At 46.2% G+C, this 130,372-nt stretch overlaps 1 protein-coding gene across 1 annotated transcript; it reads left to right on the top strand.

Annotated features, from left to right (window-relative positions):
• The first annotated feature begins 64,354 nt into the window (after window positions 1-64,354).
• Window positions 64,355-129,791, top strand: LOC149432409 (uncharacterized). Its single transcript, XM_089665232.1, has 8 exons — window positions 64,355-64,674; window positions 74,745-74,795; window positions 79,656-79,808; window positions 88,412-88,650; window positions 101,814-101,936; window positions 106,951-107,128; window positions 113,928-114,065; window positions 128,947-129,791. Exons 1-8 carry the CDS (start codon window positions 64,593-64,595, stop codon window positions 129,747-129,749), a joined length of 1,767 nt encoding a protein of 588 aa, XP_089521358.1. The 5' UTR covers window positions 64,355-64,592; the 3' UTR covers window positions 129,750-129,791.
• The last annotated feature ends 581 nt before the right edge of the window (window positions 129,792-130,372 follow it).

The following is a 130,372-nucleotide window of genomic DNA, read 5'->3' as shown; positions in this document are numbered from 1 at the left end:
GAGAAAGAGGAAGGGGAAGAGAAGAGAGAGGGGGGGAAGAGAAGAGAGAGGGGGGAGAGAATAGAGAGAGGGGGGAAGAGAAGAGGGGGGGGAGAAGAGGGGGGGGGAGAGAAGAGGGGGGGAGAGAAGAGGGGGGGAGAGAAGAGAGAGGGGGGAGATGGGGGAAGGAAAGATAGAGAAGAGAGAGGGAGAGAGAAGAGAGGGAGAGTAGAGAGAGAGGAAGAGAGTGAGAGGGGGAGGGAAGAGAGAGAGGGGGGAAAGAGAGTGGGAGACGGGGGAGGGAGTTGGGGGAAGAGAGAGAGAGGGAAGAGAGAGAGGGGGAAGAGAGAGAGGGGGAAGAGAGAGAGGGGGAAGAGAGAGAGGGGGGAGAGAGGGGGAAGAGAGAGGGGAGAACAGAGAGAGAGGGGAGAACATAGAGGGAGGGGGAAGTAGAGAGAGGGGGGAAGAGAGAGAGGGTGAGAGAGGGGGGAAGAGAGAGAGGGTGAGCGAGGGGGGAAGAGAGAGAAGAGGGAAGAGAGAAGGAAGAGAGAGGCAATAGAGAGGAGGGGAGAAAGCAAGAGTGAGAGAGGGGGGGGAAGAGAGAGAAAGAAAGAAGAGAGCGAGGTGGGGGGGAAGAGAGAGGGAATAGAGAAAGGGAAGAGGGGGGGAGAGAGAAAGGGGGATGGGAAGAGAGAGAGGGAAGAGAGAGAGAAAAGGGGAAGAGAGGGAGGGAAGAAAAAGAGGGGAAGAGAGGGGAGAGGGAGGGAGAGAGAGGTGGAGAGAGGGGGAGAGAGGGGGGAGAGAGAGGGAGGGAGAGAGGGGGAGAGGGAGGGAGGGGGAGAGAGAGGGGGAGAGAGGGGGGGAGAGAGGGGGGAGAGGGAGGGAGGGGGAGAGAGAGGGGGGAGAGAGGGGGGGGAGAGGGAGGGAGGGGGAGAGAGAGGGGGGGAACAGAGAGAGAGGGGGAACAGAGAGAGGGAGAGAGAGAGGAGAAGAGAGAAGGAAGAGAGAGGCAAGAGAGAGGAGGGGAGAAAGCAAGAGTGAGAGAGAGGGGGGAAGAGAGAGAGAAAGAAAGAAGAGAGGGAGGTGGGGAAGAGAGAGAGATGGGGGGAAGAGAGAGAGGGAAGAGAGACAGGGAATAGAGAAAGGGAAGAGAGGGGGGAAGAAAGAGAAAGGGGGGGGGGTGGGAAGAGACAAAATCTAAATACAAATAATAATTTAAATAATTTGATAGCCATTAATTTAAATTCAAAAAAGGATCGCCAGCACCAAACACATACTCAAATAATGTGTATAAGCCATTCAACAGTAAACAAAGTATGTGCCGCGCTCCTAATTAATAGTGATAAAATTGCAACTTATATGCGTGTTTACAAATACATAAAACAAAATTAAATAGATACAAAAATATAACAATTTATAGTGATAATCAAAGTAATAATGTGATAATGTGATAGGGGAGGGTCTATGACGTCACTCGGCACCCGTGGATGGTCAGTACACTCTGAGTGCGGCGCACATGCAGTTGAGTTACTGGATTTTACCCAAATGTTTGTTTTATATAATGCGAGTGCAGCTGGGCACATATTAAAGCTTTTACATTTGTAAAGGATAAGGCACCGTGTCTGTGTTCTTTTCTTGATGAGGAATATCTTGAGGAGGTGTTTGAGCAGCAGAAGGAGTGAAGTGGGGATAGTGGCATGAGAGGAAAGCTGCATTGGAGAAGCAATTGGGAGATACCCACCACTACTGTTATAGTGCAATATACAGTTTAAAAATTCCATTAAGCGAACAAAAGCTGGTTAAGCCTTGAAATAGGCTTAGAAGGAGGTGAGCATATAAGTAAAACTTTATAAGAAATCATCGGGAGTTTCAACTATTCATCTTGGATTTATTTGGGTGTAGTCACTTTCATCACCAGAGACTCATTTATTTAAAAAAAAGTTGGGGGATTCTTGTTTTTGATCACATTATCACTTTGAGTATCACTATAAATTGTTATATTTTTGTATCTATTTAAGTTTGTTTTATCCTTAGATTGTACACCCCTTGAGGGTTAGGGACTGATGTGAATGTACAATATATATGTAAAGTGCTGCGTAAATTGACAGCACTATATAAGTACCTGAAATAAATAATAATAAAATAATGTATTTGTAAACACGCAAATAAGTTGCAATTTTATCATTATTCATTAGGAGCGTGGCACATACTTTGCTTACTACAAAATCTAAATAGACCTTTGGCCAGAACCAGCTCTGGAGGAAATATTTAGGCTGTAGGGCAGCAGGGAACCGGTCAAAGCACATTTTTTGAGTACTAAGGACTAATCCATATATTACCGTGTACACTGAGTAGGGTGACAATTTAATCCTCTCCCATTGTTAGCACATATTTGTCACACCCATATTTGTCACAGCGTGGAAGGTGAGCTGTCTAGATATTGTGCTCCAAATGCCCAAGGCTGAACCCCCCCCCCCCCCCATCCCCTTCCAGGAAGATCAATGATCTACGACCTGCTCCCATCACTACTATAATGACAGGCAGCCCTAAAATAAGGGACATGGTTTCCTTCAAGACTTTGAAAGCTTTCTGTTATTTAGATTGTTGTGTTTGTAGAATGATAGTAAATTCCTTTTGAATCTTTTTTGAATCTTTGATGGTGAAGTAAAAGGGAGCTCACAAACTATGCCAACCAAACTGACATGAGTTTGGCCAATTTTTACCAAGCTGTACCTGCAGACAGATTCCTATGTCTTCCTACGTCTGTTTGACTGCGTCGGACAAACCAGGATTGGTACTACTTGATGAAAAGATGTGCATTGCTGCTAAAATGAGCTAAGAGCCCATGGGGAAGAAAAATATATTCTTCCCAAATACATTGCCATATACAGTTGCAAGAAAAAGTATGTGAACCCCTTGGGATTACGTGGAGTTTTGCATGCATTGGGCATAAAATGTGCTCTGAACGTCATCTAAGTCTCAACAATAGAAGAACACAGTCTGCTGAACATAATACTACACAAACATTAGATGTTGCCATGGTTTAATTGCACATAACATGTAAACATTCACAGTGCAGGGAGGAAAAAGTATGTGAACCTTTGGACTTAATAACTGGTTGACCCTCCTTTGGCAGCAATAACCTCAACCAAACGTTTCCTGTAGTTGCAGATCAGACCTGCACAACGATCTGGAGTAATTTTGGACCACTCCTCTTCACAAAACTGTTTCAGTGTAGCAATATTCTTGGGACGTCTGGTGTGAATCGCTCTCTTAAGGTCATGCCACAGCATTTCAATCGGGTTGAGGTCAGGACTCTGACTGGGCCACTCCTGAAGGTGTATTCTGTGCTGTTGCAGCCATTGTTTTGTTGAATTACTTGTATGCTTTGGGTCAATGTCCTGTTGCATCACCCATCCTCTGTGGAGCTTCAGTTGGCGGACAGATGGTCGTACGTTTTCCTGCAAAATGTCTTGATAAACTCTGGAATTCATTTTCCCATCAATGACAACAATCCGTCCAGGCCCTGAGGCAGCAAAGCAGCCCCAAACCATGATGCTCCCTCCACTATGTTTTACAGTGGGGATGAGGTTTTGATGTTGGTGTGCTGTGCCTTTTTTTCTCCACACATAGTGTTGTGTGTTCTTCCCAAACAACTCAATCTTGGTTTCATCTGTCCACAGTATATTTTGCCAGTAGTGCTGTGGAACATCCAGGTGCTCTTTTGCAAACTTCAAACGTGCTACAATATTCTTTTTGGACAGCAATGGCTTCCTCCGTGGTGTCCTCCCATGTACTCCATTCTTGTTTAATGTTTTCCTTATTGTAGATGTGTCAACAAAAATGTTAGCATGTGCCAGAGATTTCTGTAGGTTTTTAGCTGACACTCTGGGATTCTTCTTTACCTCATGCAGCATTCTGCGCTGTGCTCTTGCAGTCATTTTTACAGGACGACCACGCCTAGGGAGAGTAACAACAGTGCTAAACTTTCTCCATTTGTAGACAGTCTGTCTTACCGTGGACACATGAACATCAAGGCTTTTGGAGATACTTTTGTAACACTTTCCAGCTTCATGCAAGCCAACAATTCTTGATCGTAGGTCTTCTGAGAGCTCTTTTCTGCGAGGCATGGTTCACATCAGACAGTGCTTCTTGAAACCAGTAAACCTAAAACAGGTGTGTGTTTTTTAAGGGCAGGACAGCTGTCAGCAACACATCCAATATTATCACACTGATTGGAGTCAAGGTTGGCTCACTCCTGGCTCCAATTAGCTCTGGGAGAAGTCATTAAGCTAGGGCCTCACATACTTTTTCCTCCCTGCACTGTGAATGTTTACATGTTATGTGCAATTAAACCATGGCAACATCTAATGTTTGTGTAGTATTATGTTCATCAGACTGTGTTCTTCTATTGTTGTGACTTAGATGACGTTCAGAGCACATTTTATGCCCAATTCATGCAAAACTCCACATAATCCCAAGGGGTTCACATACTTTTTCTTGCAACTGTATTTGAAATACTACAATTTTGGCCATATTCAATATTTAAAAAAAAAAAAATAATAATAATATTTTATATATATATATATATCAGTGCGTTTTTATTACGAAATATATGTAAATATTTTTAAAAATACATTTCAAATATACTGTATGTCTTTAAAAATACAAATGTACATTTTTGGAATTCATTTACAATTATATGTAAAAATATATGTTAAAATGACTTTTTTGTATGTTAAAAAAAAAAAAAAACAGGAATATACTTAAAAAAAAAATTAAATATACATTTTTTAAATATATTCTTCAGTATATACAGTGAGGAACAGAAGTATTTGAACACCCTGCGATTTTGCAAGTTCTCCCACTTAGAAATCATGGAGGGGTCTGAAATTTACATTGTAGGTGCATTCCCACTCTGAGAGACAGAATTAAAAATAAAATTCAGGAAATCATATTGTATGATTTTTAAAGAATTTATTTGTCTTGTACTGCTGAACATAAGTATTTGAACACCTAAGAAACCGCAAGAATTCTGGCTCTCAAAGACCTGTTACTGTGACTTTAAAAAGTCCACCTCTACCCCACTCATTAATCTAACTTAGTAGCACCTGTCTGAGCCCTATAAAAGACATCTGTTGTCAGGATTCTAGGTATGACCAGAAATGTGTGGACTGACACAGGGAAGTGCAGGCTTCAGGTATAGTAAACAATATAATTTATTAAGACTACAATACAAAACGCAGTGCAAAACTAAACATAACAAACCTCCCACAGATAACAATACAAAGAGTAGTCAGGCAGGCCGGGTCGGTAGCAAATGGGCAAATGGGGTACCAGGAGCAGGCGGGAGAATGGTCAGGGTCACAAGCTGGGTTCAGAAACTCACAGGCAGCACGGTACAGAGGAGCAGGCAATAGGATGGTCAGGCAAGCCAGGGGTTAACAGGAGACGGTCATCAGAATCAGGAACAATGCAGAGGTCAGCAACAGAAGACACAGGCAGGAGACAGGATACAGGGCACATGGGAAACATACACCAAGGCCCTGATCACAGGCCTGGCCATTCCTTAAATACACCTGTTGTAATCAGCTTCAGGTGATGGCTCATTGCAGGAGTGAGCCTCTGGTTGCTGAGAGCACCCGCTGGCCAGCCCTGGTACTGCAGCCCACAAGGCAGGTGCGTCCTACCACTATTGGTGAGTCCATTCCTGACACCTGTCCACCCCACAGTCAGTCAGATGCCAACTACTACCATGGGCAAGACTAAAGAGCTGTCAAAAGACACCAGAGACAAAATTGTGGTCCTCCACACGGCTGGAAAGTGGTGATCAAATACCACCAAAAGAAAGCTCTATCTGTGTAAAAAAAAAATAGGATAAAATTAGATACATATAGTTTGCATGACCGCACAATTGCAATTTAAAGTAGTGCAGTGCTAAATAGCAAAAATGCCCTGGTCATGAAGGGAGTAAAATCTTCCATTGGTTAAAAAAAATAACAGAGCTTTGTTACACAATGTTCCACCAACCACCAGCACAAGGGGGCAAAGTTCCACTGACCAACAGCACAGAGGGGCAAAGTTCCACTGACCAGCCATGCAAAAGCTCGGACAAGTCGCGGTTATGACATCATTGCCTAACACCGCTACTCCTTTCCGAGCATATGCATGGCCCCTATGTGTGCTGTTATCTGATGCTCAGCTGCTGGGGCGACTTGGGTCGCATGCCAACAGAGAGGGCTCTGCAACCCCACTGCAGCACACATGCCATAGGTTCACCACCACTGCTATATGATAATAATAGTAATAATAATGTTGTGTTCTAATAAGCAGGAGCCATCAATCAATGTGTCAGAAATAGTTTGTTTCCCAAAAAAGAACGTTTTGCATGTTTCACAACTTTTCGAAGTATGTGTGTAAATTCTTTTACCAGCAAAAGCAACAACTCGTGTCATGAATAGTTCCTGAAGGCAGTCATTAAAAAAAAAAATGACCTTCATTGATAAAAGTCAAAATACAATCATGTACATAGCAATCAATAAATGACATATCCTTTCCGGTTCACTTAAAGCTACATACAGTACATCCAAGGAAATCCGTTTGCTTTTCCAAAGAGGAAGAAAAGGGCATCCAAAGTGATGTACATTGCTTGGGTCAAGAAGATGCATCTCAATTGAAAAAAGCTAATACTCAGCTAAATTAACACATTAATGTATTGGGCATGCGAGTATAGAAGAACTTAGAATGTCATTTTTATAATCAGACTTTCCAAACCTTGAGAATGAAAAAACAGAAAAATAGAGAAACTATAACCTCAACAGGGGGATAGGAGAGACACCAAGGGTGATGTGTTGGGATAGACATGAGTCCAGAAAAGCACAGAGAGCCAATTAGAGTGGAAGGGATAAGAAAGAAGAAGAGAAAAGGGAGGTGGTGGTGTTGGAAATGGGGTGAATAGTAAGGATGAAGGAGGAAGGGGAGAGAGAAAAAAAAGGGGGGGGGAGAAAAGTTTAAGTTGCAATGAAGAGTCTCATTCTCAGTGTAAACTGGAAAGGTTCAAATTAAATTGAGAATTCAAAAATGAGTTAAGGCCAGGGGTGGACTGACCATTTGGAAACTCGGGCACTGCCCGAGGGCCCGGGGTCAGTAGGGGGCCCATTGAGATGCCTCTGGTACCTTTTTCATAGGCTTTTTTGAGTTTGGGAAAGGACACAGGGGCCCCATGATCCTGTATTGCCCGGGGGCCCCATGAGTTCTCAGTCTGCCCCTGTTTAAGGCATTATGTTTATGGATTCCAGCACATCCAGGTTTTCAGGTATCTAGCAAGTCTATCCAAAGAGGTAGCTATCAAATCCTCCATCTCCGCAGTGTTATTGAGTCTGGAGAACCAATCTCTTAATCTCTTCAATTTGTTTCCAGAACACTGGAATGCACATCCGCGATGAATTAATCATTTGCATGACTATAGATTTGTGATATGACTGGGTATGGAGTGGGGAATCAATTATTGTAGTGGGGAGAAAGCTATCTGGTGGGAAGACACCTTTATGATGATCTCGTGAACTTGTGACCAAAATGGGCTTATCTTGGGGCAGTCCCACCAAATGTGGGACATTGTACCTGTCATAGTACCATAGAGCCAGCATGTGTCTGGAACCTGAGGAAAAATGTTAAGAAGGAAGTAAGGTGTTCTGTACCACTGTGTAAGGAATTTGTAATTGTGCTCTTGAATTGATACCTTCAGAGATCCCTTGTGCACATTCAGACAAATATTCTCCCAATGCTCTGCAGAAAGATTATGTGAGTGTTCAGGGCCCCATGCATTAATGATAAGCCTGAGGTGTTGTGATTCTGGGCCGGAAAGTAGGGAGTATATATGAAATGTCGTTGTGGGGCCATAGAGGAACACAGTTTCTCAAAAGGCGTCAAGGGGCGACTAAATTCCGCTTTTAGCGTGAAGTTAGTCAGAAAGTGACTAAATTGCAAGTACGACCACCAAGGCACATGTAAGTTGGGAACAGTGAAGGAAATATCAGCATGGGAATGAAACCGACCTCTTTTGAAAAATTGATGAGCTCTGATGCCTGGACTTGATATGTGTGGCCTCAAAAAGTTGGCCTCCAGACCTGGGGAAAAGTAAGGATTATTGTATATTGGAGTCATTGGTCCAGGTATCTTGGTCAGGGAATTGTTTCTACATGTTCCCCACAGATAACGCAATGTGGGATTGGTAAGCGGATGAGATTTACAAAATCGAGATCTTTTGCTTGACGCGAGCCATGGGATATCAGTTAGAATATTATTAACCCAGTGTTGTTCTAGGGAAATCAAGTTCTTAACCATTTCAATGCCGGGCAATTTTACACCTTCCTGCCCAGGCCAGTTTTCACGTTTCAGCGCTCTCACACTTTGAATGACAATTGCGCGGTCATACAACATTGTACCCAAACTAAAATTTTATCATTTTCTTCACACAACTAGAGCTTTCTTTTGGTGGTATTTAATCACCGCTGGGGTTTTTATTTTTTGCTAAATTAACAAAAAAAGACCAAAAATTTTGAAAAAAAACCACATTTTTCTTTGTTTCTGTTATAAAAGTTTACAAATAAATAATTGTTCTTCATAAATTTAGGCCGAGATGTATTCTGCTACATGTCTTTGGTGAAAATAACCCAAATTAGGATGTATTATTTAGTTTGTAGGAAAGTTATAGAGTTCACAAACTATGGCATAGATCTGAATATTGATCAATCCTGAAGTACTGACGGCCAATCTAATTTCTTGAGGTCCAAGAAAGTCAGAACAGTACAGATATCCCCCAAATGTCAGAACAGTACAGATATCCCAAAAATGACCCCTTTTTGCAGAGTAGACAGTCCGACGTACTTCATAAGAGGCATGTCGAGTTTTTTGTCATAATGTTTTGGAAAATTAAAAAATAAAAAAAATTATTTTCACTATTTTTTTTTACATACTGTCACCAGTGCAGTACAGCATCATCATATAACTGGCATAGCGGTGAACAGGGACACTGACTTGTGACAGTATGAAAAAAAAAAAAAATATATATATATATATATATATTTTTTTAAGATTTTTTTTTCATATTTTACTATGACCAAAGTAGTACAATGTTACCATAGTAACATTGTACTACTTTGGGGCAGTGATCAGTATTTTTTTTTTTACACAATTTGCTTATAGCAAAGAATTACTTTGCTATAAGCAAGCATTTACCTGAATGACATCGATTCATTCAGGTTTTTTTTTTTTGTGCTTAGCTGTGATTTGGCCACAGCTAAGCACATGACATGTGCATGTGACCTGCTGTGACCATTCACAGCTAGGCACTAGTATACAATGGATGGCATGAATGAAGCCATCCATACAACTGTCATGTGACCTGCTGTGATTGGTCACAGCAGGCCACATGGTACCGGCAATGGGGGCCGGTACTCAGATCTGTCATCGGTTGTGTCCGAGGTACACGGCCAGTGACAGATCGCGCCGCTGCACGGCTCTGCAACTGCGCGCACTGCGCATGTGCGGGAGGACGCCAAACGGCGTATACCCCGGAAAGCTACAGCATTTTTGCGGCCGCCAAATAGCTATAGGCCGGGCGGCTAATGGTTAAGATCCCCATGTACATACCAGTCAACCAGTCTGGTCAGGAGGGATGCCCTATGATACATCTTAAAATTCGGTAAGCCAATACCACTGCCGTCTTATAAGATCCGATAATTTTGAGTCGAGCTGTAGGCCCAATTAGTTGATGGACAAAGGGCGCAACGAAAAAGGGAAAGAATCTGGGCATTTGTGCACTAGTAGAGTAGATAAGGAAAATGATTTGGCAAAATTTATTTTGAAATTAGACAGTTCCACAAAATACTGTAGTACTGATATCAGATTGGGAAGTGTAGTTAAAGGCTTAGTCAGGAAAAAAAGTATGTCGTCCACAAACGCCGCAATTTTGTATTACCTATGGCCTATTTGCACCCTTGTTATGTCTGGGTGTGACCTAATACAGCGTAGCAGTGGCTCAATCATTAGGACAAAGATGATCGGGGAAAGAGAACACCCCTGTCTGGTCCCATTCCTAATCGGGAAGGCATCCGACAGATGGCCGTTAACCCTGACTCTGGCCTGGGGACCAGTGTAGAGGCTCATAATCATGGCCAGCATAGAGGGACTCAAGCCAATCAATGTCAAAACTGCCTCCATGAAGTCCCAGGCAATTCTGTTGAATGCCTTTTCCATGTCAGTCGACAAAAAGAATCCCTCCGACCCCGAATTAGACATCCAGTGGTGAATATCAATAGCCTTAAATGGTACTGTTGCGTGCTTCTCGACCTGGTATGAAACCAACTTGATCTGGGGAGATCAAATGAGGAAGGAAAGGAAGTAGTCTATTTTTCAAGATCTTAGCACATTTAGCAATGATATGAGTCTGTAATTCTGGACCTGCGTGCTATCTTTATCTTTCTTATGTAGAACGGTGATATGCACCTCTAGGAGTTGAGGAGTAGGGTGTGCCTGTCGTGGTATGGGCTTAAAAGCCTCTAGGAGGTGTAGTACAAGAATAGACAAAAAAAAAAAAATTGGCAATGGATTGTGCACTTGAGGTGTGAGCAAATTTAGGGGAATTGCATGTGGGTAGATTATATAGTTTAGTGTTGTAATTAGAGATGAGCGAATTATTCAAAAATTCGATTCGACTGATTCGGCGAATTCGTGGAAAAAATTTGATTCGAGTCGAATATATTCGCTGCGAATTTAACTTATAAAAGGGTGTTTCTAGACTTCAGAGAGCCTTTATATTAGTGCAGAACACTGTACCTTTAATTTAAATGCCCTTGGAGTCTGCTGGGGAAGAGAAATAATACTGTCAGTCAGTATGACATGCAGATGAGTGCCGTCGATCTTAGAATCACCGCACACTTCACTCATTTGGGCAGTCACGGGGCCAAAACCAGAGTGTGGAGCCACAGTGAGGCGGTGGAGGCAGCAGCAATGGGAGGCCATACAGCACCCTATGACAAAATGGAACCCACCAGCAGTGTGAGGAGACCTGAAAGTGGCACATGGCAGAGTGTGGCGATGGAGACAGCAGCAATGAGAGGCCGTACAGGGACCCATGACACACTGTGGACCTGGCAGCAGCATGAGGAGGCGGTACAGGGGCCCATGGCAGATTAAAGGCCTGGCAGCAGCAATGGGAGGCCCGTAATCTGCCAGCACCCTATCACAAAATGGAACCCAGCAGCAGTGTGAGGAGACCTGAAAGTGGCACATGGCAGAGTGTGGCGATGGAGACAGCAGCAATGGGAGGCCGTACAGGGACCCATGACACTGTGGACCTGGCAGCAGCATGAGGAGGCGGTACAGGGGCCCATGGCAGATTAAGGGCCTGGCAGCAGCAATGGGAGGCCCGTAATCTGCCAGCACCCTATGACAAAATGGAACCCACCAGCAGTGTGAGGAGACCTGAAAGTGGCACATGGCAGAGTGTGGCGATGGAGACAGCAGCAATGGGAGGCGGTACAGGGACCCATGACACACTGTGGACCTGGCAGCAGCATGAGGAGGCGGTACAGGGGCCCATGGCAGATTAGGGGCCTGGCCGCAGCAATGGGAGGCCCGTAATCTGCCAGCACCCTATGACAAAATGGAACCCAGCAGCAGTGTGAGGAGACCTGAAAGTGGCACATGGCAGAGTGTGGCGATGGAGACAGCAGCAATGGGAGGCCGTACAGGGACCCATGACACACTCTGGACCTGGCAGCAGCGTGAGGAGGCGGTACAGGGGCCCATGGCAGATTAGGGGCCTGGCCGCAGCAATGTGAGGCCCGTAATCTGCCAGCACCCTATCACAAAATGGAACCCAGCAGCAGTGTGAGGAGACCTGAAAGTGGCACATGGCAGAGTGTGGCGATGGAGACAGCAGCAATGGGAGGCCGTACAGGGACCCATGACACACTCTGGACCTGGCAGCAGCATGAGGAGGCGGTACAGGGGCCCATGGCAGATTAGGGGCCTGGCCGCAGCAATGGGAGGCCCGTAATCTGCCAGCACCCTATGACAAAATGGAACCCAGCAGCAGTGTGAGGAGACCTGAAAGTGGCACATGGCAGAGTGTGGCGATGGAGACAGCAGCAATGGGAGGCCGTACAGGGACCCATGAGACACTGTGGACCTGGCAGCAGCGTGAGGAGGCGGTACAGGGGCCCATGGCAGATTAGGGGCCTGGCCGCAGCAATGTGAGGCCCGTAATCTGCCAGCACCCTATCACAAAATGGAACCCAGCAGCAGTGTGAGGAGACCTGAAAGTGGCACATGGCAGAGTGTGGCGATGGAGACAGCAGCAATGGGAGGCCGAACAGGGACCCATGAGACACTGTGGACCTGGCAGCAGCGTGAGGAGGCGGTACAGGGGCCCATGGCAGATTAGGGGCCTGGCCGCAGCAATGGGAGGCCCATAATCTGCCAGCACCCTATGACAAAATGGAACCCAGCAGCAGTGTGAGGAGACCTGAAAGTGGCACATGGCAGAGTGTGGCGATGGAGACAGCAGCAATGGGAGGCGGTACAGGGACCCATGAGACACTGTGGACCTGGCAGGAGCGTGAGGAGGCGCTACGGGGGCCCATGGCAGATTACGCACCTGGCAGCAGCAATGGGAGGCCCGTAATCTGCCAGCACCCTATGACAAAATGGAACCCAGCAGCAGTGTGAGGAGACCTGAAAGTGGCACATGGCAGAGTGTGGCGATGGAGACAGCAGCAATGGGAGGCGGTACAGGGACCCATGACACACTGTGGACCTGGCAGCAGCATGAGGAGGCGGTACAGGGGCCCATGGCAGATTAGGGGCCTGGCCGCAGCAATGGGAGGCCCGTAATCTGCCAGCACCCTATGACAAAATGGAACCCAGCAGCAGTGTGAGGAGACCTGAAAGTGGCACATGGCAGAGTGTGGCGATGGAGACAGCAGCAATGGGAGGCCGTACAGGGACCCATGAGACACTGTGGACCTGGCAGCAGCATGAGGAGGCGGTACAGGGGCCCATGGCAGATTAGGGGTCTGGCCGCAGCAATGGGAGGCCCGTAATCTGCCAGCACCCTATGACAAAATGGAACCCAGCAGCAGTGTGAGGAGACCTGAAAGTGGCACATGGCAGAGTGTGGCGATGGAGACAGCAGCAATGGGAGGCTGTACAGGGACCCATGAGACACTGTGGACCTGGCAGCAGCATGAGGAGGCGGTACAGGGGCCCATGGCAGATTAGGGGCCTGGCCGCAGCAATGGGAGGCCCATAATCTGCTAGCATCCTATGACAAAATGGAACCCAGCAGCAGTGTGAGGAGACCTGAAAGTGGCACATGGCAGAGTGTGGCGATGGAGACAGCAGCAATGGGAGGCCGTACAGGGACCCATGAGACACTGTGGACCTGGCAGCAGCGTGAGGAGGCGGTACAGGGGCCCATGGCAGATTAGGGGCCTGGCCGCAGCAATGTGAGGCCCGTAATCTGCCAGCACCCTATCACAAAATGGAACCCAGCAGCAGTGTGAGGAGACCTGAAAGTGGCACATGGCAGAGTGTGGCGATGGAGACAGCAGCAATGGGAGGCCGTACAGGGACCCATGACACACTCTGGACCTGGCAGCAGCATGAGGAGGCGGTACAGGGGCCCATGGCAGATTAGGGGCCTGGCCGCAGCAATGTGAGGCCCGTAATCTGCCACAACCCTATCACAAAATGGAACCCAGCAGCAGTGTGAGGAGACCTGAAAGTGGCACATGGCAGAGTGTGGCGATGGAGACAGCAGCAATGGGAGGCCGTACAGGGACCCATGAGACACTGTGGACCTGGCAGCAGCATGAGGAGGCGGTACAGGGGCCCATGGCAGATTAGGGGCCTATGGCAGATTAGGGGCCTGGCCGCAGCAATGGGAGGCCCGTAATCTGCCAGCACCCTATGACAAAATGGAACCCAGCAGCAGTGTGAGGAGACCTGAAAGTGGCACATGGCAGAGTGTGGCGATGGAGACAGCAGCAATGGGAGGCGGTACAGGGACCCATGAGACACTGTGGACCTGGCAGCAGCGTGAGGAGGCGGTACGGGGGCCCATGGCAGATTACGGGTCTGGCAGCAGCAATGGGAGGCCCGTAATCTGCCAGCACCCTATGACAAAATGGAACCCAGCAGCAGTGTGAGGAGACCTGAAAGTGGCACATGGCAGAGTGTGGCGATGGAGACAGCAGCAATGGGAGGCCGTACAGGGACCCATGAGACACTGTGGACCTGGCAGCAGCATGAGGAGGCGGTACAGGGGCCCATGGCAGATTAGGGGCCTGGCCGCAGCAATGGGAGGCCCGTAATCTGCCAGCATCCTATGACAAAATGGAACCCAGCAGCAGTGTGAGGAGACCTGAAAGTGGCACATGGCAGAGTGTGGCGATGGAGACAGCAGCAATGGGAGGCCGTACAGGGACCCATGAGACACTGTGGACCTGGCAGCAGCATGAGGAGGTGGCACAGGGGCCCATGGCAGATTAGGGGCCTGGCAGCAGCAATGGGAGGCCCGTAATCTGCCAGCACCCTATGACAAAATGGAACCCACCAGCAGTGTGAGGAGACATGAAAGTGGCACATGGCAGAGTGTGGCGATGGAGACAGCAGCAATGGGAGGCGGTACAGGGACCCATGACACACTGTGGACCTGGCAGCAGCGTGAGGAGGCGGTACAGGGGCCCATGGCAGATTAGGGGCCTGGCCGCAGCAATGTGAGGCCCGTAATCTGCCAGCACCCTATCACAAAATGGAACCCAGCAGCAGTGTGAGGAGACCTGAAAGTGGCACATGGCAGAGTGTGGCGATGGAGACAGCAGCAATGGGAGGCCGTACAGGGACCCATGACACACTCTGGACCTGGCAGCTGCATGAGGAGGCGGTACAGGGGCCCATGGCAGATTAGGGGCCTGGCAGCAGCAATATGAGGCCCGTAATCTGCCAGCACCCTATGACAAAATGGAACCCAGCAGCAGTGTGAGGAGACCTGAAAGTGGCACATGGCAGAGTGTGGCGATGGAGACAGCAGCAATGGGAGGCCGTACAGGGACCCATGAGACACTGTGGACCTGGCAGCAGCATGAGGAGGCGGTACAGGGGCCCATGGCAGATTAGGGGCCTGGCCGCAGCAATGTGAGGCCCGTAATCTGACAGCACCCTATGACAAAATGGAACCCAGCAGCAGTGTGAGGAGACCTGAAAGTGGCACATGGCAGAGTGTGACGATGGAGAAAGCAGCAATGGGAGGCGGTACAGGGACCCATGAGACACTGTGGATCTGGCAGCAGCGTGAGGAGGCGGTACGGGGGCCCATGGCAGATTACGGGCCTGGCAGCATCAATGGGAGGCCCGTAATCTGCCAGCACCCTATGACAAAATGGAACCCAGCAGCAGTGTGAGGAGACCTGAAAGTGGCACATGGCAGAGTGTGGCGATGGAGACAGCAGCAATGGGAGGCCGTACAGGGACCCATGAGACACTGTGGATCTGGCAGCAGCATGAGGAGGCGGTACAGGGGCCCATGGCAGATTAGGGGCCTGGCCGCAGCAATGGGAGGCCCGTAATCTGCCAGCACCCTATGACAAAATGGAACCCAGCAGCAGTGTGAGGAGACCTGAAAGTGGCACATGGCAGAGTATGGCGATGGAGACAGCAGCAATGGAAAGCCGTACAGGGACCCATGAGACACTGTGGACCTGGCAGCAGCATGAGGAGGCGGTACGGGGGCCCATGGCAGATTAGGGGCCTGGCCGCAGCAATGGGAGGCCCGTAATCTGCCAGCACCCTATGACAAAATGGAACCCAGCAGCAGTGTGCGGAGACCTGAAAGTGGCACATGGCAGAGTGTGGCGATGGAGACAGCAGCAATGGGAGGCGGTACAGGGACCCATGACACACTGTGGACCTGGCAGCAGCATGAGGAGGCTTTACAGGGGCCCATGGCAGATTAGGGGCCTGGCCGCAGCAATGGGAGGCCCGTAATCTGCCAGCATCCTATGACAAAATGGAACCCAGCAGCAGTGTGAGGAGACCTGAAAGTGGCACATGGCAGAGTGTGGCGATGGAGACAGCAGCAATGGGAGGCCGTACAGGGACCCATGACACACTCTGGACCTGGCAGCAGCATGAGGAGGCGGTACAGGGGCCCATGGCAGATTAGGGGCCTGGCCGCAGCAATGTGAGGCCCGTAATCTGCCACAACCCTATCACAAAATGGAACCCAGCAGCAGTGTGAGGAGACCTGAAAGTGGCACATGGCAGAGTGTGGCGATGGAGACAGCAGCAATGGGAGGCCGTACAGGGACCCATGACACACTGTGGACCTGGCAGCAGCATGAGGAGGCGGTAAAGGGGCCCATGGCAGATTAGGGGCCTGGCAGCAGCAATGGGAGGCCCGTAATCTACCAGCACCCTATGACAAAATGGAACCCACCAGCAGTGTGAGACCTGAAAGTGGCACATGGCAGAGTGCGGTGATGGAGACAGCAGCAATGGGAGGCGGTACAGGGACCCATGAGACACTGTGGACCTGGCAGCAGCATGAGGAGGCGGTACAGGGGCCCATGGCAGATTAGGGGCCTGGCCGCAGCAATGGGAGGCCCGTAATCTGCCAGCATCCTATGACAAAATGGAACCCAGCAGCAGTGTGAGGAGACCTGAAAGTGGCATATGGCAGAGTGTGGCGATGGAGACAGCAGCAATGGGAGGCCGTACAGGGACCCATGACACACTCTGGACCTGGCAGCAGCATGAGGAGGCGGTACAGGGGCCCATGGCAGATTAGGGGCCTGGCCGCAGCAATGGGAGGCCCGTAATCTACCAGCACCCTATGACAAAATGGAACCCACCAGCAGTGTGAGGAGACCTGAAAGTGGCACATGGCAGAGTGTGGTGATGGAGACAGCAGCAATGGGAGGCGGTACAGGGACCCATGACACACTGTGGACCTGGCAGCAGCATGATGAGGCGGTACAGGGGCCCATGGCAGATTAGGGGCCTGGCCGCAGCAATGGGAGGCCCGTAATCTGCCAGCATCCTATGACAAAATGGAACCCAGCAGCAGTGTGAGGAGACCTGAAAGTGGCACATGGCAGAGTGTGGCGATGGAGACAGCAGCAATGGGAGGCGGTACAGGGACCCATGACACACTGTGGACCTGGCAGCAGCGTGAGGAGGCGGTACAGGGGCCCATGGCAGATTAGGGGCCTGGCCGCAGCAATGTGAGGCCCGTAATCTGCCAGCACCCTATCACAAAATGGAACCCAGCAGCAGTGTGAGGAGACCTGAAAGTGGCACATGGCAGAGTGTGGCGATGGAGACAGCAGCAATGGGAGGCCGTACAGGGACCCATGACACACTCTGGACCTGGCAGCTGCATGAGGAGGCGGTACAGGGGCCCATGGCAGATTAGGGGCCTGGCAGCAGCAATATGAGGCCCGTAATCTGCCAGCACCCTATGACAAAATGGAACCCAGCAGCAGTGTGAGGAGACCTGAAAGTGGCACATGGCAGAGTGTGGCGATGGAGACAGCAGCAATGGGAGGCCGTACAGGGACCCATGAGACACTGTGGACCTGGCAGCAGCATGAGGAGGCGGTACAGGGGCCCATGGCAGATTAGGGGCCTGGCCGCAGCAATGTGAGGCCCGTAATCTGCCAGCACCCTATGACAAAATGGAACCCAGCAGCAGTGTTAGGAGACCTGAAAGTGGCACATGGCAGAGTGTGACGATGGAGAAAGCAGCAATGGGAGGCGGTACAGGGACCCATGAGACACTGTGGATCTGGCAGCAGCGTGAGGAGGCGGTACGGGGGCCCATGGCAGATTACGGGCCTGGCAGCATCAATGGGAGGCCCGTAATCTGCCAGCACCCTATGACAAAATGGAACCCAGCAGCAGTGTGAGGAGACCTGAAAGTGGCACATGGCAGAGTGTGGCGATGGAGACAGCAGCAATGGGAGGCCGTACAGGGACCCATGAGACACTGTGGATCTGGCAGCAGCATGAGGAGGCGGTACAGGGGCCCATGGCAGATTAGGGGCCTGGCTGCAGCAATGGGAGGCCCGTAATCTGCCAGCACCCTATGACAAAATGGAACCCAGCAGCAGTGTGAGGAGACCTGAAAGTGGCACATGGCAGAGTATGGCGATGGAGACAGCAGCAATGGAAAGCCGTACAGGGACCCATGAGACACTGTGGACCTGGCAGCAGCATGAGGAGGCGGTACGGGGGCCCATGGCAGATTAGGGGCCTGGCCGCAGCAATGGGAGGCCCGTAATCTGCCAGCACCCTATGACAAAATGGAACCCAGCAGCAGTGTGCGGAGACCTGAAAGTGGCACATGGCAGAGTGTGGCGATGGAGACAGCAGCAATGGGAGGCGGTACAGGGACCCATGAGACACTGTGGACCTGGCAGCAGCATGAGGAGGCTTTACAGGGGCCCATGGCAGATTAGGGGCCTGGCCGCAGCAATGGGAGGCCCGTAATCTGCCAGCATCCTATGACAAAATGGAACCCAGCAGCAGTGTGAGGAGACCTGAAAGTGGCACATGGCAGAGTGTGGCGATGGAGACAGCAGCAATGGGAGGCCGTACAGGGACCCATGACACACTCTGGACCTGGCAGCAGCATGAGGAGGCGGTACAGGGGCCCATGGCAGATTAGGGGCCTGGCCGCAGCAATGTGAGGCCCGTAATCTGCCACAACCCTATCACAAAATGGAACCCAGCAGCAGTGTGAGGAGACCTGAAAGTGGCACATGGCAGAGTGTGGCGATGGAGACAGCAGCAATGGGAGGCCGTACAGGGACCCATGACACACTGTGGACCTGGCAGCAGCATGAGGAGGCGGTACAGGGGCCCATGGCAGATTAGGGGCCTGGCCGCAGCAATGTGAGGCCCGTAATCTGCCAGCACCCTATGACAAAATGGAACCCAGCAGCAGTGTGAGGAGACCTGAAAGTGGCACATGGCAGAGTGTGGCGATGGAGACAGCAGCAATGGGAGGCGGTACAGGGACCATTGAGACACTGTGGACCTGGCAGCAGCATGAGGAGGCGGTACAGGGGCCCATGGCAGATTAGGGGCCTGGCCGCAGCAATGGGAGGCCCGTAATCTGCCAGCACCCTATGACAAAATGGAACCCAGCAGCAGTGTGAGGAGACCTGAAAGTGGCACATGGCAGAGTGTGGCGATGGAGACAGCAGCAATGGGAGGCCGTACAGGGACCCATGAGACACTGTGGACCTGGCAGCAGCATGAGGAGGCGGTACAGGGGCCCATGGCAGATTAGGGGGCTGGCAGCAGCAATGGGAGGCCCGTAATCTGACAGCACCCTATGACAAAATGGAACCCAGCAGCAGTGTGAGGAGACCTGAAAGTGGCACATGGCAGAGTGTGGCGATGGAGACAGCAGCAATGGGAGGCGGTACAGGGACCCATGAGACACTGTGGACCTGGCAGCAGTGTGAGGAGGCGGTACAGGGGCCCATGGCAGATTAGGGGCCTGGCCGCAGCAATGTGAGGCCCGTAATCTGCCAGCACCCTATGACAAAATGGAACCCAGCAGCAGTGTGAGGAGACCTGAAAGTGGCACATGGCAGAGTCTGGCGATGGAGACAGCAGCAATGGGAGGCCGTACAGGGACCCATGACACACTCTGGACCTGGCAGCAGCATGAGGAGGCGGTACAGGGGCCCATGGCAGATTAGGGGCCTGGCAGCAGCAATGGGAGGCCCGTAATCTGCCAGCACCCTATGACAAAATGGAACCCAGCAGCAGTGTGAGGAGACCTGAAAGTGGCACATGGCAGAGTGTGGCGATGGAGACAGCAGCAATGGGAGGCGGTACAGGGACCCATGACACACTCTGGACCTGGCAGCAGCATGAGGAGGCGGTACGGGGGCCCATGGCAGATTACGGGCCTGGCAGCAGCAATGGGAGGCCCGTAATCTGCCAGCACCCTATGACGAAATGGAACCCAGCAACAGTGTGAGGAGACCTGAAAGTGGCACATGGCAGAGTGTGGCGATGGAGACAGCAGCAATGGGAGGCCGTACAGGGACCCATGACACAGTCTGGACCTGGCAGCAGCATGAGGAGGCGGTACAGGGGCCCATGGCAGATTAGGGGCCAGGCCGCAGCAATGGGAGGCCCGTAATCTGCCAGCACCCTATGACAAAATGGAACCCAGCAGCAGTGTGAGGAGACCTGAAAGTGGCACATGGCAGAGTGTGGCGATGGAGACAGCAGCAATGGGAGGCCGTACAGGGACCCATGAGACACTGTGGACCTGGCAGCAGCATGAGGAGGCGGTACAGGGGCCCATGGCAGATTAGGGGGCTGGCAGCAGCAATGGGAGGCCCGTAATCTGCCAGCACCCTATGACAAAATGGAACCCAGCAGCAGTGTGAGGAGACCTGAAAGTGGCACATGGCAGAGTGTGGCGATGGAGACAGCAGCAATGGGAGGCGGTACAGGGACCCATGAGACACTGTGGACCTGGCAGCAGTGTGAGGAGGCGGTACACGGGCCCATGGCAGATTAGGGGCCTGGCCGCAGCAATGTGAGGCCCGTAATCTGCCAGCACCCTATGACAAAATGGAACCCAGCAGCAGTGTGAGGAGACCTGAAAGTGGCACATGGCAGAGTGTGGCGATGGAGACAGCAGCAATGGGAGGCCGTGCAGGGACCCATAACACACTCTGGACCTGGCAGCAGCATGAGGAGGCGGTACAGGGGCCCATGGCAGATTAGGGGCCTGGCAGCAGCAATGGGAGGCCCGTAATCTGCCAGCACCCTATGACAAAATGGAACCCAGCAGCAGTGTGAGGAGACCTGAAAGTGGCACATGGCAGAGTGTGGCGATGGAGACAGCAGCAATGGGAGGCGGTACAGGGACCCATGAGACACTGTGGACCTGGCAGCAGCATGAGGAGGCGGTACAGGGGCCCATGGCAGATTAGGGGCCTGGCAGCAGCAATGGGAGGCCCGTAATCTGCCAGCACCCTATGACAAAATGGAACCCAGCAGCAGTGTGAGGAGACCTGAAAGTGGCACATGGCAGAGTGTGGCGATGGAGACAGCAGCAATGGGAGGCCGTACAGGGACCCATGAGACACTGTGGACCTGGCAGCAGCATGAGGAGGCGGTACAGGGGCCCATGGCAGATTAGCGGCCTGGCAGCAGCAATGGGAGGCCCGTAATCTGCCAGCACCCTATGACAAAATGGAACCCAGCAGCAGTGTGAGGAGACCTGAAAGTGGCACATGGCAGAGTGTGGCGATGGAGACAGCAGCAATGGGAGGCCGTACAGGGACCCATGAGACACTGTGGACCTGGCAGCAGCGTGAGGAGGCGGTACAGGGGCCCATGGCAGATTAAGGGCCTGGCCGCAGCAATGGGAGGCCCGTAATCTGCCAGCACCCTATCACAAAATGGAACCCAGCAGCAGTGTGAGGAGACCTGAAAGTGGCACATGGCAGAGTGTGGCGATGGAGACAGCAGCAATGGGAGGCCGTACAGGGACCCATGACACACTCTGGACCTGGCAGCAGCATGAGGAGGCGGTACAGGGGCCCATGGCAGATTAGGGGCCTGGCAGCAGCAATGGGAGGCCCGTAATCTGCCAGCACCCTATGACAAAATGGAACCCAGCAACAGTGTGAGGAGCCCTGAAAGTGGCACATGGCAGAGTGTGGCGATGGAGACAGCAGCAATGGGAGGCCGTACAGGGACCCATGACACACTCTGGACCTGGCAGCAGCATGAGGAGGCGGTACAGGGGCCCATGGCAGATTAGGGGCCTGGCCGCAGCAATGTGAGGCCCGTAATCTGCCAGCACCCTATCACAAAATGGAACCCAGCAGCAGTGTGAGGAGACCTGAAAGTGGCACATGGCAGAGTGTGGCGATGGAGACAGCAGCAATGGGAGGCCGTACAGGGACCCATGACACACTCTGGACCTGGCAGCAGCATGAGGAGGCGGTACAGGGGCCCATGGCAGATTAGGGGCCTGGCCGCAGCAATGGGAGGCCCGTAATCTGCCAGCACCCTATGACAAAATGGAACCCAGCAGCAGTGTGAGGAGACCTGAAAGTGGCACATGGCAGAGTGTGGCGATGGAGACAGCAGCAATGGGAGGCCGTACAGGGACCCATGAGACACTGTGGACCTGGCAGCAGCGTGAGGAGGCGGTACAGGGGCCCATGGCAGATTAGGGGCCTGGCCGCAGCAATGTGAGGCCCGTAATCTGCCAGCACCCTATGACAAAATGGAACCCAGCAGCAGTGTGAGGAGACCTGAAAGTGGCACATGTTTGGGGCATGATTTATGGCGGATTTAGTCAGTTGTGTCAGGAACTGGTGGTTTGAAATCCAGACTAATCCACGCCTGATTCATTTTCACAAACGTGAGTCTCTCCACACTTTGGGTGGACAGTCGTGTCCTCCGCGGAGTTACAATACCTCCTGCCGCACTAAACACGCGCTCCGATGCCACGCTACTGGCCGGGCATGACAGCCTTTCAAGGGCAAATTCAGCTAGTTGGGGCCAAAGGTCAAGTTTCGTTGCTCAGTAGTCAAGGGGATCGTCTACCTCGGTTGGCAGGGTGCTGTCCAAGTAGGCCCAAGCCTGTTGTTTGAGTTCCTGCTCCAGTTCCACCTGATGCTGCTGCTGCTGCGGCTGGTTAGTAGTTTCCTCACTGCGCTGGTGAAGAAAGCTACTCATCATCGACTGCAGACTGAGGCAGCCGCTGCTGGTGGAGCTGCCACTGCTCCTACCACCCCACCCCTCCCCTGCTGCCATGGCAGCGGAACGCGAGCGCACAGGGCCCACAGTGTCTGAGGATGGACGTTGGCGCAGAAAGGCAGAGACCAACTGACTACATAGGTGGTTTTTATAGTACGTTATTTTGGCCTCCCTCTCAGCAGGTGTGAAAAAGGCCACCATTTTTGAACGGTAGCGAGGGTCCAACAAGGTGGACAGCCAAAAGTCATCCCTCTGTCTGATGGTTATTATTCGGCTGTCGCTACGCAAGCAACCGAGCATGCTATGGGCCATTTGTGCCAAGGAATGCGAGGGACTCCCTGCCTCCATCTCCACAGCATACTGCCACGGTGCGTCTGGGTCCTCTGTCTCCTCCTCCTCCTCCTCCTCCTCTACCAGATGCTCCTGCTCCTCCACTCCTGTCCGCTGAGTGGAAAAACCACCCATTTCACTCAATAATTCCTGAGCACCAATGTCCTCCTCTACCTCCTCCTCTTCTTCCTGTCCTGCCCCCACAGGGGTCATGTGGCGCCACGTCTACCGCACCCTGACCAGCCATTGTTAACAGCATTTGTTACAGGACGTGCAACAGAGGAATGACGTCGTTCATCCCATAGTCCTGCCGACTCACGAATAGCGTGGCCTCCTCAAAGGGCCTGAGCAAGCGGCAGGTGTCACGCATGATCTGCCAATGGCTGACATCGAAGTTACACAGGCGAGTACCTTTATCCGCTTGTAACATCAGGAAATCGGTGATGGCCTTTCGCTGTTCGTAAAGGCGGTCTAACATGTGTAGGGTTGAATTCCACCTTGTTGCAACGTCGCAGATCAGGCGATGCTGTGGAATTCCGTTCTGCCGCTGCAGCTCAAGGAGGGTGTGCTTTGCGGTGTAGGAATGGCTGAAATGCATGCAAAGTTTACGTGACATTTTAAGGATGTCTTGCAGTGGGATGGTGGATTTTAGGAACCGCTTGACAACCAGATTGAACACGTGAGCCATGCATGGCGCATGGCACAACCTTCCTTGACGCAGAGCAGACACCATGTTCTTTCCGTTGTCGGTCAACATGGTTCCGATTTTCAGTTTGCGCGGAGACAGCCATCTGTCGATTTCTCTGTTCATTACACTCAGAAGTTCCTCCCCTGTATGACTACGTTCGCCAAGGCATACCAGGTGCAGCACAGCGTGACACCGTTGCGCCCTGCACATGTGATATGCCGGTCGGGTAATGGGACTTGGCACGGGGGTGGCAGCTGAGGACACGGCGGAAGAAGAGGTGGTAGAGGCGGACATGTTTGCTGGACCAAGGACGTGCAAACGTGGAGGCAAAAGCGTCGTGACCTGTCCAAGTTGCTGGTGCGGCTGTGCCGGCACCACGTTCACCCAGTGGGCCGTAAATGACATGTACTGTCCCTGACCGTAGTTACAGCTCCACACGTCGGCGCTGCCGTGCACTTTGGCAGAGACCGACATGCTCAAAGACTGGCCCACCATCTCTTCTACATGTGAATGCAGGGCTGGCACTGCCTTTTTGGCGAAGAAATGCCGGCTTGGCACTCTCCACCGCGGCGCGGCACAAGCCATCATTTCTCGGAAAGGTGCTGAGTCCACCACTTGGAAAGGGAGGGACTGCAGCACCAGCAACTTGGACAGGAGGACGTTCAGCTTTTGCACCGTCGGGTGCGTGCTCGCAAACTGTTGTCTCTTGGAAACGGATTCCAAGAAAGACTGCTGACCGAATCCGTGAAGAGGAGTAGCAGGAGAAGGAGCATCTGAACGAGCGGAAGATGCCAACGAGCGACAACTCTCCTCAGCAGAGGTGTTGGAGCCTTGACTGGCTGATAGAGGGCGATTGACGTCGGGTGACGGAGCAAGTAACGGAGCGGGTGATGGAGCGGGGGCTGGGGCAGGCAGAACCGCCGTATCTTTATCATGGTTTTCCCAGGCCACCGAATGGCGACGCTGCATATGCTGACGCAACGCTGTAGTCCCAACATGGGCCCCCTGGCCACGCTTGACTTTCTGGCCACATAGTCGACATACGGCTACGTTTACTTCCTCGGGCGGCTTGACGAAAAATTGCCACACCGCCGAGTAGGAAACTTTGCCCCCGCTACTCCTCACTGGCTGACTACTACTTCCTCCGTGCACACCGGCACCACTACTGGCTGTGGTGGTAGGCTGCAGTGGAGCTGGTGCTCTACTCCGTGGCCGTTTGGCTCCACTGACACTGCTGCGACCCTGCTGCCTCCTGGGCAACCCACCGACTGTTTTGCTCGCTGCCAAGCTGGCACCCTCTTCTCCTGATGATGCGGAAGCAATAGCCTGATGACGACGAGGCTGCCAAGTGCGATCAGCCTCATCATCATCAATTAGGGTCTCCACCTCACTACTAGCCCCCTCGGCTGCGTGTGGGTCAGGAGACAGACCGGTCTCTAGACCGGCTACCGAGCCACTCTCCTCGCCAGTACTTCTTTGCCTGGCTGCTGAAGAGGCAGATGTCTCCCCCCGTTCCTGACCGCCCTCTGTTAGCTCGTCCTCACTGTACAGTGGGGCTGAGCCCACAGCATGCGATACTTCACTTGGTGAGGGAACAGCAAAGGACAGGGGCAGGTAGAGGACACGTGATTTCAGTGGGCTTGCTCCCGGGCCATGCCAACTAACGGTTGTGTCTGATGTACACACCGACCATTGGCTGTAGGTGTCAGAGGTGACCTGGGAAGAGGAAGACGACCGAGCCAACCAATCGATGACGGCAGGGTTGTCGGTGGAGACACGACCGCTGGATGACACCGGGAGCACTGGCCTCTGGCTGCGACTAGTGCTGCCTCGACCCCTTCCTCTGCTGCCACGTCTGCTCGCTCCTAAAACATTGCCTCCTCTGCCACTCCTCTGCGTGTTGTCTGACATACTCTTTAATTCAACGATTCTGTGTCCCTGAGTAACAATTCTGTGTCCCTCAGTAACAATTCTGTGTCTGTCCCTGAGTAACAATTCTGTGTCCCTGAGTAACAATTCTGTGTCCCTGAGTAACAATTCTGTGTCCCTCAGTAACAATTCTGTGTCCCTGAGTAACAATTCTGTGTCTGTCCCTGAGTAACAATTCTGTGTCCCTCAGTAACAATTCTGTGTCCCTCAGTAACAATTCTGTGTCCCTCAGTAACAATTCTGTGTCTGTCCCTCAGTAACAATTCTGTGTCTGTCCCTGAGTAACAATTCTGTGTCCCTCAGTAACAATTCTGTGTCCCTCAGTAACAATTCTGTGTCCCTCAGTAACAATTCTGTGTCTGTCCCTCAGTAACAATTCTGTGTCTGTCCCTGAGTAACAATTCTGTGTCCCTCAGTAACAATTCTGTGTCCCTCAGTAACAATTCTGTGTCTGTCCCTGAGTACCAATTCTGTGTCCCTCAGTAACAATTCTGTGTCCCTCAGTAACAATTATGTGTCTGTCCCTGAGTAACAATTCTGTGTCCCTGAGTAACAATTCTGTGTCCCTGAGTAACAATTCTGTGTCCCTCAGTAACAATTATGTGTCCCTCAGTAACAATTATGTGTCTGTCCCTGAGTAACAATTCTGTGTCCCTGAGTAACAATTCTGTGTCCCTGAGTAACAATTCTGTGTCCCTCAGTAACATTTCTGTGTCCCTCAGTAACAATTCTGTGTCCCTCAGTAACAATTCTGTGTCTGTCCCTGAGTAACAATTCTGTGTCTGTCCCTCAGTAACAATTCTGTGTCCCTCAGTAACAGTTCTGTGTCCCTCAGTAACAATTCTGTGTCCCTCAGTAAAAATTCTGTGTCTGTCCCTGAGTAACAATTCTGTGTCCCTCAGTAACAATTCTGTGTCCCTCAGTAACAATTCTGTGTCTGTCCCTGAGTAACAATTCTGTGTCCCTGAGTAACAATTCTGTGTCCCTCAGTAACAATTCTGTGTCTCTCAGTAACAATTCTGTGTCTGTCCCTGAGTAACAATTCTGTGTCCCTCAGTAACAATTCTGTGTCCCTCAGTAACAATTCTGTGTCCCTCAGTAACAATTCTGTGTCTGTCCCTGAGTAACAATTCTGTGTCTGTCCCTGAGTAACAATTCTGTGTCTGTCCCTGAGTAACAATTCTGTGTCCCTCAGTAACAATTCTGTGTCCCTCAGTAACAATTCTGTGTCTGTCCCTGAGTAACAATTCTGTGTCTGTCCCTGAGTAACAATTCTGTGTCTGTCCCTGAGTAACAATTCTGTGTCCCTCAGTAACAATTCTGTGTCTGTCCCTCAGTAACAATTCTGTGTCTGTCCCTGAATAACAATTCTGTGTCTGTCCCTGAGTAACAATTCTGTGTCTGTCCCTGAGTAACAATTCTGTGTCCCTGAGTAACAATTCTGTGTCCCTGAGTAACAATTCTGTGTCCCTGAGTAACAATTCTGTGTCCCTGAGTAACAATTCTGTGTCCCTCAGTAACAATTCTGTGTCTGTCCCTGAGTAACAATTCTGTGTCTGTCCCTGAGTAACAATTCTGTGTCTGCCCCGGGGTAACAATTCTGTGTCTGTCCCTGAGTAACAATTCTGTGTCCCTCAGTAACAATTCTGTGTCTGTCCCTGAGTAACAATTCTGTGTCTGTCCCTGAGTAACAATTCTGTGTCTGTCCCTGAGTAACAATTCTGTGTCCCTAAGTAACGGTTCTGTGTCCCTAAGTAACGGTTCTGTGTCCCTAAGTAACGATTGTGTGTCTCTAAGTAACGGTTCTGTGTCCCTAAGTAACGGTTCTGTGTCCCTAAGTAACGGTTCTGTGGCCCTAAGTAACGGTTCTGTGTCCCTAAGTAACGGGTCTGTGTCCCTAAGTAACGGTTCTGTGGCCCTAAGTAACGGTTCTGTGTCCCTAAGTAACGGTTCTGTGTCCCTAAGTAACGGTTCTGTGTCCCTAAGTAACGATTCTGTTACACAGACAGGTCTGCCTCTCTTGAATGACTGGATGCTAATGGAGAATTCTAAAATGGCCGCAATTTATAGCTCGACCATTACACAGTGCTGGCTGGCTGGCTGCTGATTGGCTAATGCGATCACATGTCATAAATGAATGCATTATGGGTCAGCGCGCCTTGTCTGCGCGCCTTCCCAGAGATCCCCGCTCCGTCGCCGCACATGTCGCCGCCATTTTAGGAAAAATTTCGATTCGCGCATCCAAAGTCTGCTAATTTTCGGATTCGGCGCGAATCGAAATTTTCCTAATATTCGAAACGAATTCCACTTTGCCTACTTCGATTCGCTCATCTCTAGTTGTAATCTACAAATTGTTGCGCAATGTCCTCATTTTTGTTGAAGCATTTACCTGCCTTATCATGGTTAGAATGAATATTAATTTGGGCCCTTCTGCCCTGAAGTAGTCTGGACAAAAGTTTGCCACTTTTGTTAGCCTGCTCATAGTAGAGTTTGGACGCCAGGACAAAATTGTGTCGGGTTTTTTTTGCCCAGAGCTTCTAGCAGGGTTTTCCTGGTTTTTACCAAGGAGTTGTAAACATCATCTGCCCTACTCAGTTTATGAGTCAGTTCCAAAGAACGAGTTTGTGCTAGAAGATTTGAGATATGTGCCTGGTGATGTTTTTTATTTTGTGCTGTCAAAGAAATACATTCCCCACGGAGTACACATTTATGATCTAACCTGAGATTCAGGGCAGAGGTCCTGGTCGACGTGTTATTAGCAAAGTAGTCTAGCAAGGATGATTGGAGTTTGACAAGGTTCGTTGGGTCACCAAGTAAGAGAGTTTAGTTTCCACTTTTTTTATAGTTTAGCCTTCAATTCAGGGAAGCTTAAGAAGATTGTCACCAGATGGTGATCCGAGATGTACATGGGTTTAATACTAGCAGAGTGGAGAAGTGGGAGATCGGTTTGAGAAAGAAAGAAGTAATTGATGCATGAATATTTGCGATGAGGTGGTGAGTAATAAGTATAATCTCTTATGTCTGGGTGTAGTATCCTCCACCAATTTCAAAGTGTTGGAGGAATGCATTTTGCCAGAAATAGAGGAAAGTGAGAGAAGAGGCCAAAAGTATAATCGGCCCAGTGAATGTTTTAGGTGGTAATGGGAAGAATAATCTATCACTTCAGGAAAGAGACTCCATCAGGCAGGAGGAGAAAGGGAAAGTGTGACGGAGGTGTAGGTGGGACAGAACACACGCGGAGAGTAGTGGGCACACAAGGTTTATATTGAGGGATTTGAGGCACTTGATTGGTGCAGCAAGGGTTAAGTCCGGGCTACAACAGGGCAATTCAGACAGACAATGGGTAAGTCCAGGAAATGGGAAATCTGGGCACACAGCAGAAGGGCACTCGGCAGAAGGCAGGCTCGCAGGGGCACTTGGCAGAAGGCAGGCTCGCAGGGGCACTTGGCAGAAGGCAGGCTCGCAGGGGCACTTTTATCACCGGAGCAGGACACTTCCTGGTTGCCACGGCAATGGCTGTCCTGGCTTCGGGCTTCCGGGGCAACCAGGGAGCATCCGGCTCTGGTGATAAAAGACCAGAGCAGGACCCGAGCAGGGAGATCGTTCCCTGTTCGTGTGACAGAGTGCTGTGAGATGTCTGAGCCAGACCCTACAGCAAAGACCCTGCCAAATGCCCCTGCAAGCCTGCGTTCTGCTGAATGACCTTCTGCTGTGTGCCCAGATTACTCATTGCCTGCCAGCCTGCCCTTCTGCTGTATGCCCAGATTACCCATTGCCTGCTAGCCTGCCCTTCTGCTGTGTGCCCGGATTACCCATTGCCTGCTAGCCTGCCCTTCTGCTGTGTGCCCGGATTACCCATTGCCTGCTAGCCTGCCCTTCTGCTGTGTGCCTGGATTACTCGTGCCCACCTGAACTGCCCCTCTGCTGTGCCTGGATTATCTTTGCCTGAACTGCCCCTCTGCTGTGTGCCCAGATTATCCATTGCCTGCCAGCCTGCCCTTCTGCTGTGTGCCCGGACTTACCCATTGTCTGTCTGAACTGCCCTGTTGTAGCCTGGACTTTACCCATTATCTGCCTGAACTGTCCCTCTGCTGTGTGCCCCGGACTTAACCCTTGATATACCAATCAAGTGCCCCAAATCCCTCAATAAAAACCTTGTGTGCCCACTGCTCTCCGCATGCGTTCTGTCCCACCTACACCTCCATCACAGAAAGGAAAAAGAAAAGGGGGGGGGGACCAAAAAGGGGGGAGGGGAAGGGAGAGGGGGAAAGTACGAGGGATAGGGTTAAGGATGGTGGAGGGAGAGATCCAAAGAAAGGAAGTAGTAAGATATCGGGAGAATAAAGGGGAATTACAGATATAAAAGACCGATAGGAAAAAACAGAAAAAGAAAAGAGAGAACCAGTGAAAAAAAAGGGTATTCCGGGTGGGCCTGGAAGTGAGATGGTTCAGCCCACAATTTCTAACCAAAACACTAAGGTACAGCCTGGCCTATGACCAGAATAATGTGGGGGTTTAATTGGGTTTGGTAAATCGACAAGAGGACAAACTCTTCAGCGGGAGGACTGCCCTGATGCTTGGCAGTCCGGGGCAAATCTATTGTTATTAGATCTTACATTATAATTGAGAGCACATACTGGGCAGACTTGCAGGCTCTGGAGATTCAGGCCCCTCAAAACAATTTTGGTATCCGTCGTAAGTAAATCATCAGCTTCAGTACCGCCTAGGGCAGGGGTCTGCAACCTTTAAGACATAAAGAGCCACTTGGACCCGTTTCCGAAGGGAAAAAAAAGACTGGGAGCCGCAAAACCATTGCAACATTTAAAACAAATCCGACACTGCATATATTGTTTCTTACCTTAATGCTATATACAGGATCGTGCAGTTAGCTGTCAATCTGAAGAAGAAAAGAACTTTTTCACTTAACAATGTAAAATATATTTTTGCACATTAATAGCTAATTAAAATATTTAATTTATCTGGTTAATGGGATTTTTTCTCCTGAACCTCAGTGCACAGTGTCTGCACATCAGGGCTGTAAGACCTCACCTTCATTTTCACACAGGCTTGCAAGCTGTCATCTGTGAGGCGTGATCGATGTTTGTTTTTAATATAGTTCATGTTGGAGAAGACCTGCTCACATACATATGTGGAGCCGAAGATCGACAGCACTCCAAATGCATACTTTTTATTTTGAGAGTCACATTTTTAAAACTGAAAATACATCCCCATATAGTAATTCATCCCCCATAGTAATTCATCCCCCATATAGTAATTCATCCCCCCTATAGTAATTCATCCCCCATATAGTAATTCATCCCCCATAGTAATTCATCCCCCATAGTAATTCATCCCCCATAGTAATTCATCCCCCATATAGTAATTCATCCCCCATAGTAATTCATCCCCCATAGTAATTCATCCCCCATATAGTAATTCATCCCCCACATAGTAATTCATCCCCCACATAGTAATTCATCCCCCACATAGTAATTCATCCCCCACATAGTAATTCATCCCCCATATAGTAATTCATCCCCCATAGTAATTCATCCCCCATAGTAATTCATCCCCCATATAGTAATTCATCCCCCATAGTAATTCATCCCCCATATAGTAATTCATCCCCCATATAGTAATTTATCCCCCCTATAGTAATTCATTCCCCCTATAGTAATTCATCCCCCATATAGTAATTCATCCCCCATAGTAATTCATCCCCCATATAGTAATTCATCCCCCATAGTAATTCATCCCCCATATAGTAATTCATCCCCCCTATAGTAATTCATCCCCCCTATAGTAATTCATTCCCCATATTAATTCATCCCCCATAGTACTATTCCCCCCCAAGTAGTAAGCCAAGTCCCCCCTGTGTCAATTCACTTACCTTTGCTCCGCGCGTTCCTCTCGCCGTGTTCCCTCGCCGTTCCGGTCTTCAGGGCGGACTGTGAGAGGAGAGGAGTTCGTCACGCTGCCCCGCCTACATCCTGGCTGCCCCGCCTACATCCTGACAGCCAATGTTCCACGCTCCGCGGGCTGGATTAAAAGGTCCGCCGGGCCGCTGCAGAGTCCTGACTTTTGAGGCGGCCGCCCGAGAGGAGGGAGGGGAGCAGGCGCCCGGCACACAGAAGAGCCGCATGTGGCTCGCGATCCGCTGCTTGCCGACCACTGAAACCCTATTGCCTGTCACCTGGTGGGCAGTGTGCTCCGGAGCCGCAGCAAAGATGAAAAAGAGCCGCATGCGGCTCTGGAGCCGCGGGTTGCCGACACCCGGCCTAGGGACTACCCCTGGCAGAGTCATTTACACAGAGCCTTCCTTCAGTTTAGGTGTCACTTCCCAGGAAGGGTGCCACATCTCCAGCCACAAAAGATTGCCCCTATCTTTGAGCTATCTGAGAGACAACATACCCGCATCAATGTGCTCATGCAGGAGGGAGAGGTCACTACCTCCCTCCTGGTCAGCGGAAACTCTCATAGCACATAAAAGCATAACCACCGACTCGTCAGGGACCCCCAAACACTGTCAATCCCATGTTCGGGGTGCCTCGACCACCACCAGAGGATCACTTTCACTCTTAGTAAAGTATAGTAAACCTCAAAAACAATATTAACTGTAAAATTGCACATGTGGATAGGTAAGCAATGTTCTCCTATGGGGAGATAATATCACAAACATTGTTAGGCCTCCGTGTCTCTATTGTCAGTAGGACTAACAGTGACTCCATATGTCCACTGTGCAAGGCTTATGGGAACACCTGAACAGCGGGTGGGCTTATCATCAAAATCTGATCCTGTCAATGTCAGCGTGTCAATGCAACAGTGCAGAGCAGCCTGAACTCAGACCTTGCTTGCCAAAAGTTGGGGTCTAGACACCACCGCATGCGTTATGGGTTAAAGCTAAGTGCGTTCAGCTTACAAGATTCTGTAGCCCAAATATGACCCGCTGCTAAGCAGGTATTCTCCTCGTAAAACTGCAACTGGTGGCATTCTCCTAGAAGTTTAGTGAGGCTTTAATCCTGCTTCTCTATGGCATAGAAGCTGGGCATCTCAAATGGGCCGAAGACAAACACACCTTACCATATTTACAAGCAGAGACCTTCTTCACTGCCATGATGCGGCAGTTAAATGAGTGTGAGGTAGCAATCATCCGTACAAAGGGGGTGTGAAGGGGATCAGCTCCGGAGAAAATAACTAGACCCGGGAAAAAGGCTATTACACTAGTCAAATATGTACAGAGAAGCATGTTGGGATCAGTACCTTAACTTGGAGTAACATACAATGGAAAAAGCAGCATGAAGGTGGGAGTAATAATGAAAGGGCTTAAAAAAAAAAAGGGGGTCCGGCTGAGCAAAAGTATATTTACATATCCTCTGGTGCAGCAAACGGTTCCACTGGAGCAGCCTCCTGTCTTCTTCTGTAGGGAGTAACGTTCAGTCTGCAGCGAGGCATGCATAGGTCGCCTATGGGAGGAAATGCTTCCTTCCAGACAGGGGCAGACTGACAACTCATGGGGCCCCCCGGGCAATAGGGGATCATGGGGCCCCTGTGTCCTTGCCCAAACTCAAAAAAGCCTATGAAAAAGGTACCAGGGGCATCTCATGGGGCCCCCTACTGACCCCGGGCCCTCGGGCAGTGCCCGAGTTTCCAAATGGAAATGCCCGAGTTTCCAAATGGTCATTCTGCCCCTGGCCTTAACTCATTTTTCTAGAACTCCGGTACACTGAATCCTTGCTACCATTCCGGTACCAGGATAGGTTGTAGGCTTAAGTGTTTGAAGAACTATGGTAAATCTGCAGGAGTTTGTAAAGTGAAGGAGCGGCCCTGGACCGACACACAAAGACAAAACGGAAAGCGCCATTTATAGGGGATGTTCCTTTCCCTAAGGATGGTTAGAATAGAACTCAGGGCTCTTCTACAATTTAAGGTGAATTTGGAAAGGTCCTGGAAGACTTTTACTTCTGATCCCTTAAAGGTAATTTCTTCCTGCTCTCTGGCCCTGTTGGTGACTTCTTCCTTGAGCCTGTAATCTGTAAAGCAACAGATAATATCCCACAGGGGGGGGGGGGGGGTCATCATCTCTGCTGTGAGGTTGGAGGGCTCTGTGAGCTCTTTCCAGCTCCACCGGGGAGTCCTGGGGCCTTTCCAGCAGGTTGTTGACCAGGGATTGCATGGCTAACGGAATCTGATCGTGCTCCACTGACTCAGTATCCCACGAACGCGTAAATTTCTGGGGCAGCCCCTGTTTTCCAGGTCTTCCAATTTGTGCTGCTTTGTAATTAGGTGGTGATAATATTGGGCTCCATGTTGCTGTAGTTCCTGGATATCTGCATCATGGTGGCCCACTGTTCTTTCAACTTCCCATAGGCGATCGGATACCTCCCCGTATTTGCTCCATCAAGTCTGATACTGCTTCTGTTAAGGCGTTCTTAATGTCCAATGCTATGGACTGCAGGTCTGCCATCTTCGGTACCTGTTGGATCAGGGAGAGATAATCAGCCATGTCCTCTCTCTGCTTCAGCCGTTGCTGCATGTTATTCTGCTTGCGGGACATGTCTGCCGGTGGTGAGAACGAGGGAAGCTCTTCTGTCAGCGCTGAAGGCTGTGTTGTGAAGATTTACGGGAGGTTTTGCCTGGGCTGAGAGTGGGGCAACTTTGTGAAAGGTAGGGAGCACCCTATCTTGCCCATGGTGAGGCTCGTAACAGCTTTAGTCAGGGTGTTTACTCCCGCCGTGTTGGAGCACCTTGTTCAGGCAGCCATCACCGTTGAGCGCCTAGCCATGCCCTGAGTTTGCTTTTTTTGTCATCAAGTGACAGTGACATTTTTCAGTACATTAATGCCTACTTCCCATCAGCTTGATCAACTTGAATTAATTCTGTCACAGAAAACAAATAAAAAAAAGCTCAATCACTAAAAACTGACAGCACTGCCTTGTGCATACTGTATGTCAAGTGTCACCATGATGAGGTCTCAGGATTAGCAGCAAGCATGCATCTAGCTGGCAGGTAAAGCAAAACATTGACACGAGAGGCACTAGTAGAAGCAAAACTAAATACCCTCCCAGCAGCCAGCACCAGGTGGCGAATGAATACAGATCTGCTGGTTGCTGGAAGACACCCACTGGTTGAAAATAGAACTACAACCCTCTTCCCAGGGAACCACACTGCCACCAGCAGGTGATCCACATCTGTATGTTTGTAGCACTACCCCCTTAGGAGTTGCTAGCACAGCCAGGCAACACACATTTCCTTCAAGACTTGCACTCCAGAGACAGTAAACAGTCCTTGGATTTTTCTTTTTAGATTTTGTGAGGGGATTTAAACTTGTATGGAGATGAGGGATACATGGGATACCCAAGGAAAAGTTAAACAGAGGACAACTTCTGGAAAATATGTACAAGTGCTCAGAAGGGTTTCTCTTCTTTGGAGAGCTCTCCAGCCTCTCCTGGTGTACCACCCCAAACCCCAGATAGGTCTTTTCTATCCAGATTTCTGGAGGAATCCCTTGTCAAGGGGGATCTAGACTCTTCAGCCTTAAGCACAGTCCAGCTGGGGGCTAGTCAAGTTTCCCACCCAAATGCCAGTTCCCCTACAGGATGTGTAGAAGGCAGCTGCCTTCAGTCCTTCTGGGCTGGCTCCTTCTTTAGCTCCAAAGATGGTCCTCTGTCAGGGGACCAGTGAAGTTCAGATTTTCCTCTGTCCACATCCTTTCAGGAGGCAGGTCCCTTCCCTGCCCCTCCCCCCAGGCTCCACACTCCAGCTCCTGCTCCCACATCTTCCACATAAACTCTCCCTGATACTGAGCAGGCTCACCTATGTTTAAAGGCTGTCCCAACCCCTTTCCAAGCCTCCTGATTGGGGATTTGTTGGGATCCTTTAAGCATACAGATCAGCCACTCCTCACCCCCGCCCACTGAGTTCGAGAGACTTCTCCAAGTCTCTGGATCAGGGGACACTGCCGTCTTTAGAGGCCGTAAGTCTCGTCAGGCTAAGTCTAGGTGTTTGCCCTTTCCAAATATAAGCAGTCATAATTGAGCGAATAGTCGTAAAGAAAGCGGATGGCAGTTGTATAGGAATAGTCTGTGACAAATATAAGAATCGGGGAAAGATGTTCATCTTGATTGGCACAGCTCGTACAAACCACGAGAGATTAGGGTGTTCCCACTTAGTGAGGTCTTTTTTACCTTCCTGAAAAAAAGGGTAGAAGTTTAGAGTATAAAGATCCGATAATTTTGAGGCGCGCTGTATGCCCAATTAGTTGATGGACAAAGGGCGCAACGAAAAAGGGAAAGAATCTGGGCATTTGTGCACTAGTAGATAAGGAGACATTCAAGGCAAAGGATTTGGTAAAATTTATTTTGAAATTAGACAGTTCCCCAAAATACTGTAGTACTGAAGTGTAGTTAAAGGCTTAGTCAGGAAAAAAAGTAAGTCGTCTGCAAACGCCGCAATTTTGTATTACCTATGGCCTATTTGCACCCTTGTTATGTCTGGGTGTGACCTAATACAGCGTAGCAGTGGCTCAATCATTAGGACAAAGATGATCGGGGAAAGAGGACACCCCTGTCTGGTCCCATTCCTAATAGGGAAGGCATCCGACAGATGGCCGTTAAGCCTGACTCTGGCCTGGGAACCAGTGCAGAGGCTCATAATCATGGTCAGCATAGAGGGACTCAAGCCTATCGATGTCAAAACTGCCTCCATGAAGTCCCAGGCAATTCTGTTGAATGCTTTTTCCATGTCAGTCGACAAAAAGAATCCCTCCGACCCCGAATTAGACATCCAGTGGTGAATATCAATAGCCTTAAATGGTACTGTTGCGTGCTTCTCGACCTGGTATGAAACCAACTTGATCTGGGGAGATCAAATGAGGAAGGAAAGGAAGTAGTCTATTTTTCAAGATCTTAGCACATTTAGCAATGATATGAGTCTGTAATTCTGGAGGTGCGTGCTATCTTTATCTTTCTTATGTAGAACAGTGATATGCACCTCTAGGAGTTGAGGAGTAGGGTGTGCCTGTCATGGTATGGGCTTAAAAGCCTCTAGGAGGTGTAGTACAAGAATAGACAAAAAAAAAAATTGGCAATGGGTTGTGCACTTGAGGTGTGAGGAAATTTAGGGGAATTACATGTGGGTAGATTATATAGTTTAGTGTTGTAATCTACAAATTGTTGCGCAATGTCCTCATTTTTGTTGAAGCATTTACCTGCCTTATCATGGTTAGAATGGATATTAATTTGGGCCCTTCTGCCCTGAAGTAGTCTGGACAAAAGTTTGCCACTTTTGTTAGCCTGCTCATAGTAGAGTTTGGACGCCAGGACAAAATTGTGTTGGGTTTTTTTTGCCCAGAGCTTCTAGCAGAGTTTTCCTGGTTTTTACCAAGGAGTTGTAAACATCATCTGCCCTACTCAGTTTATGAGTCAGTTCCAAAGAACGAGTTTGTGCTAGAAGATTTGAGATATGGGCCTGGTGATGTGCTGTCAAAGAAATACATTCCCCACGGAGTACACATTTATGATCTAACCTGAGATTCAGGGCAGAGGTCCTGGTCGACGTGTTATTAGCAAAGTAGTCTAGCAAGGATGATTGGAGTTTGACAAGGTTCGTTGGGTCACCAAGTAAGAGAGTTTAGTGTCCACTTTTTTTATAGTTTAGCCTTCAATTCAGGGAAGCTTAAGGAGATTGTCACCAGATGGTGATTCGAGATGTACATAGGTTCGATACTAGCAGAGTGGAGAAGTGGGAGATCGGTTTGAGAAAGAAAGAAGTAATTGATGCATGAATATTTGCGATGAGGTGGTGAGTAATAAGTATAATCTCTTATGTCTGGGTGTAGTATCCTTCACCAATTTCAAAGTGTTGGAGGAAGGCATTTTGCCAGAAATAGAGGAAAGTGAGAGAAGAGGCCAAAAGTATAATTGGCCCAGTGAATGTTTTAGGTGGTAATGGGAAGAATAATCTATCTCTTCAGGAAAGAGACTCAATCAGGCAGGAGGAGAAAGGGAAAGTGTGACGGAGGTGTAGGTGGGACAGAACACACGCGGAGAGCAGTGGGCACACAAGGTTTATATTGAGGGATTTGGGGCACTTGATTGGTGCAGCAAGGGTTAGGTCCATGCTACAACAGGGCAATTCAGACAGACATTGGGTAAGTCCAGGAAATGGGTAATCTGGGCACACAGCAGAAGGGCACTCGGCAGAAGGCAGGCTCGCAGGGGCACTCGGCAGAAGGCAGGCTCGCAGGGGCACTCGGCAGAAGGCAGGCTCGCAGGGGCATTCGGCAGCAGGCAGGCTCGCAGGGGCACTCGGCAGCAGGCAGGCTCGCAGGGGCACTCGGCAGAAGGCAGGCTCGCAAGGGCACTCGGCAGAAGGCAGGCTCGCAGGGGCACTCAGCAGCAGGCAGGCTCACAGGGGCACTCGGCAGCAGGCAGGCTCGCAGGGGCACTTTTATCACCGGAGCAGGACACTTCCTGGTTGCCACGGAAACGGCTGTCCTGGCTTCGGGTTTCCGGGGCAACCAGGGAGCATCCGGCTCTGGTGATAAAAGACCAGAGCAGGACCTGAGCAGGGAGATCGTTCCCTGTTCATGTGACAGAGTGCTGTGAGAAGTCCGAGCTGTGGCCAGACCCTACAGCAAAGACCCTGCCAAGTGGCCCTGCAAGCCTGCCTGCTGCTGAGTGCCCCTGCAAGCCTACGTTCTGCTGAATGACCTTCTGCTGTGTGCCCAGATTACCCATTGCCTGCTAGCCTGCCCTTCTGCTGTATGCCCAGATTACCCATTGCCTGCTAGCCTGCCCTTCTGCTGTATGCCCAGATTACCCATTGCCTGCTAGCCTGCCCTTCTGCTGTGTGCCTGGATTACTCGTTGCCTACCTGAACTGCCCCTCTGCTGTGCCTGGATTATCTTTGCCTGAACTGCCCCTCTGCTGTGTGCCCAGATTACCCATTGCCTGCCAGCCTGCCCTTCTGCTGTGTGCCCAGATTACCCATTGCCTGCCAGCCTGCCCTTCTGCTGTGTGCCTGGACTTACCCATTGTCTGTCTGAACTGCCCTGTTGTAGCCTGGACTTTACCCATTATCTGCCTGAACTGTCCCTCTGCTGTGTGCCCCGGATTTAACCCTTGCTGCACCAATCAAGTGCCCCAAATGCCTCAATAAAAACCTTGTGTTCCCACTGCTCTCCGCGTGTGTTCTGTCCGACCTCCATCACAGAAAGGAAAAAGAAAAGGGGGGGGACCAAAAAGGGGGGAGCTGAAGGGAGAGGGGGAAAGTACGAGGGATAGGGTTAAGGATGGTGGAGGGAGAGATCCAAAGAAAGGAAGTAGTAAGATATCGGGAGAATAAAGGGGAATTACAGATATAAAAGACCGATAGGAAAAAACAGAAAAAGAAAAGAGAGAACCAGTGAAAAAAAAGGGTATTCCGGGTGGGCCTGGAAGTGAGATGGTTCAGCCCACAATTTCTAACCAAAACACTAAGGTACAGCCTGGCCTATGACCAGAATAATGTGGGGGTTTAATCGGGTTTGGTAAATCGACAAGAGGACAAACTCTTCAGCGGGAGGACTGCCCTGATGCTTGGTAGTCCGGGGCAAACCTATTGTTATTAGATCTTACATTATAATTGAGAGCACATACTGGGCAGACTTTCAGGCTCTGGAGATTCAGGCCCCTCGAAAAAATATGTTGGTATCCATCGTAAGTAAATCATCAGCTTCAGTACCGCCTAGGGACTACCCCTGGCAGAGTCATTTACACAGAGCCTTCCTTCAGTTTAGGTGTCACTTCCCAGGAAGGGTGCCACATCTCCAGCCACAAAAGATTGCCCCTATCTTTGAGCTATCTGAGAGACAACATACCCGCATCAATGTGCTCATGCAGGAGGGAGAGGTCACTACCTCCCTCCTGGTCAGCGGAAACTCTCATAGCACATAAAAGCATAACCACCGACTCGTCGGGGACCCCCAAACACTGTCAATCCCATGTTCGGGGTGCCCTCGACCACCACCAGAGGATCACTTTCACTCTTAGTAAAGTATAGTAAACCTCAAAAACAATATTAACTGTAAAATTGCACATGTGGATAGGTAAGCAATGTTCTCCCATGGGGAGATAATATCACAAACATTGTTAGGCCTCCGTGTCTCTATTGTCAGTAGGACTAACAGTGACTCCATATGTCCACTGTGCAAGGCTTATGGGAACACCTGAACAGCGGGTGGGCTTATCATCAAAATCTGATCCTGTCAATGTCAGCGTGTCAATGCAACAGTGCAGGGCAGCCTGAACTCAGACCTTGCTTGCCAAAAGTTGGGGTCTAGACACCACTGCATGCGTTATGGGTTAAAGCTAAGTGCGTTCAGCTTACAAGATTCTGTAGCCCAAATATGACCCGCTGCTAAGCAGGTATTCTCCTCGTAAAACTGCAACTGGTGGCATTCTCCTAGAAGTTTAGTGAGGCTTTAATCCTGCTTCTCTATGGCATAGAACCTGGGCATCTCAAATGGGCCGAAGACAAACACACCTTACCATATTTACAAGCAGAGACCTTCTTCACTGCCATGATGCGGCAGTTAAATGAGTGTGAGGTAGCAATCATCCGTACAAAGGGGGTGTGAAGGGGATCAGCTCCGGAGAGAATAACTAGACCCGGGAAAAAGGCTATTACACTAGTCAAATATGTACAGAGAAGCATGTTGGGATCAGTACCTTAACTGGGAGTAACATACAATGGAAAAAGCAGCATGAAGGTGGGAGTAATAATGAAAGGGCGTAAAAAAAAAAAAGGGGGTCCGGCTGAGCAAAAGTATATTTACATATCCTCTGGTGCAGCAAACGGTTCCACTGGAGCAGCCTCCTGTCTTCTTCTGTAGGGAGTCACGTTCAGTCTGCAGCGAGGCATGCATAGGTCGCCTATGGGAGGAAATGCTTCCTTCCAGACAGGGGCGGACTGACAACTCATGGGGCCCCGGGCAATAGGGGATCATGGGGCCCCTGTGTCCTTGCCCAAACTCAAAAAAGCCTATGAAAAAGGTACCAGGGGCATCTCATGGGGCCCCCTACTGACCCCTGGCCCTCGGGCAGTGCCCGAGTTTCCAAATGGAAATGCCCGAGTTTCCAAATGGTCATTCTGCCCCTGGCCTTAACTCATTTTTCTAGAACTCCGGTACACTGAATCCTTGCTACCATTCGGGTACCAGGATAGGTTGTAGGCTTAAGTGTTTGAAGAACTATGGTAAATCTGCAGGAGTTTGTAAAGTGAAGGAGCGGCCCTGGACCGACACACAAAGACAAAACGGAAAGCGCCATTTATAGGGGATGTTCCTTTCTCTAAGGATGGTTAGAATAGAACTCAGGGCTCTTCTACAATTTAAGGTGAATTTGGAAAGGTCCTGGAAGACTTTTACTTCTGATCCATTAAAGGTAATTTCTTTCTGCTCTCTGGCCCTGTTGGTGACTTCTTCCTTGAGCCTGTAATCTGTAAAGCAACAGATGATATCCCACAGGGGGGGGGTCATCCTCTCTGCTGTGAGGTTGGAGGGTTCTGTGAGCTCTTTCCAGCTCCACCGGGGAGTCCTGGGGCCTTTCCAGCAGGTTGTTGACCAGGGATTGCATGGCTAACGGAATCTGATCGTGCTCCACTGATTCAGTATCCCACGAACGCGTAAATTTCTTGGTCGGCCCCTGTTTTCCAGGTCTTCCAATTTGTGCTGCATTTTAATAAGGTGGTGATAATATTGGGCTCCATGTTGCTGTAGTTCCTGGATATCTGCATCATGGTGGCCCACTGCTCTTTCAAATTCCCATAGGCGATCGGATACCTCCCTGTATTTGCTCCTTCAAGTCTGATACTGCTTCTGTTAAGGCGTTCTTAATGTCCAATGCTATGGACTGCAGGTCTGCCATCTTCGGTACCTGTTGGATCAGGGAGAGAACATCAGCCGTGTCCTCTCTCTGCTTCAGCCATTGCTGCATGTTATTCTGCTTGTGGGACATGTCTGCCGGTGGTGAGAACGAGGGAAGCTCTTCTGTCAGAGCTGCAGGCTGTGTTGTGAAGATTTACGGGAGGTTTCGCCCGGGCTGAGAGTGGGGCAACTTTGCGAAAGGTAGGGAGCACCCTATCTTGCCCATGGTGAGGCTCGTAACAGCTTTAGTCAGGGTGTTTACTCCCGCCATGTTGGAGCACCTTGTTCAGGCAGCCATCACCGTTGAGCGCCAAGCCATGCTCCGAGTTTGCTTTTTTGTCATCAAGTGACAGTGATATTTTCAGTACATTAGTGCCTACTTCCCATCAGCTTGGCTTGATCAACTTGAATTAATTCTGTCACAGAAAACAAAAAAAAATCTCAATCACTAAAAACTGACAGCACTGCCTTGTACATACTGTATGTTAAGTTTCACCATGATGAGGTCTCAGGATTAACAGCAAGCATGCATCTAGCTGGCAGGTAAAGCAAAACACTGACACGAGAGGCACTAGTAGAAGCAGAACTAAATACCCTCCCAGCAGCCAGCACCAGGTGGCGAATGAATATTGATCTGCTGGTTGCTGGAAGACACCCACTGGTTGAAAATAGAACTACAACCCTCTTCCCAGGGAACCACACTGCCACCGGCAGGTGATCAACATCTGTATGTTTGTAGCACTACCCCTTTAGGAGTTGCTAGCACAGCCAGGCAACACACATTTCCTTCAAGACTTGCACTCCAGAGACAGTAAACAGTCCTTGGATTTTTCTTTTTAGATTTTGTGAGGGGATTTAAACTTGTATGAAGATGAGGGATACATGGGATACCCAAGGAAAAGTTAAACAGAGGACAACTTCTGGAAAATATGTACAAGTGCTCAGAAGGGTTTCTCTTCTTTGGAGAGCTCTCCAGACTTTCCTGGTGTACCACCCCAAACCCCAGATAGGTCTTTTCTATCCAGATTTCTGGAGGAATCCCTTGTCAAGGGGGATATAGACTCTTCAGCCTTAAGCACAGTCCAGCTGGGGGCTAGTCAAGTTTCCCACCCAAATGCCATTTCCCCTACAGGAGGTGTAGAAGTACTCACTGTCCCTCTTCTGTAGGCTGTAGATTGGCAGCTGCCTTCAGTCCTTCTTCTGGGCTGGCTCCTTCTTTAGCTCCAAAGATGGTCCTCTGTCAGGGGGCCAGTGAAGTTCAGATTTTCCTCTGTCCATATCCTTTCTGGAGGCAGGCCCCTTCCCTGCCCCCCCCCCTCCCCCCAGGCTCCACACTCCAGCTCCTGCTCCCACATCTTCCACACAAACTCTCCCTGCTACTGAGCAGGCTCACCTATGCTTAAAGGCTGTCCCAACCCCTTTCCAAGCCTCCTGCTTGGGGATTTGTTGGGATCCTTTAAGCACACAGATCAGCCACTCCTCACCCCCGCCCACTGAGTTCAAGAGACTTCTCCAAGTCTCTGGATCAGGGGGAGGTATTAGAGAGCTGATGTAAGGGAATTCCTGTGGGATGGCTGGTTAATAGAAATGTGCATGCGCACAGCTTTATCTGCAGAATAGTGACCAGACGTGCCATGCGCACAGTGAGTATTGGTGCCAGACTAACTATTTAAAGGATGCTTCTGTCTGTGCTTAGTGCTGACTGGTCTTCAGCTGTTTCCCTGTGTCCTGCTGTATTCTTGCATGATTCCCTCGTTGCTAACCCGGCTTGTTCCTGACCTGACTTCGAATTCTGCTCCTGCCTTGTTGCTAGTTCCTGTTCCTGGCTTCGGCTTGCTCATGATTTGGTACCTCGCTGCCCGCATGTTGATGACCTTGGCTATTCCTGTGACCTTGCTCCTGTCTCTGATCCCAGCTTCCTGTCCTGCTCGAGTGCCCACCTGGCTGTCTACTATACCAGCTCTGCATACCATAATCTGTTCCTGCTTCAAGTCAGCTGGGAGATCTGACACATCACTTATCCTAAACCTGTTATGCAAGCGGAGTGCACTTTTAACACAGGTGGGATTCCGAAACATCTCTACCGTTCCTGAACCGGTGGTTCGATAGTCTCCTCAGGACTCAAACTGCAAGCTCTTCAGGCAACACCCGCTGGCACTCTTGTTCCCCTGGTCCCTCAGCACCCTCTGTTCCACTTCCAGAGGGGTCAGGGCTAGTGACACAAGTGAGACCAACCTCATCATTTCATTCTGCTATCAGGTACGTGACAGCTGATCTGCAGAGCCTTCAGCCTTGACCCAAACGTGACTCCCTTTGACTATCTTCCCAGCTGCTACTCAGCCTCCTGCTAAAAAAATTGTCAACTTTATGCTGGGGGGGGCACTTTTCTGGGGTGCTTTCCTTTAGTGATTCTTTATACAAGTGATATGCACTTCAGGCTCTCCCCATCTGAACATCTCATCTGAACACATCTTTTCTGTCCTCAAGTATGTTGCTGTCTACATCCACCCACAACTGAAAGCTGTTTATTTTAACTGTGTCTTTGTGCATTTTGGTATGTGACACAGCTGGGATTCCTTCCTTTAGTTATTCTTTCTCTAGGTGATTGTTTATACAAGTTATTTGCACTTCAAGCTCTGCACTTCAGTGATTGCACGAAGCGAAGATACATAGCAAATTGCATTGAAAAGCACCAAATAGGCTAAAGGGTGATCCTCTTTCTATTCAGCTCTCATTCCACTCTTTAGCATGTGCTTTCCGCCACTCCTTCTGTCAGTTGTGTCCTCTCTCCTTAAGCCTTCTTTCCTTCACCCCTCTTTTCCAGCCCACGGCTTATATATATCACCCTCTCATCTGTCCTCTCCCTATTACTGCACTCATCAACTCCTGATAATTCTAAATCCACAAGCTAATACTGTGACGATCGCGGCGTCAGACCCCTGCCTTTCTCACCAAACTCGTGACCGAAGGACTAGCCAATCTAAAACCATGATGTCACGTGCGTAACAATGCCACGCCCCAGCTGCACCCTGCACAATGATTTTCCAGCTAATGGACCACAAATCGATGTACCGGCAGGCTGAGCGCAATTGTTACTGGGTCAGGTTAATTACGCAATTAACCCTTCACACTGCCACCACCTCCTTTTTGTACAGAGAAAGAGGAAACTCGGCAATATCAGCAATAACACTAGGATGATTGGATAATCGTCTGGATACCACTGTCACCGCAGACAGGCTATACAGAGGGTTAACCACACATAGTAGCGCTCTCCAGCGGCAGGAATTTGTAAGTTGCATTAAGGAGCTTTAGAAACAGTTCAACACTTCAAGAAAGAAAGATTTATTACTAAAAAGGTCAAAAGAGTGCAATAAAAATATTTACAGAGAAAAGATATAACCAATATATATATAAAAATACAGTGAGCAATAACACAGCAAAAAGGTAACAGAAAGAAGTTTAGAGAGGTAGAGTACTTGCCAGAAGCCCTGGGTTAAGCAGATCGTTTCAGAGCAAAAGGGCACGTCTCCTAAGTTGGTTCTGATGTTAAGAGGGAGATTTCCTCAACTTCCACTCTTAGGCCTGACAGCCTATTTTGTAGTCCCCCAGCAGGTGGTGTCTCTGAAGCCAAGGACCAATGCCTCATTTGGGGAGGGGGTGTCTAGGCGGAGACCCAAGCTAGAACCAAAATCTCTCATAGCTTATATTTTGGCTCATAACTTTTCCTAGGCACAAGTAACATTCCACCTGTGGGTAGATTAATATGCAGGCGCATCTGCGGAACGGTTAGATATTAAATATGACATACATACTTGAATGGTTCAAGAGATGTAATTTTCTGCTTTCCTATATATTCCAGCCAAGGAGTGTGACATATCAAACAGTTTGTCTGATCATGAGCAATCTGAAGATATGCCTGTTTTTTATGTAAGTCTCTCATATTCCAAGATATGAGACATAGGGGGAAATGGATTTTAAAAGTGGTATCTAGTTTATTACTTCTCTGGAATGTCTTTGAACTCAGGGGAAGGCTTGAGTTATCCTTTTTTACGAGGTGCCAGATTGCACAGTTTCTTAGACCGCCCGGCACCCAGCTCAGCAAGGTTTTATAGTTCGGAGCTTCCTGCTGTGCTCTGGCCTGCCTGTGACACTTCCAACACACACTGACCACATGTCACTGTGGATCTCAGAGAGGGGGGAGGGATGAGGAAAAATATGTTTGTACAAGATGGATGATCCTTTGCCAAGATGGAGGTTGGAGCAAAATGGTTGAACTGCGGGTGCGGGTCTCTGTGGGTACGATTGCTACAAATACAACCTCCAGAACACCAAGGCATGTTCCCTCATATAAATCGAACTCCCATATTACCCTCTGCTTCTCCTAACATCTGGAGATATTTCCCCAAACTCTTGGCCTCCATCATTTAACTGTGCCCAAATGGGTACATGTGTCTACATATTATGATGGCAACACCCTTGACCTTCTTTTCTCCTATCTATGCACTCCATGCAACCTCTCCAAGAATCCTCTCCCACTCTCTGATCACCACCTTACTATTTTCACTCTCGCCCTGTCTTCTACTTCCTCTCCCTCCAACCGCCTAACAATTTCCTGTAGAAACCTTCACCACTACAAACCTCTTCTTCTCTACTCTGCTACTGACCACCTCCATGACAAAATCTCATCCCTGTCCTGCCGCAGTCTAGCCACTTCTGTCTTCAACAACTCACTGTCGTCCTTCCTAGACAAGCACCTGTGGTGTAAGACTAGGTCTCACAAAGACTTCAACCTATATAAATCTGCCCTCCGAAAATACTATTCCTGCCTCCATACTGCCAAGCAGACCTATCTCATCACTCTCATTATCAGCTTCTCATCAAGTCCCCATCAAATCTTCTCTACCTTTAACTATCTTATTCGTCCTCCACTGCTGCCACCCACTAACTCACTCAATGCCTAGGAGAGCGCCAATCACTTCAAAAAGAAGATTGATACAATTTGTGAGGAGATTTCTAATCCGCAGATACATCTCCGACTTAGCACTCCGTGTCCACAGGTACAATCATCGCTTCCCTCATTCAACACCACTACAAGGCTGCTAAACTTTTTTCTAACGCCCACCTGGCCTATGGACCCTGTTCCATCGCATACGCTACAGTCACACTGTGGCTCTATCCTACACTAACTTACATCTTCAATCTCTCCCTCTCTTCTGGTGTCTTCCCCGATTTTTAAAACATGCGCTAGTCACCCCCATACTTAAAAAGCCCTCACTAGACTCCAACAATCTTAACCTATGGCCCATCTCCTTACTCCCCTTTTCCTCCAAACTCCTTGCACGCCTGGTCTACAACTGACCGAGTGACCGTCTCACTGAGAACAACTTTCTTGATCCCCTTCAGTCTGGATTTCACCCTTAACACTGCAGGGAAACTGCTCTCCTTAAACTCACTTTTTTCTGACCTCTGGAACTGATTACTTGATTTTCAATGCATTTACAAAATAATGTTTAATCATGTCCCTGTACAGTATTTATGCCTTTAAAGTGCACTTTATAATGAGTTTTGAACGGATAATGCTTTTTTTGACTTTTTTCTGACCTCCGGAATGGATTAATTGGTTTTCAATGCCTTTACAAAATAATGTTTAATCGTGTCCCTGTGCAGTATTTATGCCTTTAAAGTGCACTTTATGAGTTTTGCACAGATAAAGCTTTTTTTGACTTTTTTCTGACCTCCGGAACGGATTAATTGGTTTTCAATGCCTTTATGAATTAATGTTTAATCATGTCCCTGTACAGTATTTATGCCTTTAAAGTGCACTTTATAATGAGTTTTGAACGGATAAAGCTTTTGACTTTTTTCTGACCTCCGGAACGGATTAATTGGTTTTCAATGCTTTTACGTATTAATGTTTAATCATGTCCCTGTACAGTATTCATGCCTTTAAAGTGCACTTTATAATGAGTTTTGAACAGATAAAGCTTTTTTTTACTTTTTTCTGACCTTCGGAATGGATCAATTGGTTTTCAATGCCTTTACGAATTAATGTTTAATCATGTCCCTGTACAGTATTTATGCCTTTAAAGTGCACTTTATAATGAGTTTTGAACAGATAAAGCTTTTTTTGACTTTTTTCTGACCTCCGGAACAGATTAATTGTTTTCAATGCATTTACACATTTTTTTAAATCATGTTCCTGTACAGTATTTATGCCTTTAAAATGCCCTTTAAGGGCAAAAACTTTTAACATCACCTACAGAGCCTCTAAATGTAGCTCCCATTGGGAATCATACATGAAAATTTTACATCAGTGGCATCTAACACCCGTTAAACTCGCCCTTTACTACTCCCAACACTCACCTAAGTGCTGGAGACAATGCGGAGAAATAGGAACAATGCTTCATATACTCTGGACTTGTACATCTCTCAGATCATATTGGAATAGAGTCTTCCAATTAATCTCCTCAATACCCGGAGTCCAAACAACCCCAAATCCAGCCCTAGCCCTCCTCCCCATAGGAATAGACAAATTTCCTCCAGACTCACGTACCATCATAATCCATACATTAGCAGCGGCTAAAATTATTACCACTAGATTATGGAAATCCACCAAAGCCCCTTCATTCTCAACCCTTATTTCTGATCTTAACCTCCAGTGGAGATGGAAAAGAGAACGGCAATCCAAAACTTCTCATATCACAAATTCCAATTTCAATGGTCTCGGTGGCTTCAAGACCTTAGCTGCTCCATTAAATGACAACTATAAAATCTTAATACCACACCATAACCAACACACTTGACTGGTGCCTTCCCCCCCCCCCTTCCTAATGTTTATCACACTCCCAACCAACTATGGTTCACATTGATCCGAGCATACCTCTCAAATATCCGCGACCATGTTTATATTGTCCCCAGCCATTTGGTGGGGATTTGCTCTCTTTTCTTGCATATATTTGTACCACATGTTTCTTCCCAATGTGAACAATGGTATTTTACAATGTACATTAACATGGTTTGTTGAAACCCTTTCAATAAAAATATTTGAATATAAAGCGCACTTTATAAAGAGTTTTGAACAGATAAAATACTTTTTTTGACTTTTTTCTGACCTCCGGAACGGATTAATTAGTTTTCAATGCATTCCTATGGGAATCCGCGTTTCGGTTTACGAATTTTTCGCAATACGAAAAGTCCCGCAGAATGAATTAAATTCGTAAACTGAGGTACGCCTGTTCAAGTTACCAGTTTAGAGCTACACTGGAGGTCTGGCACAAAAATGATTGCTCTCGCTCTGATGTTCGCGGTGATACCTCACACGTGTGCTACTATCAATATTCACATATCCGTGTGGGACCTACTTGCGGGTTGACGTTTGCGCAGACTTCCAGTGTAGCTCTAACATGGTAACTTGCACAGGCGCACCTCGGTTTACAAATTTAATTCGGTCTGCGGGACTTTTCGTATTGCGAAAAATTTGTAAACCGAAACACTATTTCCCATAGGAATGTATTGAAAACCAATTAATCCGTTCCGAAGGTCAGAAAAAAGTTACAAAAAAGTCTTATCTGTTCAAGACTCTTTATAAAGTGCACTTTAAAGGCATAGTACTGTACAGGGACATGATTAAAAAAAAATCGTAAATGCATTGAAAATCAATTAATCCGTTCCAGAGGTCAGAAAAAAGTGGGAAAAAAGTTTTATCTGTTCAAAACTCTTTATAAAGTGCACTTTGTGACGGACAGAGCGTCGGAACCCAGCCCTTCTCACCAACTTGTGACCGAAGGACTAGCCAATCTAAAACCGCACTGCCACTTTCGTAACAATGCCACGCTCAGCTGCACACTGCACAAAGATTTTTTAGCTCACTGGACCACAATCTATGTGCTAGCAGCCTGGGAGCGATTGTTACTGGGTCAGGTTAATTAGGCAATTAACCCTTCACACTGCCACCACCTCCTTTTTACAGAGAAGGAAGAAACTCACAAATCTTAGCAGTAACACTGATGATTGAATAAGCATCTGTATACACACTGTCACTGCAGGCAGATGTATCCAGAGGTTTTAAAACACACAGTAGCACTCTTCAGAGACAGGGATTCTTAGTTTGCATTAAAGAGCTTTAGAAAGAGTTCAACACTTTTCAGAAAATAGGATTTATTACTAAAAAGGGTCAAAATGGTGCAATAAAAATATTTACAGAAAAGATGTAACCAATGTATGTATGTATGTATATATATATATATATATATATATATATATATATATACATATATATAGACAGAGAGAGAGAGAGAGAGAGAGAGAGAGAGACACACACACACACACACACAATAACACAACAGAGAGATAACAGAAAGAAGTTTAAGAAGGTAGACTACTTTCAGAAGTCCTGGGTTTAAGCAGAGTTCAAGTGTCCTGAACAAAAGGGTTCCTTTTCTCCCAAAATTGGTTCCTGATGTTAAAAGGGAGAAACTCTGTTTGCCTCTCTCCAGGCATGACAGCTTTTCTAGTGTACCAGCAGGGGGTGTCTACTGAAGCCAAGAGCCAATCGCCTCATTTTGGGAGGGGTGTTAGGCGGAGACCCAGGCTGTAACCCAAATCACTCCCAAGTTTATACAATGGTCGATAACCTTCCATAGATGCATGCAGCATCCTATGCACTGGTATAATAATATGCAGAATCATATTCTGAACGTCCAGACACCAAATATGATGTCCAGAAAGGACATACACTCATGTAGGTGCCACATAAGGGTGTAAGGTGTCACGGATCCACGATCGCCGCCACCAACATGCGACAATCGCATGACCGCGACTAACAGTAATACGTCACGCCCATGGCGTCAGACCCCAGACCTTCTCACCAAACTCGTGACCGAAGGACCAGCCGATCTAAAACCACAGTGTGACGCGCGTAACAAGGCCCCACCCAGCTGCACCCTGCACAGCGATTGTCCAGCTAATGGGCTACAATCGGTGCCTGCAGCCTGAATGCGCTTGTTACTCGGTCAGGTTAATTACACCACTAACCCTTCACACTGCCACCACCGTCTTGAAATGTACAGAGAAGACGGACTCTGTCAGAAATACACTATAATGATTGAAAAGTCACCTGTCCAATATGGTCAATTGGGCAGGGAGTAAACAAACACAGTAGCGTCTCTTCAAAAGGTAGGAATTCGTGAATTGCAGGTAAGCGCTTAAAAACAGTTTAACACTTTCAGAAAGAAAGATTTATTACTAAAAGAGTCAAACAGGTGCCATACAATATTTACAAAGAGATGTCACAAAAATATATATATATGTATATAAAGATACAGCAAAGAGGTAATGGGAAAGAAGTTACAAGGGTAAGTTACTTGCCATTTTAAGCCTTGGTTTGCAGATTCAAGTGGCAGAGCAGGGTGATTCGTGATCTCCTTTTGTTGCGATGTTCAGCTGAGGAGATCTGTCAAACTCTGACTCTCAAGCTTGTCTTTTGCCTCTTCTTAAAAATCCCTCTCAAAGGGAGGGGGGGGCTCTTACTACACGTTTTGGGAGTGGTCAGTGGGAAACTCAGTTAAAACTAACAGCTTCATAATCCATGACATGAAACACACAGTTGACCTGAGGAATGTTCAATTCTCTTTTAAGTCCGTGAGAGAAGCTATTATCTGTTTTATGATGTGGGGGCTTACACAGTTTTGGGGTCAGTGCTTCCCAATTCTCTGAGAAATGCTGCCTTATCAGACTTAGGTGAGAAAGGTTACATGTTTCAGCAGACTGCCTGGTACCTAGACTCAGGATGCTTAACGACCCACACCATCTGTCAGGAGATAACGTTTGCCTCTCAGGACTGGAAAGGGGGTGTGTGAGGAATGAGGGCTGAGAAATAGAAAATATCTCAAATAAAAGAGAAAAAAAGGGTTAAAGGAAAACTCCGCTCCAACTCTGATGAGCTTGTTTGCTACATAAGGTGTCAGGTGACTCATATTAAACTGACCTATATGAATATATGCTTTGATTTATTGTACCTTGTTCCTGTCGGGATTTATTAATTTGTATGAAAAAGTGATTCCAGTGGAATGTACGTTTTACTGCCACTCTGGAATGCTTTTCATGTCCAGTGACTGACTGAATTATAGCTTTAAGACCAGGCCAAGGCAAGGGTCTGACAGACATTCTGGGACCAGCTAATTGGGTTTAAAACCCTGAAGTGTATCCAGCTGTACCTGATGCACTTGTGACCTCAGCATACACACACACCACATGCTATTCAAAAAAAAAAAAAAGGGAGGGAGAAGACTGATTTGGAGTGAGAATGACATTTGCAGAGTATGATCCAAATTATGGTTGTCATTGTCCATGTCGGTGCACACAATTATCACACACTTTAAAGGCATAAATGGACATGATTAAAAAAAATTCGTAAAGGCACTGAAAACCAATTAATCCGTTCAAGGTCAGAAAAAAGTAAAAAAAAGTCTTCTGTTCAAAACTCTTTATAAGGTGCACTTTAAAGGCATAGTACTGTACAGGGACATGATAAAAAAAATTGTAAAACAATTAATCCATTCATATTGCAAAAAAATTTGTAAACCGAGACATTATTCTCAATGGATTTTCATTCGTAAAATAAAAATTACGTTAACTGAGGCGTTCGGAAACCAAGGTACGTCTGTACAGGCTTTTAAAGCATTGCCTATGAGATTTTTAGGTACTATATTTTAGCGCTGTTCCACGGGTCGCAATTTTAAAGCTTGAAATATTTGGTATCTATTTACTCAACGTAACATCATCTTCTATAGGCTACCAAACAATTGGGTATTATATTGTGTTTTTGTGCATTAAAATCCATTCAAGTGGGGGTTTTTTTCCTAAAAAATCCACATTTGAAAAACCTCTGCACAAATATCATGTGACATAAAAATACTGTATGAAATGCCCACCATGTTATTTTCTAGGGCCTCTGGTAAAAAATAATAAATATATATATATATATATATATATATATATATATATATATACACACATATACACATATACATACACACACACAGTTGTGTTCAAAATAATAGCAGTGTGTTGAAAAAAGTGAATAAAGCTGAAAATCCTTCTAATAGCTTTTATTTCCATCCACACAAATGCATTGGGAACACGACACATTCTATTCCAAATCAAAACATGAAGAAAAATACATCAAATTTGTGTTGTTCCTCTAAAAAAAAATTGAAGAAAAGTGAATATTAGACGGTTCAAAAAGATTGCAGTGTTTGTATTCTTCTTTACAAACTCAAACATTCACTATATAAACTGAGAAATGTTTGAAGATTTTGCTTTCCTTTGAATCACTTTGGTATTTGGAATATTTGGTTGTAGTCGCACTGTTTCTGAGAACTGCTGTACATCTGTGTTGCATGGAGTCCCCCAACTTCTGGCCCCTGTGAACTGGTATTCCAGCCCAGGATGATTGGACCACATTCCACAGTTCTTCTCTATTTCTTGAATTTGCCTCAGAAACTGTATTTTTGATGTCACCCCACAAGTTTTCTATTGGATTAAGATCCGGGGATTGGGCTGGCCACTCCATAACGTCAATCTTGTTGGCCTGGAACCAAGATGTTGCACGTTTACTGGTGTGTTTGGGTCGTTGTCTTGTTGGAACACCCATTTCAAGGGCATTTCCTCTTCAGCATAAGGCAGCATGACCTCTTCAAGTATTCTGATGTATTCAAACTGATCCATGATACCTGGTATGCGATAAATAGGTCCAACACCATAGTATGAGAAACATCCCCATATCATGATGCTTGCACCACCATGCTTCACTGTCTTCACAGTGTCCTGTGGCTTGAATTCAGTGTTTGGGGGTCGTCTGACAAACTGTCTCCGCCCACTAGACCCAAAAAGAACAATCTTACTTTCATCAGTCCACAAAATGTTGCGTCATTTCTCTTTAGGCCAGTCAATGTGCTCTTTGGCAAATTGTAACCTCTTCAGCACACGTCTTTTTTCCAACAGTGGGACTTTGCGGGGACTTCTTGCAGATAGCTTGGCTTCACATAGGCGTCTTCTAATTGTAACAGTCCTCACAGGGAACTTTACACCTTCTTTCATCTTCCTGGAGCTGATTGTTGGCTGAGTCCGCCCCATTTTGGCTATTCTTCTCCCCATTCGAATGGTAGTTTGTCGCTTTCTTCCACGTCTTTCAGGTTTTGGTTGCCATTTTAAAGTATTTGCGATCATTTTAGCTGAGCAGCCTATCATTTTCTGCACTTCTTTATATGTTTTCCCCTCTCCAATCAATTTTTTAATCAAGGTACGCTGTTCTTCTGAACAATGTCTGGAATGACCCATTTTCCTCAGAATTTCAGAGAGAAATGCACTGTAACCAGCATGTACAACATTTGCTGCCTTCCTTCCTTAAATAAGGGCAATAATTGCCACCTGTTTTTCAAAGAATGAATGACCTCACTAATAGAACTCCACACTGCTATTATTTTGAACATGCCCCTTTCAATTAGTGATTCAATGACACAGAATCAGCAGCATGCATGTCATGACTGTTGGGTCTGTTGGATTTCTATTACTCTAATACACCTGTTAGTAAATTAATTGCCATGTAGAAATATCATTTCTACCAAAAACAGTGATTGATCCGGTTAGTGATGTCTGACTGCTATTATTTTGAACACAACTGTACATATATATTGTGACAGTAGGCAGGTGAAATCACCTGGTTGCGTCCTGGATGGACGATACATTTGTCCGAGGTTCAGGCTCTATGGGGATTTGTCCCACTAGAGGGAAGTGCTGAGTCCTTCAGCACTGAGGTAATGAGCCCAGCTGAAGGTAGTGGGCTCATTAAGACCTGTATAAAACTTCCCAGAGTGCTTAGGGAGTTGCTCCAACCTGGAACCAGATCTGTGCCTGAACTGTCTGGGGAGCTGACCTCTTATCTGTGTGCAGAGAGACCAAAGCCTGTGTGGCTAGCCTCCAAGTACTAGCAACCAAGTATAGCAGCAGGCTGTACCTAGTGGGTAGCTAGGGAAAGCTGTTGTTGCAGTAAGTAGCCAAGTTGGCCAGGATTTATTTTGATGTTTCTTTTTGGTTTACCATTTTTCTGTAAATATTGTAAATAAATTGCACCTGTTTGTTTTCACCTCCACTGTTGTTGTGCTGTGCCTGTCTTTTTGTATTGTGCACCCATCCAGGGGGTCACACACACCCGCTGCCGAGCTAACCCCGTTACATATGGTGGAGGATGCGGGCAGTTCGTGGTAAATAAAGGCCAGCATGGAGGAGATAATAAGACAGTTGGCTCTGGCAAATGCCAATCAACAGCAGGCAAATGCCAATCAGCAACAGACTAATGCAAGTCTCCAGCAGAGCATTGCAGCCCAGCAGAAAGCCCTGGAGGCTGTCATGAAGCAGCTCCAGCAGAGGCAACAGACGGAGGCTGGTAATGATTCTGGTAATACACCATCATTTTGTATGGGCCGTTTATTGCCAAAAATGACTGGAGATGATGATCCTGAGGTGTTTCTAACCACATTTGAATGGACTGCTGAAAGGTAAAAGTGGCCTAAAGAACAGTGGGCTGGATTGATGGCCCCATTATTAACTGGAGAGTCGCAAAAAGCTTACTATGACCTGGAGCCGGACCAGGCCAAAAACTATGATGTGCTAAAAGCGGAAATTTTGGCCCGATTGGGTGTTACCCTCGCTGTCCGTGCTCAGCGGGTACATAATTGGACTTTTCAGCTTGGGAAACCTCCCAGGTCACAGATGTATGATCTCATTCACCTGAGCAGGAAGTGACTGCAGCCAGAGACTTTGACCGCCCCAAAAATTGTGGAACGTGTCGTCATGGATCGGTTCCTAAGGTTTCTGCCTAATACTATTCAAAAGTGGGTCAGCCATGGAGACCCAGAGACCGCAGACAAGCTGGTGGATCTAGTGGAGAGATACTTGGCTACTGAGAACCTGACCTCCTCTTCCAGAGACTCACGGACTTTCCACCCTAAGACCAGACCATCCCCAGCGGCGGGTAAGATGACTACAAGGGGAGAGGGTGGAGAGAGTGAGAGGGTGGGAGTATTACCCAATGTCTGGCAAGAGCGGCCAGGAAGGTCAAGGCCGAAAGAAGCAGCGAAAAAAATTATTTGTTACCGCTGCTGGCAAGAGGGACATATTGCAGCTAATTGCCCAATGGTGGATGAGCCTATGCAGTGTGACTTTCTGAGCAATAGACGTCAGTCGCTGTTTGCGACAGTGGTATGCACGGCCAGCCCGGGCACTGAGAAACATTTGTGCAAAATGACTGTTAATGGAAACAATATTGTGGGGTTGCTGGATTCAGGTAGCCTGGTAACCTTGATAAGAGATGGTCACTACAAAGGTCTCTGGGCATAAAAAGGTGGCGGTGATTTGTGTGCATGGGGACACTAGGGAATATCCCGTGGCTACTGTGTTTTTTGAGACCCCCAAAGGTAACCTGTCTCATCAGGTAGGATTGGTACCTCACCACATGAAGCCATTGTGGGGAGGGATTTTCCAAAATTCTGGGAATTCTGGGATTGTCCTGACCCCCCCACTGTCTCCCCTGCAGACCAGGAAGGTGAATCCCAGAAAGCGTCTGAGTGTGGTGAGGTCTCTCCCAAGTTCCCCTTGTCGGTACTAGCTGGGGAGACCCAAGGAACTGGGGAGGAGCCCGCCTCTTCAGATGAAAATCTGCCGGTTGTGGAGTTCTCGGATTTAGAGGTGCATAGGGAAAATTTTGCCACCGAACAGCTGAAAGACCCCACGCTGATAAAAGCCCGGGAAAATGTAGTAAAAGTAGATGGCGAGCTAGTGAGCCCTGAGAAAACTACTGCTTATCCATACTTCCTTGTGGAAAGGGACCTACTCTATCGAGTTGCTCAAGGGGCAGAAGAAACCATTGAGCAACTGGTGGTGCCCAGACCTTTCAGGAAGTTGGTGTTGGAGTTGACCCATGGACACATCCTTGGGGGTCATTTGGGGGCGGAGAAAACACGGGAAAGAGTATTGCAGCGGTTCTATTGGCCTGGGGTCATTAAGGAGGTAGAAAATTACTGTTCCTCTTGCTCTGTGTGTCAGAAGTCGACCCCTATGCCCCATTTCCGTAGTCCACTGGTACCTCTTCCCATCATTGAGGTCCCCTTTGAAAGGATTGCCATGGATTTGGTAGGTCTGCTAGTGAAATCCGCTAGGGGGCATCAGTACATGTTGGTCATACTCGACTATGCCACCCACTATCCAGAAGCAATTCCACTCCAAAATACCTCTGCCAAGACAATAGCTAAGGAGCTATTCCTCGTGTTCACCCGAGTGGGTATTTCGAAGGAACTGCTTACGGACCAGGGAACCCCCTTTATGTCCCGGGTGATGAAAGAGCCGTGCAAACTGTTCAAGGTAAACAGTTGCACACCTCTGTGTATCATCCCCAAACTGACGGGTTGGTGGAAAGGTTCAACAAAACCCTGAAACAAATGCTAAGGAAGGTGGTAGATAAGGATGGAAAGGGTTGGGATTATTTAGTACCCTATTTGATGTTTGCCATCCGGGAGGTACCCCAGTCCTCCACAGGGTTTTCACCATTTGAGTTGCTCTATGGGAGACACCCAAGGGGGCTGTTAGATATCGCCAAGGAAACTTGGGAAAGTGAGAGTTCTCCCCACCGGAGTGTGATTGAGCACGTCGCCCAAATGCAAGATAGAATTGCCCAGGTCATGGCTATTGTAAAGGAACATTTGGCCCAAGCACAGTTAGCGCAGCAGAGGGTGTACAATCGGGGGGCCCAGACCAGGTCGTTTGCTGAAGGAGATAGAGTGCTAGTGCTAATCCCTACGGTTGAAAGAAAATTCCTGGCCAAATGGCATGGCCCATACGAGGTGATTGAGAGAGTGAGTGAGGTGAATTACAGGGTCAGACAACCAGGAAGGCGGAAACCTGAGCAGATCTACCACATCAATCTGTTAAAGGCCTGGAGGGACAGGGAATCCCTAGTTGCTGAGGTTTTGTCACCAGCGCCATCTAACTGCTTGGTTCCAGAGGTTGGGATAGCAGTCACGCTGTCTACAACTCAAAAACAGGAGGCTAAAGAGTTTGTGCTCCGCAACATAGATGTTTTTTCTGAGCTGCTGGGACAAACCTCGGGGGTGGAGCATGACATTATCACCCCACCGGGGGAAAGGGTAAAACTGAAACCCTATAGAATCCCAGAGGCTCAACGGGAGGCAATACGTGGGGAAGTACAGAGAATGCTAGATTTGGGGGTGATAGAGGAGTCCCAAAGTGACTGGTCCAGCCCCATAGTGTTGGTGCCCAAACCAGATGGGAGCTGGCGATTTTGTAATGACTTTCGACAGTTGAATAAAGTTACAAAATTTGACACCTACCCCATGCCAAGGATAGATGAACTAATCGACCGACTGGGAGCAGCCCGGTACATGACAACGCTAGACTTGACAAAAGGTTATTGGCAAATTCCCCTAGCTAAGTCAGCAAAGGAGAAGACTGCATTTGTAACCCCAGAAGGGTCATTCCAGTATAAAAGAATGCCGTTCGGGTTACAGAATGCACCGGCCACCTTTCAGCGAAAAATGGATCAGATTCTTCGTCCCCATCAGAAGTATGCTGCAGCGTACTTGAACGATTGTCCATAGCGCAGATTGGGCCTCACATTTGCCAAAAGTTCAGGCTGTGCTAGACTCAATACAGAAAGCTGGGTTTACGGCCAACCCAAAGAAGTGTACGATTGGACAGGAGGAGGCCAGGTACCTGGGGTACACTATTGGGAGAGGGGTAATAAAACCTCAGATAAACAAAGTGGAAGCAATACAGAATTGGCCACGCCCAAATAACAAGAAGCAGGTACGGGCTTTTCTAGGAATTGCTGGCTACTATCGGCGATTCATTCCCCATTTTGCTTTTATGGCAGTACCCCTAACCAACCTGACAAAAGGGAAGGAGTCGGTCATGGTTAAGTGGTCCCCTGATGCTGAAGCAGCCTTCCAGTCTTTAAAAAGGGCCTTATGTAGCCAGCCAGTGCTATACTCACCAGACTTCTCAAAAGACTTTGTGGTCCAGACGGATGCATCCAATGTTGGCTTAGGAGCAGTGCTGTCCCAGGTTTGGCAGGGGGAGGAGCACCCAGTAATCTATCTCAGCCGAAAGCTAAAGTCTCACAAGGAAAATTACGCCACGATTGAGAAGGAGTGTTTAGCGGTAAAGTGGGCCCTAGATTCCCTTCGGTACTATCTGCTGGGCAGACATTTTGACCTGATCACAGATCACGCTCCCTTGAAATGGATGGCTCAAAATAAGGAGACCAATAGAAGGGTAAATAGGTGGTTTCTGGCACTACAGGAATTTACCTTCACGGTGAAGCATCACCCTGGAGTTCAGATGGGAAATGTGGATGCTTTTTCCCGGGTACATGCCTGCCTGGCTACTCGTGTTACAACCCCAAGGTTGAAACAAGAGGGGGGGGTATGTGACAGTAGGCAGGTGAAATCACCTGGTTGCGTCCTGGATGGATGATACATTTGTCCGAGGTTCAGACTTTATGGGGATTTGTTCCACTAGAGGGAAGTGCTGAGTCCTTCAGCACTGAGGTAATGAGCCCAGCTGAAGGTAGTGGGCTAATTAAGACCTGTATAAAACTTCCCAGAGTGCTTAGGGAGTTGCTCCAACCTGGAACCAGATCTGTGCCTGAACTGTCTGGGGAGCTGACCTCTTATCTGTGTGTAGAGAGACCAAAGCCTGTGTGGCTAGCCTCCAAGTACTAGAAACTAGGTATAGCAGCAGGCTGTACCTAGAGGGTAGCTAGGGAAAGCTGTTGTTGCAGTAAGTAGCCAAGTTGGCCAGGATTTATTTTGATGTTTCTTTTTGGTTTACCATTTTTCTGTAAATATTGTAAATAAATTGCACCTGTTTGTTTTCACCTCCACTGTTGTTGTGCTGTGCCTGTCTTTTTGTGTTGTGCACCCATCCAGGGGGTCACACACACCCGCTGCCGAGCTAACCCCGTTACATTATATATATACAGTGGGGCAAAAAAGTATTTAGTCAGCCACCAATTGTGCAAGTTCTCCCACTTAAAAAGATGAGAGAGGCCTGTAATTTGCATCATAGGTAGACCTCAACTATGAGAGACAAAATGAGAAAATAATTTATTTGCAAATTATGGTGGAAAATAAGTATTTGGTCAATATCAAAAGTTCATCTCAATACTTTGTTATATATCCTTTGTTGGCAGTGACAGAGGTCAAACGTTTCCTGTAAGTCTTCACAAGGTTGGCACACACTGTTGCTGGTATGTTGGCCCATTCCTCCATGCAGATCACCTCTAGAGCAGTGATGTTTTGGGGCTGTCACTGGGCAACACAGACTTTCAACTCCCTCCAAAGGTTTTCTATGGGGTTGAGATCTGGAGACTGGCTAGGCCACTAGACCTAGACCTTGAAATGCTTGAAATGACCTTTTGGCACTGCAGGATCTGAGTCCCTGGCGGCGTAGTGTGTTACTGATGGTAGCCTTTGTTATGTTGGTCCCAGCTCTCTGCAGGTCATTCACTAGGTCCCCCCGTGTGGTCCTGGGATTTTTGCTCACCGTTCTTGTGATCATTTTGACCCCACGGGGTGAGATCTTGCGTGGAGCCCCAGATAGAGGGAGATTATCAGTGGTCTTGTATGTCTTCCATTTTCTAATTATTGCTCCCACAGTTGATTTGTTCACACCAAGCTGCTTGCCTATTGCAGATTCAGTCTTCCCAGCCTGGTGCAGATCTACAATTTTATTTCTGGTGTCCTTCGACAGCTATTTGGTCTTCACCATAGTGGAGTTTGGAGTGTGACTGTTTGAGGTTGTGGACAGGTGTCTTTTATACTGATAACAAGTTCAAACAGGTGCCATTGATACAGGTAATGAGTGCAGGACAGAGGAGCCTCTTAAAGAAGAAGGTACAGGTCTGTGAGAGCCAGAAATCTTGCTTGTTTGCAGGTGACCAAATACTTATTTTCCACCATAATTTGCAAATAAATTCTTTCCAAATCAGCCAATGTGATTGTCTGTTTTTTTTTTCTCATTTTGTCTCTCATAGTTGAGGTCTACCTATGATGCCAATTACAGGCCTCTCTCATGTTTTTAAGTGGGAAAACTTGCACCATTGGTGGCTGACTAAATACTTTTTTGCCCCACTGTATATATATATATATATATATATATATATATATTTAATGTTTATATAATGTTTGGGGGGGTGTCGTATATGTGACAGCTAACCCTATTCAACTACCAGCCCAGAGATGTCCTGGCTGAAAGCTACATGTAAACCAGGATACAGGTGATGGCATTGCCCATGTTTGGGAACTGACTTGTCACTGGGTGAGCAGAGCCTGAGGGGTAATAGAGACTGGTTCCCCATCACGTCTGGTTTACTTTTGACTGACAGTGCAAAGCAGTCTGTGGATTAAAAGTCGCTATTTGACTCAATAGCGGCTATGGATCCTCCCACTACCATGAGCTGTCAATCAAAAATAAAGTGGACCTGATGGGGAACCAGTCTCTCCGTTGTCCATCATGCTCTATCCACCACAGTAAAAAACTCTTTGGCCATGAGCCTGTTAGGGTGATGGACACAGCAGCTGTGGAAGTAAGGAGTGAGGGCACTGAGGAAAGAGTATCCAGTATGGACACTCCATCCTTAGCGCAGACATAGACAGATTCAAATACTGTCACTTACGGTTCTGTGACCTGAGGGAGTTCTAAAGGGTGTCTACAACACTCTTTATGAATTACCCCAATGAGAGTGAAAGAAATAATGGAAAACACATGGAAGGGACATCTGCAAGTACAAGGGGCATTCAAGTTAAACCCAGACTTTTCATTTTATAGATATAAAAGGGATGCTAGTGTGGTGGTTCTACATGCAGAAGTGGCAAGTGTGTCCTATTACTGATAGGGGGCACACATGTCACGAGCCAGTCCAGAGACCATTAATCAAGATGGCAGACAACAATATTAGTGCATGCATGGAACAGCGAGTGGTTATGAAATTCCTTGTGACCGAAGGTGTAAAACCTTTGGATATCTACAGAAGACGTCAAGCACAGTACGGTGATGAGACATTCAGCCGCAGTAAGACATATGAATGGTGTAAACTTTTCAAAGATGGCCATATGTTCGTAAGTGAGGATCCTGGCTGTGGTGGTCCCTAGCCCACAGCAGTCATTCCTGTGAACATTCAGCTCGTTGAACGCCCGATCCTAGATCATCGGTGCGTAACCTGTCATAAAATTGCTCAAGAGATGAATCTTTCTGAGGGAATGGTGAACACAATGATGACGAAGTGAAGCCGGCTGTCCTAGGATGGCGAAATCTTTCTATGCCGAAGCTTTCCAGGCATTAGTAAAAGCTGGTATAAGTGTATAAATCTAGCAGGGGAGTATGTTACAAAATAAATTCAGTTTCCACCCCTTGAAATTTGTTCTTTTATTTAAACTCAAAAGTCCCGGTTTGACTTGAACACCCATTGTAGATTTAAAAACCCAGACACTCATGATTTGTGACTTGTATAATACTATGGGGAATGGACATATTTGCATGCATATACAGGTGAAACTCGAAAAATTAGAATATCGTGCAAAAGGTCATTTATTTCTGTAATGCAACTTAAACAGGTGAAACTAATATATGAGACTCATTACATGCAAAGCAAGATAGTTCAAGCCGTGATTTGGGGTTTACAGCTCATGAAAACCCCAAATCCACAATCTCAGAAAATTAGAATATTACATGCAATCAATAAAACAAGGATTGTACATAGAACAATATCGGACCTCTGAAAAGTAGAAGCATGCATATGTACTCAGTACTTGGTTTGGGCCCCTTTTGCAGCAATTACTGCCTCGATGCGGCGTGGCATGGAAGCTATCAGCCTGTGGCACTGCTGAGGTGTTATGGAAGACCAGGATGCTTCAATAGCGGCCTTCAGCTCTTCTGCATTGTTCGGTCTCATGTCTCTCATCTTTCTCTTGGCAATGTCCCATAGATTCTCTATGGGGTTCAGGTCAGGTGAGTTTGCTGGCCAATCAAGCACAGTAATCCCACGGTCATTGAAGCAGGTTTTGGTGCTTTTGGCAGTGTGGGCGGTGCCAAGTCCTGCTGGAAAATGAAGTCAGCATCCCCATAAAGCTCGTCTGCGGAAGGAAGCATGAAGTGCTCCAAAATCTCCTGGTAGACGGCTGCGTTGACCCTGGACTTAATGAAGCACAGTGGACCAACACCAGCACATGACATGGCTCCCCAAATCAACACAGACTGTGGAAACGTCACACTGGACTTCAAGCATCTTGCAGTGTGTGCCTCTCCATTCTTCCTCCATACTCAGGGTTCTTGGGCCTCTCCATTCTTCCTCCATACTCTGGGTCCTTGGGCCTCTCCATTCTTCCTCCATACTCAGGGTCCTTGGGCCTCTCCATTCTTCTTCCATACTCGGGGCCCTTGGTTTCCAAATGAGATGCAAAAGTTGCTCTCATCAGAAAAGAGGACTTTGGACCACTGAGCAGCAGACCAGGTCTGTTTTTCTTTAGCTCAGGTAAGATGCTTCTTACGTTGTTTGTTGTTCAGGAGCAGCTTGACAAGAGGAATACAACATTTGAAGCCCATGTCCAGGATCTGTCTGTGTGTGGTGGCTCTTGATGCACTGACTCCAGCCTCAGTCCACTCCTTGTGAAAGTCCCCAACACTTTTGAATGGCCTTTTCCTGACAATCCTCTCCAGGCTGCAGTCATCCCTGCTGCTTGTGCACCTTTTTCTTCCACACTTTTCCCTTCCACATAACTTTCCATTAATGTGCTTTGATACAGCACTTTGGGAACATCCAACTTCTTTTGCAATTCACTTTTGAGGCTTTCCCTCCTTATGGAGGGTGTCAATGATGGTTTTCTGCACAACTGTCAGGTCAGCAGTCTTTCCCATGATTGTGATTCCTACTGAACCAGACTGAGAGACCATTTAAAGGCTCAGGAACCCTTTGCAGGTGTTATGGCTTAATTATCTGATTAGAGTGGGACACTTTGAGCCGAGAATATTGCACCTTTTCACAATATTCTCATTTTCTGAGATTGTGGATTTGGGGTTTTCATGAGCTGTAAGCCGTAATCATCACAATGATGACAAATCATGGCTTGAACTATCTTGCTTTGCATGTAATGAGTATATCTCATATATTAGTTTCACCTTTTAAGTTGCTGCACTGAAATAAATGAACTTTTGCACGATATTCTAATTTTTCGAGTTTCACCTTTACTTGATATGGAAAAAATGAAATCTATAAAAATGAATGAGGCTTTCAAACAAGTATGGGGGGGCAGGGGTTAAAGTCAAACCAGGACTTTTCAGTTTATCTAATAAAAGAGCAAATTTCAAGGCATGGCAACTGCATTAATTTTTTTACATACTCCCCAACATCGGTAAACAGCATTATCAATTTGGGATCTAAAAGCGACAGAAACACTTTGAAGGAGTCAGCCAACAGTTTGCTTTCGATGAACGATTGCTGTTCTGGGCAATCCCCTTTTCACGAGGCTCTCTCATTTTCACTCGGGTGTGAACTTTTGTTCTAGTATGTTGCAATGCTGCATCTGAAGCACCTAAAAATATTTCAGCTTGCCAGAGGACAAAAAAAAAGTCCGATTTCTAAACTTTTATTCATTAGAATGCTGTCACGTAAGCAAAGTAGAGGTGGTCCTTCCCTGACATCTTTTAAAGACAACATTGTTTGCTTGTGTTGCCGTATATGACTGTAGGCTTTTGAGTTTTCAGTCATTTTGAGTTGCATCTTTTCATAGTGCTGACATTTTTAAGGCATTCTTGAACCACAATAAGTATCCACCAGCTTCTAGCGAGCTTCAGAAAGAAAAGCTACTTAAAGAAACCATGGGAAAGATGGGGACAATACAGCTCCGGTTTCTGGTATTCTTTTTGCTAATCTGCAGCAAATCCTGTTCTTTGGCTTTAGGTGAGTACACAGGCATGTTTTTCTTTTTATTACAAAAAAAGGAAGGTGCAAACACCTAGTGCATGAAAAAATTTAAAACTCATGAAAAAAAGTACAGAAAATAAAGACATCAGAACATGCCATGTGGGGAGAGCAGCCCTTTCCTAAGTGCAGCTCTGAGGAAGGGGGTGCGTCCCAGAAACGTGTGTTTGCCAGTCCAGCGGGGTGTTGTTGGAGCACTCGTACTCTGCACCACGTGGCATCTTCTGATTGACATGTCTTTATTTGCTGTACTTTTGCGACTTCCCCTTTTTATTGGTTTTATATTTTTCCAATAAATATTTGGTAATACACTAGGTGTTTGAACCTTTCCCGTTTGTTTTTTATTATACATTAGATTTCCCAGAGGAGGTCTGCATTCACTGAGAACATTTGGGATGTTCTTGGATTTGTAGCCTGTCAAACCTTATCTCTCTGTGAGCGCTGTCAGTGACTGCTTTTTCTTGTGTTTTTTCCCTTTTTTTGTCCCTTTCCTTTTTTGGCAAAAAAAATTGATGGAAACCTATAAATCTCTACAAAATTTTAGATGTAATGCATTTCACTCTCCCACGCATCTACGCCATATGGAAATAGAATTTAACATTCTATACAATCTGAAACAGTTTTGTCCCAATGTATTTTTGTTTAATTTGTATTTTTGGGGGCCCCGTGAGTTGTCAGTCTGCTCCTGGTCGTAGAGGTGGTCGGTGTGTAGAAAGTGGTTCAAGGAGTGATTGGAGCGCGATCGGACCATGTTATTGTTCCTATTTTCGAAAATTTTAGATGTAATGCATTTCACTCTCCCACGCATCTACGCCATATGGAAATAGAATTTAACATTCTATACAATCTGAAACAGTTTTGTCCCAATGTATTTTTGTTTAATTTTGTATTTTTGGGGGCCCCATGAGTTGTCAGTCCGATCCTGGTCATAGAGGTCGTCGGTGTGTAGAAAGTGGTTCAAGGAGTGATTGGAGCGTGATCGGACCACGTTATTGTTCCTATTTTCAATAATGAGATATGTTTCAGAGTGCGTTTATCTGAGAGGAAGAAGTCTATCCTGGAGTATGAGGGTTGGGAAGGGGAGTAGTATGAGTAGTCTCTTTCTGCCCCATGTTAGCATCTCCAAACGTCATAGAGGTCGTCGGTGTGTAGAAAGTGGTTCAAGGAGAGATTGAGTGTGATTGGACCACGTTATTGTTCCTATGTTCGATGATGAGATATGTTGCAGAGTGCGTTTATCTGAGAGGAAGAGGTCTATCCTGGAGTATGAGGGTTGGGAAGGGGAGTAGTTTGAGTAGTCTCTTTCTGCCCCATGTTGGCATCTCCAAATGTCATAGAGGTCGTCGGTGTGTAGAAAGTGGTTCAAGGAGTGATTGAGTGTGATTGGACCATGTTATTGTTCCTATTTTCGATGATGAGATATGTTGCAGAGTGCGTTTATCTGAGAGGAAGAGGTCTATCCTGGAGTATGAGGGTTGGGAAGGGGAGTGATATGAGTAGTCTCTTTCTGCACCTTGTTGGCATCTCCAAACATCATAGACAGGGGAGGACTGACCATTTGGAAACTCAGGCACTGCCCGAGGGCTTGGGGTCAGCAGGGGGCCCCATGAGATGCCCCTGGTACCTTTTTCATAGGCTTTTTTGAGTCTGGGCAAGGACACAGGGGCCCCATGATCCCCTATTGCTTGGGGACCCCATGAGTTATCAGTCCGCTCCTGGTCGTAGAGGTCGTCGGTGTGCAGAAAGTGGTTCAAGGAGTGACTGGAGCGTGATCGCACCACGTTATTATTCCTATTTTCGATGATGAGATATGTTGCAGAGTCCATTTATCTGAGAGGAAGAAGTCTATTTTGGAGTATGAGGGTTGGGAAGGGGAGTAGTATGAGTAGTCTCTTTATGACCCATGTTGGTATCTCCAAACGTCGTAGAGGTCGTCGGTGTGTAGAAAGTGGTTCAAGGAGTGATTGGAGCGCGATCGGACCACGTTATTGTTCCTATTTTCAATAATGAGATATGTTTCAGAGTGCGTTTATCTGAGAGGAAGAGGTCTATCCTGGAGTATGAGGGTTGGGAAGGGGAGTAGTATGAGTAGTCTCTTTCTGCCCTATGTTGGCATCTCCAAATGTCATAGAGGTCGTCGGTGTGTAGAAAGTGGTTCAAGGAGTGATTGAGTGTGATTGGACCATGTTATTGTTCCTATTTTCAATGATGAGATATGTTGCAGAGTGCGTTTATCTGAGAGGAAGAGGTCTATCCTGGAGTATGAGGGTTGGGAAGGGGAGTGATATGAGTAGTCTCTTTCTGCACCTTGTTGGCATCTCCAAACATCATAGACAGGGGAGGACTGACCATTTGGAAACTCGGGCACTGCCCGAGGGCTTGGGGTCAGCAGGGGGCCCCATGAGATGCCCCTGGTACCTTTTTCATAGGCTTTTTTGAGTCTGGGCAAGGACACAGGGGCCCCATGATCCCCTATTGCTTGGGGACCCCATGAGTTATCAGTCCGCTCCTGGTCGTAGAGGTCGTCGGTGTGCAGAAAGTGGTTCAAGGAGTGATTGGAGCGTGATCGCACCACGTTATTGTTCCTATTTTCGATGATGAGATATGTTGCAGAGTCCATTTATCTGAGAGGAAGAAGTCTATTTTGGAGTATGAGGGTTGGGAAGGGGAGTAGTATGAGTAGTCTCTTTCTGACCCATGTTGGTATCTCCAAACGTCGTAGAGGTCGTCGGTGTGTAGAAAGTGGTTCAAGGAGTGATTGGAGCGCGATCGGACCACGTTATTGTTCCTATTTTCAATAATGAGATATGTTTCAGAGTGCGTTTATCTGAGAGGAAGAAGTCTATCCTGGAGTATGAGGGTTGGGAAGGGGAGTAGTATGAGTAGTCTCTTTCTGCCCCATGTTGGCATCTCCAAACGTCATAGAGGTCGTCGGTGTGTAGAAAGTGGTTCAAGGAGTGATTGAGTGTGATTGGACCATGTTATTGTTCCTATGTTCGATGATGAGATATGTTGCAGAGTACGTTTATCTGAGAGGAAGAGGTCTATCCTGGAGTATGAGGGTTGGGAAGGGGAGTAGTATGAGTAGTCTCTTTCTGCCCTATGTTGGCATCTCCAAACGTCATAGAGCTCATTGATGTGTAAAAAGTGGTTCAAGGAGTGATTGGAGCTTGATCGGACCACGTTATTGTTCCTATTTTCGATGATGAGATATGTTGCAGAGTCCATTTATCTGAGAGGAAGAAGTCTATTTTGGAGTATGAGGGTTGGGGAAGGGGAGTGGTATGAGTAGTCTCTTTCTGCCCCATGTTGGCATCTCCAAACATCGTAGACAGGTGAGGACTGACCATTTGGAAACTCGGGCACTGCCCGAGGGCTTGGGGTCAGCATGGGGCCCCATGAGATGCCCCTGTTACCTTTTTCATAGGCTTTTTTGTTTGGGCAAGGACACAGGGGCCCCATGATCCCCTATTGCTTGGGGGCCCCATGAGTTATCAGTCCGCTCCTGGACGTAGAGGTCGTCGGTGTGTAGAAAGTGGTTCAAGGAGTGATTGGAGCGTGATCGGACCACGTTATTGTTCCTATTTTCGATGATGAGATATGTTGCAGACTCCATTTATCTGAGAGGAAGAAGTCTATTTTGGAGTATGAGGGTTGGGAAGGTGAGTAGTATGAGTAGTCTCTTTCTGACCCATGTTGGTATCTCCAAACGTCGTAGAGGTCGTCGGTGTGTAGAAAGTGGTTCAAGGAGTGATTGGAGCGTGATCTCACCACGTTATTGTTCCTATTTGCGATGATGAGATATGTTGCAGAGTGCGTTTATCTGAGAAGAAGAAGTCTATCCTGGAGTATGAGGGTTGGGAAGGGGAGTAGTATGAGTAGTCTCTTTCTGCCCTATGTTGGCATCTCCAAACGTCATAGAGCTCATTGATGTGTAAAAAGTGGTTCAAGGAGTGATTGGAGCTTGATCGGACCACGTTATTGTTCCTATTTTCGATGATGAGATATGTTGCAGAGTCCATTTATCTGAGAGGAAGAAGTCTATTTTGGAGAATGAGGGTTGGGGAAGGTGAGTAGTATGAGTAGTCTCTTTCTGCACCATGTTGGCATCTCCAAACATCGTAGACAGGTGAGGACTGACCATTTGGAAACTCGGGCACTGCCCGAGGGCTTGGGGTCAGCAGGGGGCCCCATGAGATGCCCCTGGTACCTTTTTCATAGGCTTTTTTGAGTTTGGGCAAGGACACAGGGGCCCCATGATCCCCTATTGCTTGGGGACCCCATGAGTTATCAGTCCGCTCCTGGTCGTAGAGGTCGTCGGTGTGCAGAAAGTGGTTCAAGGAGTGATTGGAGCGTGATCGCACCACGTTATTTTTCCTATTTTCGATGATTAGATATGTTGCAGAGTCCATTTATCTGAGAGGAAGAAGTCTATTTTGGAGTATGAGGGTTGGGAAGGGGAGTAGTATGAGTAGTCTCTTTATGACCCATGTTGGTATCTCCAAACGTCGTAGAGGTCGTCGGTGTGTAGAAAGTGGTTCAAGGAGTGATTGGAGCGCGATCGGACCACGTTATTGTTCCTATTTTCAATAATGAGATATGTTTCAGAGTGCGTTTATCTGAGAGGAAGAGGTCTATCCTGGAGTATGAGGGTTGGGAAGGGGAGTAGTATGAGTAGTCTCTTTCTGCCCCATGTTGGCATCTCCAAACATCATAGACAGGGGAGGACTGACCATTTGGAAACTTGGACACTGCCCGAGGGCTTGGGGTCAGTAGGGGGCCCCATGAGATGCCCCTGGTACCTTTTTCATAGGCTTTTTTGAGTTTGGGCAAGGACACAGGTGCCCCATGATCCCCTATTGCTTGGGGGCCCCATGAGTTATCAGTCCGCTCCTGGTCGTAGAGGTCGTCGGTGTGCAGAAAGTGGTTCAAGGAGTGATTGGAGTGTGATTGGACCACGTTATTGTTCCTATTTTCAATAATGAGATATGTTGCAGAGTGCGTTTATCTGAGAGGAAGAAGTCTATCCTGGAGTATGAGGGTTGGGAAGGGGAGTAGTATGAGTGGTCTCTTTCTGCCCTATGTTGGCATCTCCAAACGTCATAGAGCTCATTGATGTGTAGAAAGTGGTTCAAGGAGTGATTGGAGCGTGATCGTACCACGTTATTGTTCCTATTGTTGATGATGAGATATGTTGCAGAGTCCATTTATCTGAGAGGAAGAAGTCTATTTTGGAGTATGAGGGATGGGAAGGGGAGTAGTATGAGTAGTCTCTTTCTGACCCATGTTGGTATCTCCAAACGTTGTAGAGGTCGTCGGTGTGTAGAAAGTGGTTCAAGGAGTGATTGGAGCGTGATCAGACCACGTTATTGTTCCTATTTTCAATAATGAGATATGTTGCAGAGTGCATTTATCTGAGAGGAAGAAGTCTATCCTGGAGTATGAGGGTTGGGAAGGGGAGTAGTATGAGTAGTCTTTTTCTGCCCCATGTTGGCATCTCCAAACGTCATAGAGGTCGTCGGTGTGTAGAAAGTGGTTCAAGGAGTGATTGGAGCGTGATCGGACCACGTTATTGTTCCTATTTTCGATGATGAGATATGTTGCAGAGTGCGTTTATCTGAGAGGAAGAAGTCTATCCTGGAGTATGAGGGTTGGGAAGGGGAGTAGTATGAGTAGTCTCTTTCTGCACCATGTTGGCATCTCCAAACATCATAGACAGCGGAGGACTGACCATTTGGAAACTCGGGCACTGCCCGAGGGCTTGGGGTCAGCAGGGGGCCCCATGAGATTCCCCTGGTACCTTTTTCATAGGCTTTTTTGAGTTTGGGCAAGGACACAGGGGCCCCATGATCCCCTATTGCTTGGGGGCCCCATGAGTTATCAGTCTGCTCCTGGTCGTAGAGGTCGTCGGTGTGTAGAAAGTGGTTCAAGGAGTGATTGGAGCGTGATCGGACCACGTTATTGTTCCTATTTTCAATAATGAGATATGTTGCAGAGTGCGTTTATCTGAGAGGAAGAAGTCTATCCTGGAGTATGAGGGTTGGGAAGGGAAGTAGTATGAGTAGTCTCTTTCTGCCCCATGTTGGCATCTCTAAACGTCATAGAGGTCGTCGGTGTGTAGAAAGTGGTTCAAGGAGTGATTGGAGCGTGATCGGACCACGTTATTGTTCCTATTTTCGATGATGAGATATGTTGCAGACTCCATTTATCTGAGAGGAAGAAGTCTATTTTGGAGTATGAGGGTTGGGAAGGTGAGTAGTATGAGTAGTCTCTTTCTGACCCATGTTGGTATCTCCAAACGTCGTAGAGGTCGTCGGTGTGTAGAAAGTGGTTCAAGGAGTGATTGGAGCGTGATCTCACCACGTTATTGTTCCTATTTTCGATGATGAGATATGTTGCAGAGTGCGTTTATCTGAGAGGAAGAAGTCTATCCTGGAGTATGAGGGTTGGGAAGGGGAGTAGTATGAGTAGTCTCTTTCTGCCCCATGTTGGCATCTCTAAACGTCATAGAGGTCGTCGGTGTGTAGAAAGTGGTTCAAGGAGTGATTGGAGCGTGATCGGACCACGTTATTGTTCCTATTTTCGATGATGAGATATGTTGCAGAGTGCGTTTATCTGAGAGGAAGAAGTCTATCCTGGAGTATGAGGGTTGGGAAGGGGAGTAGTATGAGTAGTGTCTTTCTGCCCCATGTTGGTATCTCCAAGCGTCGTAGACAGGGGAGGACTGACCATTTGGAAACTCTCTTACTCTATTTTGGAGTTTGAGAGTTGGGAAGGGGAGTGTGATTGGAGGGTCATTTGCCAAACGATGAGTCCAGCTGGACATTTCCAACTATGTTGAAGTCTCTTCCTATAATTAAGTGGCCTTTCTAATGTGATGAATGCAAGGCATACAGTTTTTTGCAGAATTGGATTTGATTGGAGTCTGGTCCGTATACATTGACTAGGCTGTATTGGGTATTATTGATGACGCAGACCAGGATATGGAAGCGGCCCTGGGGGGCTGCATATTCAGAGGTTAGATGGAAATTTACCAAGTCTTTTATTGCTGTCATGACTTTTTTTTTTTTGGTATTTGAGGCATTTTGTTATTCTTCATATTAAGGAAGGGAGTCTTTGTGGAAGCAAAGTGTGTTTCTTGGATGAAGACGATGTCCGTATTGAGAGAATGAGCATATTTGGCGATTGACGATCTTTTGTAAGGGGAGTTCAATATCGTCATCCATATGAGCGTCTACCATGCTATTGTGGGACGAGAACATTTCGGTCATTTTGGTTGACCGACTCCGGAATGCCTCGGAATGTAACAATATTTCTTCTAGAGCGGTATTCTAGGTCCGCCATCTTGGTTTTAGTTGTTGGAGCTCAATATCATCATCCGTATGAGCGTCTACCATGCTATTGTGGGCCGAGAACATTTCGGTCATTTTGGTTGACCGATTCCAGAATGCCTCAGAATTGAACAATAATTCTTCTAGAGCGGTCTTCTAGGGCCACCAACTTGGGTTTTAGTTGTTGGAGCTCAATATCGTCATCCATATGAGCATCTACCATGCTATTGTGGGCCGAGAACATTTCGGTCATTTTGGTTTCAATATGGCTCAGGTTTTGGGCATGTTCATGTACAGTGTCGGAGGTGCTTTACCCCCTCCTTCTCTTCCCACAAGGAAGAAAAATATATTGAAAATACTAGAATTTTGACTGTATTCAATAATTTAAAAAATACATACACATACACACTATATGTTAAAATGCGTTTTTTATTACAAAATATATGAAAAATATTTTTAAAAATACATTTTCAAATCTGCTGTATGTCTTTAAAAATACATTTAATCTACATTTTTGGAATGCATTTACAAATATAAAATGACTTTTTCATATGTAAAAAAAAAATCTGACGAGTATATTTAAAAAATACATATTTTTTAAAATATTTTTCATATATATTGTGTAATATATAAAAAAAACACATTTCAACATGGTGTATATGTGTGTGTGTATATGTGTGTATATATATATATATATATATATATATATATATATATATATATATATATATATAAATTTTTTTTTTTTTGTTTAAATATATTGAATTTGATACAAATTGCAGCATTTCAAATATATGTCAATATATTTGGGAAGAGTATTTTTAATATATATATTTCAAATATATTTTTCTTCTATGTGGGTTCCCCCCATCCTATGTTACATTCCCCCTCCCTGTGGAGCTAGAGCTAATCTTCATACTGCGACTGTTCTGGTCGCACCCACGAGTGATGTATTACATTCTGCATGTATCTATGTGGTGACGCTGGATATATCCAGACATGATGTGTGCTCCTTTAAGCTTCTATATTATGCTGTGTCACCTGTTTTGTTTTTCTGTTCTAATGTCATGTATCATGTCATGTCTTTCTTTACCCACTTAAACTGGCCATCACAGAGGACAAGGGGGCGCTCTTTACATCTGGAGGAAAAGAAATGTAATGTCCAAACACAGAAAGGTTTCTTCACAGTGAGAGCTGTGAAAATATGGAATAGACTCCCTCAAGAGTTGGTTGTGGCCAGCTCAGTGGATTGCTGTAGGAAAGTCCTGGATTATTTCTTGGATACACAGAATATAACTGGATATAACATTTATAGGTAAAGTTGATCCAGGGAATATCTGATTGTCTCTCAGGGGATCAGGAAGGAATTTTTTCCCAGCAGGAGCAAATTGGATCATGCTTTGCTGGGCTTTTTGACTTCCTCTGGATCAACTCTGGGTATAGGATTATAACTTTTTTTAATGGTTGAACTGGATGGACTTTTGTCTTTTTTTAGCCAGACTAACTATGTAACTTGCCCTCCAGAGGATCCCCCCCCCCCCCCCCCTCCTGACCAGGCCTTTTTTTTGCAATACGGCGCTGCGTTACTTTAACTGACAATTGCACGGTCATGCAACGCTGCACCAAAATTTAATTTACGTAATTTTTCCCACATGAATAGAGCTTTCCATCAGTGGTATTTGCTTGCCTCTGCATTTTTTATTTTTTGAGCTATAAAAAAAAGACCAACAATTTCGAGAAAATAACAATATTTTTGACTTTTTGCTATTAAACCCGTCCAGTAAAAAAAATGAAAAAAAATCAAATTTCATCATATTTCGAGAAAATAAAAATATTTTTGACTTTTTGCTATTAAACCCGTCCAGTAAAAAAAATGAAAAAAAAATCAATTTCATCATAAATTTAGGCCAAAACTGTATTCTGCTCCATGTCTTTGCTAAAAATAAAAAATCCCAATACGTGTAAATTCATTGGTTTACATGAAAGTTATAGCATCTACAAATCACTTTCCACAGTGGTGGGAGGGGCCGTCCCCCTTCTCCCCCCCCCCCCCCCCAGCTCTCAACAGTGTTTCTCCCTGTTAAAATCAGTGTGCCAGAGAAACGATCTAACAGTGCCGGCTGAAGATAGAGGTGATGAGAAATTCTATAGTCTCTCATCGCCTCTATGATCGGACAGGAGCAATGTCATGACATCACTTCTGGTTTGCTTTCTTAAAGCTAAACTTTTTTTTAATCTTTCGCTTTTAGAAGAGTGGGTGATGTGTGCTCTGCTATGCAGAGCAATACAAAGCAGCATGTTGGTGCTGACAAGGGAGAGATCTGTGTTGTTTACATACACACCTCTCCCCTATCACTCTTCCTCGGTGATTGCCTGGTGCTGGTGCAGAATCTCTGGCCGGGACCCAGTGATTGACAGCTGTAGCCACCAATGGCGGTGCAGGTAGGGCGGTGCACGTGTGCGCCCCCTACCTGGAAATGTAAAATCACGTGCATATATACGTCATTTTACGCCGCCCTGTAGCAGTAGATCTGGAACCGGTTAAATTCATTACTTCAGTAATTTGGAAACTCGGATGTATCCGAATAAAGAAAAGTCTGATGTCTAATCAGGACGAGAATGCCGGCATACACTCCATGACACACAGAAATGTCAGAATTAACATAGGTTTGGGGCTTTTTAATGAAATAATTGACTATCTTTTTTTTTTTTACACAGATTTTACAATGCCATTGTTTACAATGAATCCAGACTGTGCTACAAGCAAAGGTAACTGTCCATGGTGGTTATGCTGAGTATCTAACAAATGTATCAGTTTACAGTCTGGTTGTGTGAATTGATTTCCCTGCCAATGCAATAACATTGTTCACAATCGGGATGGATGGGACATTGGACAAGCCGTATAATGTCATCTCAATGCAGCTGCCATTCACTCAATGTAATTGACCAAAAAAGAAAGAAAAAGGCCAAATTGCGGACTTTAAAGGCACTGCAAGAAAAGTTCATTAACCTCCTCCTGCCCGCCATATAAGGTAATGACGGGCGCAAGGCAGTTCTCTCGTTCTGGGAGGACGTCATATGACATCCTCCTACTCTAACCGAGAGCACGCATGGCGGTGATCGGTGGTGCTCTGTGTTCCTGGGACACAGAAGATCACCGATCAACAGAAAGAGCTGAAGAAGTCGGCTCAGTCATGTGATCAGCTGTGTCCAATCACAGCTGATCGAATGTAGGAATGCCCGGTTATGGGCATCCCTCTCCTCACGAGCATTACTCAGAGGGGACATCTAAACTGATCATCAGGGCACTGATGATCAGTGTGCCCTGATGATCAGTGTAGCCCCAGCAGTGCCACCTGTCAGTGTCCATCAGTGCCAGCTGTCAGTGCTCATCAGTGCCACCTGCCAGTGCTCATCAGTGCCACCTGTTAGTGCTCATCAATGCTACCTGTTAGTGCCCATCAATGCCACCTGCAAGTGCCCATCAATTGCACATATCAGTGCCTACCAGTGCACATCAATGCCACATATCAGTGCCTACCAGTGCACATCAATGCCACATATCAGTGCCCATCTGAGCTGCCTTTCAGTGTCACCTATCAGTGACAGTTCGTGCCACCTATCAATGCCACTCAGTATCACCTATCAGTGCAAACAATCAGTGCTACCTATCAGTGCCAGTCAGTGCCGCCTATCAGTGTGCATCAGTGCCACCTATCAGTGCCCATCAGTGCTGCCTATCAGTGCCGCCTAACAGTGCCAGTCAGTGCCACCTATCAATTCTGCCTATAAGTACCATATATCAGTGCCCATCAGTGATGCCTGTCAATGCCCATCAGTGCCACCTATCAGTGCAGCCTATCAATGCCCATCACTGCAGCCTCATTATCGCACATCAGTGAAGGAGAAAAAAAATAACAAAAACTAAGAAAAACTGGGTTTTTTTTTCAAAAATATAAGTTGTTTTTGGTTTGTTTAGCAAAAAAATAAAAAACCCAGAGGTGATTAAATACCACCAAAAGAAGGCTCTATCTGTCTCAAAACATTGATAAAAATGTCATAAGGGTACAGTGTTGCATGACCGCAGAATTGTCACTCAAAGCGCGGCAGCGCTGAAAGCTGAAAATTGGCCTGGGCAGGAATGGGGTATAAGTGCCCGGTAGGCAAGGGGTTAGATTCACTTTATTATTTGAATGTAGACCATTACATAACAAGGCATAAAAGTTATTCCGCTAAGAACGCAAGACCCCTATATAGGGTGGGGCATTCTGTGCAGATTACAAAACTCGTAAATCCATATGTTTTATAGCAAAAAGTCAAAAATATTGGGGTTTTTTTTTCAAAATTGTCAGTTTTTTTTGTTTATAGAGCAAAAAATTAAAAACACACAGGTGATCAAATACCACCGAAAGAAAGCTCCATTTGTGGGAATAAAAGGACATAAATTTAATTTGGGTACAGCATTGCATGACCGCGCAATTGTCAATTAAAGTGACTCAGCGCCTTATCACAAAAAATGTCCTGGTCAGGAAGGGGGGGGGAATCTTCCGGAGGGCAACACTTTTGAGTCCACAACAATAGATTCAATATATTTTAAAACCCGATGAAGGGAACTATGTGTGGTCTCTGAAATGTGTTATAATTAAACCTCTTAAAAAGTGCCTCCCTTCACCAACCTATGTGCCAATCAATCCTACTATTTGAATTCAATTTCCCAAAGTTATACATATAAAACAAGTGATACTGGAATAACATCAAATAATTATACATAAGTGGGTCAAAAAAAGTTCCATCAACAGTCCAAAAAAACCACTTGAAAACATATTCCCATAAAAATATCCTTCAGCTATGTTATCGATTATTCCAACACCTCTTGTGCCCAAAAGAAGAATATTTTTTATGGGAAGAAGTTTTCAACTGTTTTTTTTGGACTGTTGATGGAACTTTTTTTGCCCACTTATGTATAATTATTTAATGTAATTCCAGTATCACTTGTTTTATATGTATAATTTTGGGAAATTTAATTTAAATGGTAGGATTGATTGGCACATAGGTTGGTGAAGCGTGGAACTCTGTAAGAGGTTTAATTATAACACATTTGTATGGGAGAGTGAATAGTGTGGGCGATTCACTATATAATTATTCATTCATTGGCGAATGCATAGCAGCTCACCAGATACACAGTTAATATTGGTTTCTGCAATGTGTTGGGCTGTAGCACCCATTATACGTTTGAAATAAAACCTCATTTTGGGCTCTGATACTTTGGTGTGGCTCTTCGATCCTCATACTCATTACATATTTATTCTGAGGTTACTGTGATAGTTCTTCCACTTATCACCTAGAGGCCCCAATGGGACACCACCAGTATGGTTTTGCCAAATAGCACCAAAATGTATCTACCTAAGATTCCAGTGCCATCAATCTACCCCTTTAGTCATTCAACTTCAAAGAGTGTCCGCCATCTTGTTTACCTCATTCTTTGCAATTCAGTCTTTTCAATTCAGTTTTTAGCATTTATTGTACTAAACTGATTATGAGATTATGATTTGAGATTGCTAATCACTTCAAAAACAAGATTGACACAATTCGCAAGGACATTGCCGCAGCTCACACGCCCTCTCAACCCGTCCCCTCTCACACAGCTACCCCCTCATCCCTCCTCCCCCTCGACATAACCCGCAGGGTCGCTGCTAAAACTCCCTCCAACCCCGTTCCCCCTCCCTCAGCTACCCCCTTCCACGGCCCCACCACTGCTCTGACCTCCACTTCCACCCCACCCTACATTCCTCATACTGAAGCTCCCCCAACACTCCACACCTTTGACCTTACCACCATCGAGGAAGTCTCAAAGATCCTCTCTGATGCCCGCCTCACCACCTGCCCCCTCGACCCCATCCCCTCACAACTCCTACGACCTCCCTCCCCCTCCATCCTACGCTCCCTCACCCACATCTTCAATCTCTCCCTCTGCTCAGGCACTTTCCCCTCCCCTCTGAAACATGCACACATCACCCCCATACTTAAAAAGCCCTCCCTGGACCCCAATGACCCGAACAACCTCAGACCCATCTCCCTGCTCCCATTTACATCTAAACTCCTCGAGCGCCTCGTCTACACCCGCCTATGCTCTCACCTCAACGACAACAACCTCCTCGATCCCCTACAGTCTGGCTTCCGTCCCCTACACTCCACCGAAACCGCCTTACTCAAACTCTCCAACGACCTTCTAACCGCCAACTATTCAGTGCTCCTACTCCTTGACCTCTCTGCGGCCTTCGACACAGTCGACCACCCCCTCCTCCTCAAAAAACTACACTCCCTCGGCTTCAGAGATTCTGCTCTCTCCTGGCTCTCATCCTACCTGTCACAACGCTCTTTCAGCGTTACCTATGCTACCACCTCCCCCTCACTCCTCCTCTCTGTTGGGGTCCCTCAAGGCTCTGTCCTTGGGCTCCTTCTCTTCTCTATCTACACCTCCTCCCTTGGCCAACTCATACACTCTCACGGCTTCAACTACCACCTCTATGCCGACGACACACAAAACTATCTCTCAACCCCCCACCTCACCCCCTCGGTCTCCGCCCGAATCACACACCTACTGAGCGACATATCAGACTGGATGTTGCTCCACTTCCTTAAACTGAACCTCTCCAAAACCGAGTTTCTTGTCTTCCCCCAGCCCGGACCCTACCCCCCATTGACTTCTCCATCACATCCAACAACGCCAATATCAAACCCGCCCTGCAGGCCAGAGTACTTGGTGTCATTCTGGACTCCAACGTATCCTTCCAGCCCCAAGTACAATCTTTAACAAACTCGTGCAGACTCCACCTCCGCAACATCGCCAAAATCTGCACGTTCCTAACCCCAGAAACCACTAAACAGCTCATCCACTCCCTCATCATATCACGACTCGACTACTGCAACTCCCTCCTCACTGGCCTGCCTCGCCGCTGGCTATCCCCGCTTCAGTCGATCCTGAATACGGCTGCCAGACTCATTCACCTTTCCAACTGCTCCGTTTCCGCCACCCCCCTCTGCCAATCCCTCCACTGGCTTCCGATTGCGCAATGGATAAAATTCAAAATCCTAACATTGACGTACAAAGCCGTCCACCATACTGCCCCGAACTACGTCACTGACCTAATATCCAAGTACCGCCCAGCACGTACACTCCACTCCTCACAAGACCTCCTTCTCTCTAGTTCCCTGGTCTCCTCCTCCCATGCCCGCCTCCAGGACTTCTCCAGGGTGTCACCCATCCTCTGGAACTCCCTGCCCCAACCCATCAGATTATCACCTACTCTCCTCTCCTTTAGGCGCACCCTGAAAACCCATCTCTTCAGGGAAGCCTACCCTACCCCCTGCTAACTTAACCGACCTCCTCCACTCTTCCTACCACTCCATCCCCCACAGTTATCTCCTCCTGTACCACTATCCCCTCCCTTCTAGATTGTAAGCTCCAAAGAGCAGGGCCCTCGATCCCCTCATGTTTTGCATTGTATTGGTATTGTTCTGTCACAAGTTCTGTCCCCCTTTGTAATGTACAGCACTGAGCGAACTATTGGCGCTTTATAAATACTGTATAATAATAATAATGATGATCATTTCTTTCCGGATCTTTAGGATCTTCTCTTACCTATCTTGTGGACACAACAGGATCAATGTCGAATGCTATATATCAACTGAAGTTGGTGAATAAATGGCTTCTGGACCGTATCACTGCTAGATTCCCCTGTGGTGTCAGACAATACACTATGGTGGAATTCAACGACCCAGGTAATTACCATTTTACCATTTATATCATTGGGGTTGACCTTGATAGTTACAGAGACTGAAGTATTTTTTTTTTCTTTCAAGTAACGCAAGTGAAACATTTCAACAAGCTTGGGTCATCAGCATCTAGTAAATACAAATTAAAACCGTTATTTTAAATGGAATGCTTCTTTAAAAAAAATGTTCCTCTTTACTAAGACTTGAACTTTTAATGGAAAAACCCAGGGAATATACTGCAGGTCAGGGATTCCTCCTCTTGTCAAAATCTCTCTACACTCCAATTATAATAACCCTTATAAATAACCATTATACATTGAACTTTTTCAAAAACACAAAAAAAGTTGAACTCTGGGCACAAAATGTTTCTTTTTTTTTTTAATTTAGTGCATTATGTCAATACAGAACAAATTCCAAGAGAGGCATAGGAAGGCATTTCCCTTGGGTGGCAGTTTTCAGGCACCCCCCAAGAAGAAGGGGAACAAATTCCAAGAGAAACATAGGAAGGGGAGTATTGACTGCAAGGCAAACAAGGTGTTTGCCTTGGGTGGCATTTTTCATCCCCCCCCCCCAGAAGAAGGGGAACAAATTACAAGAGAAACATAGGAAGGGGAGTATTGACAAGGCGTTTGCCTTGAGTGGCATTTTTCAGGCCCCCCCAGAAGGAGAACAAATTCCAAGAGAGGCATAGGAAGGGGAGTATTGACTGTGAGGAAAACAAGGTGTTTCCCTTGGGTGGCATTTTTCAGACACCCCCCAAGAAGAAGGGGAACAAATTCCAAGAGAAACATAGGAAGGGGCGTATTGACTGCAAGGCAAGCAAGGCATTTGCCTTGGGTGGAATTTTTCAGGCTCCCCCCCCCCCCCCCCAGAAGAAGGGGAACAAATTCCAAGAGAGGCATAGGAAGGGGAGTATTGACTGCAAGGCAAACAAGGCGTTTCCCTTGGGTGGCATTTTTCATCCCCCCCCAGAAGAAGGAGAAAAAATTCCAAGAGAGGCATAGGAAGGAGAGTATTGACTGCGAGGCAAACAAAGGTGTTTGCCTTAGGTGGCATTTTTCATTTCCCCCCCAGAAGAAGGGGAACAAATTCCAAGAGAAACATAGGAAGGGGAGTATTGACTGCGAGGCAAACAAGGCGTTTCCCTTGGGTGGCATTTTTCAGGCACCCCCCAAGAAGAAGGGGAACAAATTCCAAGACAAACATAGGAAGGGGAGTATTGACTGCGAGGCAAACAAGGCGTTTGTCTTGGGTGGCATTTTTCAGGCCCCCCCAGAAGAAGGAGAACAAATTCCAAGAGAAACATAGGAAGGGGAGTATTGACTGCGTGGCAAACAAGGCATTTGCCTTGGGTGGTATTTTTCAGGCCCCCCCAGAAGAAGGAGAACAAATTCCAAGAGAAACATAGGAAGGGGAGTATTGACTGCGAGGCAAACAAGGCGTTTGCCTTGAGTGGCATTTTTCAGGCCCCCCCAGAAGAAGGAGAACAAATTCCAAGAGAGGCATAGGAAGGGGAGTATTGACTGCGAGGCAAACAAGGCGTTTGCCTTGAGTGGCATTTTTCAGGCCCCCCCCAGAAGAAGGAGAACAAATTCCAAGAGAGGCATAGGAAGGGGAGTATTGACTGCGAGGCAAACAAGGTGTTTGCCTTGGGTGGCATTTTTCATCCCCCCCCCAGAAGAAGGAGAACAAATTCCAAGAGAAACATAGGAAGGGGAGTATTAACTGTGAGGCAAACAAGGCGTTTGCCTTGGGTGGCATTTTTCAGGGGGCGGAGCCGCCGTCTCCCCCAGGAGAAGGGATGCTGGTTGTCATGTGCTCTGCCTTCAGCCGCCATTCCTGTTTTGTGACCAGGGAAACTTGGGCCTGCCCGAGGGCCCGGGGTCAGTAGGGGGCCCCATGAGATGCCCCTGGTACCTTTTTCATAGGCTTTTTTGAGTTTGGGCAAGGACACCGGGGAACCATGATCCCCTATTTCCCGGGGGCCCCATGAGTTGTCAGTCCGCCCCTGGTGGTGACATCATGCTGGTGACCGGGAGCGGGTGGCGCTGTGTATGAGGAGGCTTCGAGGGGAACCAGGGCTGAGTGGCAGGTAGAAGAGCAGAGTGAGGGGAGCCGGGGGAGCGGCCATGAGACTCTGGGAAGGGAACCAGGTGAGTGATACAGGCAGCTCTGATGGAGCTGGGGGCTGTTGGTGGGAATGGAGACATCAAAAAATGGTTTAATTCCAGAGAGCTGTGATGGTGAGTCTCTCTTTCTCTCCCAGGGAGGGGGGAGGTCTTATTTTTTTGTGTTGCTTAAGGCAGTACAAAACCTTAAATGCACCACTGGACATAGCAAGGTACTGGAAATATTGTATCCGACTATAATCAGTGTAGTACATCATAACTTTAGCAAAGCAAGAAGGCCTCAGAGTGACACTTTGACCAAGATCCCAATACAAATGTAGAGTAGTGTGTTACATCCTTCCCAACCATTCAAAGCAGCAAGGTTAGGATCCTGAAATGATATCCTAACTGCTTAAGGACCACCCTATAGCAGATATACTGCTACAAAGTGGCACCTGTGCTCAGAATCACGTATGTATAAGTCACTTTGCATTTCCGGGTAGGAAGCACGCATGAGCCACGTGTGCGCCCTACCCGCACTACCATTTGCGGCCGCGGATGTCAATCACTGGGTCCCAGACAGTAATTACCCGCCGGCGTCCTGTGATTACCGAGCATCTCCGACGGGGAAGAAGATTGTTTGTTAACAATCTTCCTCCCTGTCAGCTCAGGAACACTGCTCGGGATGGCTGTGCACAGTACAGCCATCCCGATCTGTGTGCTTACAGTGAAGAACACACCCCCCGCCCTCTAGTAAAACACTCCCAGCACACATTATATATGGAACTACGGTATCCACAATGTAAATCAAGAAAATGTATATATATTATAAACCCTCTAGCATAAAAGGTCTAACGATCACCCTTGAAAGTGTAAATAACTTATGAATACCCCAATATGCAAAGAATGTATATCCTACACCTAAGTTGTGAACAATGAAATACCCATATTAAATATCAAAATTGTGAACAATTATCAAAATTCAAGTAATCAAATGAGTCACTAGTGTTCAAAATTAACCATTTCAATACTGGGCAATTTTACACCTTCCTGTCCAGGCCATTTTTCAGGTTTCAGCGCTCTCACACTTTGAATGACAATTGCGCGGTCATACAACATTGTACCCAAACTAAAATTTTATCATTTTCTTCACACAACTAGAGCTTTCTTTTGGTGGTATTTAATCACCGCTGGGGTTTTTATTTTTTGCTAAATTAACAAAAAAGACCAAAAATTTTGAAAAAAAAACACGTTTTTCTTTTTTTCTGTTATAAAAGTTTACAAATAAATAATTGTTCTTCATAAATTTAGGCCGAGATGTATTCTGCTACATGTCTTTGGTGAAAATAACCCAAATTAGGATGTATTATTTAGTTTTTAGGAAAGTTATAGAGTTCACAAACTATGGTATAGATCTGAATATTGATCAATCCTGAAGTACTGACAGCCAATCTAATTTCTTGAGGTCCAAGAATGTCAGAATAGTACAGATATCCCCAAATGTCAGAACAGTACAGATATCCCCCAAATGTCAGAAAAGTACAGATATCCCCCAAATGTCAGGACAGTACAGATATCCCCCAAATGTCAGGACAGTACAGATATCCCCCAAATGTCAGAAAAGTACAGATATCCCCCAAATGTCAGAACAGTACAGATATCCCCCAAATGTCAGAACAGTACAGATATCCCCCAAATGACCCCTTTTTGCAGAGTAGACAGTCCGACGTACTTCATAAGAGAAATGGCGAGTTTTTTGAAGTTGTATTTTTTTGTCATAATTTTTCGGAAAATGAAAAAATTAAAAAAATTATTTTCACTATTTTTTTTTTACATATTGTCACCAGTGCAGTACAGCGTCATCATATAACTGGCATGGCGGTGAACAGGGACACTGACTGGTGACAGTATGCAAAAAAATATATATATTTTTTTATTTTTTTATTATTTTTAATTTTTTATTACTTTTTATTTTTTTAAGATTTTTTTTCATATTTTACTATGACCAAAGTAGTACAATGTTATCATAGTAACATTGTACTACTTTGGGGAAGTGATCAGTATTTTTTTTTTATTTTTACGCAATTTGCTTCTAGCAAAGAATTACTTTGCTATAAGCAAGCATTTACCTGAATGACATCTATTCATTCAGGTTTTTTTTTTTTTTTTTTGTGCTTAGCTGTGATTTGGTCACAGCTAATCACATGACATGTGCATGTGATTAGCTGTGACCATTCACAGCTAGACACTATTATACAATGGATGGCATGAATGAAGCCATCCATTGTATACAACTGTCATGTGACCTGCTGTGATTGGTCACAGCAGGTCACATGGTACCAGCAACGGGGGCCGGTACTCAGATCTGTCATCGTCCGTGTCCGAGGTACACGGCCGGTGACAGATCGCGCCGCTGCGCAGCTCTGCAACCGCGCGAACTGCACATGTGCGGGAGCACGCCAAATGGCGTGCACCCGGAATGCCGAAGCGTTTTTGCGGCCGCCAAACGGCCATTAATGGTTTTCCCACGTCCCCCACTCTTCCCATTTCTGATACCCTCTGAGGCCCCCATCAGGACGAGGGAGTGTTTTTTTTCCCACCTTCTAGATACCCAAAATTTAAATTTTGGGAAAAAAACAAAGCATTGTGTTAAATTGGTTATTCCCAATTTACTGTCCCAAGTTAACTCCAGCGGTGATTAAATACCACCAAAAGAAAGCTCTAGTTGTGTGAAGAAAATGATAAAATTTTAGTTTGGGTACAATGTTGTATGACCGCGCAATTGTCATTCAAAGTGTGAGAGCGCTGAAACCTGAAAAATGGCCTGGGCAGGACAGGCGTAAAATTGCCCGGTATTGAAATGGTTAACAAAGGATATAAATCCACTCTGCCCAGGGAATTAACTAAGCTTCCCATGACAGACAACCGTGTTAATGAAGCCAAAAATGTGCGTAAAGTAACTTTTTTTTTGTATCTTTCGATATTTAAGAGTTGTGAAAAACTCTATTAGTATTTCTAGGTTCTTGTAGATGGTTGTGGGAAGAAATCCTTATGGAAGCCAGTTAAGAAAAAGCAGTGTGACTTTATTTGATCACACGCCAAAAAATACAAAGTCAATATAAAAAACAGTAAATTCAGATACAAAAAGATATGTAGCTTAAAATGAAATAAAAATAAAGAATAGAAGTTGCTTGTTCCTGGGATATGAGAAGAAAGATGTAGTTCCTTTGTGTAGCTTAGATAGAAGTTTTGGCCTAGCTTAAGAATTGACCACGTGCTTTCCTTTGTTCAAGCGTGCCACGTGCCCCTTTGAGTAAGAGTGCGTGAAAGAATGTGCCTGCGTGTGAGTGTCCTTTGAAAGAAAAGAGCAAGTGACCTCATTCCTGGAATGTCTTACATACTTAAAATGCACAAGACACTAAGTCCTTCGGTTATCCTTTGTTTGAAATTCGCGGGCTCCTTAAACACTCCCCTAGTCACCTCCCAGTATACTAAGACCATAGTATATAGGATAGGATATACTAAGTCAGTATCTTGACAGAATACTATGAAAGAGATCTCTGACGTTCTTATATTACATACAGCTGTCTGAATACATGATTTATGAATACAATTTAAACTCTCAGACTCATTATAAGAATTCAAAATAAGATATACATTACATAGACTCAGCTTTTCCTAATTATGTAACCCAGACACAAATTATTATTATTCTACAGTATTTATAAAGCGCCAATAGTTCGCTCAGCGCTGTACATTACAAAGGGGGACAGAACATGTGACAGAACAATACCAATACAATGCAAAACATGAGGGGATCGAGGGCCCTGCTCTTTGGAGCTTACAATCTAGGAGGGAGGGGATGGTGGCACAGGAGGAGATAGCTGTGGGGGATGGAGTGGTAGGAAGAGTGGAGGAGGTCGGAAAGTTAGCAGGGGGTGGGGTAGGCTTCCCTGAAGAGATGGGTTTTCAGGGTGCGCATAAAGGAGAGGAAAGTAGGTGATAATCTGATGGGTTGGGGCAGGGAGTTCCAGAGGATGGGTGACACCCTGGTGAAGTCCTGGAGGCGGGCATGGGAGGAGGAGACCAGGGAACTAGAGAGAAGGAGGTCTTGTGAGGAGCGGAGTGTGCGTGCTGGGCGGTACTTGGATATTAGGTCAGTGATGTAGTTCGGGGCAGTATGGTGGACAGCTTTGTACGTCAATGTTAGGATTTTGAATTTGATCCATTGCGCAATCGGAAGCCAGTGGAGAGATTGGCAGAGGGGGGTGGCGGAAATGGAGCGGTTGGAAAAGTGAATGAGTCTGGCAGCCGTATTCAGGATCGACTGAAGCGGGGATAACCAGCGGCGAGGCAGGCCAGTGAGGAGGGAGTTGCAGTAGTCGAGTCGTGATATGATGAGGGAGTGGATGAGCTGTTTAGTGGTTTCTGGGGTTAGGAACCTGCGTATTTTGGCGACGTTGCGGAGGTGGAGTCTGCACGAGTGTCAAGGTCCTACCTTTTCCCTGAGGTTATGTTACTCCATGTGCTGGCGTCCATCTTGGATTTCTGCTGTGCATGCTGGGAATCCTTTTATGCCTTCAGGTCTCTAAGGTCCATCCCCCAGAGGGGTGTGGCTGTTGACATATAAGCCTGTGGCCCGCACATGCTCTTTGCACTTGTGTCTTGTGTCTTTGTGTTTCTATTACTCTATTCTGACTCTCGTGACTCTCCTGGTATCTGATTCGGCTTGTGACTCGACTATTCTTTGTATTCTCCTTTGATCTGACCCTCTGTTGCTGAACCCGGCTCGTGACCTGTGATTCTCGTCTGCTGTCCTGTACTGTTTTGTCCTGTTGTTGTTGACCTGGCCTGTCTGACTACTCTTTTGTCTCTTCCACCAGCTACACGCCATTGGCGGCGGCCATTACCGCAGCTGAGGTGTCTCGGGGGCCGCGACCTGGTTCCTGGCTGCGTCAAGTCCATCCCCACCATCAGGGGCCCTGGTGAAGGGCAACCTGGGACTTAGACTCCGCGCCCTGAGGGACTTCGGTCTGTGGGTGGTGGTTGTCGTCAGCCAGTGCGTTACATTGTTAGGCCTGCCTGTCCGTTCCTCGGCCCCTGCCCTGACATTGAGCTTGTTAAAGATTGGACTTGGGGCTGGAAGGATAGGTTGGAGTCCAGAATGACACCAAGTACTCTGGCCTGCGGGGCGGGTTTGATGGTGGCGTTGTTGGATGTGATGGAGAAGTCAATGGTGTCCGGGCTGGGGGGAAGACAAGAAAATAATTCACAAATAATTCACATCTGTTGCTACTCAATTTCAAAACCTCGCATTCACATCCAATTAAGAGGGTATATTCTCTGCCAGGCATATATTAGAACTTACTAAAGACCGAATTAAAATTTAAATATTAAAAATTAATATTACAGGTACATAAGGGTTATAGCCAATAATAATTTACTTTTGCTTCTTGCCTCACGCTAGGTAGAGTTTCCTTCACTTCCTATCCTGAAATGAGAGGAAATTTCTCATCAGTGATTGTTATTCCCATCTTAGGTGTCATTAGAACATTAGCCCCGTTGGATGAATTCTCCTCAAGTCTTGTTCTGGAGATAACTTAACTCTTTTTCCCCTCCCTTTAAGGACATTCATAGAGGGGAGCGGAGACACAGACAACAATAAAACCGTGATGGAGGCTCTAACCAGGGCTGCTGTCAGAAACCATGGGGCTCCATACAGTCAACCTGACAGCCCCCCCCCCCCCCCAAAAAAAAATAGCACAGTTTACTATACTTCAATTATGAATGAACACAGTGAATGATCAGTACCGATCGTTCATTTTGTTCATTCAGGAAAAAAAAAAGGCTGGTAAATGTAACATATTTACCGGATGCTTCCCCCACTCTCCATCTTGAATGATCCTATTGTGTTCATACAGCTGCCAATGGGTAGGAGAGGAGGAAAGCCGGAAACACTGTGGGGTGGGAACACACAGGGGGCCATGGGCAGCAGGGGGAAATGTATGGTGCACAGGGATGGGTGCGGTGGGGGGCAATTACTGGAACAGATCCCCCGTATGGCTCTCTCTGCAGCACTTGAAAGCCCGTGGGAGGAAGAGGAGAAGAAGCTAGCTTTCAGCTGCTGTAGGGACAGCCAAACAGGGGATCAGTTCCAGGCCCCAAATGCTGGGTCAATCACCCGCCCACATCTGATTCACCCAGCTGCCTGGGCCCTATTGCTGGCCAGGGCCCCGATCCTAGTGGTCCCCCCTTATCCATAGCGCTGGTTCCTAAAATTACCAACGCTATCCCAAATGGAAGAATAATTTTGAAAAACATGTTTGCATACACTTTAATAACTACTGTCAACGGAACGGACTTTGGGACTTTAGTATATTCGTTTTTATGAATGATAATAGCAGTTTACTTGTTGCTTATTTATTTTTGTTAAATTACCAAAATGTTATTTTAAAAAATCAATATCTATTTTTTTTACCATACCTTGTATTTCTTTCTTAGTTGTTGGCCCTGTCAGGGTAACCTATTCCAAAGACGAGTTTGCCTATTTCTTCGGTAGGCTCGTGGCCAATGGAGGGGGTGACTATCCAGAACCGACAATGGAAGGACTGAAGCTGGCTTTGGAGAAATCTCCAGAAAAAACTTTCATTTTAGTAGTAACAGATGCATCCGCCAAGGATTACGATAATACTACTTTAGTAAATGAAGTATACAATCTTTTAAATGAAACCCGGTCACAGGTAAGAAGAATGCCGAACGGTGATTTGCTTACGTATAAAATTTTAAACAAAATACGTGAAAAAAAAGGGGGAAAAAAAAATCCTGCGCCAAGCTCAATACCGCGTGTAATAAAACCAATTAAGTAAATGAAAATGTGTGAGTAAATGAAGTGAACTGCTGCTATTAAATTCCTGAATACCAGAATAAAATAATTGCAACACACGTGAAAGTGCACTGTTCACTTAACCCCTTGGTGCCTCCCGGCCCTTTAAGGGTTTCAGAAGCCGGGAGGCGGGGTTTTAGGGTCATGTGACCGCTGTGATTCTCCGTCACGGCGGTCACATGATCGGGAAAGGTCCCGATCGAAAGAGGAGATCAGGACCTTACCGTGAGTACCGGACATGTGTGCTGGGAGTGTGCAGGGCGCGCGCTCTCAGCACATATGTTTTTCCTAATTGCACATAAATGTGCGGCCGCTCAGCGTCTAGGCCCAGATGCTGGGAGGCTGCACATTTGTGTGCGGCCAGCGTGAAAAGGTTAAAATCAAATCATGCGAAAATAATATTGTGTACAGACTGAAATTGTTGTGTTATCAAATAATGTGTATATAATGATACAAAGATCAACAAATAATGTACCATTAATTATACAGTGCACAAATAAACATGTGTGTGTGTATATATATATATATATATATATATATATATATATATGAATAGTTGTGTTCAAAATAATAGCAGTCAGACATCACTAACCGGATCAATCACTGTTTTTGGTAGAAATGATATTTCTACATGGCAAATAATTTACTAGCAGGTGTAGTAGAGTAATAGAAATCCAACAGACCCAACAGTCATGACATGCATGCTGCTGATTCTGTGTCATTGAATCACTCATTGAAAGGGGCATGTTCAAAATAATAGCAGTGTGGAGTTCTATTAGTGAGGTCATTCAGTCTTTGAAAAACAGGCGGCAATTATTGCCCTTATTTAAGGAAGGAAGGCAGCAAATGTTGTACATGCTGGTTACAGTGCATTTCTCTCTGAAATTCTGAGGAAAATGGGTCGTTCCAGACATTGTTCAGAAGAACAGCGTACCTTGATTAAAAAGTTGATTGGAGAGGGGAAAACATATAAAGAAGTGCAGAAAATGATCGGCTGCTCAGCTAAAATGATCGCAAATGCTTTAAAATGGCAACCAAAACCTGAAAGATGTGGAAGAAAGCGAAAAACTACCATTGGAATGGATAGAATAGCCAAAATGGCGCGGACTCAGCCAACAATCAGCTCCAGGAAGATGAAAGAAGGTGTGACGTTCCCTGTGAGGACTGTTACAATTCGAAGACGCCTATGTGAAGCCAAGCTATCTGCAAGAAGCCCCCGCAAAGTCCCACTGTTGGAAAAAAGACATGTGCTGAAGAGGTTACAATTTGCCAAAGAGCACATTGACTGGCCTAAAGAGAAATGACGCAACATTTTGTGGACTGATGAAAGTAAGATTGTTCTTTTTGGGTCTAGTGGGCGGAGACAGTTTGTCAGACGACCCCCAAACACTGAATTCAAGCCACAGTACACTGTGAAGACAGTGAAGCATGGTGGTGCAAGCATCATGATATGGGGATGTTTCTCATACTACGGTGTTGGGCCTATTTATCGCATACCAGGGATCATGGATCAGTTTGAATACATCAGAATACTTGAAGAGGTCATGCTGCCTTATGCTGAAGAGGAAATGCCCTTGAAATGGGTGTTCCAACAAGACAACGACCCCAAACACACCAGTAAACGTGCAACATCTTGGTTCCAGACCAACAAGATTGACGTTATGGAGTGGCCAGCCCAATCCCCGGATCTTAATCCAATAGAAAACTTGTGGGGTGACATCAAAAATGCAGTTTCTGAGGCAAAACCAAGAAATAGAGAAGAACTGTGGAATGTGGTCCAATCATCCTGGGCTGGAATACCTGATCACAGGGGCCAGAAGTTGGGTGACTCCATGCAACACAGATGTACAGCAGTTCTCAGAAACAGTGCGACTACAACCAAATATTCATGAAGTCATTCAAAGGAAAGCAAAATCTTCAAACATTTCTCAGTTTATATAGTGAATGTTTGAGTTTGTAAAGAAGAATACGAACACTGCGATTTTTTTGAACCGTCTAATATTCACTTTTCTTCAATTGTTTTAGAGGAACAACACAAATTTGATGTATTTTTCTTCATGTTTTGATTTGGAATAGAATGTGTCGTGTTCCCAATGCATTTGTGTGGATGGAAATAAAAGCTATTAGAAGGATTTTCAGCTTTATTCACTTTTTTGAACACACTGCTAATATTTTAAACACAACTGTATATATTCCGCAATCCAATGTGAAGAAGAAGTGCTGCGTGCTGAATTAATCTTTCAAAAAAGTGATGCCGTGCTCAAAAGATGCTCAACTGGTTCCTGGTGAGCTTGCGGCTGTCCACCAAATCCCCCTCCCTGGATTCGCTAGTGAGACTGTCAGTGTGGAGTCTGGACACTAGCTGCCTGTTTGATCTCTATAACCTGAGATCAATTTGGTTCAGTAAGAGGCTTGTCTGTTTGTTCTGAAGAGCACCTTTTGAGCACGGCAGCACTTTTTTGGAAGATTAATTCAGCATGCAGCACTTTTTCTTCACATTGGATTGGGGACATATATATACAGCTATCTCCTCCTGTACCACCACCCCCTCCCTCCTAGATTGTAAGCTCGAAAGAGCAGGGCCCTCGATCCCCTCATGTTTTGCATTGTATTGGTATTGTTCTGTCACATGTTCTGTCCCCCTTTGTAATGCACAGCGCTGAGCGAACTATTGGCGCTTTATAAATACTGTATAATAATAATAATATATATGTGTATATATATATATACACACACATTTGTGCACTGTATAATTAATAGTGCATTATTTGTTGATCTCTGTATCATTATATACACATTATTTGATAGTACAACAATTTCAGTCTGTACACAATATTTTCTCATGATTTGTTAAGGGCTCATGTACACTGCATCTGATAAACTCATGTTTAGGAGCTGTTCAACATTTTTTTTCAGCAGCCCCTGAACTCCCCCTAATGTTTTCCTATGTGTCCATGTACACATCTTTGTTTACAGTCATTTACAGGCATTTGAGTTTACAGTCGTTTTTTTGAATGCGGAAAACATGCGCTCAGCAGTCGATTTTATCAGCGTTTCAAGCGTAAAACGCTTGTAAAAGCAGCTAAACGTGGCTAAATGTGGCAAATAGTGTTTATAAGCGTTTGCGTCTGAAATTTTTTTTTAACTCTTTTAGATCCTGATGCTGTCTAGAGCCTTTTTTCATCATGAAAAATGCATGCAAAGCAGTTTCAAGGTACACAAATGGACAAAACACTGATCACAGGATTTTCCTACCAAGCTTGTCACACATTGTAATGAACAATTCATACCTCAGACCTCTCCCACCCTTGGAAACAAAAGATATGTTAATGACCATTCAAACCTCAAATTCCTCATGCCAGGTGGCCTTAATGACTCCCTCCACCTTTCCCACCAGACACCTTTCCCACCCTTGGAAACAAAAGAAATGTTAATGAATACGGCTGCCAGACTCATTCACCTTTCCAACCGCTCCATCTCCGCCACCCCCCTCTGCCAATCCCTCCACTGGCTTCCAATTGCGCAACGGATCAAATTCAAAATCCTAACACTGACGTACAAAGCTGTCCAACATACTGCCCCGAACTACATCACTGACCTAATATCCAAGTACCACCCAGCACACACACTCCGCTCCTCACAAGACCTCCTTCTCTCTAGTTCCCTGGTCTCCTCCTCCCATGCCCGCCTCCAGGACTTCTCCAGGGTGTCACCCATCCTCTGGAACTCCCTGCCCCAACCCATCAGATTATCACCTACTCTCCTCTCCTTTAGGCGCACTCTGAAAACCCATCTCTTCAGGGAAGCCTACCCCACCCCCTGCTAACTTGCCGACCTCCTCCACTCTTCCTACCACTCCATCCCCCACAGCTATCTCCTCCTGTACCACCATCCCCTCCCTCCTAGATTGTAAGCTCGAAAGAGCAGGGCCCTCGATCCCCTCGTGTATTGCATTGTATTATTATTGTTCTGTCACATGTTCTGTCCCCCATTGTAATGTACAGCGCTCAGCGAACTATTGGCGCTTTATAAATACTGTATAATAATAATAATATAATAATAATGAACAACTCACACCTAATTATCTCAACACATACTACTCTCTGCTTCTACTCTCTGTATTTCTCTGAAAAAGTCTGAAATAGTTAATAATTTACCACTTTTCAGTGCATTCTGGGCATTTGGGAGGTTCTCCTGTGCTTATCTTTAAAAAACGCTTCTAAACGCAAACGCACATAAACGTGGTATGCAAATGCGGCTAAACAGACGTTTTTAACCTGTTTTCTAGCAGTCAGTTTCCATCATTTAGAAGTGTCCCGTGTACATGGGGCCTAAGTGAACAGCGCACTTTCACATGTTGCGAAGCTTTTAAACAAACCTGCTTTTTTTCTTTTCCTAATCACTGCATGTTTTACAGGACAGATGCTGGTGAATTCATACTACATAAGAAAAATAGTAAAACTCATAGAACTATTCATATGAAAAGCAGGTTTGCTTAAAATTAATTAAGATTTAGTACAAAAAGACATTCAAATTCTATTATTACAACATTGAGATAATACGTGTGATCAAGTGCTGTATGTCCACTTAACCCCTTAACGCCGGCGCCTCCCGGCCCTTTGAGGAGCTTCTGATGCCAGGGTTTATGATCATGTGACCTACCTATCATCCTACCTATCCCGACGCTCCTTCAGCATCACCTACAATGGCGCCACCTCCCCCTCCCTCCCCCTCTCTGTTGGGGTCCCTCAAGGCTCTGTCCTTGGACCCCTTCTTTTCTCCATCTACACCTCCTCCCTGGGCACACTCATACACTCCCACGGCTTCAATTATCACCTCTACGCTGACGACACCCAAATTTACCTCTCCACCCCTCTCCTCACCCCCACTATCTCCGCCCGCATCACTCACCTCCTAAACGACATCTCAGACTGGATATCGCTCCATTTCCTCAAGCTCAACCTCTCCAAAACCGAACTCCTCGTCTTTCCCCCTGCCCACACCCCCCCCCCCAGCCTATCCATCACCACCACCAACACCACTATCATTCCCGCCCCGCAAGCCAAAGTCCTTGGCATCATTCTTGACTCGAACCTCTCCTTCCTGCCTCATGTCAAATCACTTACAAACACCTGCAGGCTCCATCTCCGCAATATTGCCAAGATACGTACCTTCCTCACCCCAGACACCACCAAACTTCTTGTACACTCCCTCATCATCTCACGCCTTGACTATTGCAACTCCCTCCTCACCGGCCTACCCAAGTGCAGGCTCTCCCCACTCCAGACCATCCTGAACTCAGCGGCCAGACTCATCCACCTCACCACCCGCTCCACCTCTGCCACCCCCCTCTGCCTCTCCCTCCACTGGCTCCCGATTGCCCAACGCATCAAATTTAAACTTCTAACCCTGACCTACAAAGCCGTTCACAACACTGCCCCTGACTACCTCACCAACCTGATCCCCAAGTACTGCCCTACCCGTACCCTTCGCTCCTCACAGGACCTCCTTCTATCCTGCTCCCTGGTCTCCTCCTCCCATGCACGACTGCAGGACTTCTCCAGGTCCTCCCCTATCCTCTGGAACTCACTGCCCCAATCCATCCGACTGTCGCCTTCCCTCCCCACATTCAGGCGCTCCCTCAAAACCCATCTCTTCAGGGAAGCCTACCCCACCCTCACCTAACGGCCATTCTCCCTCATTCCTCCCACCACTTCATCCCCCTCAGCCACTCCATCCCCCACAGCCACTTCCTATTGTTCCACTACCCCCTCCCTCCTAGATTGTAAGCTTGAAAGAGTAGGGCCCTCTTACCCCTCGTACGCTGTCTGTTTTTGTTGTACTGTGCCATGTATTGAATCACATAAAGTCCTCCTGCGCTCTTATGGTAAGTGGTGGATAAAGAAACTAAAAAGCAGCCAGCATCTATCCCGCACCAAAAAAGGGTAATATGAATAGAATATAAAGTTGATGCAGCGCTAAAAAACTAAAGACAAAATATAATATATATCCGGATAGTAAAATAAAAATGATAACATAACCCAGGATCGCCTGGGGATACAAAAAACAATAGCCCTTATAAGACTAATAGCAGTGATAAGTGGTTTAAGTGCAGGCTAAGGTGTCCATAATTCATACAGGGGTGTAAGTGAATCACAGCACACTCCAAAGAAGGTGACCCCGGGCAGTCTTGCTGCAGTGGCCTCTCACCTCCACTCCACGACCCTACAGGGCCATAAAGCGTAATGTAGATCACCACGAAATCCTCCAATACGGACTCTTTAGATGTATGAATGAACAGGGACAGGTTTCCTCCAAGTCAGTGGATGAATAGAAGGCACTCTCCTCCGATATCACAGCCGCTCATATGCCCATAAATGAGGAGATAAACATAATCCTCATAGTGTATTACCGCTCTGTAGCCCGGCCATGTATTGTCCCCCTATTGTACAGCGCTGAGCAAACCCTTTGGCGCTATATAAACTCGATGTAATAATAATAATAATAATGTGACACATGATTGGAAAGCTCCAGATCGCTACTTGTTTCCACGAGGTGCCGGTAACTGTGCCGGGAGCACACAGGGCGCGCACACTCGGCACAGCTTTGTTTACATTTGGTACGCATATATGTGGCCTCTCAGCATAAGGAACCACCCACCGAGAGGCCACATATATGCATACTGTCGACGCAAAGAGGTTAGGGGCCAGACTTTTTCACATGTAACAATTGTTTTGTTTTTTTTGCTAGAAAATTACTTAGAACCCCCAAACATTAGATATTTCTTAAAGCAGAGGCCCTAGAGAATAAATTGTTGGGTTTTTGAATTTTTGGTATTTGTGCAGTAGTTTTTCAAGCGCAATTTTTTGGGAAAAAACTAAAATTTTTTAATTTTAAGACAAAAAAGCACAATACATAAGCCAATTTTTTTGTAAACTGTAAAAGATGGTGTTACACAGAGTAAATAGATACCAAACATGTCACGCTTTAAAACTGCACGCACCCGTGCAACTGTGACAAACGATGTGAATTTTACTATCCATAGGTGAGGCTTTAAAAGCCTTTACAGGTTACCCTTTTAGATTTTCAGAGGAGGTATGGTGTTAGAATTACTGGCCATGATCTGATGTCCACGGTAACACCCTACATGTGTGGGATGATTGGTGTTGAGTACGTGCAGGACCGACGCATGCGTTTGCCTTTGCGTACCAGCACGGGGGGGGGGCGCCTTATTTTTTTCTTTTACACTGTCACTTAATTTTTCTTTATCACTTTTATTGCTGTCACAAGGAATGTAAACATCCCTTGTGACAGCAATAGTCCTGCGACAGGCACCTTTTTATAGAGAAATGTAGGGTCAATAAGACCCCAAATCCCTCCCCTGCTCTTACAAGCATTCAATCATGCCAAGATCGGTGTAATTGAATGCTTTCATTTTTTTTAAAACTGGCGCTAATTGTTTCCAAGTAAACCAGAAGTCATGTCAGGTCATCGCTTCCAGTTTACTATTTAATGGAGCCGAAGAAAGCCGATTCGGTCTTTGTTCAGCTCCATGACTAATCGGCGGCAGTGCTGGCTAGGTTGATCGGGACTCCTGGTGGGATGATAAATCCCATTAAAGTGGCAGAAGCTGGCGAGGGGGGGGGGTGTAGCCTCCCACTGCTTGTAATAGCAATTGAGCAGCTAGTTAGCCGCTCTGATTGCTATTACAAGAAAGCTGACTTTCTGTGAATACCAGAACTAGGATGATGCCTGCAGCTGCAGGCATCATCCCGGTACAACCACTTGAAGACCGGTGATGTACCAGGTACGTGACTGTTCACCAAGTAGATATTCCAACAACATCCACAGTCAAAAATAGTCACATAGGTTATATATCATTTATCTAACAGCATTCACTGTCAAAAATAGTCACATAATTTCTACAGAAGGGGTCTAGAAGATGTTTCCGTACAACAGATCCAACAGATGGAGAAGAGCATCACATTTCTCAATGCATTCCATGAACTTTAATTCTCTTCATCAGGAGTAGATGATATTGACATGGTATGAATTATCCAAACAAATAAGTAAATTTTTTTTATATAAATGACGTGGGGTTCCCCCTCCCATTCATACCCATTCATACCAAGCCCTTAGGGTATGGTATGGATTTTTGAGGGGAACCCCCATGCCAAAATAAATAAATTGCGTGGAAGTCCCCCCAAAATCCATACCAGACCCTTATCCGAGCATGCAACCAGGTCAGGAAAGGGGGGGACGAGCGAGCAGCCCTCCTCCTGAACCATACCAGGCTACATGCCCTCAACATGGGGTTGTGCTTTGGGCCAGGGGGGCTCCCCCCCAAAGCACCTTGTTCTTATGTTGATGGGGACAAGGGCCTTTTCACCACAACCGTGGTCTGTAGTTGTGGGGGTCTGAGGGTGGGGGCCTTATTAGAATCTGGAAGCCCCCTTTAACAAGGGGACCCCCAGATCCCACCCCCCCTCCCATGTAAATGAGTATGGGATACATGGTACTGCTACCCATTCACGAAAAAAAATGTAGTGTAAAAAAAGACAGAAGACAGTCTTTGACAAGTCCCTTATTAAAAATAAAAACTAAAAAAAGTCCCCCGAAGTAGATCCAACGTCAATCATGATGCCCGCAGCTGCTGCTACCTGAACAAAGAAAAAAAAAACCCGCTCTGCTCGTGACACCAGCTCCCGCCGTCTGATATTTGCACCTCCGATGACAGTTTTTATATACTGCCATGACGCCACAACAGGATGGAGTTCATCCGGCCCTTGTGACGTCATCATGCGCTGTGATTGGTCAAAGCATTGCTTTGACCAATCACAATGCACTGTCAGGATGCAGTACATTGTGGGGAGCGGCAGGCAAATAGGCCGCTGAACGCCCATACCATTCATGTGTTCGAACATGCAGCCCATCCCTACTCCTGATGAAGTGAACCAAAGTTCTCAAAACATGTGGAGGAAATTTAATGTGCTTCCCCATCAGTTGGAATTGTATGCAGGGGCGGACTGACCATTCGAGCACTCGGGCACTGCCTGAGGGCCTGGAGTCAGTAGGGGGCCCCATGAAATGCCCCTGGTACCTTTTATAAGCTTTTTTGGGTGTGTTTTGAGTGTGGGCGAGGACACAAGGGCCCCATGATCCCCTATTGCCCGGGGGCCCCATGAGTTGTCAGTCTGCCCCTGATTGTATGAGAACATCTTCTAGACCTCTTCTGGGGAAATGATAAATGATAATAATTAAATTTTAATATGTCTTTTTTGTATTAATAAAAATTTAATTAATATTTCAGCAAACATGGTTGTCATACCAATAGTGATCTACCCTTAAAGATCCCATTGTTATTGTTTTTTTCCCATGCCATTTAATTTCAGGGATTACTTTACATCCCCATGTGTGCCAGATCACTATAACAAAGTTGGTGAATTTATAACTTTTGGTAATTCTGGTTGCCAAATCTTAGCATCTGAGTTCACAGGACTGACCACCCAATCGAGCCATCATATACAATGGCTATTTTAACAAAGACTGGTGGTATGGGATGGTGGTAAAGGAAGTGTATGGGACATCTATACCATCTGATTTGTTGTTCATGACTACTTAGAAAATTGAAGCTACTAAATGTGAAAGTAAGGCAACGTACGGTTACTATACCTAACAGCTATAAGGGCCCCAGGACTTGGCTGGGGGGGAAAGGGGAGCAGTAAAAATTGTATATGTCGACCCAGAGGCACCAGTTGGAAATACATCTCCATTTAGACCTCAGTTGGAGTTGACGACAGCTCATGGCCATTAACCTTTTGATGCCGGCTGCACGCATCTATGCGGCCGCTCGGCATGTGCACTGGGCCTTAACGCTGAGTGACCACACATATGTGGCCCTGTTAAAATTACTTGCTGTACTGAGAGTGCACTCCCTGTACATTCCCAGCGCAGTAGCCGGCGGTGATCGGTGAAATCCATACTTGCGACTGGGAGCTTAACGATCATGTGACTGCTGTGACAGCCAATAAAAACAGTCACATGACCCAAAGGCCCAGAAGAAGGTTGGTGCCAAGGGGTTAAAGAACTGTGCAGACCTGTGATCTTCTATCCCTGCCTATCTGCAACTGTCATTTTACATAGTCTAGATCAGGCATGTCCAAAGTCCGGCCCGCGGGCCATTTACGGCCCGGGGGTCGGTTTAATACGGCCCTCCAACAGCCCTCCCTGTTCTGTGTAATGTGGCCCTCCCACGGCCCTCCCTTCTATGGCAGACAGTCTTCTGCTTGAGAGCAGAGGGCAGTGCGCATGCCTGACTGTGGCGCGTTCTCCCTGGTCTGTGTAAATGCGGCTGTCGCACGGCCCTCCCTTCTGTGGCGGACAGTCTTCTGCTTGAGAGCAGTGCGCATGCGTGACCGCGCCGCACTGGGAGCGACAGACGTCAGGGCCGGGCTTCCAGCGTGAAGTGTGTTTCTCTTCCCTTCCCGGCTGCCGAGCAGAGACTTCAGCTCCAGCTACCTTTTTCACCATTCACATTAGTGCAGGTAAGTTTTTTTTAAATTTATTTTCAATACATTGTGAAAACACAGCTGTCAGTTGATCTTAATTTTATGAAATGAAAGGTATGTCGTTTGCAATTAACTTGGCATAAAATAATTTATTTGCATTTAATTGTAATGGTTCAAAGAATGTTCGGAAAAATGTTCGGCCCTCCACCATGTTCACTTCATCCAATCTGGCCCTCTTTGAAAAAAGTTTGGACACCCCTGGTCTAGATGAAAAATGACAAAAGACAAAAGTCATTATGAGACATTGTATGAGTATTGTCTTATGTTGACTTTTCTAGTGGACAGATTACACAAGTGAAAGCCAAACACCTGAAAGAAGGCATGTGTAATGTACTTTGAGTATTGAGGGTTGTAGTTGCCGGACTGTCTGGGGTGGGCTCCCTGACTGGTCTGAGTGGCTGGCTGTTGATTAGCTTATTGTTAATTAGATCATTGTTTACTTAGGTTACTGTTAACTGCTAGCTGTTCATTAGATGTACGGTTAGATGTACTGAAGATATTACTGTTTTAAAGTTTGCATTGTTTAGGGACATGCAATCAAGCTCTTACCCGATTTTGTGTGAATAACGATAGTTCCTGTATACACCCTAAGCTAGATTGGGTGCAATGCCCAGCTATAATACCTTGTTGCTGTGTTCCAGTGGAGAGGAAGCAGCTCTCTGATGGAAGCACTCATGCGGAGTGCCAGGCGGTCCATCACAGCTACGAAAGCCAGGAGAAGATCACGAAGCAAAGACTGTAGCCTTAGTCCTAGAACTCCAGTCCTCGGAGACAAAACAGTCTTTTAAAGTATAAAACACAGTCTCTTGCATACATTAAATTCTTTTTTTTACCAATTCTTCCTTTTTTTTGGTGTTGTCACATACCTGGTGGAGATCGAGCTGGAGAAGGGTCTTCTCTTGCACCTCTTGTCCAACACCCCTGGTAGTGATGACAGGGAGTGTGGAGACACAGAGTTGCATCTGGAGTGTGCAGGAAGCAGATGACCGTAGATCACCAGGCAGGAACCAGGAACTGGAAGATGATGATACTTGCTTGGTAGACAGGAGTGTAGCCAGGACACAACCCAAAAGGTCATCATCAGCCAGGGCAGCGAGGTACAGGAACATCAGGCAGAGATGGAGTCAGGATATGAGCTGGGATCGATACACAGGCGGGCAGAGAGGTACAGGAACATCAGGCAGAGATGGAGTCAGGATATGAGCTGGGATCGATACACAGGCGGGCAGAGAGGTACAGGAACATCAGGCAGAGATGGAGTCAGGATATGAGCTGGGATCGATACACAGGCGGGGCAGCGAGGTACAGGAACATCAGGCAGAGATGGAGTCAGGATATGAGCTGGGATCGATACACAGGCGGGGCAGCGAGGTACAGGAACATCAGGCAGAGATGGAGTCAGGATATGAGCTGGGATCGATACACAGGCGGGCAGCGAGGTACAGGAACATCAGGCAGAGATGGAGTCAGGATATGAGCTGGGATCGATTCACAGGCGGGCAGCGAGGTACAGGAACATCAGGCAGAGATGGAGTCAGGATATGAGCTGGGATTGATACACAGGCGGGGCAGCGAGGTACAGGAACATCAGGCAGAGATGGAGTCAGGATATGAGCTGGGATCGATACACAGGCGGGCAGCAAGGTACAGGAACTCAAAACAGGAGCAGAGTCAGAATACAAACTGAGGTCACAGTAGGCAGGCAGAAATCCAAGAACAGGTCAGGGGCAAGCCGAGTCATGCACAGGTAAGCAGGTATAGCAGGTCAAGGCTCAGGTAAAGCAGGAACTAGCTGAAGACCATTCAGCAATCCATCCAAGTCAGAGTGGAGATCAAATAGGCCATTTTGCACCAGTGCTCATACATGTGCGCATGCACAGTTGGTTTTCTGCACACTCCAATACGTTTGCCCGAGCATGACAATGCCTGTTTTGTATTGAGCTTTTCAGAATTATGAGCATGCACATAAGTATGAACACGTGCCACCCTTCTCCTTCCAACATGTACTGAGGTTTTCATACAGGTGTATTTTAAGAAATATCAAATAACAGCAAAGTACACAAAAAAGCTATAGTGTACTTTGTCATTTTTTTGTCTCAGCTATAGTGTAATGCCTGCATTTTAAAGTGCTAATATCACATCTATCAGCTTAAATAACTCAAGTAACAACAAATAGTCAAAAAAAACTCAGCAGGAGACCACAGGAGGCTTCCCATACTGCCTTGGTGACAATAGCTTTCCTTATAGTTCTTTGATGGCCTTCATGTCCCCATGTTAATTTGAATTTGTTAGTAAATTTGCAAATTTGTAAATGCATTTACAGAATTGGAGTCACACCAAATTTACAGGTACATAATAGTTGTTCTCCAGTTCAAGGGGAAAAAAAAGTTGTTGTTTTTTTAAAAATTGTATATTAGGCTTTCAAATATCTAATCTTGTTCTTCTATTTCAGGTATTCTTTTTGGCCACTGGTCTGTGCGACACCGTAAATGATGCCGATTTTCTAATTTATCGAGATATAGCATCAAAAAGCTTCGGACATGTCTTTAAACTCAATGCAGATGATTTAAATATAGTGAGTGTCTATTTATCTTTATTTCCAAAAATTATTGGTAATTTATTATAATGTTATTAAGAATGTATAACGAGTTTGTGTATGAGTATCTTTTTTTATTATGGTTACTCAATGTAAAATATTACATAGTTACATAGTTAGTCTGGCTGAAAAAAGACAGAAGTCCATCCAGTTCAACCATTTAAAAAAAAAAAAAAAAAGAAGTTATAATCCTATACCCACAATTGATCCAGAAGGAGGCAAAAAACCCAGCAAAGCATGATCCAATTTGCTCCTGCTGGGGAAAAAATTCCTTCCTGATGCCCTGAGAGGCAATCAGATATTCCCTGGATCAACTTTACCAATAAATGTTATATCCAGTTATATTCTGTGTATCTAAGAAAGAATCCAGGACTTTCCTACAGCAATCCACTGAGCTGGCCAGAACCAACTCTTGGGGGAGTCTATTCCACATTTTCACAGCTCAAATAATAAACATAATAAGTTATTATATTGTAGCACCCTCCCAGTCAGCTAGTGGGAGCTAGATCCTAGTGGTCAGTCAGCAGGGCCGAGTAGCAGCCTGGGTGCAATAGTCAGAGAGTCAAATTTAGGTTAAGAGCTGAGAGGCTCTGCAAGCCAGCCCCTCTGGAATTTTCCCCTGCTCTAGGGCTTTGGAGAAGGTTCTGGAGGCAGTGAGTGGATCTGAGGAGCTGCTGGCTTACACTCTTGTGGGATCTCAGCCAATTCCCAACAGGAGGTTGGAAAGGGACTGGGACACTATTTTTTACCATCCCTAGAAGTACAGTGTCATCATAGTGTACTACTTGTTGAGGTGATCAGGATTTTTTTTTACACTGTGATTGCTTTTACAGCCATGCTGGCTGTAAAAGCAATCATTTCTCACTCTCTCTGGCTACATTCCTGAAGCCATTGCAAAATACTGTGGGAGCTGTGATTGGTCATGAGGGCTGAGTAGCAGCCTGGGTGCAATAGTCACAGGGTCAAATTTAGGTCAAGAGCTGAGAGGCTATGCAGGCCAGTCCCTCTGGAATTTTCCCCTGCTCTAGGGTTTTGGAGGAGGCCCTGGAGGAAGTGGGTGGATCTGAGAAGCTGCTGGCTTGCACTCTTGTGGGATCTCAGCCAATTCCCAACAGGAGGTTAGAAAGGGGCTGGGACACCATTAAAAGTGGTTGGAGCCTGCTCAGTAGAGGAGTCAGGTCCTCAGTTATCTGTTCCTTGGGTATCCTATACACCCCAAACACTATCCCAGTTCAAATCCCCTAATAAAATAACAAAAAAACAAAGTTCAAGGACTGATCTCTGGCACTGGATGCAAGCTTGTGTGAAAATACCTGTTATCTGGCTATGCAGGACTATAGGGGGACCCAATTCAGCAGCAACTTCTAAGGGGTTAGTGCTACAATAGTCTCATTTCAACTTACAGGTGGTGGTTTAAGCTTCTTTTTACATGTTTTTCAAGCTAACTGTATGCTTTCTTTGCTTAGAAAAAAAAACGCTTGCTGGTTTATAGAAAGCAGTAGCTCAAGCTCTGTTTAACCACTTCCAGTCCAGACACTCCCCCCCCCCTTCCTGCCCAGGCTAATTTTCAGCTTTCAGCGCTCTCACACTTTGAAAGCCAATTACTGCGGCATGCAACACTGTACACTAATAACATTTTTATACCTTTTTTGAGACAGATAGAGTTTCCTTTGGTGGTATTTAATCACAACTATTTTTTTTTATTTTTTGCTATATAAAAATTTTAGAAAAAAAAGTTTAATAAAATTTAAAAAAAATACTTAATTTTTCTTCAAAAATCTAGGCCAAAATGCATTCAGCTACTTTTGTTGGTAAACAAAAATAACCCAAATCAGTATATAGAAAAAAAAAATTAAAAAAAATGTTTTTTAAATTTTTATTTTTTTACATTGTTTTATTTATTTATTTATGGGTTTGGTTTTTTTTTTACCATACCATACCAGCAGTACAGTGTCATCATAGTGTACTACTTGTTGGGGTGATCAGGATTTTTTTTTTTTTACACTCAATCTCTCTGGCTACATGCCTGAAGCCATTGCAAAACACTGTGGGAGCTGTGATTGGTCATAGCTGATCACATGGCACAAGGCTGCTGTGAATGACCTTTTACCATGTGATATCTGTGATTGGTCAGTAGTAAACAATGATGTCAAGAAATTACGTCTTGTTTACTTCTCTACAGGTGATCGCTGATTGGCCAATCAGCCCTCACATGGTACTGAGGGTGCCCACAGCGGCCCGGTACTGCAATCCATGTTCCACTGTGGCCAGTGGCCAGAGAGTGGACAGATCACACTGCTGCACACTCCCAGGGAGGGAGTATAGGTGGGGGATACAGGAGGACGTTTATAAACGTCCACCTACATCAGCGCTGCTCCCATCCCTTTATGTGGATGAGCCAGATGGGAAGAGGTTAAAGCCCATAACTGAATTACTTGGAGGAGTGAATTATCCCCCCTCCTTGCTTTGTACATAAATCTCTGTGCTATACTCAATCGGACACAAAGGGGTTAATTTCTTAAAGCTGGAGAGTGCAAAATCTGGTGCAGAGAAACCAATCAGCTTCCAGGTTCTAGTTGAGCAAGCTGAGGTTAGAAGCTGATTGGCTCCCATGCACATCTGCACCAGACGCTGTACTCCCCAGTTTTTGTAAATCAACCCCAGATAGTCTGATAGAAAACAGCTTCAGCTGTGTATTCCCTTTAGAAAAGCCTGCGATGAGCGTTCAGTGCTATGAGTGCATTCTGTACAGGGACAGATTGACCATTTGGAAACTTGGACACTACCCAAGGGCCCGGGGTCAGTAGGGGGCCCCATGAGATGCCCCTGGTACCTTTTTCATAGGCTTTTTTGAGTTTGGGCAAGGACACAGGGGCCCCATGATCCCCTATTGCCTGGGGGCCCCATGAGTTGTCAGTCCGCCCCTGATTCTGTAATAAATGTTTTCCTGTAGAAGTATTTTAAATGAATGCTAAAATAAAGGACATAAAACATCAGTTTAACCCTTTCACTGGCACAGACATAAAGCAGACAGAGGAACAGAACCATATGCAGTCAGCCAGTTTAGTATGCTTTATGCCGGCTGCATTCCTTGAGCAGCTATGAGAAGTGGCTGCCAAGATGCTGAATGCAGCTATTCATACAAAATGTAACCAACCCTCCCCTTTCCTTGTCACCATTGCCATGTGTCGTCCTCCCGTCTGTGCTCTCCTCTGAGTGCCCACAATTGGCTCACCTCTGAATCCCACTGTCTCCTGTTTGTCCTCTGATCACTGCTCTGCCCCCTCTACTGTATGCCCCCCAGTTACTGCTCTTCCCTTCCTGTGTGCCCTCTGTTCACTGCTCTGCCCCCTCTACTGTATGCCCCCCAATTACTGCTCTTCCCTTCCTGTGTGTCCTCTGATCACTGCTCTGCCCCCTCTACTGTGTGCCCCCCAATTACTGCTCTTCCCTTCCTGTGTGTCCTCTGTTCACTGCTCTGCCCCCTCTACTGTATGCCCCCGAATTACTGCTCTTCCCTTCCTGTGTGTCCTCTGATCACTGCTCTGCCCCCTCTACTGTATGCCCCCCAATTACTGCTCTTCCCTTCCTGTGTGTCCTCTGATCACTGCTCTGCCCCCTCTACTGTATGCCCCCCAATTACTGCTCTTCCCTTCCTGTGTGTCCTCTGATCAATTCTCTGCCCCCTCTGCTGTATGCCCCCCAATTACTGCTCTTCCCTTCCTGTGTGTCCTCTGATCACTGCTCTGCCCCCTCTGCTGTATGCCCCCCAATTACTGCTCTTCCCTTCCTGTGTGTCCTCTGTTCCCTGCTCTGCCCCCTCTGCTGTGTGCCCCCCAATTACTGCTCTTCCCTTCCTGTGTGCCCTCTGATCCCTGCTCTGCCCCCTCTACTGTGTGCCCCCCAATTACTGCTCTTCCCTTCCTGTGTGTCCTCTGATCACTGCTGTGCCCCCTCTACTGTGTGCCCCCCAATTACTGCTCTCCCCTTCCTGTGTGTCCTCTGTTCCCTGCTCTGCCCCCTCTACTGTGTACCCCCCAATTACTGCTCTTCCCTTCCTGTGTGCCGTCTGATCACTGCTCTGCCCCCTCTACTGTGTGCCCCCAAGTGACTGCTCTCCCCTTCCTGTGTGCCCATCTGTTCCCTGCTCTGCCCCCTCTACTGCGTGCTCTCCAGTGAAACTGCGCACAAATACTTCTGAAAGCCTCCCTCCCGCTGAGCACTGTCAATCTCTGCTCAGCACTGTTGAGCCTTCCCCTCGCCCAAACATCACCAAAAAGCACCACCAACACCACCCCCGGTCTAAGCACCGCCGAGATCACCCTCCTGCCCAAGCAATGCCGAGACCACCGTTCCTCCCGAGCACCGCCGAGACCATTCTCCCACTGCTGAGATGCCCTCCTGCTGAGCATTGCCACTGTTCCCTTCTGGCACCTCCCCCCTGCCACCCAAGGCAAACACCTTGTTTGCCTTACAGTAGATATGCCCTTGCCTTTGCCCCTTCCTACATATCCTTTTACAGTCATATCCTTTTACATAGTAATTGGAGGAGGAGCAAAGGGGGATACTATAGAGCAGGGATGTCAAAATGGCGGCACTCCAGCTGTTGTGAAACTACAAGTCCCATCATGCCCCTGCCTTTGGAAGTTATGCTTGTAACTGTTAATCTTGCAATGCTTCATGGGACTTGTAGTTTGGCAACAGCTGGAGGGCCGCCAGTTTGACATACTATAGAGTGTCACTTGAAGGACAACCCTGAGTCTGTTGGGGATGTTGACATCACATCCAAGATAGTGCAGCTAGCCAAGGGCTAGATGGTGACACCAAGTCTCAGGGCTCTGGATGTCTGCACAAGGGAAGTTTTTAGGGGAAAAATACATCAAATACTCTCCCCCTCTCTCTTTCTCTCTCTCTCTCTCTCTCTATATATATATATATATATATATGTGTGTTTTTTAGGTTTGTCACTACAATTATTATGTTGGTTTTATAGGTGTTCCGTTACTTTGATTTCATCCTGTCAAAACCAGCAGACAATTCCAAACAGCTGTTCTCCAAAGACTATGAAGATGGAGCTCATTCTGATAGTTTTCCAATAGCCGATGTTTTCATGTCTTTAATAGTGACCACAGATGGAGCGATCACCTCATTTAATCTAACAGGACCTGATGGTAAGATTAGAGTTGTTTTTCTTTTTGGAACATGTGGGCTCTGTTTATGAAACAATAATTAGGAAATTGGTTTATTTAGAAAGCATATAATTTGACTACATTGACCAACCAGATTTTATGTTTTTTTCCCCTAGAGAATAAAAGATTAAATATAAATGCTCTCTATGGGGAAACAGAATCCTAAAATCTACAATTAAAATCCAATCAAATTGGAATCTGTCCCAAATAAAATACCACTTAAACAATGGCTGTGTCCACCGAACGCAACCAAAGACAAATCACTGTACCAGGCCGCTATTAATACCATGTGATCGCTGTGACCAATCACAGCAGATCACATGACAATTGTAAACCATAAATGGCTTTGATTCATACCATTGTGTTGCTAGCTGTGATTGGTCACAGTGATCACATGGTACAGACTGGGCCAATCACAGCCCATTTGTACCATGTGGCCAGTCACAGCTAATCACAACACACAGTGACCGAATAAATTTAATTCAATAAAAATGGTTGTCTATAACAGTGAAATTCAGTGGTATAAGAAATCATAATGTGTAAAAAAAAAAAATAATTTCACTTCTCCAGGGTAGTACAAGGTTACTATGGTAACACTCTATTGCTCTGGTCACAGTGTGTTAAAAAAAAAACATACAATAAAAGAAAAATATGTAATACAAAAGGAAAAAAATATTTTTTTTTCACATACTGTCATCAGTCATGGCCACACCAGATATATGGTGGTACTGTACTGCACTGGTGACAGTATGTAAAAAGAAATTTGTGATTTTTTTTTTCATTTTCCAAAAAATTATGACCAAAAATGACAACTTAATAAAACTCACCATGACTTGTACTAAAAACCCTGGGCATTCTGAAATATTTAGTAAGAGGCATGGCAAGTTTTTTGAAGTTGTATTTTTTTGTCACAATTTTTTTGAAGATTAAGAAAATAAATAAAACTTTTTTTAAACTTTTTTACATACTGTCACCAGCACAGTGCAGTGTCATGATATCACTGGTGTGGTGGTGATAAGGGATATTGACTGGTGACGGCGTGTTAAAAAAAAAATAAACAAACAAAATGTTTAAATTTTTTATTCAATATTTAAATTATTTTTTTACTTTTTTTTACTATTTTTTAAAATAATTTTATCAGAGTAGTTCAATGTTACCATAGTAACATTGTACTACTCTGGGGGGGTAATCAGGGTTTTTTCATTTTTTATTTTTTTTTACACATTGATTGCTGGTACAGTTAAGATCATTGCACCAGCAATGCTTTGAAGAGTCATGAATGGGTAAAGTTCATGACAATTCATAATACTACTGATCTGTGATTGGCTACAGCTACATGTACCACATGGTACAGGGTTCTGTGATTGGCCCAGGTACCATGTGATAGCCGTGGGACAATCACAACTCACAAGCACCAGAAGCAAAGCTGTTATGAATTAAATGAATTCACAACCGCTTTGTTGACATCAAGGGCGGACTGACAACTCATGGGGCCCCCGGACAATAGGGGATCATGGGGCCCCTGTGTCCTTGCCCAAACTCAAAAAGCCTATGAAAAAGGTACCAGGGGCATCTCATGGGTCCCCCTACTGACCCCAGGCCCTCAATAGGGGATCATGGGGCCCCTGTGTCCTTGCCCAAACTCAAAAAAGCCTATGAAAAAGGTACCAGGGGCATCTCATGGGTCCCCCTACTGACCCCATGCCCTCAATAGGGGATCATGGGGCCCCTGTGTCCTTTCCCAAACTCAAAAAAGCCTATGAAAATGGTACCAGGGGCATCTCATGGGGCCCCCTCCGGGCAGTGCCAGAGTTTCCAAATGGTCAGTCCGCCCCTGGTTGACATTGTGATCATGTGATAGCATAGTACCGGGATCCGCCTTCTGCACCGTGCCTCCTAGTTTCAGTACAGGCAAAATGAGGTGCGGGTACGTCGCTTTGTCTGTACATGCCACCCACAGCACTCGGCAAGTGGTTAAATCAGTATTACAGAGGGGACAGCTATCATTATGCACCAATCAATGTAAATCTCATGATGGGTTACTGAAGGGCAGGTACATATGGAAGCATAACCCTTTTTTGCCACCTTGTAATTCTATATGGGCATTTAATTGATTTTATCATCATCATATGGGACATACCAAGGCTGTTTCCTCATTTTTTTAATATTGTAGGAGAAACGCCTTTTAGTTACAGTCCATCCATCTCAGCAGCCCACGTTGTTTGGGTTTCTTGGACTTGGACTGGATGTTTGTCATATGGTAATCCCCATACTAGACCTTTACACAGGTCACACCATATACAATCAAAAATTGCTTTTATTGTTGTTACGTTAAAATATTTAAAAGTTCACATTTTGCACAGTGATGTCTACATCACCTCATAAGCCCGAGTTCTTTTACATACCCCCCCCATTAACTATCTTGGCATTCATAAATGAACTTGTATGGTCTTCAAGGCCACTACGCCATGTTGCATTCGTGAGCTATGCTAAAACTGCAGTTGAATGGAGGTGTCTAGGTAAAAGAGAAGTCCCGGATGACAGGCCTCCAACTCAATCCTCTTTATTGCACGACAGTGTGAGGCTCTGTCACTGTGGAAATAGGTTTGAGAAGAACACAAGACTCTCAAACAGTCAGTTTGAGAGGCTCCAGAAAATGTTTTGCGAGCAGAGAAAGCTATGTTTTAAGCTTTCCCTGGATTTGATAAGTCTGGATTGGGGCTGTAAGCTTGAAGGCTCCCAAGAGTATTGGATGGGACGGAGTCTTCAGTCTCGTGTCCAGGTTTTTCAGAAGTTCTGCAGGGTGTGTGTCCCCAGGTGCACACACTCGTTATAAGGCAGATCTGAGCATAGCTCGCAAGTGGTGGAGGTGGAATTGCGGCAAGCCTGAAGACAGAGCCCTGCCAGGAGAGCTGGTGGAGACTACAACTCTTGTGAGGGGGATTCTGGGCCCAAGGACTGGGAAAGTCTGACCAGCTACTAAAGCCTGGAAACCAAGAAAGGGTCTGGGAGGCTGAGGAAGCTCCAGAGGCCAGTGAGTCCAAGGGTCTGGAGGGAATCCGTGAGTCTCTGGAGGAAAACTCTGTCAAGAGGCCATGCGGGGCCTGAACAGCAAGGAGCTGTTACCTAGGCTGAGAGAGCCTGAATAGCCAGTGGTCTGGGAGACCAAGCCAAGCAGAGGTACTGCTAACCAGAGAGCCAGGTGGCTCAGCATTTTCACTGTGTATTATTTTGAGTGAAGTTGAACCCCCTTGCATGGGAAACCTTGTGTTGAAAGGACTTTTCAGTTACTGTTTAATAAAAGTGGGCTACCAGGCCCTTAAGTTTAGTTCCTTTCTGGCGTGAACTCACTAAAGAAAAAAAACTCATCTACCGTTGAGTTAAGAATCCCCCATATCACAATTGAAATATGATAAAATCCAAAAGAGACGTCGATATACGGCGGTGGAAAATGAGCAAGGTTGACACATTTTGCGTGTTTGTACTTACTCATAACCTCCATTATGAGGGAGGTTATGGATAAGCCCTAACGAGCGAAACACGTTGACTTTGCTCATTTTCCACCGCCATATGTTGTCCTGCCTTTATTATATTTAAAAGAAGAGGATCGAATTGGAGTGCTGCTTAATATTATTGAACCAACCTGGGAGATCGCAAACGTGTGGTTCATGCAAGGCGTCCAAAGACTGCATTACCTGGAGGCTTTTTGCCAAGATGAGTGGACAGATTTACCACCTTCAAGAATTCGGGGGCCTCATAGACAACTATTGCAAGATACTGCACGCCGTCACAGGGGCGGACTGACAACTCATGGGGCCCCTGGGCAATAGGGGATCATGGGGCCCTTGTGACCTCGCCCACACTCAAACCACACCCAGAAAAGCCTATGAAAGGTACCAGGGACATCTCATGGTGCCCCCTACTGACCCCAGGCCCTCGGGCAGTGCCCGAGCACCTGAATAGTCAGTCCACCCCTGCGCTTCATACTAAAGGGGGCAATCCACAGGATTAAGAACTAAGGGGATGCAGACTTTTGAACAGGCATTTCATTTGTTTAGTTTTTGCCATGTTTTGTTTTATGATCGGGCAATTCTGTTATGACCTACAGTTACAGAATATGATTCCCATAAGAAATAAAAAAAAAAAAGGGTTTTCTCTGCTCATTCATGTTTTCTTTATAAATGGTACATGCTGTATATTACCAAATCTCCAAGGTGAGGCATTTCGGAGCACAACCTTATCACAGAAATTGGGTAAATGAAAACTATACTGTACGTAACGTGCAATGACTGGAGAAAATGGTGCCATCATATTTACTGATGGGTTGAACAGCCCCCTATTTTGGTTTGCGGTTGAGCATTCGAACCTACAGAATGTTCCAACGTGAACTTCGAAGATGAACAATATACTGAGCGGTATCTTACTGCATCTGAGTATGTGGTAGGATCCCGCTCCGTTACTAAAATCCGGCATGTGTCATGCAGTATTTTAGTAGTGAAACATTCATTCATGTTTCAGCTGAATGTAAAAAGAATTGCCTGCATTGCCCCACAAATTAAATTAAAAAAAAGGCATGGGGTCCCCCCTCCCATCCATACCAAGCCCTTCAGGTCTGGTATGGATTTTAAAGAGGAACCCCCATGCCAAAATAAAAAAAAAATGGCGTGGGGACCCCCCCAAAAATCCACACCCTTATACAACTTGCAGATCAGGAAAGGGGGGGCGAGCGAGTGAACCCTCCCCGAACCATACCAGGCTACATGCCCTCAACATGGTGGAGTGCTTTGGGGCGGGGGAGGACTCATGTTGATGGGGACAAGGTCCTCTTCCCACCAAGCATGACTGGTGGTTGTGGGGGGGTCTGCGGTCAAAGTCACGCCCATCCAAAGTGGTATCAAAGTCAATACTTTCCTAAAATAAAAAAAAAGCATCAAAAACGTGTTCAAAAACGCACCGTGAAATTACACAATCTGCATAGTTGGGAACCTAACCGAAAAGGGCAATTCTGAAAAGAGCAAAATTTTAACTTCTTGCCAACCAGCCACTGTAGAAATACGGTGGTAGGGTGGCAAGGCTGCGCAAAACCACATTTTAAAATGTGGTTTTGCAAAACAGGTAGAGGGTGTGCGCGAGGCGTGCCACCGCCCTACCTGCACCGTCAATCGCGGCAGCGGGTGTCAGTCACCGGTCACGGCCGGTCATTACCTGCTGTGTCCCGGTGATTAGCGGCAATCACTGACAGAGAGGACGGCTGCAGTGCTTACACTGCAGCTGTGCTTTCTGTCAGTTCCCTATCAGCTCCTGACATGCTGATCCGGAGAGAAGAGTTTATCTCTCCAGATCAGCGTATTCCCATGCAGTACACATCCTGCCCCCTAATAAAACACTCCCCTCACACAGTTAACCCTTTAATTGAATAAAAAAGTTAACCCCTTCCTCCCCAGTGCCATTAGTACAGTGTCAGTGTTTTTTTTTTTTTTTGCACTGATCACTGTATTGGTGTCACTGGGGATGTCAGTGACCCCAAGTCAGTCCCCCCCCCCCAGTGTCAAAATGTCCGCCGCAGTCCCGCCATAAGTAGCTGATCACTGTCATAAATCGCTGATCACCGCCATAAGTCGCTGATCGCCGCCATTATTAGTATAATAGAAAAAAATAAATCCCAGTATCTTTCCCGCCATTTGTAGACGCTATAACTTTCATGTAAACCAATTAATTTACACGTATTGGGATTTTTTTTAAGCAAAGACATGTCGCAGAATACATTTTGGCAGAAATTTATGACTAAATTTGATTTTTAAATTTTTTTTAACTGGACATGTTTTATAGCAAAAAGTCCAAAATATTGTTTTTTTTTCTCAAAATTGTCAAAATTCTCAGTCTTTTTTTTTTACATCGCAAAAAATAAAAACGCACAGGTGATCAACGACCACCAAAGGAAAGCTCAATTTGTGGGAAAAAAAGGATGTAAATTTCATTTATGTACCGTATTGCATGACCGCGCAATTGTCCGTTAAACTAGCGCAGCGCTGTATAGCAAAAAAGGCGTGAATTGCAGTATCTATACCATAGTTTGTAGACGCTATAACTTCCACACAAAGCAATCAATATACACTAATTGGGATTTTTTTTACCAAAAACATGGAGCAGAATACATTTTGGCCAAAATTTATAACCAACTTTGAGTTTACTATATATTTTTTATAGCTGAAAGTAAAAAATATTGTTTTTCTTTAAAATTTTTGGTCTTTTTTTTGTTTATAGCGTGAAAAATAAAAAGCGCACAGGTGATCAAATTACACTGAAAGAAAGCTCTATTTGTGTGAAAAAAAGGACGTAAATTTTGTTTGGGTGCAGCATTGCATGACCGCGCAATTATCAGTTGAATTAGTGCAGTGCCGAGTAGCAAAAAGAGGCGTGGTCCTTAAGGGGGGTAAATCCTCAGGAGGGCAAGTGGTTAAGGCCAGGGGTGGACTGACAACTCATGGGGCCCCCCGGGCAATATAGGATCATGGAGCCCCTGTGTCCTTGCCCAAACTCAAAAAAGCCTATGAAAAAGGTACCAGGGGCATCTCATGGGGCCCCCTACTGACCCCGGGCCCTTGGGCAGTGCCCGAGTTTCCAAATGGTCAGTCCGCCCCTGTGTATGAGAGATTCTGGGTGGCAGAATGTCTTCCTGTACTCTAATCAAAACTAACTGGGTGGTTGTAGATTTATATAGGAATGTGTACTGTTAGATTTGCATTGTATAACGACACATTTTACATTTTCCCTTCTGCAGCCTCTAGAGAAGATATCAAGAAGATTGTGGATGAGAGATGGGGCGCCATGTACATTATCAATCAACCTTCTGTAGGAAGCTGGACCATTGACCTTGAGGGAAGAGGAAGATGTTCTGTTCGAGTGGAAGGATTTTATGGTGTATATCATGCATTATTGTTTAATATATATGTGTATATTTTGGAGGGTGGGCCTTAAGGCCAAGCGGCCACATAGATGGAGCCATGTATAAACAACTTACCGCGCTGAGAGCGCGCTCACTGCACGCACCCAACATGATACCCAGTGGGGATCGGTAAGCTCTCGATGCATACTTTTCAGCGGGAACGTGATCATGCGACCTCTGTGACAGCCAATCACAGCGGTCACATGACCCGAATTCCTGCCTCCCGGCATCTAGAAGCTCTTAAAGTGCCAAGAGGCATCGACACAAAGGGGTTAAGTGTAAAAATATAACATAATAAGCTCCTGATTCATACTTGTTTGGGAGCTTCCTGAACATGTGACCTCTTCCACATGGAAGAAAAATATATTTTTAAAATATTCTTCCCAAATATATTCACATATATTCAAAATACTACAATTTTGGCCGTATTCGATATATTTCAATAAATATACTGTGAATGTATGTGTGTGTGTGTGTGTGTGTGTGTGTGTGTATATATATACACTGTATGTTGAAATGCATTTTTATTACAAAATATATGAAAAATATTTTAAAAATACATTCTCAAATATACTATGTCTTTAAAAATACATTCAATCTACATTTTTGGAATGCATTTACAAATATAGGTAAAAATATATGTCAAAATGACTTTTTTATATGTTAAAAAAAATCTGAAGAATATATTTAAAAAATATATATATTTTTTTAAATATTCTTGATTTATTTTGTAATATATAAAAACGCATTTCAACATGATATAGATATAGATATATAAATATATATACAGTTGCAAGAAAAAGTATGTGAACCCCTTGGGATTACCTGGAGTTTTGCATGAATTGGGCATAAAATGTGCTCTGAACGTCATCTAAGTCACAACAATAGAAGAACACAGTCTGCTGAACATAATACTACACAAACATTAGATGTTGCCATGGTTTAATTGCACATAACATGTAAACATTCACAGTGCAGGGAGGAAAAAGTATGTGAACCTTTGGACTAAATAACTGGTTGACCCTCCTTTGGCAGCAATAACCTCAACCAAACGTTTCCTATAGTTGCAGATCAGACCTGCACAACGATCTGGAGTAATTTTGGACCACTCCTCTTCACAAAACTGTTTCAGTGTAGCAATATTCTTGGGATGTCTGGTGTGAATCGCTCTCTTAAGCTCATGCCACAGCATTTCAATCAGGTTGAGGTCAGGATTCTGACTGGGCCACTCCAGAAGGCGTATTCTGTGCTGTTGCAGTCATTGTTTTGTTGAATTACTTGTATGCTTTGGGTCATTGTCCTGTTGCATCACCCATCCTCTGCGGAGCTTCAGTTGGTGGACAGATGGTCGTACGTTTTCCTGCAAAATGTCTTGATAAACTCTGGAATTCATTTTCCCATCAATGACAACAATCCGTCCAGGCCCTGAGGCAGCAAAGCAGCCCCAAACCATAATGCTCCCTCCGCCATGTTTTACAGTGGGGATGAGGTTTTGATGTTGGTGTGCTGTGCCTTTTTTTCTCCACACATAGTGTTGTGTGTTCTTCCCAAACAACTCAGTCTTGGTTTCATCTGTCCACAGTATATTTTGCCAGTAGTGCTGTGGAACATCCAAGTGCTCTTTTGCAAACTTCAAACGTGCTGCAATATTGTTTTTGGACAGCAATGGCTTCCTCCGTGGTGTCCTCCCATGTACTCCATTCTTGTTTAATGTTTTCCTTATTGTAGATGTGTCAACAAAAATGTTAGCATTTGCCAGAGATTTCTGTAGGTCTTTAGCTGACACTCTGGGATTCTTCTTTACCTCATGCAGCATTCTGAGCTGTGCTCTTGCAGTCATTTTTACAGGATGACCACGCCTAGGGAGAGAAGCAACAGTGCTAAACTTTCTCTATTTGTAGACAGTCTGTCTTACCGTGGACACATGAACATCAAGGCTTTTGGAGATACTTTTGTAACCCTTTCCAGCTTCATGCAAGTCAACAATTTTTGATCGAAGGTCTTCTGAGAGCTCTTTTCTGCGAGGCATGGTTCACATCAGACGGTGCTTCTTGAAACCAGTAAACCCACGACAGGTGTGTGCTTTTTAAGGGCAGGACAGCTGTCAGCAACACATCCAATATCATCACACTGATTGGAGTCACGGTTGGCTCACTCCTGGCTCCAATTAGCTCTGGGAGAAGTCATTAAGCTAGGGTCTCACATACTTTTTCCTCCCTGCACTGTGAATGTTTACATGTTATGTGCAATTAAACCATGGCAACATCTAATGTTTGTGTAGTATTATGTTCAGCAGACTGTGTTCTTCTATTGTTGTGACTTAGATGACATTCAGAGCACATTTTATGCCCAATTCATGCAAAACTACACGTAATCCCAAGGGGTTCACATACTTTTTCTTGCAACTATATATATATATATATATATATATATATATATATATCTCATGTTGAAATGGGTTTTTATATATTACAAATTATATGAAAAATATTTTTAAAAATAGAATTTTTTAAAATATATTCTTCAGATTAAAAAAATTAATTTTAAAATATATTTTTACATATATTTGTAACTGCATTCCAAAAATTTTGATTAAATGTATTTTTAAAGACATACAGTATATTTGAAAATGTATTTTTAAAAATATTTTTCTTATATTTTGTAATAAAAATGCATTTCAACATACAGTGTGCATATGTATATGTGTGTGTGGGAGGAATATTTGGGAGGAATATTTTTTAAATATATTTAAAATATATTTTTCTTCCATGTGGGCTGTTACAGCCAATCACAGCGGTCATGTTGCCTGAATGCCAGCCTCCACCTCCCGGCTTCTAGAAGCTCTTAAAGGGCCAGGAGGCATTGGCGCAAAGGGGTTAAGTGTAAAAACATAACATAATAGGTTCCTGATTCATACTTGCCATCGGGAGCTTTCCTAACATGTGACCACTGTTGCAGCCAATCACAGCTGTCACATGACCCCAATACCCATCTCCACCTCCTGGTACCTAAAAGCTCTTAAAGGGTCAGGAGGCATCGGTGCGAAGAGGTTAAATGTAAAAGTATAACATAATAAGCTACTGATTCATACTTTCCATTGGGAGCTTTCCAAACATATGACCGCTGTTTCAGCCAATCACAGCTGTCACCTGACCCGATTCCCCACCTCCCGACATCTAGAAGCTCTTAAAGAGCCAGGAGGCATCAACGCGAAGGAGCTAAATGTAAAAATATAACATAATAAGCGCAGTGACCGCTGTTTCAGCCAATCACAGCGGTCACATGACCCAAATGCCTGCTGGCATCTAGAAGCTCTTAAAGGGTCAGGAGGTGTCAACGCGATGGAGTTAAGTTTAAAAATATAATGTGCACAGAGGCATAGACTTAAGGGCCCATTTACATTTCTATGCCATGGCAGTGTGTGGTGGAATGTATGCTTTACTACATGTTCTTGCAAGGGTAGCACAGTGGCTAAGTGGTCAGCACTAGGGTTGTTGGTTTGAATCCCAACCAAGGCACTACCTTCATGGGGTTTGCATGTTCTCCCTGTTCCTGTGTGGATTTCCTCCAGATACTCCAGTTTCCTCCCCCACTCCAAAGACATGTAACTTGTGATGCACCCCAATGCGTTGTTACAGTAGGCAGCTAATGGGGGGTTTCAGACAGTACTCCCATACCAGACCCCATCGAGGGAGCTGGGGCCCAGCAGGAGCTGTTTGTTGGCAGCTCCAATCTAGCATATGGGTATGACTAGAGATGGGGCCTATGCCCTACATCTTTTTCTGGCAGCCCCAATCTAGCATATGGGTATGACTAGAGATGGGGCCTATGCCCTACATTTTTTGTGGGGTGCCCCAATCTAGCATATGGGTATGACTAGAGATGGGGCCTATGACCTACATCTTTTGTTGGCAGCCCCAATCTAGCATATGGGTATGACTAGAGATGGGGCCTATGCCCTACATTTTTTGTGGGGTGCCCCAATCTAGCATATGGGTATGACTAGAGATGGGGCCTTTGCCCTACATCTTTTGTTGGCAGCCCCAATCTAGCATATGGGTATGACTAGAGATGGGGCCTATGCCCTACATCTTTTGTGCGGTGCCCCAATCTAGCATATGGGTATGACTAGAGTTGGGGCCTTTGCCCTACATCTTTTGTTGGCAGCCCCAATCTAGCATATGGGTATGACTAGAGATGGGGCCTATGCCCTACATCTTTTGGGGGGTGCCCCAATCTAGCATATGGGTATGACTAGAGATGGGGCCTATGCCCTACATCTTTCAGGGGGTTGATGTACTAAAGCGGGCGAGTGCAAAATCTGGTGCTGCTGTGACTGGTAGCCAATCAGCTTCCAACTTCAGCTTGTTTACTTAAGCTTTGACAATAAAACTTGGAAGCTCATTGGTTTCTAGGCAGTGCCGCACCAGATTTTGCACTCTCAAGCCCCAAGAAAGAAACTTTGCAACAGATTTACCACAACAATTTGAAGTATGTGTGTCAAGGCATTCAAAAAAAATTTCTTAGGAAAACAGAGATTTTGCAATTACATTAATTTTACCAAATTTATGATGCTTTTATAATATTGTCAATTTAAGCAACGCGTTACATATTTATTGTTCATTCACATCAGTCCCTGCCCCCGAGGAGCGTACAATCTAAGGTCCCTAACTCACATTCATACATACTAGGGCTAATTAACCTACCAGCATGCCTCTGGAGTGTGGGAGGAAACCCACAGGGGGGAACATGCAAACTCCAAGTAGGCAGTGCCGTGGTTGATATTTGGACCAATGACCCTCAGACTGCTAGGTGGAAGTGCTAACCACTTAGCCACTTATGCTGTCCACACAGATTCCACTGCTGACATATGGGGACTGATAGAATTGTATAGGTTCTTTGTAACTTGGGCTGGAAAGATTAACACCTCACACCCCGTTTACATCTTTCCAGATTTTGTATTATTTTAGTTTGTTTGGGCCAGCTTGGACCAACTTCCATCACTAAGAAATTCAGCTGCCATTAGCACTGTATGAACTATATGTAGCATTAGATACATACAGTATATGGAACACAGCACTGTATACTGTATGTAGTTGGTGCTATATATAGCTTATACAGGACTGTGTTCCAGCCTGGGGCGGACTGACAACTCATGGGGGCCCCCCGGCAATAGGGGATCATGGGGCCCCTGTGTTCTTGCCCAAACTCAAAAAAGCCTATGAAAAAGGTACCAGGGTCATCTCATGGGGCCCCCTACTGACCCCGGGCCATCGGGCAGTGCCCGAGTTTCCAAATGGTCAGTCCGCCCTTGGTTCCAGCAGTGGCACAGGGGACATCCCGCCCAATTCCCGTAATGAAATGAGTTGGACCGAGTGCTGCTCAAACATTCACAGAAAGCGTTGTAGTTTTATGAATGAATGCAAGGCTTCCTCTGAATGGCTAAGGTGGAGATCATGAGATCAGCCACCCACCTCTCCACCTCCGCTATCCAGGGCCATCCTAATTGCATCATGGGCACCTGGGCAATGTAATGCCCTGGGGCCCTACCAGCCTGTCCCTATTACTCACCTACACTCAAATTAAAGTATAAATAATTAATAAAATTAAACATATATTTATTAGTATTTTAAAAAAAATTGATTTTAAACAATAAGAAAACATGCCATAAATCAAAGACTAATCAACACAAAGAGCACAGTACAGGGGGAGTCAGGAGAGCACAATACTGGGATCAGGAGGGCACAATACTGGGATCAGGAGGGCACAGTACTGAGATCAGGAGGGCACAGTACTGAGATCAGGAGGGCACAATACTGAGATCAGGAGGGCACAATACTGCGATCAGGAGGGCACAGTACAGGGGGAGTCAGGAGGGCGCAATACTGAGATCAGGAGGGCACAATACTGCGATCAGGAGGGCACAGTACAGGGGGAGTCAGGAGGGCGCAATACTGAGATCAGGAGGGCACAATACTGAGGTCAGGAGGGCACAGTACAGGGGGAGTCAGGAGAGCACAATACTGGGATCAGGAGGGCACAATACTGGGATCAGGAGGGCACAGTACAGGGGGAGTCAGGAGAGCACAATACTGGGATCAGGAGGGCGCAATACTGAGATGAGGAGGGCACAATACTGAGGTCAGGAGGGCACAGTACAGTGGGAGTCAGCAGGGCACAATACTGAGATCAGGAGGGCACAGTACAGGGGGGAGTCAGGAGGGCACAATACTGGGATCAGGAGGGCACAGTACAGGGGGAGTCAGGAGAGCACAATACTGGGATCAGGAGGGCACAATACTGGGATCAGGAGGGCACAATACTGGGATCAGGAGGGCACAGTACAGGGGGAGTCAGGAGGGCACAATACTGGGATCAGGAGGGCACAATACTGAGATCAGGAGGGCACAGTACGTGGGAAGTCAGGAGGGCACAATACTGAGATCAGGGGGGCACAGTACAGGGAGAGGTCAGGAGGGCACAATACTGAGATCAGGATGGCACAATACTGGGATCAGGAGGGCACAATACTGGGATCAGGAGGGCACAATACTGGGATCAGGAGGGCACAGTACAGGGGGAGTCAGGAGGGCACAATACTGAGATCAGGGGGGCACAGTACAGGGAGAGGTCAGGAGGGCACAATACTGAGATCAGGATGGTACAGTACAGGGAGAGGTCAGGAGGGCACAGTACAGGGGGAGTCAGGAGGGCACTATACTGAGATCAGGAGGGCACAGTACAGGGGGAGTCAGGAGGGCACAATACTGAGATCAGGAGGGCAAAGTACAGGGGGAGTCAGGAGGGCACAATACTGAGATCAGGAGGGCACAGTACAGGGGGAGTCAGGAGGGCACAATACTGAGATCAGGAGGGCACAGTACAGGGGGAGTCAGGAGGGAACAATACTGAGATCAGGAGGGCACAGTACAGGGAGAGTCAGGAGGGCACAATACTGAGATCAGGAGGGCACAGTACAGGGAGAGTCAGGAGGGAACAATACTGAGATCAGGGGGGCACAATACTGAGATCAGGAGGGCACAGTACAGGGGGAGTCAGGAGGGCACAATACTGTGATCAGGAGGGCACAATACTGAGATCAGGAGGGCACAGTACAGGGGGAGTCAGGAGGGAACAATACTGAGATCAGGGGGGCACAGTACATGGAGAGGTCAGGAGGGCACAATACTGAGATCAGGAGGGCACAGTACAGGGGGAGTCAGGAAGGCACAATACTGAGATCAGGAAGGCACAGTACAGGGGAGTCAGGTGGGCACAATACTGGGATCAGGAGGGCACAGTACAGGGGGAGTCAGGAGGGCACAATACTGCGATCAGGAGGGCACAATACTGAGATCAGGAGGGCACAGTACAGGGGGAGTCAGGAGGGTACAATACTGAGATCAGGGGGGCACAGTACAGGGAGAGGTCAGGTGGGCACAATACTGGGATCAGGAGGGCACAGTACAGGGAGAGGTCAGGAGGGCACAATACTGAGATCAGGAGGGCACAGTACAGGGGGAGTCAGGACGGCACAATACTGAGATCAGGAGGGCACAGTACAGGGGGAGTCAGGAGGGCACAATACTGGGATCAGGAGGGCACAGTACAGGGGGAGTCAGGAGGGCACAATACTGGGATCAGGAGGGCACAGTACAGGGGGAGTCAGGAGGGCACAATACCGAGATCAGGAGGGCACAGTACAGGGGGAGTCAGGAGGGCACAGTACAGGGAGGGGTCAGGAGGGCACAATACTGAGATCAGGAGGGCACAGTACAGGGGGAGTCAGGAAGGCACAATACTGAGATCAGGAGGGCACTTTACAGGGAGAGGTCAGGAGGGCACAGTACTGAGATCAGGAGGGCACAGTACAGGAAGAGGTCAGGAGGGCACTATACTGAGATCAGGAGGGCACAGTACAGGGGGAGTCAGGAGGACACAATACTGAGATCAGGGGGCCACAGTACAGGTAGAGGTCAGGAGGGCACTATACTGAGATCAGGAGGGCACAGTACATGATTCTGGGACAGCTTATTAAAAAGCATGACTGTCTCAGCAAATCTAGGACAGTTGACAAGTATGATGTGATGCAAGATTATCATGGGGACTCTATGCACTTGGGGCCCCTGGGCAGTGCCTAGATGTGCCCATGCATTAAGACAGACCTGCAGAGGAAGCCTTGTATTCATTCATAGAAATGAAAGCCTTCCAGTGAATCACTGAGAAGTGAGCTTGACTTAAAGTGGAGCTTCAGGCCCCCCCCACAAAAAATTTAAAAATCAGCAGCTACAAATCCTGTAGCTGCTGCCTTTTACTTTAAGGAAACTTACCTGGGGTCCAACGATGTTCTCACTCGAGCCAATTCTTCAGTCAGCTTCAGGTGCAGGTGCCAACATCTTTAGTATGGGAATCCGACAGTGAAGCCTTGTGGCTCCACAGCCGGACTAATACTGCGCATGCGCAAATCATGCTGCGCTTTGTGACTGGTCCCTCAGTCTTCTGGGACCTGTGATATATTCCAAAAGGCTGTGACGGAAGTAGGGGGACAAACTTCTGGTTCAGATCACCACGGCACATCTGACCAGAAGTGGGAGCGTGTACCTGTCAAAACCAGGTACCCGCTTCCTCCCAAAAAAAAAGTGCTCAATGTGGCACTGGAGGGGGGAAGGATGTAAATAAATGGAACTTGCCTTTTTTGGTTAAGTTCCGCTTTAGTTTTGTCCACAAATTCAAACACACGTCTACCCAACACATGTTCCTGCAGAATGGCTGTGAATGTAAATGGGTGCTGCAGTGACCACCAGCTGGAAACTGAAGACCTTCAAAGTGAAAAATGTCAACAGCACACCACAGATCTCCAGAACGGGTCCGAAGCTTAATTCAGCTATTACATCATAATAACAGAAGCAATGTTTTGGAGCCTATCAGGACCCCTTCCTCAGACATGTGTTGTCAAATGCCTGATGAAAGGGTCCTGCAAGGCCCCAAAAATGTATTCTGTTATTGACTGAATACAGCTTTGGAACCTTTCTGTAGATCTGTGGTGTGCTGTTGACATTTTATACTTTGAAGGTCTTTGGTTTCCATCCAGTGTTACTGGACCCGTTCTGAAGATCTGTGGTGTGCTAGTGAGATATTTCACTTTGAAAGTCTTTGGTTTCCAGCTGATGGTTACTGGATCCGTTCTGGAGATCTGTGGTGTGCTGGTGACATATTTCACTTTGAAGGTCTTTGGTTTCCATTCAGTGTTACTGGACCCGTTCTGGAGATCTGTGGGGTGCTAGTGAGATATTTCACTTTGAAGGTCTTTGGTTGTCAGCTGGTGGTTATTGGACCTGTTTTGGAGATCTGTGGTCTGCTGGTGAGATATTTCACTTTGACAGTCTTTGGTTTCCAGCTGGTGGTTACTGGACCCGTTCTGGGGATCTGTGGTGTGCTGGTGACATATTTCACTTTGAAAGTCTTTGGTTTCCAGCTGATGGCTACTGGACCCGTTCTGGAGATCTGTGGTGTGCTAGTGAGATATTTCAATTTGAAGGTCTTTGGTTGTCAGGTGGTGGTTACTGGACCTGTTTTGGAGATCTGTGGTGTGCTGATGAGATATTTCACTTTGAAAGTCTTTGGTTTCCAGCTGATGGTTACTGGACCCGTTTGGGAGATCTGTGGTGTGCTTGTGAGATATTTCACTTTGAAGGTCTTTGGATTCCAGCTGGTAGTTACAGGACCCTTTCTGGAGATCTGTGGTCTGCTGGTGACATATTTCACTTTGAAGGTCCTTGATTTCCAGCTGGTGTTACCAGACCCATTCTGGAGATCTGTGTTGAGCTGGTGGCATACTTGAGCTTTGATATTGTTCCAAGAACAGGACGTCATACTGCTTCCAAAGCACTGTACCCTGTATGCAGCTCACGGCAGACATTTTCCTTAGTAATGGAAATAGTTGGCTTGCCCCAAACAAACTATTTAAAGTAATGTAAAACCTACAGTTAGGCTTTAATCATTATTCACATTTCTGCACATTCACTAAGATGCCATTTGTGCTATCTATAGAGCCTTTCACCAGCCTAACATCCAGCTACATTAGTTTAATAAAGTTATAGTTATTGATTTTTTTCATTTCCTGAATTGCAACATAACTCATTTTATATTTTCTCTTTTTCAGCTACTAATATATCAAGTAAGTGAAAAAAAAAGGAAATAATGCAACCATGTAATTTTACTGTTTAGTAAATGGTCCCCAAGAATTTTCTCTCTCACAGCATTCAATAAAAGCAAATAGCAATCTAATCACATAGGAAAATCATGGCCAGCATTGGGATCATAGACTGCTGACTGCAGTGAAAGCTGCTAAAATCCTGAACCATTGCCTGATGCAAGTATGATCCGGGTGGGCTGAGAGATGGGAAAAGTGGTTTCAATGCATTTACCGTAAAGTGATTTTTCCTTCAAAGAAGCAGATCTATGGTTGACATATAGTGTAGATCGGGGTATTGAACTACAATTTCCAGAGGTCCGATCAGTAAACTTTTCTTTCAGCAGAGGTCCAAATGGAATGAAGACTTCTTTACATCACAGCCCTCCGTATATAACAATCTCATCCTTACATCAGTGTCCATAGTCACCCGTGCAGCTCAATCCCCCACTTCACTTCAGTATTCTCCTCAAACTAGTGCTCTCAGGCCCCCTTCACAGTAGTGTACTGAATCCCCTTCACAGGACATACCCACTTTATTCTCAGCAGTGTCCTCAACCCCCTTTCATATCATCATCCCCCCCCCTTCAGATCAACCCCTCCCTCACACACAGCACTGCCCCCCTTTACATTAGCCCCACAGCACTGCCCCCCTTCACATCACCCCCACAGCACTGACCCCTTTATTCTCAGCAGTGTCCTCAACCCCCTTTCACATCATCACCATCCCCCCAGTGTACTGTCCTCTGCCCCTTCAGATCAACCCCTCCTTCACACACAGCACTGCCCCCTTTCACATCATTACCCCCCCCCCCCCCCCCACAGCACTTTTGGTCTCATCTGACCAGAGCCCCTTCTTCCACATATTTGTTGTGTCCCCCACATGGCTTCTCACAAACTGCGAACGGGACTTCTTATGGCTTTCTTTCAACAATGGCTTTCTTCTTGACACTCTTCCATAAAGGCCAGATTTGTGGAGTGCACAGCTAATAGTTGTCCTGTGGACAGATTCTCCCACCTGAGCTGTGGATCTCTGTAGCTCCTCTAGAGTTCCCATGGGCCTCTTGGCTGCTTCTCTGATGAATGCTCTCCTTGCCCGGCCTGTCAGTTTAGGTGGACGGCCATGTCTTGGTAGGTTTGCAGGTGTGCCATACTCTTTCCATTTTCGGATGATGGATTGAACAGTGCTCCGGGAGATGTTCAAAGCTTGGGATATTTTAGTTACTTCTGAAGGCAATTGGTTCCACTAGAGTTTAGTTAGGGGTATTAGAGTAAAGGGGGCTGAATACAAATGCCGCCACACTTTTCACATATTTATTTGTAAAAAAATGTTGAAAACCATTTCTCATTTTCCTTTCACTTCACAATTATGTGCCACTTTGTGTTGGTCTATCACATCCAATCCCAATAAAACACATTTATGTTTTTGGTTGTAACATAACAAAATGTGGAAAATTTCAAGAGGTATGAATACTTTTTCAAGGAGCTGTGCACATACATAGGTTCAACTGAATGAACTGGTGTCTTTTTTTCAACCTTATAAAGTATGTAACTATGTAAATAGTTACATACACTGCTCAAAAAAATTAAAGGAACACTTTGAAAACACATCAGATCTCAAATGGGAAAAATATCATGCTGGATATCTATACTAATGTAGACTGGGTAATGTGTTAGGAATGTAAGGATGCCCCATTGTTTGATGGAAATGAAAATGATCGACCTACAGAGGACTGAATTCAAAGACAAACCGAAAATCAAAGTGAAAAAATGATGCAGCAGGTGAGTCAATATTTATGAAATGTGATTGCAGCAACTCAAAATGGTCCGCAGTAGTTTGTATGGCCCCCACACGCTTGTGTATATGCCTGACAACATCGGGGTATGCTCCTAATGAGACGATGGATGGTGTCCTGGGGTTTTTCCTCCCAGATCTGGACCAGGGCATCACTGAACTCCTGGACAGTCTGAGGTGCAACCTGGCGGCGTCCGATGGACCAAAACATGATATCCCAGAGGTGTTCTATTGGATTTAGGTCAGGTGAGCATGGCCGGACCAGTGGCCTGCTGAAGGTCATTTTGTAGGGCTTTGGCAGTGCTTATCCTGTTCCTCCCTGCACAAAGGAGCATATACCGGTCCTTCTGATGGGTTAAGGATCTTCTATGGCCCTGTCCAGCTCTCCTAGAGTAACTGTCTGTCTCCTGGAATCTCCTCCATGCTCTTGAGACTGTACTGGGAGACACAGCAGACCTTCTGGCAATGGCACGTATTTATGTGCCGTCCTGGAGAAGTTGGACTGCCTGTGCAACCTCTGTAGGGTCCAGGTATCACCTCATGCTACCAATCGAGCTCTATGGTGCCAGGCAGTGAGAACAGGGCCCACAAGAGGACGTCAGGCCCTCAGGACACCCTCATGAAGTTCGTTGTTTGTTTCTGATTGTTTGGTCTGAGACATTCACACCAGTGGCCTGCTGGAGGTCATTTTGTAGGGCTCTAGCAGTGCTCATCCTGTTCCTCCTTGCACAAAGGAGCAGATACCGGTCCTGCTGATGGGTTAGGGACCTTCTACGGCCCTGTCCAGCTCTCTTAGAGTGACTGCCTGTCTCCTGGAATCTCCTCCATGCTCTTGAGACTGTGCTAGGAGACACAGCAAACCTTCTGGCAATGGCACGTATTGATGTGCCATCCTGGAGGAGTTGGACTGCCTGTGCAACCTCTGTAGGGTCCAGGTACTCATGCTACCAGTAGTGACACCGACCCTAGCCAAATGCAAAACTAGTAAAAAATAGTCAGAAAAGAGGAGCAGGGAAAAAAATGTCAGTGGCCTCCACCTGTAAAACCATTCCTGTTTTGGGGGTCATCTCATTGTTGCCCATCTAGTGCATCTGTTATTAATTTCCTTAACACCAAAGCAGCTAAAACTGATTATCAACCCCCTCTGCTACTTACCTGACCAGATCAATATCCAAAGCATCTTCCTTGAATTTTTTTGAGCAGTGTACTTTATATACATATACTTTGTAAACAGCTTCAAACATGCTTGGGACAAGCATATATCTATAATCAGGCAAAAAAAGTTAACAAAAACAAACACAAAAAAACAAAACAACCCCCCCCCCCCAAAAAAAAGGGCACACTCAATGTAAATGGACCATTCAATCTTTTCCTTCGGTCACTTTTCTTTGTTTCTATGTAAATAGAGTAGAAGAAAAATTCCTGTGCATCAGTTGCAGAATTGGGGGGAATCGATGGTGGAGAAGGATCTGGGGGGAATCGATGGTGGAGAAGGATCTGGGGGGAAATCGATGGTGGAGAAGGATCTGGGGGGAATCGATGGTGGAGAAGGATCTGGGGGGAATCGATGGTGGAGAAGGATCTGGGGGAATCAATGGTGGAGAAGGATCTGGGGGAATCAATGGTGGAGAAGGATCTGGGGGGAAATCAATGGTGGAGAAGGATCTGGGGGAATCAATGGTGGAGAAGGATCTGGGGGAATCAATGGTGGAGAAGGATCTGGGGGGAATCAATGGTGGAGAAGGATCTGGGGGGAATCAATGGTGGAGAAGGATCTGGGGGAATCAATGGTGGAGAAGGATCTGGGGGGAATCAATGGTGGAGAAGGATCTGGGGGGAATCAATGGTGGAGAAGGATCTGGGCGAATCAATGGTGGAGAAGGATCTGGGGGGAATCAATGGTGGAGAAGGATCTGGGGGGAATCAATGGTGGAGAAGGATCTGGGGGGAATCAATGGTGGAGAAGGATCTGGGGGAATCAATGATGGAGAAGGATCTGGAAGGTTCTGGTAGATCACAAGTTTAATAATGGCATACAATGCCAAGCTGCAGTTTCTAAAGCGAGCAAAATCCTCTCTTGTATTAATAGAGGTATAGACTCCAGAGAGAGAGATATTACCCCAGTACAAATCATTAGTAATAACTCATCCGGAATATGCAGTTCAGTTTTGGGCGCCAATTCACAAAAAGGACATTGGGGAAAGTGGTTCATATAAGTGAACTCGGTGTAGAGTTATTCACCCTGAGGTCATCACAGAGGACAAGGGGGCACTCTTTATGTCTGGAGGAAAAGAAATTTCATCTCCAAACACGGAAAGGTTTCTTCACAGTGAGAGCTGTGAGAATGTGGAATAGACTTCCTCAAGAGTTGGTTCTGGCCAGCTCAGTGGATTGCTTTAAAAAAAAGTCCTGGATTCTTTCTCGGATACACAGAATATAACTGGATACTAACATTTATAGGTAAAGTTGATCCAGGGAATAATCCAGCTGCCTCTCGAGGGATCAGGAAGGAATTGTTTCTCCTGCAGGAGCAAATTGGATCAGGCTTTGCTGGTTTTTTTGTCTTCCTCTGGATCAACTCTGGGTGTAGGATTATAACATTTATTTATTTTTATGGTTAAACTAGATAGACTTTTTTTGGCCAGATTAACTATGTAACTACTGTATGTAATAAATGTGCTTTGTTGAATCTCAATTTCAGCAGATGAATTTGCTTATTTGAAAATTTGGGCCAATAATTCCATTAACATTATGTGGAATACCTATACTAGTAATTTTTGCAGAAATTATATTATGTAGAATTTAGCAAAACTTTGTCTTTCATAATATAGAATATGAATCTATTTTTGTCTTTATGTCTTAATCAGCTACTTCAGACTGCTCGAAATGTGACCCTAATGCTACCTGTGAAGACTATTTCGGCTACCTCCAGTGTTCCTGCAAGGAAGGATTTATAGGAGATGGCTTTACCTGCTCCGATATTGATGAATGCTCCTATTTCTGGTCAAATAAATGTGGTTACTTCACTTGTGTAAACACATTGGGTTCTTACACCTGTGCGTGTCCATCTGGCTACTATAATTATAGTGGAGAGGGATGCGTTGATATAGATGAGTGTGCCAACTCTGACCTAAACGCCTGCAGTCCAAATGCAACATGCACCAATACCGATGGCTCTTATATCTGTATGTGTGTTCCTGGATACTTTGGGGATGGCTTCTCTTGTGAACTGGATGAGTGTACCCTCGGTGTTTGTGGTTTTGGTATGGAATGTTTAAAACACGTTGGTTCCTATTCTTGCTATGATCCATGCTTTAAATACACTACCCTTGAGGAACCATGGAGAAGCGTTTCCAATGATGTTGATTACTGGAAATGTGACCATGACAAGAAAGGATGGTACCGCTTTGTAGGCGAGGGAGGTGACAAAATGCCAGAATACTGCGTACCTGAATATAGATGTGGCGCGATGACTCCAATGTGGCTCCAGGGATCACATCCACTAATTGGCGATGGGATCGTAAGACGTACGGCCTGTGCTACCTCGGGTGGAAATTGCTGCATGTGGTCAACATTGGTGCATATTAAATCTTGTCCGGATAATTATTATGTGTACAAATTAAGCAGAGCACCTACTTGCAATTTAGCTTACTGTACAGGTACATTCTAAATTGTATGAATATGCTAAATATATAACCAGCTTTTTAGAACATTTGCATTGTGTAACCTTCTTTATAGAGCCTTCCTCTATTTATTTATTTATTTCAGGTACTTATATTGCGCTGTCAATTTACGCAGCACTTTACATATATATTGTACATTCACATCAGTCCCTAACCCTCAAGGGGCGTACAATCTAATGCAGGCCATAGATGGGTCGAAAATCGGCCGATTTTTCAGCCGAAAATAAAATCGGACAATTTTCGGCTCGTTAGTGGGTTAATTGTTCGGCCGTTTTTCGGTATTTTGCCAGATTTTTTTTATCGGTAAAGTTGGAAAAAGATCGGCTGATTTTCGCGGTAATTATGGGCAAATCGGCCGATCTTTTTACCGATAAAAAAATCTGCGCATGAGCAGTGACCTGCAAGAGGAAGAAAAAAGAAGAGGAAAAAGAAGAAGAAGAGGATGAAGAAGAAGAAGAGGATGAAGAAGAAGAGGATGAAGAAGAAGAAGAGGATGAAGAAGAGGAAGAAGAAGAAGAGGATGAAGAAGAAGAGGATGAAGAAGAAGATGAAGAAGAGGATGAAGAAGAAGAGGATGAAGAAGAAGAAGAGGATGAAGAAGAGGAAGAAG

The sequence above is a fragment of the Staurois parvus genome, unplaced genomic scaffold (assembly GCF_062004578.1).
Source record: "Staurois parvus isolate SC_StPar_1 unplaced genomic scaffold, SC_StPar_1.0 ptg002155l, whole genome shotgun sequence".
NCBI classification, from domain to species: Eukaryota; Metazoa; Chordata; class Amphibia; order Anura; family Ranidae; genus Staurois; species Staurois parvus.
The sequence above is the reverse complement of the archived record's forward strand: the minus strand, read 5'-3'. Positions and strand labels throughout refer to the sequence as shown.

Excerpts from the sequence above, each read along its gene's own strand:
- LOC149432409 (XM_089665232.1), top strand. The coding sequence starts at position 64,593 with ATGGGAAAGATGGGGACAATACAGCTCCGGTTTCTGGTATTCTTTTTG. Across the intron at positions 74,796-79,655 it reads AGACTGTGCTACAAGCAAAG|GATCTTCTCTTACCTATCTT; the intron begins GTAACTGTCCAT and ends CCGGATCTTTAG. Across the intron at positions 107,129-113,927 it reads TAATCTAACAGGACCTGATG|CCTCTAGAGAAGATATCAAG; the intron begins GTAAGATTAGAG and ends TCCCTTCTGCAG.